Below are 123392 nucleotides of genomic sequence, written 5' to 3' on the forward strand. Positions count from 1 at the left end.
CTCTCTGACCCTCCCCCGTTCATGCTCTGTCTCTCTCTGTCTCAAAAATAAATAAATGTTAAAAAAAAAAAAAAGAATAATGTAACTAGTTCCATTACCCAACTGTTAACATTTTGTTATATTTATTTTTAGGTTTCTTCTTTTTTAAAAAAAGAAATCATGACAAATCTATCTGAAGTCCTGTTTATCCCCCTCTCCAATCCATCCCGACTTCCACCTCCTCCTCCTGCCCTTATGTTATTAGTGTGCTTATCTGCATATCCATCTAGTTCATTTTCTATAACTTACACACATATGTTTCCCATAATCACTATATACTGTGATTCTGTGTACAGTAAAACCTTGGTTTGCAAGCATAAATTGTTACGGAAACATGCTTATAATACAAAGCACTTACATATCAAAGTGAATTTTCCCATAAGAAATAATGGAAACTCAAATGGTTTGTTCCACAACTGGAAAATATTCACAGAAAAATGATTACACTACTACAATATGGTACAAAATAATAAAGAAAATACAAAAGACAAATAAATCAACCTGCACTTACTTTTTGAAAACCTTGGCTGGTGTGAGGGAGATAAGAGAGAGGAGAGTTATTGTATAGGATGACTTTCACTATCACTAACGGAATCACTTCTACCTATTGGCTCAATTGAATCTTTTTCTTTTCGTGCAACTTTAACAAGGAACCTATCCAATGACACTTGATTTTGCCTCCTTTTTAGTATTTCGTAGAAATGTAAACTTGCACTGTCATTAAACAGATTCATTGCTTGCACTGCTACAGCTTTATTCAGGTGGTGCTTTTCTACAAAATTTTGCATTGTTTCCCATTCTTTACACATCTCCCTAATCTCATTTAAAGTGAGGGATTCTTCGGCCTCTTCCTCTGGGGGTAAGATGCAGACGTAGAGTTATAAAATCTTGCAATTTTGGCCATTAGCATACCTTGTTTCTACCTCTCAATGATTTACTTCTTAACTTCCACCACAATCATCTCCTTCTTCCTACCGCCTTTCTTTTCAACCTTTTTCTGCATGGGGGCCATTGTATATGCTTGTAAGGATGTTGACTACACTTGTAATATACTGTATTTAATGTAACTGGCAATAAGGCAGCAGAGGAAGGAGTCTATATCTGCAGGCAGCCTGACCTAGAATGAAGCAAAGCATTCCTAAACTTACCCTTGCATGAAAAAGCAAAGGACTGTCTATAGGTGCTTTGAAGTGACAAAAAATACACTAGTGCCAGTTGTGGGCACTTTCCAACATTTTGAAAAATCACTAATTTCTGCCAAACACCAAGGCCTTAGAACATCTGAGCATGGGAGATGATCACCCACAATATCAAAGAGAGAAAGAGAGAGAGAAAAGAACCATTGGCTCAGCTGTGATCACATGACATTTAGCATCATGTACAACTTGTATTGGAAGACATTGCTAAATTTATTAGAGATGTTTGTTTAGCAGAACACTTGCAGAGCAAGTTACTCCCAGTTTAAGGTTTCACTGTATTTTAAATCCATTTCACAGTGCACATATTTGTTGGTATGTTGCTATTTATAACTCTTATGAGCTATTAAATGTTGATAGTATAGGACTCACTTATTAGTTTTATTTGTTGTCAGTATTTTATTTTATTTTTTTATTTTATTTTATTTTTTTAAATTTTTTTTAATGTTTATTTTTGAGACAGAGACAGCATGAGCAGGGAAGGGTCAGAGAGAGAGGGAGACACAGAATGTGAAGCAGGCTCCAGGCTCTGAGCTGTCAGCACAGAGCCCGACGCGGGGCTCAAACTCACAGACTGTGAGATCATGTCCTGAGCCGAAGTCGGATGCTTAACCGACTGAGCCACCCAGGCGCCCCTTGTTGTCAGTATTTTATTGTAGGAATATATCACGTTTTATTCCTCTGTTTTATTGCACATTTCTGTTTACATTTTTCACAAGGAAGCAGGCTCGAAGATGGATCTGTCTTCTTGTTCACACCTGTAGGAGTTTCTTTCTGATTTTTCTAGACATGAGGTTGCTGGGTCATAAAACATACATTTTAAATTTCACCAAAGTGGCTGTTCTAATTTTATACCTCCACGTTACCTAAGAGTTTCTGTTTCTCAGTTTCCCTCCCTTTCTCAAAACCATCAGATTGTAACATTTACTATCAGGTGATAGTTTTCAAGTGGTCATATGAACAGAAAATTTCAATATAATTCTACATGAAAAGAAAGGGCCAGAGGAGGTTTGGTGTGGCAGAAAAGACTTTGAAGGGGTTCACTGCAGTGTTTCGAGCGCCTGTTACCCTTTGGTTTCCCTCAACGTGTAAAAAAAAATGACACAACGAAAGAGAACACCGCAAAACGCCGGGAGGGCAAGAGCTGTGTTCCAAGCTCAAATCCGAGTCACTCTTGGCGAGCCCCAGCCCTCGTGCAGTGGTACGACCTGGCAGCCGCTTCCCCCCGCGGTGCGGATTGGTTCGTCCCCAGACGCCGGCGCCTGCGCTCCCACCAGCCCAAGAGCGCGACTCCTCCCCTCCTCCCCGCGGTGCCTCAGCTTTGCGCGCGCGCCGGCCCCGCGCTCCTGACGCGCTGCGGACGCTCGCGACCCGCAGCGCCCCGGGGGAGGGGCTCGGCTGAGGGCCGACGGCCGGTCGGTGAGTACCTGCCGCCTCCACACACCTCCAGCCCGCCGTCTTCTCTCCTCCTCCTTTCTCTTACGGGGGCCGCGGCCCGCTCTTCACCCGAGGGGCGCCGCTGACGCTGGGTAGGGCCCTCTCGGCGCAGGGACTGATCTCTCCGGACGCCGAGGTGGCCCCTCAGGCTGTTGGGTGGGCATCTCTGGACGCCGAGGTGGGAACACAGGATGCGGGCGGGCGCCTCCCGACGCGAGAGTGGGGCCCTTTGGTACACCAGGGTGGGCCGTAGGGACTTCGCTGGGCACCTCCTGACGCGGTGGTGGCCTTCCTCCCTCAGGTGCCAGGCCTGACCCCCCCCCCCGCCGCCGCCGCTCCCCCCTCCCCCCCCCGCTCCCTCTCTCCCCCCCCCCTGCTCCCTCTCTCCCCCCCCCCCCCCCGCGCCGGGGGGGTGCGGCCTTTATCTTCCTGGGCACTCCTTCGTTATTTCTCGTCCGACGATGGGCTCTTGACCCCGCCCGTCCCTCGAAAGCGTCTTCCTCACGCTGAACTCCCCGGGAGGCAGCTCAGTCCTCGCCGTGCCCCCCCCACGGGGCCCCACAGCCCGGACCTCTACCGGAGCTAGGGCCACCGGGCCCCTCCGCTGCTCCCCCCCCCCCCCCCCCCCCCCCCCGGGCCAGGCTACTGTTCAGTTGCGGAGTGATTAGTTATTTGCTCAGAAAAAAATCTGTTCCTTGGAAAATCTTTATTGTTTGCCACTTTCCCCTCTAACGGAACTGATGTTTCTTTGTGTATGATGACAGTGTTTCAAGCTTGTTACACGTACACATTTATAGATCATCTTAACGACACTTTTATGAAATAGGTACTATTCTAAGTTTACAGATGAGGTAACCTGTCTGATAAGTGGTAGGGCTGTTTTGAATCCAGCCTAATGTTCTTGTATTTAGTCACTGTATCATACTGAGATGTAAGTAATGTCCAGGAAAAAGTGAAAGTTTTATGTTTCTGTATTTTTTTCTGTCGGGAGCTAGTGCTTTGTAGATGAATCAAAGAATGTGTTTTTGGAATCAGGCATATCGAGCTGCAGTTCACAACATATCCATTTACCAACCTAGGAACTTGCCAATTGTTTGATTTTGAGTAAGTTTACAAACATTAAAATAGTGATAAAAATCGTTAAAATAATGATTACTGATAAATAGTGTAAAATAGTGAATCCTACCACATATAGTTATTGGGAAGATAACCTTTATAATGTATGTGAGGTACCAAGAATAGTGTCCCAGGACTCCATAAATAACTATAATTATTACTCAAAATGTGTTTGGAGTTTGTTGTTACACACTTATCCTGAGGCCGAGAATAAAGAATAAGTGTGTGTGTGTGTGTGTGTGTGTGTGTGTGTGTGTGTTTGTAAAGGTATTTACCTTTTTTTAAAAAATGTTTTATTTCTTTTTGAGAGAGTGAGACAATGTATGTCTGTGGGGGAGGGGCAGAGAGCGAGGGAGACAGAAGATCGAAATTGGGCTCTGCCCCACCTCACAAATTGTGAGATCATGACCTGAGCCAAAGTTGGAGGCTGGGCAGAGACAACCAGTGGCCCCCATTTACCTTTTTTTTAAAACAAGGAAACAATCTGTGAAATCAGGTGATAAAGAAGTTGGTACCACATTTCTTGAATAGTGACTTAATAACTTATAGTCAGTCATTCATAAAGAATTGTTAAGGTCCCTGTTTCCTTAAGCTTTCAAAGCAGGTTTGGTAGGTAGAATGTCAAGATTTAAAATTATATTTTCAGTGATTGTTCTTCAGATAGATAAAGATGATAGATGTGCTTAAAGAAAATGACAAATAGTATCCCAAATTGGAGATTTTCAAGGACACTACCAAAAAAAGCTACGTGAGAAGTAATAATAATAAAAAACCCACGTCTCATTATTGCAACACCTTTACTGCTTGTACATTCTTTTAGAGACATTTTGTTCCTGTCATAATTAAGATGAGGCTTTTGGCCTCTAGGCTCTATTTTTCCCTCACAGTTAGTGGTAATTCATTCTATAGCCTCAGTTCAAATAATTGAAGATAAGCCATTATTTTAGTGAGTTCTTTATTTTGAAGGGTAGCAACTTAAATAAATAGTTAACTGAGCTATATGTTGGCCTGTGTGTTTATATTGGCCAAACAGTGGGGCACCTGGGTGGCTAAGTTGGTTGGGCATCCAACTTCGGCTCAGGTCATGATCTCGAGGTTCACAAGTTAGAACCCGGAGTCCAGCTCTGTGCTGACAGCTCAGAGCCTGGAGCCTGCTTCAGATTCTTTGTCTCCCTCTTTCTCTCTCTCTGCCCCTCCCCTGCTCACGCTCTGTCTCTCTCAGAAATAAACATTAAAAAAATTAAATTGGCCAACCAATGCCTTGTTTTTACTCTTAGAGTTACTGTGGAGCAAAGTGGCTACATCTCATGAAGCACTGAATTTTGGAGTCTGTATCTGTGGGGTGCCTCTACTTAATGCTTCTTACCTATCTCTTATCTGCTTAATTCTTTGAAAACCCACTTTGAGACTACAGGTGGTTCTCTGCTACAGAAAAGGGTTTTTATTTACTCATCTTTAAGAAATACATATATTTGGTGGTATAGCTATTCTTCATAACAGATTTGAGCAATTTTGTTTAAATAACTCTAGGGTACAGAAAACATTTAATAAGATGAAAGCTATTCCATATAAGATGTTTTCCTGGGGCACCATGATTCCTTGAGAATTCTCTCAAACTAATTCCGACATCCAGGTTTTACCTATGCTATTCAACCTGTAATAATTTTATCCTTTTATGCCTTTTTGTAGTATTTAATAATTTAAATATATACATTAAGCTGTTCATTCAGCACATATTTATGTGTGCATACCATATATTAGGTAGCAGTTTTAGTTAGAAGAGGTGTAAAGATTAAGTTATAGGGTATTGGAGTCAGGTGACAGAATTGCAAGTGCCTGCTTTGTAACTTTGGACAAGTTACTTTTCTGTACTTATGCTTCCTAGTAATAATTATATATACTTAGGTTTTTATGAAGATTAATTAATTAAGAATATTTTTGGATCATCAGGGCACGTAGGTGGCTCAGTTGGTTAAGCATCTGACTCGATTTTGGCTTAGGTCATGATCTCAGGGTTGTGAGATTGAGCCCCACGTTGGGCTCCGTGCTGGGTGTGGAGCCGGCTTCAGATTCTCTCCCTCCCTCCCTCTCTCTCTCTGCCCCTCCCCCCTCTAAAAAATAAATAAATTAAAAAAGTTAAAAATATCTATCTTGGGACCCTTGAATTGCCATGTGAATTTTAGAATCAGCCTGTTGATTTACACACACACACACACACACACACACACAATGAACCAGGATTTTATTAGGTATTGTATTGAATTGATATGTTAGTTTAAAGAGTATTGCCATCTTTGGGGCTCCTGGGTGGCTCAGTCAGTTAAGTGTCCGACTTGGGCTCAGGTCATGATGTCACGGTCTGTAAGTTCGAGCTCTGCATTGGGCTCTTGTGCTGTCAGTTCAGAGCTTGAGCTTGTTTCAGATTCTGTGTCTCCCTCTCTCTCTGCCCCTCCCCCACTCACTCTCTCTCAAAATATGAATAAACATTAAAAAAATAAAAAATAGGGGCGCCTGGGTGGCTCAGTTGGTTAAGCGTCTGACTTCAGCCCGGGTCACGATCTCGCGGTCCGTGAGTTCGAGCCCCGCATCGGGCTCTGGGCTGATGGCTCAGAGCCTGGAGCCTGCTTCCGATTCTGTCTCCCTCTCTCTCTGCCCCTCCCCCGTTCATGCTCTCTCTCTGTCTCAACAATAAATAAACGTTAAAAAAAAAATTAAAAAAAAATATTAAAGAGTATTACCATATGAAATCTTTTGATCTTTGAGCGTGGGATGTTTTTCATTTTTTAGATCTCTCATTTTTTTAAAAAATGATTTATAGCTTTCAGAGTATAAGTTTTGCATGTCTTCTGTTAGGTAAAGTTAGTCCTTACGATGCTATTGTAAATGGAATTGTTTTCTTAACTTTATTTTCACATTGCTCATTTTGACTGTATAGAAATAGTTTTATTTATTGATTTTGTATTCTGTAGCCTTGCCAAACTTGTGTATTCTGATAGTTTTCTTTTTTAAAAAAATTTTTAACGTTTATTTTTGAGAGAAAGAGAGCATGAGCGGGAGAGGGAGACACAGAATCTGAAGCAGGCTCCAGGCTCTGACCTGTTAGCACAGAGCCTGATGCGGGGCTTGAATTCAGGAACAGTGAAACCATGACCTGAGCTGAAGTTGGATGCTTAACCAACTGAGCCACCCAGTCACCCCTCTAATAGGGTTTTGTTTTGTTTTGTTTTGTTTTGTTTTTAGTGGATTCCTTAGAATTTTCTATATACAATATCACTGCATCTGAAAATATAGTTTTATTTCTTTCTTTCCAATGTATATGCTTTTTATTTCTTTCTCTCTTTTGCCTAATTGCTTTGGCTAGGACCTCCAGTATAATGTTGAATAAAAGTGCTGAGAGTGGACATCCTTGTTTTGTACCTGTTCTAAGGGGAAAGCTTTTAGTCTTTCGCCACTAAGTATGATATGTATTTTTAATTAAAATTTTTTAATGTTTATTTATATTTGAGAGAGGGAGAGAGAGAGAGAGACAGTGTGTGAGCAGGGGAGGGGCAGAGAGAGAGTTGGAGACACGGAATCTGAAGCAGGCTCCAGCTTTTGAGCTGTCAGCACAGAGCCCGCCTCGGGGCTTGAACCCATGAACTGTGAGATCATGACCTGAGCCGAAGTCAGACACTTGACCAACTGAGCCACCCAGGTGCCCCACTTTTGACACTCTAAATATAATTTGTCTTGATGTGGATTCCTTTGGGTTCATCTTTTTTAGAACTCTCTGGGCTTCCTGGATCTGGATGTCTGTTTTCTTTCCCAGATTAGGGAAATTTTTATCCATTATTTCTACAAATAATTTTCCTTCTTGTTTCTTTCCCTCTTCTGGGACCCTTGTAATGTGAATGTCGGTCTGCCTGGTTTTGTCCTTTCCATAAGTTCTTTAATGTGTCTTCACTCTATTCATCTTTTTTCTTGTGCTGCTCTAATTGAATGAGTTCCATTGGTCTGTCTTCAAGTGCAGTGATCTTTTCTTTTTCATATAGTCTGATGTTGAACCCCTCTATTGTATTTTTCAGTTATATTATTGCATTCTTCAGTAATGTGTTTCTGTTTGGTACTCTCTTTTATTTTCTTTTAATTAAAATTCTCATTATGTTTATTCATTCTCCTGAGTGTAGTGAGTAATTTTTGTGACTGTTATTTTGAACTCCTTTGTCAGGTAAATGACTTATCTCTCTTTTGTTAAGGCGTTTTTCTGAATTTTATCTAATTCTTTTTGTTTGGAACATTTTCCTCTGGTTTTGTTTTGTTTTTTGTTTTTTGTTTGTTTTTTTATTTTCTTTGACTCCATGTTGATTCTGTGCATTAGATAAAATAGCAAGTTTTGAAAGAATGGCCTTATGTAGGAGATGAACCTTATTTTTCAACTTTGCCATAGCTTTTAGTTGTCTTTCAAATCTTTGTGATTATCCAAGCAGCCTAGTATATTTTTAGTGGTTCCTGGCACTTGAAGGTATGCCAAGAACTGCCAATGTCCCAAAGGGGAGGAACTCAGTCATCACCTAGGTTGAGGCTGTTTGGAAGCCAGACTCTCAGGCTGCAGCATTTAAAGTATGCAAATATATAAAGTCCTGCAGGACTGTCAGTGTAAGTAAGTCCTGGTGGCCCCCAGAAGCAGGTGATCTGGAAGTATCCCTTGGGAAGCAGCTGTAAAAATTGGAGTATCAGACAAGGGCACAAACTCCTTTCTGGGAGATACTGGCAAGCTTGAATGAGGCAGAGGGAGATGCAAAGATGGTGCCTACTGGCCTCTGCCTTTCAATATTTCAGTAGTCACCCACACGTATGTTAAATTAGATGCCTGCGCCTCAGGCTGATGTTTTAAGATAAACAAATAAGTCTCTCTCACAGAAAGTCTTGGTGCTTTTCAGTTGGCTGCCTTTGTGTTGAGCCCTGGGGTGGGTGAGTTGGTATGTGTCAGCTTTTTGAGAACTGCTTTTCAATTCATTTTGGTTTTGGGAGTCTTAATGGATGCAAGCTTGTTGGCTTTCAGAGCTAGATGTTTAGGGGGCTTATCTCTCAGTTGCAGGTCTGAAAAGTTGTGATGCCAGATATGAGATTCAAACTGATCTGATCTCTCCTCAGGGAGAAGCTCCTGGGTCGACTCCCCCCCCCCCCCCCAAATTGTGGGTTGTTGTGGCTAGGGTGGGGATTATGATGAGATTTCTCTTAACTTTGCTTTGATGTGGTTTCCCTCTCATTTGTCTTATGTGAATGGGTTGCTCTGCCAGGTTTTAAGTTTGTTTCAAAATAATTTGTTCCATATATATTTGTAGACTTGGTGTGTCTATAGGAGGAGGTTAAATCAAGATTTTTACTATGTCATCTTGAACTGGACCCTCCTTTCAAAATATTTTTAAGTTTTCATTTGTAAGTCTTGCCTTATTTTGTGACATTTATTCCTAAGAATTTCATTATTTTTGATGTTATTAGAAATAGAATTTTTAAAATTCAATTTTTGGATTTTTATTGCTAGTGGATAACACTACAATTGATTTTTGTATGTTGACTGTATGCTGCAGTCTTTTCTGAACTTCTTTATTGGTTATAATAGTTTTTCAGTGGAGTTCTTAATTTTTTTGTTTTTTTTTAATACAAGACCATATCATCTGCAGATAGTGATAGTTTTACTTCTTCCTTTCCAATTTGGATGTCTTTTTTTTTTTTTTTTTAATGTTTATTTATTTATTTTTGAGAGAGAGAGGGCAAGCAGGGGAAGGGCAGAGAGCGAGGGAGACAGAATTCCAGGACAGAGCCCCCAAGACATGGGGCTCAAACTTATGAACCATGAGATCATGACCTGAGCTGAAACCAAAAGTTGGACACTTAAGTGACTGAGCCACCCAGGCGCCCCAGTTTGGATATCTTTTATTTCTTCTTGTGTAGATGACCTGCCTTGAACCTCCAGGATAATGTTCATTAGAAATGATGAAAGCAGACATCCTTGTTTTGTTCCTGTTTTAAGAAGAAAGCATTCAGTCTTTTATGTTTAAGTGTCATATTAACTATGGGTTGGTTTTTTGTTTTTTGTTTTTGTTTTTGTTTTTTGGAGATGTTCTTTATCAAGTGGAGGCATTGCTGTTGAAAAATAGTTCCTTTAAATTATAATACATAGTCAAGAGAACCAACTGTCTAAGTTAATGTTTAAATAACTGGGATAAATTATTATATTATTTTTATTGAAATGTCCCTACAGAGATGAGATATGTACATATATAGTTTTTTAATAGAAAAGTTGGAATTTTAATGAGTAGTGGAAGTATTCAGAAGTTATTTTACTTCTTTTAGATGGGAACCTTTTTCTTTTACATGATTAAATTACAGATAGCATCTGGAAAAATTAAAGTTTGAGTAAATTACTTACCCTGTGTTTCAGACAAGGATGCCACGGAGAAAGAAAAGGGTTAAAGAAGCCACTGAAGCACAGAACTTGGAGAAGAAAGATGCAGAAACTGCCAGTTCTGTCAATCTGAAGAGGAAACGTAGGTTTGAAGATGCATTCATTGTGATATCTGATAGTGATGGAGAGGTTAGTATTCTGAATAGTGGGGCTTTAGCTCTCAAACTAGGCCTTCTCCATGGCTTGTTTTGTGACTATACCTTAATGCCAGCTTGCTGGAATGTGCAGTTTTTTACTCACCTTCATTTTGATTTGTAAATGTAATTAAGAATTATGTAAAAGAAAGTAATACTGTTTGGCTGAGACTGGATCATAGTTACTCATTTTTGTAATATATTGACCCAAGATGGTATTTTTTAAACTATTAGAAGAGACTAAGGCAAATGTAAATGTTAATTTTTATGTGTTTGGAAAGTGGGAGAAAGAGAATGTAAATGCTGTAAAGTCTCTAAGTGTGATAGCAGTGAATCACCTGTAGCAATTTAAATTACAGTTAATTAAAATTAAATAAAAAAAATCCCTTTCTCTGTTATACTGGCACATTTCAAGTGATCAAAGCCACATGAGTCTAGTGTCTGCTGTATTAGATGACACAGTTATAGAACATTTACCTCATTGAGGTAAACTTTAAAAATTTGTTTGTTTGTTTATTTATTTATTTATTTATTTATTTATTTATTTAGAAGGAGAGGGAGAGAGCGCACACATATGCAGGGAAGGGCCAGAGAGAGGGAGAGAGAATCCCAAGCAGTCTATGCACTATAGCATAGAGCCCTACATGGGGCTTGAACTCATGAACTGTGAGATCATGACCTGAGCTGAAATCAAGAGTCAAACACTTAACTGACTGAGTCACCTGGTGCCCCTCATTGTGGAAAACTTTATTAGACAGTGTTACTTTTGGACAGTGCTGCTTTAGATCTTAACATCTCTTCTTTGTTCCTTCTTTCCATTTGTTTATTAGAGATTTCCCTTGGTCTTTAGGTTACATAGAGGAAGGCAGTGAATTAAGTCATTGTTTTTTCTTCCAAGTTTACTTCTCTTTTTTCTTTATCTTCTAGCTCATTTGATGGTAGAACCCCTCATTTGCCTTGTTATTAAAACTCAGAATTGTATTTAACTCATTCCTCTTTCTCATATTTTATACCTAATCATTCACCACATTCTTTAGTTTTTACCTCTTAAATGACACTCAGATCTATTCTTTCTCTTTCATTTCCATTTCTTTCCTTGATCATCTGTTATTTCAGTTCTTGTTATTGAGATCATGTTGTTATTAGAGCTCTTGAGTCTGTTAAGACTCTGAACTTGATTGTCTACCTTCTGTTTTTCTCTACGTTTCACTTAGTCTACTCCAACTTTTTTTTTTTTTTAATGTTTATTTTTGAGAGAGAGAGACAGAGGATGAGCAGGGGAGGGGCAGAGAGAAAGGGGGACACAGAAACCAAAGCAGGCTCCAGGCTCTGAGTTGTCAGCAGAGAGCCTGATGGAGCTCGAACCCACAAACTCTGAGATCATGACCCACGCTGAAGTCGGGTACTTAACCGACTGAGCCACCCAGGTGCCCCTACTCCAACTTTCTTTTAAGAATTCTGATTTTAGGTTATTGTATTCGCTTACTTAAAAAATCTTTGATTCTCTAGTCCCTACAAGATCAGTTTAGAATTTTAATATAGTATACTTCATTACAACCGTCACAGTTTGTTCTCATTTGTATTCTTATCAGTAGTGCATTAGTTGCCTTGTTCCTTTTGAAGGGTGTGACCACATTTTTTATTTTTCCCAATTTCATAATGAAAAAGTTGTGTATTTTTTAATAGGAAAATTGAACATGTTTTCACATCTCTGTTGGGTATTTGTTTATTTTTTTGAATTTCCTTATAGTCTAGTTTTTAATTAGGATTTTGGCTAAATAGTTTTTAAAAAGGTATGAAAGAAAAAAAATAAAAAAATAAAAAGGTATGAAAGTATAAAGAAGAAAACAAGGGGTGCCTCGGTGGCTCAGTCGGTTAAGCATCTGACTCTTGATTTTGGCTCAGGTCGTGATCTCATGGTTCATGAGTTTGAGCCCTATGTCGGGTTCTGTGCTGACAGTGCAGAACCTGCTTAGGATTCTCTCTCTCTCCCTTTCTCTCTGCCCCTCCCCTGCTCGTGTTCTCTTTCTCTGTCAAAAGAAATAAATACAATTAAAAAAAAAAGGAGAAAATAAAAGAATCCATCAATTCTACCAGTTGAATAACTTGTGTTAATATTAACAAAAATAACTATACATATACACACGGATGTGTTAAAACATTTTATACATACATGTTAAAACAGATAAAAACAGTTCAAAACTATTTGAAAACAGAATAGTATGGAAAGCTATATAGTGAAGATGTACACCTCAGTGAGTGTACATTTAAATAAAGGTAATAATTTTTTCTCTATTCTTCCAGAAAAGTTTTTTTTATGAATATGCTATAAATAAAATGTTTTACAGGAAAGGAATCATGCTACATAGGCTGTTTTGCTTTTTAATTTAATATTTATTGCAGATCTTTTTATAACAACAAATACAGATCTAACTCATTAATTTTTTTTTAAGTTGTCAAATATGCTGCACAGGAGAGTCCATAAAATGCAAATCATAATCTTTTTATTTATTTATTTTCTTAAATCCGCATCACCTATTTCACCCATTCTCCCCCCCACCTCCCCTCTGATAACCATCAGTTTGTTCTCTATAGTTAAGAGTCTGTTCTTGGTTTGTTTCTGTCTCTTTTTCCTTTGCTCATTTGTTTTGTTTCTTAAATTCCACATGAGTAAAATCATAAGGTATTTGTTTTTCTTGGACTTATTTCACTTAGCTCCATCCAAGTCATTGCAAATGGCAAGGTTTCATTCTTTTTTATGGCTAAATAATATTCCATTATCAGTGTGTATACATATATATGCATACATATGCCACATCTTCTTTATCCATTTATCTGTTGATGAACACTTGGGCTGATTCCATATCTTGGCTATTGTAAATAATGCTGCTGTAAACATAGGGGTGCAGGTATCTCTTTGAATTAGTGTTTTTGTATTTTTTGGGTAGATATCCAGTAGTACAATTACTGGATTATAGGGTAGTTCTATTTTTAAATTTTTGAGGAAATTGCATACTGTTTTTTGCAGCATCTGCACCAGTTTGTATTCCCACCAACAGTGCATAGAGGGTTCCTTTTTTTCCACATCCTTGTCAATGCTTATTTCTTGTGTTTTTGATTTTAGCTATTCTGATAGGTGTGAGGTGATACCTCATTGTAGTTTTGATTTGTATTTCCCTGATGATAAGTGATACTTAGTATATTTTCATGTGTCTGTTGGCCCTCTGGATGTCTTCTTGGAGAAGTGTCTGTTCATGTGTTCTGTCCATTTTTTTTTTTTATTTGATTTTTTTTGGGGGGGGGTATTGAGTTGTATCAGTTCTTTATATTTTTATTTTTATTTAAAAAAAAATTTTTTTTTAACGTTTATTTATTTTTGAGACAGAGAGAGATAGAGCATGAACGGGGGAGGGTCAGAGAGAGGGAGACACAGAATCTGAAACAGGCTCCAGGCTCTGGGCTGTCAGCACAGAGCCTGACGCGGGGCTCGAACCCACGTACAGTGAGATCATGACCTGAGCCGAAGTCGGACGCTTAACCGACCAAGCCACCCAGGCGCCCCTATATTTTTAGATACTAATCCTTTATCTGATATGTCATTTGCAAATATCTTCTCCCATTCTGTAGGTTGCCTTTTAGTTTTGTTGTTTCCTCTGCTATGCAGAAACTTTTTATTTTGATGTAGTCTCCCAATAGTTTATTTTTGCTTTTATTTCCCTTGCCTCAGGAGGCATATCTAGAATACTGTTGCTATGGCCAGTGTGAGAGAAATTACTGCCTGTGGTCTCTTCCATGATTTTTATGGTATCAAGTTTCATCTTTAGGTCTTTAATCCATTTTGAATTTATTTTTGTGTATGCTGTAAGAAAGTGGTCCACTTTCATTCTTTCGCATGTAGCTGACAAGTTTTTCCAGCACCATTTGTTGAAGAGACTTTTTCCAATTGAATATTCTTTTCTGCTTTGTTGAAGATTAATTGATCATATATTTATGGGTTTATTTCTGGGTTTTCTGTTCTGTTCCATTGATCTATATGACTATTTTTGTGCCAGTACCATACTGTTTTGATTACTATAGCTATGTAATATAACTTGAAGTCTAGAATTGTGATACTTCGTTTTTTGTTTTTTTTTTAATCCAAGTTAGTTAACATATGGTGTAATAATGATTTCAGGAGTAGAATTTAGTGATTCATCACTTACATACAGTACTCAGTGCTCATCCCAACAAGTGCCCTCCTTGATGCTCATCACCCACGTAACCCATCTCTTCACCCACCTCCCCTCCAGCAACCCTCAGTTTGTTCTCTGTATTTAGAGTCTCTTATGGTTTGCCTTCCTCTCTATTTTATCTTATTTTCCTTTCCTTTCCCCTCTGTTCATCTGTTGTGTTTCTTAAATTCCGCATGTGAGTGAAATCATATGATATTTATCTTCTTTTGAGTGACTTATTTCACTTAGCATAATACACTCTTAATTCCATCCATGTGGTTGCAGATGGCAAGATTTCATTCTTTTTGGTCACCGAGTAATATTCCATTGTGTGTGTGTGTGTGTGTGTGTGTGTGTGTGTGTATGTGTGTATACACCACATACTCTTTTTTTCTTAAATTTTTTTTTTGCGGTTTATTCATTTTTGAGAGACAGAGCATGAGTGGGGGATGGGCAGAGTGAGAAGGAGACACAGAATCTGAAGCAGGCTCCAGGCTCTGAGCTGTCAGCACAGAGCCCAACATGTGGCTTGAACTCAAAAACTGTGAGACCATGACCTGAGCTGAAGCCCCATGCTTAACCTACTGAGCCACCCAGGTGCCCCATACCACATCCTCTTATCCATTCGTCAGTCGATGGACATTTGGGCTCTTTCCATAATTTGGCTATTGTTGATAGTGCTGCTATAAACATTGGTGTGCATGTGCCCTTTTGAGTCAGCATTTTTATATCGTTTGGATAAATACTTAGTAGTGCATTCGCTGGGATATAGGGTAATTCTATTTTTAACTTTTTGAGGAACCTCCAGTGTTTTCCAGCGTAGCTGTACCAGTTTGCATTCCCACCAGCAGTGCAAAAGCGTTCCTCTTTCTCCACATCCTCGCCAACATCTGTTGCCTGAGTTGTTGATTTCAGCCATTCTGACAAGTGTGAGGTGATATCTCATTGTGGTTTTGATTTGTATTTCCCTGATGATGAGTGATGTTGAGCATCTTTTGATGTGTCTTTGAGCCACCTGGATGTCTTCTTTGGAATAGTGTCTGTTTGTGTCTTTTGCCTACTTCTTCACTGGATTATTTCTTTTTTGGGTGTTGAGTTTGATAAGTTCTTTACAGATTTTGAATTTTTTTTTCAAGATTGCTTTGGCTATTCGGGGTCTTTTGTGGTTGCATACAAATTTTAGGATTGTTCTAGTTCTGTGAAAAATGCTCTTGGTATTTTGATGGGGATTGCATTAAACATGTAGATTGCTTTGGGTAGTAGAGACATTTTAACGATATTTGTTCTTCTAACTCATGAGCATGGAATGTCTTTCCATTTTTTGTGTTGTCTTTAATTTCTTTCATCAGTGTTTTATGGTTTTCAGAGTATAGCTCTTTCACCTCTTTGATTAAGTTTATTTCTAGATGTTTTATTGTTTTTGGTGCACTTGAGAATGAGTTGTTTTCTTAATTTCACTTTCTCCTGCTTCATTATTAGTGTATAGGAATGCAACAGATTTCTATACATTGATTTTGTATCTTGTGACTCTACTGAATTCATTTATCCATTCTAGTTGTTTTTTGATGGAGTCTTAAGTGTTTTCAATATGTAGTATTGTGTTTTCTGCAAACAGTGAAAATTTTAATTCTTCCTTACTGATTTAGGTACCTTTTATTTCTTTTTGTTCTCTGATTGCTGTGGCTAGCACTTTCAGTATTATGTTGAATAAAAGTTGTGAGAGTGGACATCTTTGTCTTGTTCCTGACTTTAGGGGAAAAGGTCTCAGTGTTTCCCCATTGAGAATAATGTTAGCTGTGGGATTTTCAGATAAGCCCTTTATTATGTTGAGATGTGTTCCCTCTAGACCTACTTTGTTGAGGGTTTTCATCATGAGTGGATGTTGTACTTCGTCAAATGCTTTTTCTGTATCTATAGAAATAATAATACGGTTTTTACATTTACATAAAATATAAAATCATACTTTAAAAAAATAATTCGGATGTCTGTATTCACTACCTTAGAAGCCCTCTTGACTTAGTGTGACCCTCACCAGTTGCATCCCTTTCCACCCATCTAGAGGTAAGCACTGTATTTGTTTTACATTTCCATGATTTTCTGTACAGTTCTACCACATATATGTGTATTTCATTTTTTCACCCCCCATTTATGTGTATTTCAAAACAGTACATATATACTAAAAAGCAGTCTTAATGGTTACATGCTTTAACCAACATTTTTCAGTAATCATTTCTCCAAAAATTTGAAGTTTTACCTTAAAAAAATTTTGAGAGAGAGAGAGAGAGCGAGTGCATGTTGGGGAGGGGTGGAGAGAGACAGAGACACAGAATCCGAAACAGGCTCCAGGCTCTGAGCTGTCAGCACAGAGCCCCTTGTGGGGCTTGAACTAATGAGCCATGAGATCATGCATGACCCAAGCTGAAGTTGGACGCTTAAGTGATGAGCCCCTGAGCCCCTGTATTTTTACCTTTATTGTAAACTAAAATCTTGTCAATAAATAGGCTTGTTTATGGATTTTCTATTTTGTTCCATTAGTCCATTACAGACTTTTGAAATAGTTGTTGTGTTGATAATCTTGGGTTTTACAGGTAGGCACTTATACCTGCTAATAATGGATCATTTTCTCTTTTCCTTTCTAGTATTTATACCTTTTTTTGTTGTTTGTTTTGTTACATTGATTATAGCTTCTAGAATAATGTTGATTGATTTCAGTGATAGAGTACATCTTTGTCTTGAATTTAATTGTAGAAGTATTCAGATATTTTGTTTCATATTTCTATTTTTTATTACAGAAATATTAATTGCTTATTTAATATTAGTGTTTTTAGGAATGGGTATTTAATCAAATGCTTCATTTTTTAACAAGGTGATGGTATAGTTTTTCTCCTTTAATCAGTTTTATATAGTACATTAATATTATTTTCTAATTTTGGCACATCTTGCAATCTGGAGTAAATCTTACTTGGTCACTATATATTACGTTAACATAATACTGTATTTGCTTTCTTAATATGTTAGGATTTTTGCATCTGTATTCCTAGTGGCATTGGTTTTTGTATAATTGTCCTTTTTTTGTACCTTCTGAATTAGATTTTAGTATCAGGTTTAAGCTATCACACTTTTTCACCTTCTGTTGTCCTGCCACAGTTTATATAGTAAAGGAATCATCTTTTTTTTTTAAAGTTTATTTTTAAGAGAGAGAGAATGTGAGGGTATGAGCAGGGGAGGGGCAGAGAGAGAGGGAGACAGATCTTTTACCTGTTTTTGAATTGGGTTGGTTGTTTTCTCACTGTTGAGTTTTGAAAATTCTTTATATATTCTAGCTAAAAGTCCTTTATTAGGTACTTGCTTTTCAAATATTTTCTCTAAGTTCATGGCTTGTCTTTTCATTCTCTTATCAATATTTTGAATGCTAGAAGTTATTTTAATGACATCTGTTTGCCAATTTGTTTTTTATGGATTGTGCTTTTGGTGGCATATCTAAGAAATTGCTTAACCCAATAAACTTCAAGCTGTATTACAAAGCTGTAATCATCAAGACAGTATGGTACTGGCACAAAAACAGACACATAGATCAATGGAACAGAATAGAGAACCCACAAATGTTTGGCCAACTATCTTTGACAAAGCAGGAAAGAATATCTGATGGAATAAAGACAGTCCCTTCAGGAAATGGTGTTGGGAAAACTGGACAGCGACATGCAGAAGAATGAACCTAGACCACTTTCTTACATCATACATAAAAATAAACTCAAAATGGATGAAAGACTGCAATGTAAGACAGGAAGCCATTGAAAAAATCCTAGAGTAGAAAACAGGTAACAACTTCTGTGACCTCAGCTGCAGCAACTTCTTACTTGATGGTCTCCAGAGGCAAGGGAAATGAAAAATGAACTATTGGGACCTTATCAAAATAAAGCTTCTGCACAGCAAAGGAAACAATCAACAAAACTAAAAAGCAAATGATGGTTGGGAGAAGATATTTGCCAATGACATATTAGATAAAGAGTTAGTATCCAAAATCTATAAAGAATTTATCAAGTGCAACACCCAAAAAACAAATAATCCAGTGAAGAAATGGGCAGAAGACATGAGTAGACACTTTTCCAAAGAAGACATCCAGATGGCCAACTGACACATGCAAAAATGCTTAACGTCACTCGACATCAGAGAAATACAAACCAAACCACAATGAGATACCACCTCACACCAGTAAGAATGGCTAACCTTAACAACTCAGGCAACAACAGATGTTGGCGAGGATGCAGAGAAAGCGGATCTCTTTTACACTGTTGGTGAGAATGCAAACTGGTGCAGCCACTCTGGAAGACAGTATGGAGGTTCCTCAAAAAGTTAAAAATAGAATTACCCTATGACCCAGCAATTGCACTACTAGGTATTTATCCAAGGGATACAGGTGTGCTGTTTTGAAGGGACACATGCATCCCCATGTTTATAGCACCACTACCAACAATAGCCAAAGTATGGAAAGAGCCCAAATGTCCATCAATGGATGAATGGATAAAGAAGATGTGGTATATAGAGACAATGGAATATTACTTGGCAATTAAAAAGAATGAAATCTTGCCATTTGGAACTATGTGGATGGAACTAGAGAGTATTATGCTAAGCGAAATTAGAGAAAGACAAAAATCATATGATTTCACTTATATGTGGAATTGAAGATACAAAACAGATGAACATAAGGGAAGAGAAACAAAAATAATATAAAAACAGGGAGGGGGACAAAACAGAAGAGACTCAAATATGGAGAACAAACAGGGTTACTGGAGGGGTTATGGGAAGGGGGATAGGCTAAATGGGTAAGGGACATTAAGGAATCTACTCTTGAAATCATTGTTGCACTATATGCTAACTAACTTGGATGTAAATTTAAAAAATTAAAAAAAAAAACTTACAGTGCCAAGGGGGGAAAAATAAAAGAAATTGCTTAACCTAAGTTCACAAGGATTGTCTCTTGTGATTTATTTTAGAAATATTATGTTAGGTGCTACATTTAGATGTATGATCTATTTTGAGTTAATTTTTATATAGTGTAGTATAGCTCCATGTTCATTTTTTTGCACATCATACCCAATTTTTTTTTTTTTTAACATATTTATTCTTGAGAGCGAGAGAGACAGCATGAGTGGGGGAGGGACAGAGAGAGAGGGACACGCAGAATCAGTGGTAGGCTCCAGGCTCTGAGCTGTCGGCCCAGAGCCTGACCCGGGGCTCAAACTCACGGACTGCGAGATGAGACCTGAGCTCAACTGACTGAGCCACCCAGGCGCCCCAACATCATACCCAATTTTTTGAGCACTGTAGGTTGGAAAGGCTTTTCTTTCTTCACTGTACCATTGCACCTGTGTTAAAAATCAGTCATGGGGGCGCCTGGGTGGCTCAGTCGGTTAAGCGTCCGACTTCAGCTCAGGTCACGATCTCACGGTCCGTGAGTTCGAGCCCCGCGTCGGGCTCTGGGCTGATGGCTCAGAGCCTGGAGCATGCTTCCGATTCTGTGTCTCCCTCTCTCTCTGCCCCTCCCCCGTTCATGCTCTGTCTCTCTCTGTCTCAAAAATAAATAAACGTTAAAAAAAAAAAATCAGTCATGTTTATTTATGTGAATTTAATTCTAGACTTTATTCCACTGATCTTTTTTGTCTGTCTTAACTCAGTTTATAATGCTGCTTTGATTATTATAGCATTTATTTATTTATTTATTTATTTTAGAAAGCACACAAACAGGGGAGAGGGACAGAGGAGGAAAGAGAAAGAATCTTAAGCAGACTCCACACTCAACATGGAGCCTGATGTGGGGCTCGATCCCAAGACCCTGGGATCATGAGCTGAGCCCATATCAAGAGTCAGATGCTCAGCCAAGTGACCCAGCCAGGTCCCCTCCCCCTTTTTAAGTTTGTTTGTTTTCTTTTGAGAGAGAGTATGAGTGGGGGAGGGGCAGAGGGGGAGAGAGAATCTTAAGCAGGCTCCATGCCCAGCACAGAGCCTGACATAGGGCTTGATCTCATGACTGTGAGATCATGACTTGAGCCCAAAGGTGAGACGTTTAACTGAGTGAGCTACCCGGTACCCCTGATTACTATAGGTTTTTGAAATAAAACAGTGTCAGTCTTCTTTGATCTTTGTTAGAGGTTTTTGGCTATTCTAGTTCCTTTGTATTTCTACATGAATTTTGAAATCAGTTTGCCAGTTCTACAGAAATTTTGTTAGTTATTTGATTGGAATGATGTTGAATTAATAGATCGATTTGAGGGAGAATTAATATCTTAATATGGAGACTTCTGGCCAATGAGTAAGGTATATTTTTCTATTTCTTTAAGGTTGTCTCTAACATCTCATGGCAATATTTTGTAGTTTTCAGCATACAGATCTTTCACATCTTTTGTCAGATTTAACCCTAGGTATTTGATGGTTTTTGATGCTTTTGTAAATGGAATTCTTTTAACATTTCAGGTTTTTTTTTTTTTTTTGGTAGAATATGCATAGAAATGATTTTTGTATTTTTTCTTGTATTTTGCAACCTTGGAAACTTATTCTAGTATATTTTTATAGATTCCATCAAATTTTCTACATGGCCATGTTTATTTATTAATAAAGACTGTTTTCCTTTTTTCTTTGCAATCTGGATTCCTTATATTTCTTTTTGTTGTTTGATTTCCCAGACTGGAACCTCTTGTATAATGTTGAATAGAAAATGCCAAGAATAGACCTCTTGGTCTTGTTCTTGATCTTAGGAGGAATGCATGTAGTCTTCCATTATTATGATGTTAACTGTAGGTTTTCCATAGATACCTTTTATCGGGTTCTCGTTTTTTTTTTTAAAAAAGTTTATTTTTTTAGTAATCTCTGTATCCAATGTGGGGCTCAAACTCACAACCTTGAGATTAAGAGTCACATGTTCTTCCAACTGAGATGGTCACATGTCCCGAAGAAGTTCTCTTTTGTTTCTAGTTTACTAGTTGAGAGTTTTGATCAGGAATGAATATTAGATTTTGTGAAATGCTTTTTCTGTATGGATTGAGATGAATTTATAATAATCCTTTTTAAATTCGTTTTAATATTGTGAATCACATTGATCTTTGAATGTTAAAGAAATTCAGCATTCTTGGGACAAACTCCAATTGCTCATGATGTATTATCCTTTCATAATGTTGGATTTGATTTGATAAAATTTTAATTGGGATTTTTGCACCTCTGTTTATGAGGGTTATTAGTTTGTAGTTTTCTCGTAATATCTGTGTTTGGTTTTGATGTTGGGTGATTTGGGCTTTATTGAATGAGTTGGAAAATATATCATCTTCAGTTTTCTGGGATAGTTTCAGTAGAATTGGTATTATTTCTAACTTAAGTGTTTGATAGAATTTACCAGTAAAGTCATCGGGGCTTGAAGTTTTGTTTGTGGGAAGTATTTTAACTACAATTTTGATTTCATTATTACATATAAGGCTATTCAGGTTAAGTCTTTATTTTTTTAAGTTAACTCTTGTTTTTTTAATTTTATTTTTTATTTTTTTAAATTTACATCCAAATTGGTTAGTGTATAGAGCAACAGTGATTTCAGGAGTAGAGTCCTTAGTGCCCCTTACCCATTTAGCCCATCCCCCCTCCCACAACCCCTCCAGTAACCCTCAGTTTGTTCTCCATATTTATGAGTCTCTTCTGTTTTGTCCCCCTCCCTGTTTTTATATTATTTTTGTTTCCCTTCCCTTATGTTCATCTGTTTTGTCTCTTAAAGTCCTCATATGAGTGAAGTCATACGATTTTTGTCCTTCTCTAATTCCACTTAGCATAATACCCTCCAGTTCCATCCATGTAGTTGCAGATGGCAAGATTTCATTCTTTTTGATTACCGAGTAATACTCCATTGTATATACCACATCTTCTTTATCCATTCATCCATTGATGGACATTTGGGGTCTTTCCATACTTTGGCTATTGTTGATAGTGCTGCTATAAACATGGGGGTGCATGTGTCCCTTCAAAACAGAACACCTGTATCCCTTGGATAAATGTCTAGTAGTGCAATTGCTGGGTCATAGGGTAGTTCTATTTTTGGTTTTTTGAGGAACCTCCATACCATTTTCCAGAGTGGCTGTACCAGCTTGCATTCCCATTAAGTTAACTCTTGAGTGAGCTTTGATTGTGTCTTTCAGGGAATTTGTCCATTCCAACTACATTGCTAATGTAAAGTTGTTTTTAATATTAACTTTACCCTTTTTAAAACCTGTAGATGTATAATGATAACAGCTCTCTGGTTTCTGATATAATTTCTTTAATCCTAATCAGTCCAGTTTTATTGCTTTCTGTTCATTGATTTTTCTGCATTGTTTGTCTGTTTTCTCTTTCATTGATTTTTTTTTTTAATTTTTTTTTTTTAACGTTTATTTATTTTTGAGACAGAGAGAGACAGAGCATGAACAGGGGAGGGTCAGAGAGAGAGGGAGACACAGAATCGGAAGCAGGCTCCAGGCTCCGAGCCATCAGCCCAGAGCCCGATGCGGGGCTCGAACTCACGGACCGCGAGATCGTGACCTTGAGCTGAAGTCGGATGCTCAACCGACTGAGCCACCCAGGCGCCCTAGATTTCTTTTTTTTCTAATTTTTTTAAATGTTTGTTTATTGAGAGACAGAGAGACATAGCACGTGAACAGGGGAGGGGTAGAGAGAGGGGGAGACACAGAATCTGAAGTAGGCTCCAGGCTTTGAGCTGTTAGCACAGAGCCCAATGCGGGGCTCGAATTCACGAACCGTGAGATCATGTCCTGAGCTGAAGTCAGTTGCCTAACCAACTGAATCACCCAGGCGCCCCTCTTTCATTGATTTCTACTTTGGTATTTTTATTTTTTTGAAAAAAAATTTTTAAATGTTTATTTATTCTTGAGAGAGAGAAAAGGAGGGGCAGAGAGAAAGGGAGACACAGAATCTGAAGCAGGATCCAGGCTCTGAACTATCAGCATAGAGCCCGACGCAGGGCTGGTACCCATGAACTGTGAGATCATGACCTGAGCCAAAGTCAGATGCTTAACTGGCTGAGCTACCCAGGTAGCCCTGGTTTTTATTATTTCCTTTCTTCTGCTTACTTTAATTCCTTCTGTTTTGTTTTTTGTTTTTATTTTAGTGCACGAGTAGAGGAGAATAGCAGAGGGAGAGACAGAGAATCTTTTTTTTTTTTTTAAGTTTATTATTTATAGTTTGAAAGAGAGAGTGAATGATCGGGGCTGAGGCAGAGAGGGAGGGAGGGAGAGAGCATTCCGAAGTGGGCTCCCCACTGTCAGCATGGAGATGGACTCAGGGCTTGAACTCATGAATCGTGAGATCATGAACTGAGTCAAAATCAGGAGTCAGATGCTTAACTGATGGAGCTACCCAGGCACTCTTAGAGAATCTTAAGCAGGCTCCATGCTCAGTGTGGAGTCCATTGTGGGGCTTAATCACCCACAACCCTGGGATCATAACCTGAGCTGAAATCAAGAGTTGGTTGCTCAATTGACTGAGCCACCCAGGTGCCCCTAATTTTATTTTCTTAATGTGGAAGGAAGTTAAGGTCATTGATTGGAGACATTTATTTCTTTTGAGAATGAGAGAGCAAGTGGGGGAGGGGGAGAGCAAGAGGGAGAGAGAGAATCTTAAGCATGCTCCATGCCCAGCACACCAGCACGGAGCCAGACATGGGGCTAGATCTCACTGGGGCTAGATCTTAGTCCTGAGATCATGAGTCTATGTTGAAATCAAGAGTCAGATGCTTAACTGACTGAGCCACCCTGATGTCCCGACATTTATTCTTTTTGATATTGGTGTTTAATGCTATAATTTCCCATTAAAGCATGCTGCAGATTCTTATATGTTGTGTTTTCATTTTTATTCAATTCAAAAGACTTTATAATTTCCCTTTGTGTTTTTGGTTTTTTTTTTGTTTTTGTTTTAGATTTATGGGTTATTTAGAAGTGTGTTATTTATTTTCTAAATACTTGGGAGTGTTTCTAGAGATTTTTTGTTACTGATTTCTTTTTTTTTTAAGTTTTTATTTTGTTTTTTTATTTTGAGAGACATAGAGAACATGAGTGGGGGGAGGGGCAGAGAGAGAGGGAGAAAGAGAATCCCAAACAGGCTCCATGCCGTTAGCGTGGAGTCCCATGTGGGGTTCAGTCTCATGAACTGTGAGATCATGACCTGAGCTGAAATCAAGAGTTGGACGCTTAACTGAGCCACCTAGGTGCCCCTTGTTACTGATTTCTAATTTAATTCCTTTGGCCGTATGTACTTTATATGAGTTGAATCTTTTACAAATTGATTGAACTTTGTTTTGTGGCCCAGAAAATCATTTATCTTGGTAAATATTTCATGTGTACTTGAGAAGAATGTGTTTTTTGTGTTTTTTTCCCTATAATTGTCAATATAATCAAGTTGGTTGATACTGTTGTCAAATCTATATCCTTATTTTCTGCAAATATTACAACTGTTTTGACAGAGATACTAAATAAAGGCTGTGTGTGTAATTGTGGATTTGTCTCTCTCTTCTCAGTATTGTCAGTTTTCGTTTCATATATTTTGAAGTTTTATTATTATGTATGTAAACTTAAGAATTTTATCTCTTCTTGATAATTGATCCCTTTATCATTATGAGATTATCTTTTTTATCGCTGGTGATATCCTTTGTTCTGACATCCACTTATTATGACATTTATATAGCTATCCAGTCTTCTCTTTTTTTTTATTGATAGGAAAATTCTTTAATCAAAACAAGCCTATATGTTAATATTTATGGCTTAATTAGAATAAATCTGTCCAAATTAAAATTGTATTAAGGACCAAATACAGAATGACTCGTTTGTGTTATGTAATAGAATTCCCTCAAAACAATGGGTCCTATTTCCTTTTTAAGATCTATGAAAAGCAAAATATCCAATTTTTGAAATAGTTTAATTTTTCATCTACAGATGAATATAATTAACCATGAGGTTAAAACATAATACATGTCACATGCGAATACTATTTTTTGGTGGAACTTACAAATCGTAGACCTAAAATTGTAACTATCTTGTCTTAATTTCCCCCCATTTACTTAGTTTTCAAACATGAGAAGTGTCTTTGAGCTATTGAAAATTACTCAATGAACTAATATTCAAAACAATATTTTTGATATGCTGTCCTTTAGCTATATACCCATAAATGTTGTATGTTAACATTGGGTTTAATATAGAGACTTTCAAAGTGCCAGTACTTTTTACTTTTTCTGCTGCTTTGAAGAAATGAATGTGTACATTCTTTGCAATCCTGTCACATAAATGATACAGAAATGAGAATAAAGTTTCCTTTTAATATAGCCATGTTTTCCAATAGTGAATTTTTTTCAAAAAAATTTTTTTTAGTTTTTTTAGTGTTTATTTATTTTTGAGAGACAAAGAGAGACAGAGCACGAACAGGGGAGGGACAGAGAGAAGGGAGACACAGAATAGGAAGCTTGCTCCAGGCTCTGAGCTGTCAGCACAGAGCCCAATGCACAGGGCCCAAACCCATGAATTGTGAGATAATGACCTGAGCCGAAGTCGGACGCTCAACCAACTGAGCCATCCAGGCGTCCCTCAATTTTTTAAAATGTTTTTATTTATTTTTGAGAGAGAGACAGACAGACAGACAGAGTGTCATTGAGGGAGGGACAGAGAGAGAGGGAGACACAGAATCTGAAGCAGGCTCCAGGCTCTGAGCTGTCAGCACAGAGCCTGATGTGGGGCTTGAACCTGCTAACTGCGAGATCATGACCTTTGCCAAAGACCAAAAGCTTAACCGACTGAGCCACTCAGGTGACCTTCAAATAGGTTACTTTTTTAATGCGGTATTTACTTAAATTTAGTATATAAGCATCAGAGATTGATTTTTTTCTCCCTAAATAAGAAAATACAACTTCTATGACTTCCTTAATGAGTTTGACTTAAAAAGAAAACTTAGGAAGTTGAGATATTACTTAAAAACAAACTTGTCTCGTTTTGTTTTAAATTTTATCTACTAGTGCTTATTAGGGATATTAGATGGTTCATTTCAAGAGTGTTAATAACCCTAAACCAGACTTACTCCTGTATATAATCCATTTTGTTTTGTTCAGGACAGTCCTGTGATTTTACTGAATTCCCAGGCACAAAACTAAATTGTCTTCAAGTTTTGTACTTTGTACAATTGTCACTTCAACTTTAGTTAAGTATCTGGTTCTGTTACAGAAAGGCATAAAGATATTGTTACAGAGAAGCAAAATAATACAACACCATGTAGACTGGGAGATTAAAATGGACTTTTGATAAAAGGAGAGAATCAGTACTTAGGTGGATGTAGCATTTATTTTTAACTTTATTTATTTTGAGAGCAAGCGAACAGGGGAGAGGCAGAGAGTGGGAGAGAGAGAATCCCAAGCAGGCTCCACACTATCAGCATGGAGCCAGACGTGGGGCTTGAACTCACGAACTGTGTGATCATGACTTGAGCCGAAATCAGAGTTGGATGCTTAATCGACTGAGCCACTCAGGCGCCCCCTAGATGTAACATATTTTATCTATCATAAATTTCTTTGCCTTTTACGAAACTCCTGAGTGAAAGGACAGTCTGTAAATCCAAGATTTTAAAAAACTGCACAAAACCCACGATATTTAGGGAAAAGGTTTATACAAAGTTTTTCAAGTGGAAGTTTTTTCTGTCAATTACGCAATAACATATACACTAATTGAATATATGTCACAACCATAATTCTAAATTTATCATTTTCTAAATGGAATTTCCTCATATTTGCTGTAGGATAAGATTTTACTATTACACAAGTACAGTGAACAATAATGTTTAGTTACTTTTAAGCAAAGTAAAGCAGTTTTCTTTCTCAAAGTGAGTTTTAAACATCAAAACATAGGCCTACAAAATTTTAAAACTTTTCAGCAGTCTCAGTATTTCAAATGAAAACCATTATAAACTTCTCAAGTGATCTTTATGTTATAAATCTGTCAACCTAGTTACCTAGTGTAGAATTCTTCAGAGATTTTTCTGTGTCTTTGCTGGATGGCTTTTTGTTAGTGTCGGCCTCATGTTTGTGTTTGCTTTCTTTGTTGTTACATTCATTATGATGTGGCCATTAAGCTTGCTTTTGACTTGTCTTCCATGCTGTTTTTCCCCATCCTATTATTTTAAATCTATTTGAATCTTTACATGTAAAGTACATTTCTTATAGTTAGCATGTATAGTTGAGTCTTGCTTTATTATCCAATCTGACCATCACTGCTTTTAATTTTGTTGTGTAGACCATTCACATTTTATGTGATTATTGGTAAGGTTAGATTTGGATCTATCATCTTGCTGTTTGTTTTCAGTTTTTTCCATCTGTTCTTTGTGTCCTTTTTTGACTTTCTGGGTTTTCTTCTGTGTTAATCAAGTCTTTTTTATGATCTCATCTTCCTTTTTTGACTTACTGGTTATAACTCTTATTATTTTAATGGTTTATTTAGAGATTTTAGTATGTCTATTTTGCCTATCATAATGTAACCTCATGATGTTATACCACCTCATGTATAACATAAGCATTTTATGATAGTTTACTTTTATTACTTTGCCCTGAACCTTATGTTATTGTTGTCATGTGTTTTTCTTGTACATATATTATAAGCCCCATAGTACATTGTTATTATTTTGCTTAAACAATCAGTTTTTGAAGCTAAGGAGAAACAATCATATATTTATCAGTGGTTTCCATTTTTGGTGCTCTTCAGTCCTTTGTATAACTTTATATCTGGTGTCATGGTATCATGGTTTTCAGTGTGATTGGGCTGCCATAGCAAAATATTATAGATTAAGTGGTTTAAAGAACATAAATTTATTTCCTCACAGTTTTGGAGACTGGAAGTCTAAAATCAAGGTGCCAACAGGGTCATTGTCTGGTGAGGACCCTCTCCTTGTGTTGTAGATGGCTACCTTTTCACTGTGTACTTATATGGCTTTTCCTCCCTGATGCACTGGTTGAAAGAGAGTAAGTTCTCTGGTGACTCATTCTATAAGATACTGTCTAAATATCAATACATTGGGGATTAGGACTTCATTGTATGAATTTTGGATGGGTGTAGGGGGAGATGTGATGACACAGTCTAGTCCATTGCAGTGTTCCTGCTGCCTCTAGGGCTTTACTATTTCTTGTGAGTAGGTCAGATGGCTGAAGTTACTGCTTCTCTTTGTACTTTCTCAAGTACTGGCTGTTTCTTCTTTGTTTCACGACAGTACTACTGACCTGGAGGTGGGGTAAGTACCCTCTTACTTGTTTCCAGACTTACTAGAAAAACCTAGTTTGAAACACAAACCATTGTGGTAGGCCTGCTACCCCACCCCTGAAGTAGTCCTCTCCTATCCTCGGGGTCACCTGTCCCTCACCAACCATCCCACTTCATGACCATTCATTGACAATTTTAACAGCTACTTATTAGACTGAATCATATGAAGTTGCAGTTTTTGTAGGTTCCACCTAAGGTATGATCTGTCCAGTATGCTGGCCTCTCAGTTCCCTGACCTTTTGGCCATCAACTCCCATGGATCATACCATCTCAGCCTTTCTCAAGTGGGGTTCGGAGAGAGAAGTAAGCCTAATGCCCAAGACATCCACTGTATGTAATGAATTAACCTCTGTCTTTTGCATCTAGAATGGTTTCAGTTATGTACCATCCTTGGGAGAAATAAGGAAACAGCCAGTTCATTTTCTGTGTTCTCTGGTTCCTCAACCCTGGTTGAACCTGTCAGTAATAATTGTGGCACTTCCAAGATCTTGTTTTCAGATCTCCCATTCTTTGGTGATCACCACCACCTATCTTTTCCAACTCACTCCCTCTAATACCCTAACTGCAATAATCCTTCAGCCACACTAGGATGTCTAATTCCAGACTATCACCTTTTCATTGTCCATTACCCTGTCATGTCCTCACTTCTCACTAATTTAGATTTAATTGTTATCATATTAACAATTCCCTTGAATATTCTCTCAACTCACTTCTAATTTCTGTTGTACTCCCTGGCAAAACCCAATTTTGGTTAAATCCAACCCTCCGTCTATTTATTTGTGTCCCTACGTAAGCAGCACAACAATGCTGACTGGGTTCACATTATATTTAAGACCATAAACCTCAAGTGGCCCCTCAGTACTGCCTAGCAATCCACATGTTTCCACAGTCTGTTTATTCCTCTACTGTCCCAGAGACTCTGTTGCTTCTCCTCTGCTGTCCTCAAACCTCCAATATCTATCCTGACTCGACTGTCACCATTCTTCTTTGTTTTGATACAACAACTTTGTCTCACAAATATGATTCACACATTATATAATTCACTAACTTAAAGTGTAATCCAGTGGTTTTTAATATATTCATAGTTGTGCAGCTATAACCACTATCAATTTTGTAGCATTTTCAGTAACTGAAAAAGAAACCTGTTCCCATTAGCAGTCACTCTCCATTTCCCTGTCAACATCCAGCCTTAGGCAACCACTCATCTACTTCTGTCTCTATGGGTTTGCCCATTCTGGGCATGCCATATAAATGGAATCATACCATATTTGGTCTTTTGTGATTGGCTTCTGTCACTTAACATATGTTTTAAAGTTCATCCATGTCATAGCATGTGTCAGTACTTCATTCCCTTTTTTTTTTTTTTTTAATAGCAGCTACACCATTTTATACTTATATCAACAATATACTAGGATTCTAATTTCTCCACATCCTTGGCAACACTTGTTATTTTCTGTGTTTTTTTAAAAAATAATTATTATAGGGATGCCTGGCTGGTTCAGTTGGAAAAGTTGTGCAACTCTTGATCTTGGGGCTGTGAGTTCAAGCCCCATGTTGTGTGTAGAGATTACTTAAAAATAAAATCTTTACGGGAAATTATTATAACCACCTTACTGAGTGTATAGTGGTTATCACATTGTGGTTTTGATTTGCATTTTCCTAATGTCTAATGATCTAGATCATCTTTTTATATGCTTCTTGGCCATATCTAAGAAATATCTAAGTTCTTTGCCCATTTATTAGTTGCAAGTGTTTGTTGTTGAATGGTGTTAATTTTTATATTGTGCCTATTAAATCCTTATATATGTGATTTGCAGGTATTTTCTTCCATTCTCTGAGTTGTCTTTTTCACTTTGTTGATGGTGTTCTTTGATGCAGAAAAGCTGTAAATTTTGATGAAGTCCAGTTTATTTCTTTTGCTTTGTTGTTTGTACTTTTGATGTTATAACTAAAATTTTTTTGGCAAATAGAGTCATGATAGTCTTAAATGTTTATAGTTTTTGCTCTTTGATCCATTTTGAGCTAATTTTTGTATATGGTACGAGGTAGACATATGTGTATGTGTGCATGCATGTCTTGTGTAGTTTAAAATACATATAAAATTTACCATTTTAACCATTTTAGGTGTACAGTTCAGTGGCATTAAATATATTCACATTGTTGGTTAGTTGTAGGAGTTTTTATATACTGTGGATATTAACTCCTTTTCAGATACATGGTTTGTAAATATTTTCTCAGACTCTGCAGGTTGCTTTTTTACTCTGTTAATAGTACCTTGATGCCCAGTAGTTTTTAAGTTTTGCTATAATTAAGTTGGTCTGTTATTTCTTTTGTTGCTTGTGCTTTTGGTGTCATATCCAGGTTATCATTACCAAATCAAGTGTTATGAAGCTCTCCCCACTATTCTTCGAAGAGTTTTAATATTGTAGCTTTTACATTTAGGTCTTTTATCCACTTTGTGTTAGCTTTTGTATATGATGTGAGATAGGGATCCAGCTTTGAATATGTAGATTGCTTTGGGTACTATTGACATTTTAACAGTATTTGTTCTTCCAATCCATGAACATGGAATGTTTTTCCATTTTTTGTGAGTCTTCTGCAATTCCTTTCATAAGCTTTCTGTAGTTTTCAGTGTATAGATTTTTCACCTCTTTGGTTAAATTTATTCCTATGTATTTTATGATTTTTGGTGCAATGGTAAATGGCATTGATTCCTTTATTTCTCTTTCTGCTGCTTCATTATTGGTGTATAGAAATGCAACTGATTTCTGTACACTGATTTTATGACTTGCAGCTGAATTCAAAATAACACCAGCATTCTTTACAGAGCTAGAACAAACAATTCTAAAATTTGTATGGAATCAGAAAAGACCCTGAGTAGCCAAAATAATATTGAAAAAGAAAACTAAAGCTGGAGGCATCACAGTCCTGGACTTAAAGCTGTATTATAAAGCTATAAACATCAAGACAGTATGGTACTGGCACAAAAACAGACATATAGATCAATGGAACAGAATAGAGAACCCGGAAATGGACCACAAACATATGACCAACTAATCTTTGACAAAACAGGAAAGAATATCCAATGGAAAAAAGTCTCTTCAGCAAAAGGTGTTAGGAAAACTGGACAGCAACACGTAGAAGAATGAACCTGGACCACTTTCTTACACCATATACAAAAATAAACTCAAAATGGATGAAAGATCTAAACGTAAGACAGGAAGCCATCAAAACCCTTGAGGAGAAAGCAGGCAAAAACTTCTTTGACTTCGGCTGCAGTAACTTCTTACTCAGCACATCTCTGGAGGCAATGGAAACAAAAGAAAAAATGAACTACTGGGACCTCATCAAAATAAAAAGCTTCTGCACAGCGGAGGAAACAGTCAGCAAAACTAAAAGGCAGCCAACCAAATGGGAGAAGGTACTTGCGAATGACTTATCTGATAAAGGGTTAGTATCTAAAATCTATAAAGAACTTCTCAAACACAATGCCCAAAAAACAAATAATCCAGCAAAGAAATGGGCAAAAGACATGAATAGACACTTTCCCGAAGAAGACATCCAGATGGCTAACAGACATGTGAAAAAATGCTCAACATCACTCATCATCAGGGAAATACAAATCAAAACCGCAATGAGATACCACCTCACACCAATCAGAATGGCTAACATTAACAACTCAGGCAACAACAGATGTTGGCAGGGATACGGAGAAAAAGGATCTCTTTTACGCTGTTGGTGAGAGTGCAAACTGGTGCAGCCACTCTGAAAAACAGTATGGAGGTTCCTCAAAAAGTTAAAAATAGAAATACCCTATGTACTACTAAATCGTAGTAGTAATTATAATTGTAGATAAATTGTACTACTAGGTATTTATCTAGAGGGCACAGGAGTGCTGTTTCGTAGGGGCACATGCACCCCAATGTTTATAGAAGCACTGTCTGCAATAGCTAAAGTGTAGAAAGTGCCCAAATGTCTATCGACAGATGAATGGATAAAGAAGATGTGACATATGTATATATAATGGAATATTACTTGGCGATCAAAAAGAATGAAATCTTGCCATTTGCAGCAATATGAACTAGAGTGTATTATGCTAAGCAAAAGAAGTCAGAGAAAGATAAATATATGATTTCACTCACATGTGGAATTTAAGAAACAAAACAGATGAACATAGGTTAAGGGAAGCAAAAATAAGATAAAAACAGGAGACAAACCATAAGAGACTCTTAAATACGGAGAACAAACTGAGGTTGTTGGCAGGGTGTTGGGTGAGGGGATGGGCTAAATGGGTGATAGGCATTAAGGAGGGCACTTGTTGGGATGAGCACTGGGTGTTATATGTAAGTGATGAATCACTAAATTCTATTCCTGAAACCATTATTACACTATATGTTAACTAACTTGGGTTTAAAAAAAAAAAAAGCAGGTAATGACACACACACACTCACCGAAAGAAAGAAAAAAGATAGGGGTCCAGCTTTCTTCATTTGCATATGGGTATCCAGTTTTCCTAACACCATATGTTGGTGTTTTAACTTTTAACCTATGTTTTTATATTTTGATTGCGTTTCTGTTTTTTTTTTAAGCTTTATTTATTTGTTTTTGAGAGAGAGAGAGAGGGAGAGAATCCTTCACACAGGGTTCAATCTCACCAACCCTGAGATCATGACCTGAGCCACAATCAAGAGTTGGATGCTTAACCAACTGAGTCACCCGTGTCCTTTGATTGGGTTTCTTGTACAGCACAGTTTCGTCTTTGTATTTTTATATAAACTGACATTGTTTTTAAAAGTGTTGTTTTAGAACCATTAATATTTAATAAAGTTATTGAGGTACTTTAAAATTTACCATCTTTCGGGGCACCTGGGTGGCTCAGTTGGATGAGCGTCCGACTTTGGCTCAGGTCATGATCTTGCGGTCTGTGAGTTTGAGCCCCGCGTCGGGCTCTGTGCTGACAGCTCAGAGCCTGGTGCCTGCTTCGGATTCTGTGTCTCCCTCTCTCTCTGCCCCTCCCCCACTCATGCTCTGTCTCTCTGTCAAAAATAAACATTAAAAATTTTTTAAAAAATTTACTATCTTTCAGATTTTTTTGCATTGATTTTGAGTTTTCTCCCCATCCTTCTTTAATTTTTGCATATGTAGAATGTTTGCCCTGTTGGACACATCAAATCTGCAGAGAAAGGTATACTTAAATCACATTGCTCTCTATCCTGTACTTACCTATTCCATATCCCTTTCCCTGTTGATAATCAGTTTTATTACTTGTTAATTCTTGTTGATGTTGCTTTAAAGAAAATTAAGCCCACACATGTTTTCTTAATATTAATTTTTTATATGTGAAATGTAGTACACATATTTGCATTTTGATTTTTTCTCTGAACAATATATCCTGCAGGTTATTTTTTTCATTCTCTTACTTTCTTACATTTCTTTAATGAGCATCTTTAAATTATACTTGAATCTGTTTACCTTTGGAGATGCAGTAATTCAGTTTTCTTTTTTTGAGATGGTTTTGTCTGTCTTCAGTTTCTTTCCTGAGTTTTACCAACTTTGATTTCATTTGGTTTTTATTTTTGTCTGGTTACGGTTTGTGTTTTTAGATTCTGATTCTGTTTTTCTTTTTTTTCCTTTTCTTTTTTCTTTTCTTTTCTTTCTTGATACAGAGCACAAGCAGGAGAGAGGGGTAGAGGGAGAAGAGAATCTTAAGCAGGCTCCATGCTTAGTGCAGAGCCTAATGCAGGGCTTGATGCCATGACCGTGAAATCATGACCTGAGCCAAAATCAAGAGTTGGATGCTTAACTATGCCACCCAGGTGCCCCAGATTCTGTTTTTCTTAATTTCTGGATGCTTCTTTGTAATCTATTGGAACATTGTATTTTCTTTTCTATGGTGGTGTTTAGTAGGGGGGATAATAATGTTCATAAGCTGAAATAGGTTTTTTTTGCATTTTCTTTTTGGTTTACATTTGCTTAGTTTGGAATTTCTTTTTTTACTTCTGTCATTTACTGGGCAGATGTCCTACTTTAAAAGTTCCCCTTTGTATCTTTAGTGAAGTGTAATTTCTTTTATGGAATATACTGTTGATATTAGTGAATTGTTAGGGTGGGGAAGATAGATTGACGTGTCCTTTTTTTTTCCTTTTTTCTTCAGGAGTCTTCCTTTTTGTTTCTCCTTCCTTTGTTTTCTTTCTATGACTCAGAGGGCAGCAGTTCTTCCCGGTTTATCTCCCTCCCTTCCAGTAACACTGCATCCCTGTGGTTGCCACTTTTGGTTCTTCTCACCTTTAAGCACTTTATTGTAGCTAATTATGTGAAGTACCATATCTTGGACCTTTGCTTAGTGTTTGGCCTTAGTGTTAGACTGTCTAATCAGGGTAATGTTTTCTGTGCTTTAAGTTCTTCTTTTTCATGGAGTCTCTTAAGTGTCTCCTTCCTCTATTTTGTGCACCCACAGGGTTGCAGCAGCAATGGATGTTCTGTTGGAATTTATTTTTTATTTATTGCTTGCTGCTTATATGATGTTTGTGGTTTGTTCTGTCTCATAATAATGCTGAAGACACTGGTCATAGTTGGCGTTTTTTTCTTGCCTTTGTGGTCTTGTGGTTTTTCTGGAGGATTTGTGGAGAAATTCAGATTTAGATGATTTCCATTGTTTTAAAATTTTTTCATTTTCAGCCATTCTGGATCACTTTATTATAGTTCTGTCTTTGTATGTAATCTTGAATTGCGTTTTATTAGATTATTTTATATTCTCTATATCTATTTTATATTCTTTGCTGTTTTGGCTCTTTGTTTTGGCAAAGTTTTTGGCATTTAGGAAAGTTTTTTTTGTTTGTTTTAGACATTAAGTGTCTTAAAAATTTTTTTTCTTCAAGTTTATTCATTCATTTTTAGAGAGAAAGAGAGAGGGCACAAGCAGGGGAGAGGCAGAGAGAGAATCCCAAGCAGACTCCACGTTGCCAGCACTGAGCCTGATGCAAGACTCATTCTTCCGAACCGTGAAATCATAACCTGAGCTGAAATGCAGAATCGAATGCTCAACCGACTGAGCCACCTAGATGCCCTTTTCTTCTTTTTTTTCTTAAACGTTTATTTATTTATTTTGAGAGAGAGAGAATGTGTGCATGTGCGCATGTAAGCAGGGAAGGGGCAGAGAGAGAGAATCCCAAGCAGGCTCCACTTTGTCAGCACAGGGCCTGTCATGGGGCTCAGTCTCTTGACCTGTGAGATCATGACCTGAACCAAGTCAGAAGCTTAACTGACTAAGCCACTCAGGCACCTCTGAATTTATAAAAAAAAATTTTGGGGGGCTCGTGCTCACCCAGTGCGGGGTTTGTACTTACCTGAAGCAGGACTTGAGCGCACCCGAAGTGGGCTTGAGCTCACCTGAATTCAGCAGGGCTCAAGCTTACGTGATGTGGGACTCAAATTCATGAACCGCGAGATCATGATCTGAGCCGACGTCAGAAGCTTAATGACTGAGTCACCCAGGTGCCCAAGATGCTCTGATTATCTTACTTCACCATCAGTTGTGGGTACAAAACCAAACTTAGTATGTGAAGGATCATATTTCTGACTAAAACTAGAATGAAAGTTTTGCCCTTTGTCTCCTCACAATCACTTTATTTTACTGCTACCGCTGCATTCAGAAAGATTTGGGGTTTTTTGATGACAGAAGTCAGTGAAGCTTGTTTTTAAATCTAATTAAGATTAAAAATAATTAGTCAATAAGATTATTGATTGTATGGGAGATGCTCAGTTGGTTGAGTGTCTGACTCTTGATTTTGGCTCAGGTCATGATCCCAGGGTTGTGGGATCGAGCCCTGTGTCAGGCTCTGTGCTGAGCGTGGAGTCTGCTTAAGATTCTGTCTCCCTCTGCCCCTTCCCCCCCTCCCGCATTCATGTTCTCTCTCTCTTTCTAATAAAAAAGAATAATATATTTTGAACATAATGTGAGCTTTATTTCTTTCATTTAATCATATTAAAGTATAATTAAAACAGGCTTGATTAAAACTTAAAGTGATAATGTTATTAATGTTTACATTTTCTCACATATTTATAATATTTTGGATTTTACTGAATAAATTTAACATACCGCATATAACATGGTCCTTCTGCAAATGGAAATCCACTCATCATGTGCTTGGATATTTTGGCAGTGTCAGATTGCTGTAAGTTTCTAAGTGCATATTCTCATTTTCTATGCTTATTTTGTTAGAGCAGTAACAAGGAGTGTGCTCATCTGTAGATCATGTTTTCAGTAGCATTGATTCAGGTTTTACAGTGACAGAATATTCTACTCTCAGCATTATTGTGCACACATCTTTGTGCTTATGTGTGAGTGTATCTGTAGTATAAATTGCTAGAAGTATATTGGTGGACAAAGAGTTTGTACATTTATGATTTCAGAGGTTATTGCCAATTTACCTTCTAACCATATTCCACCCATCTTATCCCATCTAGCATAAGAGTACCTGTTTCCCCACATAAAGTGATTTATAACACATTTTCTTTCACTATTAATATAGGTTTAAAAAAGTATGTAATTATTTTGATTTAGATGTTCAAAGTGAGGTCGAGCATCTTTTCATATACTTACGAGCCCCTTGTGTATTTTTCCTTATGAGATATATTATGTGTTTTGCTAAAGGCAGAGGTTATTTTTTATTTATTTTTTATCTTTAAATTTACATCCAAGTTAGTTAGCATATAGTACAACAGTGATTTCAGGAGTAGATTCCTTAATGCTCCTTACTCACTTAGCCTATCCCCCCTCCCAAAACCCCTCCAGCAACCCTCTGTTTGTTCCCTATGTTTAAAAGTAAGGGAGGAGGGGCTCCTGGGTGGCTCAGTTGGTTAGGAGTCCGACTTCAGCTCAGGTCATGATCTCAGTTTGTGGGTTCAAGTTCTGCGTCGGGCTCTGTGCTGACAGCTCAGAGCCTGGAGCCTGCTTCAGATTCTGTGTCTCCCTCTCTCTCTGCCCCTCTTCCTCTCAAAAATAAACAAAAAAAAATTTTATTTTTTTTATTTATTATTTTTTTTTTACTGTTTTTTTTTTTTAGGTTTTTTTTTTTAACGTTTATTTATTTTTGAGACAGAGAGAGACAGAGCATGAACGGGGGAGGGGCAGAGAGGGAGGGAGACACAGAATCAAAAGCAGGCTCCAGGCTCTGAACTGTCAGCCCAGAGCCTGATGCGGGCCTCGAACTCATGGACCGTGAGATCGTGACCTGAGCCGAAGTCGGATGCTTAACCGACTGAGCCACCCAGGCGCCCCACAAAAAAAATTTTTAAAAAAGTAAGGGAGGAGGTTAATATTGGTCTTTTTATTGATTGTAAGAGCTCTTTATATATAAAGAAAATTAGTACTTTTCTTAATAATTATGTAACATAGTTTTCCCCAGCTCTATTGCTTTTTTTTTTTTTTTTTTTTTTTTTTAGTTTATCTGTTTATTTTGAGAGACAGAGTGTGTGAGTAGACGGGAGGGTCAGAGAGAGGAGGAGAGAGAAAGAGAATCCTAAGCAAGCTTTGCACTGCCAGCCTGGAGCCTGACTTGAGGCTCGAAGCCACAAACTGAAATTATGACATGAGTTCAAACCAAGAGTTTTACTTAACCAACTGAGCCACCCAGGTGCCCTGCTCTGTTGGTTTTTAGGTACTAATTTAAAATAAATGAGTACACACTGACTTTAATCATACTCATTTTTAAATCTGAATCAAACTTTCCCTGTACTTTAGTGCATGTTTAATGGTGTTATGCAGATATTTACATGAGTGTCCATTTGACACATGATAGTGTCAATATATTATGTCTTTCAGTTTTTATGATTTTTGTTTCAGATTTACATGTTTTCTTTTTTGTACCATAAGGGATCTATTTCTGATGTTTTCTGCGAACATTTACAATAGCCACTGATTCTGCAGAGGTTCATTGGCCTCTATTAGTTGTAGAAGATGTGGAAAGAGTACTACTTGTAATCGTAGCCATTCTGATGATATTTCTTATTTTGCAACAGGAACCAAAGGAAGAGAATGGATTGCAGAAAATGAAGACAAAACAGTCAAATAGAACAAAGTGTTTGGCTAAAAGAAAAATTGCACGTATGTTTTCATTTTTGTGTTGAGAATACTTTGAAAATTGCAGCATAGAATTGATACTAGTTTCTTCATTAGGAAGAGGTTTGTCAGATTAAGGATGTATGTGCCTATTTATTCTGGATTCTTTTGAAATTTTTAGGATTCACTGTTACCTATAGCTTACACAGTTGACTTATGCGTAGAGGGTTCAAATTAAAAATGTGAACTTCAGAGTTAGGCATACTTGGATTTGAATCCTTGTTTCAGCCCTTAGTATATAGTCTTTAGGCAAATTAGTACTTTCAGACTACCTCTGTTTTCTTTCTTTCTTTTTTTTTTTTCTAGCTGTTTTTTCTTACCAATAAAATACAGATATAACAGTGGCTCAAATAATGGTACCTATTATAATGGTACTATTTTTATCATGTTAAACAAAATTCAACCAAGTAAATTTGAAGATCTGATTGGCTTATTAAATGATTCATGAATCAGGCAACATTCCATCTGGCAAGTAGAGGGATGCTCTGAGGAGCTGTTTGAAATGGAAGCTTTTTATAGGAAGGAGGGTGGGGCAAGAAAATTAATAGCAAAAAAAAAAAAAAAAGGATTGTTTCAGGCAAGATCACTTTCTCTTACTGGGAAGGACAGGGGTCTTATTAGGTAGATTATGTCATTTTCCTTTGGGGGATGGAGAGAGTTTATGTGATAGATTATCTCATTGGTACTTAATCAGAATATTCCTGATTTACAGGTTAAGATTTACATTAATGGGGGAAGTTGAAACTACAGTTAGATTAGATATTCAGCCCCAGTTTGGTGACTTGGCCTGGCACAAGTGATGGCATTTTGGGCCCGTGGGCTTTCCTGTTAACATTCATTAAAATTGTAAGGGAGAAATTCTTCTGTGTCTTCTCTACTCTTAACACTTCACTGTGGTCATCACACGTGTTGGGGGTTTTCCCCCACACCAAACAATTCTCTAGTTCTCAGTCAGACCCTGTCTGGTATCCCAGCTTAACCAATTCTGACACTGCCTGCCTGGAGATAGTGTCAGATCCCACAGGTCTGCCTTCACTTTTGATGGCAACTGCAAGTCCATGTCGTTACCTGTGCATATGCCTGACTGGCTATAAAGTGGTTCATTTGACCCCCTCCTCGGGTTTGATTAATTTGCTAGAATGGCTCACAGTACTCAGCGAAACTGTTTACCTACCAGATGACTGGTTTATTATAAGGGATGTAGTGCAGGAACAGGTAGATGGCAGAGGTGTATAGGCAAGATATGAGGGAAGGGCTGCAGAGCTTGCACGTCCTTTCCAGGTGTGTCACCTTTCCAGTATCGTCACTAACCTAGAAGCTCTCCAGACCCTGTAGTTTACAGATTTTTATGGAAGCTTCATTATGCAGGCATGAGTGATTAAATAATTGGCCTTTGCTGATTGGTTCAGCCTCCAGCCAGCCCCTCTCCCTTCCCTCAAGGCTAGGGGACAGGGATGAAAGTTTTCAGTCCTCTAATCCCCTGGTTGGTTCCTGCATCCTGAGAGGCTTTCCCAAAGTAAATGCATTAACATAAACTCAGGTACGGTTGAAAGGGATTGTTATGAATAACAGAAGATGCCTTTATTGTTCTTTTCACTCAGGAAATTCCAAGGGTTTTAGGAGCGCTGTGCCAGGGAACAAAGGTCAAACATATATTTATTAGTGTAGGTCACAGTATCACAAAAATTTTTTCGTTGTAGATTTTGCTTTGTAAAGTTACTTCATTATTATTTTTGGCATTTTAATGTGATGTGAAATGTTCATTTCAGTGAATTTTTCAAAAGATATGAAAACTAGTTGAAATTATTACAGAGGTTGATTGAAAATAAACAAGGCTTTATTTCACTGTTAATTTGAATTTCAGTGATTTAAGGTAGAATTCTTAGCCTTGTAAAATTGACCACACACAGTTCATTGTTGTGAAATCATTCCATTATGTCTAGAGGTAGCTTGTCACTAGGTTAGATCTGTTGAATGTACTCAAGTTATTTTCAGTATTGAAAATTGATAATAGTTATTTTTTGGGATGTGATAATCTTTATCAATTGATAGTTAAATTTATGTCATCATTGGTGGACTGTTGATAGTTGCCTGTTTGGTTATTCTGGATCTTTACAATCAAATTGGGTTTTATTTTTTTATTTGGTTGTGTTATGTTTTTTTATTTGGTCTGACAATCCTTTTTATCTTTTTAATGTATTTTGACAACTTTTGTCTTTTAGTTGTCTTTTTTTTTTTTTTTTTTTTTTTTTTTAATGTTTATTTATTTTTGAGAGAGAGAGTGAGACAGAGCATGAGCAGGGGAGGGCCAGAGAGAGAGGGAAACAGAGAATCAGAAGCAGGCTCCAGGCTTGGAGCTGTCAGCACAGAGCTCAACGTGGGGCTCGAACCATGAACCATGAGATCATGACCTGAGCCAAAGTCGGATGCTTAACTGACTGAGCCACCCAGGCGCCCCCTGTTTTTTAATTGTCTTTCACATTTACATTTAATGTAATTATTGATGTTACTGAATTAAAGTCTGTCATTTGAGAGCCATTTGTTCCAGCTGTTCTTTGTCTTTTTTCTTTTTTTTTGTTTTTATGAAAAAAAAATTTTTGATGTCTATTTTTGAGAGAGAGTGTGACAGAGCATGAGCAGGGGAGGGGCAGACACACACACACACACACACACACACACACACACACACACACACACACAGAATCTGAAGCACGCTCTAGGCTCTGAGTTGTCAGCACAGCCCAGTGTAGGGTTTGAATTCAGGAACTGTGAGATTATAACCTGAGCTGAAGTCAGATGCTTAACTGAACTTTTTCTTTTTTTTTTTTTTGTATTTGGTTCCATTTTATTTCTACTACTGTTTTTTTTTTTTTTTTTTTAATATCTCTTTTAAAAAATACTTAGTGGTTGAGGCACTTGGGTGGCTCAGTTGGTTGAGCATCTGACTCTTGATTTCTGCTTGGGTAGTGATCCTAGGGTCGTGGGAACGAGCTCCACATTGGGCTTTGTGCTGGCATGGAGCTTGCTTGAGACTTTCTCTCTTTCTCGCTTTCTCTTTCTCTGCCTCTTTGCTCCTCTCCCCTGCTTGCACTCTCTCTTTCAAAAAAAATTTAGTGGTTGCGCTAGAGTCTATAGTACATACATTTAATTACAGTCACCTTCAAATAATGTTATGTTGTTTCATGTGTAGTGTAGACTACAGTACATTCCCAGTTTTTGTCTACCCTACTTTGTGTTATTTTTGCCATACATTTTAGTTTTGCATATAACACACAATATGATGATACTTTGTTTTAGATAGTTAATTATCTTGTAGAGTAATGGAAATAAAAAGTAAAGAATTCCATACTTTCGTTTATTTGTGCTATCTCAAGGGCTGTTTATTTCTTTGTGTAGATCCCAATTTCTGTGCAGTTTCATTTTCTTTCTGCTGGAAAGCTTTTTTTTTTTAATCACTTTTTGTAATGTAGACTGGTTGCCAATCAATTCTCTGCTTTTGTTTGAGAAAGTCTTTATTTCTTCATTTTTATGGTAACTACTTTATTGAGATATAACTCCTGTACCATAAAATTCATTCATCATACAGTACCTCCTTGTATTGTATGAGTGTTCTAATTCCTTCACATACTTGCCAACACTTCTTTTCCTTTTTATTTATTTTTTAAATTATAGACACCCCAGTGGGTATGAAATGATCTCATTGTGGTTTTTGATTTACATTTCTCTAATGACTAATGATGTTGATCATCTCTTCATGTGTTTGTTGGCCATTTGTACATTTTCTTTGGAGAAAAGTCTTCATATCCTTTGCTCATTAAATTTTTTAAGTATAAAAGTCACATAAAACATACTATTTAAAAATTTAAAAATTAAAAAAATTAAAAAATGTTTTTATCATGAAAGAGGTGTTGAATTTTGTCAAATGTTTTTTCTGTGTCTGTTAAAATGATTATTTGGGTTTTATCTTTTTTTTTTCCTGCCCTTTTTTTTTTTTAATTTACATCCAAGTTAGCATATAGTGCAACAATGATTTCAGGAGTAGATTCCTTAATGCCCCTTACCCATTTAGCTCATCCTCCCTCCCACAACCCCTCCAGCAACCCTCTGTTGGTTCTCCATATTTAAGAGTCTGTTGTGTTTTGTCCCCCTCCCTGTTTTTATATTAGTTTTGCTTCCCTTCCCTTACGTTTATCTGTTTTGTATCTTAAATTCCTCATATGAATGAAGTCGTATGATATTTGTCTTTCTCTGACTAATTTCACTTAGCATAATACCCTCTAGTTGCATCCATGTAGTTGCAAATGGCAAGATTTCATTCTTTTTGATTGCCGAGTAATACTCCATTGTGTGTGTGTATATATATATACAGCACCTTTATCATTCATCCATCGATGGACATTTGGGCTCTTTCCATACTGTGGCTATTGTTGATAGCGCTGCTGTAAACATTGGGGTGCATGTGCCCCTTCAAAATAGCATACCTGTATCCCTTGGATAAATACCTACTAGTGCAATTGCTGGGTCATAGGGTAGTTCTATTTTTAATTTTTTGAGAAACCTCCATACTGTTTTCCAGAGTGGCTGCACCAGTTTGCATTCCCATGGGTTTTATGTTTTAAAAACTTTGTTGATTTGGTATACTAATTGATTTTCTTACGTTAAACTAACTTTGCATTCCTTGGATAAAGTCTCCTTTGTCATGGTGTAGAATACTTTTTATACGATGCTGGATTTGTTTTGCTGGTATTATGATGAGAATTTATTGCATCTACATTTCGTAAGAGATACCAGTCTGTAGTTTTCTGGTCATGTGTTTGTGTGGATTTGGTGTGAGGCTAATATTGGCCTCAGGGAATGAGTTGCATTTTGGTTTCTCCTTTAATTTTTGGAAGAGTTGGTGTTAATTTTTCTTTAACTGGCAGAATTCACCAGTGAAGCCATCTGGACCTGGGCCTTTTTTTGTGGATAGGTTTTGATTACCGGTTCAGTCTCTTACCTATTGTAGTTTTATTCAGGTTTTTTCTGTAACTTCTTGAGTCAGTTTTGGTAGTTTGTCTTAGGAATTTGTGTTTCCTCTAAGTTAGCAAATTTATTGATGTACAGTTTTTCTCATAGTATTCCATTATAGTCCTTTTTATTTTTATGTTTTTAAGATTGTTAGGAATGTCTCCACTGTCAGTCCTGCTTTTAGTTGTTTGAGTCTTCTTTTTTCCTCCCCTGCTCAATCTAACTCAAAGTTTGTCAATTTTGTTGTTTTCAAAAATTATTCTTTTTATCAACCTTCCTGTTTTTCTATTTTCTATTGATTTCTTCTGTATTCTTTTAGGTTTAGTTTTCTCTTTTTTTCCCCTGTGTCTTAAGGTAGAAGTTTAGGTTATTGATTCAAGATCTTTCTTTTTTAATATAGGCATTAGACAGCTGTAAATTTCCTAAGTACTCCTTTAGCTGCATTCTATAAGTTTTGAAGACATACTTTATTTTCATTCATCTCAAAGTATTTTCTTTTTTTTTTAAGAGATTTTATTTTTAAATAATCTCTATACCCAATGTGGGGTTTGAACCCACAACCCTGAGATCAAGAGTTGCTGGGTGCCTGGGTGGCTCAGTCAGTTGATTCTAACTCTTGATTCGTCTCAGGTCATGATCTCATGGTTTGTGAGATCAAACCCCGCATCAGGCTTTGCGCTGACAGTGTAGAGCCTGCTTGGGATCGTCTCTCCCTCTCTCTCTGCCTCTCCCTTGCTCTTGCATGTGTGCACTTGCTCAGTCTCTCAAAATAAATAAATAGGAAAAAAAAGTCATATGCTCTACTACCTGAGCCAGCTGTGTGCCCCCCAAAATATTTTCTACTACCTTTTTGGTTTCTTCTTTGACCCATTGGTTAGTTTAGGGTGTTTTGTTTTATTCTGTGTATTTGTCAATTTCCCAGATTTCTTCTTTCTGTTATCACTAATTTCACTCACTGTAGTTGGAAAACATACTTTGTATGTTTTTTATCCTTTTATATTTATTGAGGCCTGTTCTATTGCTATCATATGATATATGGAAAATATTCTATATACACTTAAGGAAAATGGATACTCTGCCATCAGGGGGAGTAGTGTTCTGTAGATACCTGTTTGGCCTAGTTGGCTGGAGTGTTAAATAGATCTTTGTTTGGTCTAGTTGGGTTATAGTTTTGTTTAAATTTTCTATTTCCTTGTTGATGTTCTGCCTATTTCTCCCTGTTACTGAAAGTGTATATTGAATCTTATTCATTTTTGAAGAATGTTTCCCTTGTTTATAGAATTGTGGTTTGACACTTATTTTTTTTTCCAGCATTTTCAGAATGGCACTGTGTTGTCTTCTGGCTGCAGGGTTTTGGTGAGAAGGTGATGAGAATTCTTACCTTTGTTCTTTTGTACGTAACCTGGTTTTTTTTTTTTTTTTTTTTTTTTTTTTTTTTTTTGGTGACTGCCTTCAATGTAGTGTGTGTGTAGGCTTCACGCCCAGCACGCAGCCCAATGTGGGGCTTGAATTCACAACCCTGAGATCAAAACCTGAGCTGAGATCAAGAGTTGGATACTTAACTGACTGAGCCACCCAGGCACTCCTGGAATATATATTTTTTAAATATTCTTTTTGGATCTGTGATTTGTAGTCTTTTATCAGTTTTTGAAAATTCTCAATTTTGTTTTATTAAGACTATTTTTTTAGAGCAGTGTTAGGTTCACAGCAAATTGAGGGGCAGGTACAGTGATTTTCCATTTACCCCTTGATCTCATGCATGTATAGCTGCCTCCATCAGAGGGAAGCGTTACAATTGATGAACATGCTTTGACATATTATAATCACCTGAAGTCCATAGTTTACCTTGGGTTCACTTTTGGTGTTGTACATTCTGTGAATTTTGACAAATATGTAATGACATGTATCTGTCATGATATCATACATTTTCACTGTCCTAAAAATCCTTTGTGCCCTCCCTATTCATTCCTCCTGCTGCCAGTCTCTTGGAGTCACTGGTCATTTTACTGTCTCCATAGTTTTGCCTTTTCCAGAATGTCATATAAGCCTTCATACAGTATGAAGTCTTTTCAGGTTGGCTTCTTTCACTTAGTAATACACATTTAAGGTTCTTCTGTGTCTTTTCATGCTTTGGTAGATCATTTCTTTTTATTTGCTGAATAATATTTCATTGTCTGAATATAGCATTGTTTATTCATTCACCTACTGAAGGTCATTTTGATTGCTTCCAAGTTTTAACAATTAAGAATAAAGCTTCTATAAATATCTGTGTGCATTTATGTTCATCTCTTCTGGGTAAATAACCAAGGAGTCTGATTGTTGGATTGTATAGTAAGAGTATGTTTAGTTTTGTAAGAAATCGCCCAACTGTCTTCCAGAGTGGCTGTACCATTTTGCATTCCCATGATCAGTGAATGAGAGTTCCTATTGCTCCATACCCTCACCAGCATTTGGTGTTTTCAGCATTCCAGAATTTGGTCATTCTAATAGGTGTATAGTAGTATCTCATTGTGTGTGTGTTTTTTAAGTTTGTTTATTTATTTTGAGACAGAGAGGGTTGGGTAGAAGCAGGGAGAAAGGGATAGAGAGAGAGAGAATCCCAAGCAAGCTCCACACTGTTAGTGCAGAGCCCAATGCCGGGCTCGAACTCACAAATAGTGAGATTGTGACCTGAGCCGAAGTTTGATGCTTAACCTGTTGAGCCACGGTGCGGAGTCTGCTTGGGATTCTCTCTCTCTTCCTCTCTCTGCCCCTCCTCTGCTCATGTTCTCTCTCTCTCTCTCTCTCTCTCTCTCTCTCTCTCACACACACACACACACACACACACACACACACACACACACACTCAAAAGTGTGTTGTTTAATCTCCATGAGTTTTTAGATTTTCTAGTTATATTTCTGTTAGAGATATGTAGTTTAATTTCATTGTAATCTGAGAGCAGATGTTGCCTGATTTTTATTTAAATTTGTTAAGGTGTGTTTTATGGCTCAGAAGTATGTGAGCTTGAAAAGGGTGTATATATTCTTATTATTGGTTGAAATAATCTATAGGCTCAATTATGTCCAATGGTGTTAAGTTCAATTATATCCTTCCTGCTTTTCTGCCTGCTGAATCAGTCCATTTCTGATAGAGGGATGTTGAAGTTTTAAAATATGATGGGGCGCCTGGGTGGCGCAGTCGGTTAAGCGTCCGACTTCAGCCAGGTCACAATCTCGCGGTCCGTGAGTTCGAGCCCCGCGTCGGGCTCTGGGCTGATGGCTCGGAGCCTGGAGCCTGTTTCCGATTCTGTGTCTCCCTCTCTCTCTGCCCCTCCCCTGTTCATGCTCTGTCTCTCTCTGTCCCAAAAAAAAAAAAAAAAAAAAAAAAAAAATAAGTTGGGGAAAAAAAAAAAAACGTTGAAAAAAAAAATACGATAGTGGATTCCTGTATTTCTCCTTGCAGTTCTATCAGTTTTTGCCTCACATAGTGACATTATTGTTAGGCATTTACATGTTGAGGATTGTTATGTTGTCCTGAAGAATTAACCTCTTTATCACTATGTAATACCCTTCTTATACCTGATAACTTTTCCTTGCTCTGAAGTCTGCTCTTACTGAAGTTAATGTAATTACTCCTATTTTCTTTTGATTAGTGTTATTATGGTAAATTTTTCCATTTACTTTTTCACATATGGTTTTTATTAATTTGTTATTTTTATTATGTTGAGATATTTTTTCTCTAAACTCACTTTGTTGTGAGTTTTTATCATGAGTGGGTATTGAATTTTGTCAAGTGCTTTTTCTGCCTCTGTTGAGATGATCATATGATTTTTATGCTTCATTTTGTTGTTTGTTTTGTTTATTGAAGTATAATAAACATACAATGTTATATTAGTTTTAAGTGTGTGACATATTGATTCAATAATTCTTTACATCACTCAGTGCTTATTGCAATAAGTGTAGTCACCATCTGTTACCATACAACATTATTACAATATTATTGACTATATTCCCTATGCTGTACCATCTATTCACTTTTAATCTCTAGCTGTCTTTATATTTAAAGTGGGTTTTTTTTGGCCACTGTTCAGTCAGTGGAGCATGTGACTCTCGATCTTGAGGTTGTGAGTTTGAGCCCCACATTTGGTGTGGAGATTACTTAAAATCTTTAAAAAAAAAAAAGCGGGTTACTTGTAGATAACGTAGTTTGCGGTTGCTTTTTGATCCACTCTGACAATCTCTTTTAATTCGTACATTTAGTCCTTGGCATTCAAGGTGATTAATTGATTATTTAAAAAAATTTTACTTATTTAAGTAATCTCTACACCCAGTGTGAGGCTTGAACTCAACCCCTAGATCAAGAGTCACATGTTCCTCCAGTTGAGCCAGCTAGGCACCCCCATGTGATTATTTTGTAGCTGGATTAAGGTCTGTCTTATTTGTTACTGTTTTCTGTATTTGCTCCTCTTCTTCATTCCCATTTTTGTCTTCTACTTTGTTTCTGCCTTTTGTGGTTTTAACTGAGCATCTTATTCAATTTTCTCTCCTTAACATTTCAGTTATTTTCTTTTTTTAATATTTTTATTTATTTATTTGTTTGAGAGAGAGAGACAGAGAGAGCGTGAGCAGAGGAGAGGGCAGAGGGAGAAGGAGAGAGAATCTCAAGTAGGCACCAGTGAACTCAGTAAGGTGGGTCTTGATCCCATGACCCTGGGATCATGATCTGAACTGAAATCAAGAGTCAGATAGATGCTCAACCGACTAAGCCACCCAGGTGCTCCCCCCCACCCCCGTTTTTTTGTGTGTGTTTTTTTTTTTTTTTTTTTTTTTTTTTTTACAGTTTTCAGTGATTGCCCTGGAGTTTGCCATATACATTTACAACTAAAACAAGTCCATTTTCAGATAACACTGTAATGTGGGCACCTGGGTGGCTCAGTTGGTTGAACGTCCGGCTCTTGATATTGGTTCAGGTCTTGATATTGCTGTTGTGATCTCAAGGTCCTGAGATTGAGCCTTGACTCTGGCTTTGAGCTGAGCATGGAGCTTGCTTGGGTCTCTCTCTCTCTCTCTCTCTCTCTCTCTCTCTCTCTCTTTCTCTCTTTCTCTCTTTCTCTCTCTGTCTCTCTCCCTCCCTCTCTCTCTCTGTCCCTCTGTCCCCCTCTCCCTCTCTCCCTCTGTTCCTCCCCTGCTTGTGTGTGCATGCTCGCTCACTCAAAAATAAACATTTAATTTAATTTTTTTGAGAGACAGAGACAGAGTGTGAGTAGGGGAGGGGCAGGAGAGAGGGAGACACAGAATCTGAAGTGGACTCCAGGCTCTTAGCAGTCAGCACAAAGCCTGACGTGGGGCTTGAACTCAGGAACTGTGAGATCATGACCTGAGCCTAAGTTGGACACTTAAGTGACTGAGCCACCCAAGCGCCCCAATAAATAAACATTTAAAATAAAACAAATGGATCACCTGGGTGGCTCAGTCGATTAAGCTATTGCCTTTTGGTTTCTGCTCAGGTCATGATCCCAGGTTGTGAGTTTGAGCCCCATGTTGGGCTCGGTGCTGACAGCACAGAGCCTTCTTGCGATTCTCTCTCTCCCTCTCTCTCTGCCCCTTCCCCACTCGCTCTGCCTGTGTGTCTCTCAAAATAAATTAATTAAAAAATTTTAAATAAAACCAAGTAACACTGTAATGCTTCATGAATATTGTGTGTACTTTATAATAACAAAATTATGCTAATTCTTCTTATTCCTTGTTATCATTGTTGTTATTTATTTCACAAATATAGAAGCATATATAAAAATATGTAAGCATACATAGTCAAATACATTATTACTATTAGCGTTTTGAAGAAACTGTTTTCTGTTAGATTAAGAATAAGAAAAATAAAAGTTTTTTTTTTAACGTTTATTTATTTTTGAGACAGAGAGAGACAGAGCATGAACGGAGGAGGGTCAGAGAGAGGGAGACACAGAATACGAAACAGGCTCCAGGCTCTGAGCTGTCGCGGGGCTCGAACCCACGGACCGCGAGATCATGACCTGAGCCGAAGTCGGCGGCTCAACCGACTGAGCCACCCAGGCACCCCGAAAAATAAAAGTTTTTATGTTACCTTCATTTATTCCTTCTTTGATACTCTTACTTTGTGTATATGTATATGAGTTTCTGACCTATGTTTGAGGAACTTCTTTGAACGTTTCTTGCAAGGCAGGTCTACTGTCAACAAATTCCTTCCATTTTTGTTTGTCCGAGAAAGTCTCTATTTCTCCTTCACTTTTGAAGAATAATTTACAGGGTACGGAATTGTGTATAGGTGGCTTTTCCCCTCAACACTTAAGTGTTTTACTCTATTCTCTTTTTGCTTGCATGGTTTCTGAGAAATTAGGTGTAATTCTTATCTTTATTTCTGTATAGGTAAGGTTTTTTTTCTCCCTTTGGCTTCCTTCAGGATTTTTTCTTTATCTTAGATTTTCTATAGTTTGAAAATGATATGCCTAGGTGTAGGGTGGGTTTTGTGTGTGTGTGTGTGTGTGTGTGTGTGTGTGTGTGCGCGCGCGCGGCGGGGGGGTGAGCTTAGATCTGTGTTTTGGTATCTGACATTACTTTGGGGAAATTGAGTCATTTCTGTTTCACATGTTTTCTTTTGCTTCTTTCTTTCTTTCTTTCTTTCTTTCTTTCTTTCTTTCTTTCTTCTCCTTATGGTAATTCCATTATGTGTTTATTACTCCTTTTGTTATTGTCCCACAGTTCTTGGATATATTCTATTTTATTCTTTTCAGTCTTTGTTCTCTTTATAGTATTGGAGATTTCTCTGATGTATGCTCAGTTATATTCAGGCTGCTAATAAGCCCATCAAAGGCATTCTTCATTTCTCTTAGTGTTTTGTTGTTGTTTTTGAGAGAGAGAGAGCATGCATGTACACAGCGGGGGTTGGGAGGTGGGTAGAAGAAGAAGGAAAGAGAGGGAGAATCTTGAGCAGGCTCCACACCCAGCGTGGAGCCTGACACGGGGCTTGATCTCACAACTCTGAGATCATGACCTGAGCTGAAATCAAGAGTTTGATGCTTAACTGACTGAGCCACTCAGGTGCCCCTGTTATAGGTTTTTGATCTCTAGGATTTTTTTTTGGTTCTTTCTTAGGATTTTCATCTCTTTATTTATGTTGTCCATCTGTCCTTGCATGCTTTCTACTTGCATGCTCTCTAAATATACTAAGGGGTCTGTACTAAGATTGCTTAGTATATTAATCGTAGTTGTTTGAAATTCCCAGTCTGATAATTCTAGTATCTCTGCCATGTCTGGTTCTAATTGTTACTCTGTCTCTTCAAGTTGTGTTTTTATGCCTTTTATTATGCCTTGTATATAAACACTTCTTTAATTAGGTTTTTTTTTTTTTTTTTTTTTTTTAATTTTGGAGAGAGAGCACACATGCGGGAGAGGGGCAAGGGGTGGCAGGGAGAGAGAGAGAATCTTAAGCAGGCTCCATGCTCAGTGCAGAGCCTCACGTGGTGCTTGATCTCATGACTCTGGGATCATGACCTGAGCCAAAATCAAGAGTTGGATGCTCAACTGACTGAGCCACCCAGGCGCCCCTGTAATTTCTACTTGATAGCTGGACATGATGTACTGGGTAGAAAGAAATAGTTATGAATGGGTTTTTGATAACATGTTGGTAAGGTGTGGAAGTAGGGAAAGTATTCTATAATCTTTTTTTTTTTTTTAAAACGTTATTGATTTATTTTGAGAGAGAGAGAGTGTGAGCAGGGGAAAGGCAGAGAGAGAGGGAGAGAGAATCCCACTACACTGTCAGCGCAGATCCCGATGCGGGGCTCAAACTCATGAATTCGCAGTGAGATCATGACCTAAGGCGAAATCAAGAGTCATATGCTTAACTGACTGAGCCATGCAAGTGCCCCATGGGAAAGTATTCTATAGTTCTGTGGTTAGGTCTCTGTCAGTGAATCTGTGCCTCTGTACTGTGAACTTCGTAAGTATTTGTCGGTTTTTCTCCCCTCACTTCCTTTATGTGGGACAAGATGGCTAGAGAAGGTTGGAATTTTGTACTTTCCCTTCTTACAGGTCAGACACTGATAATACCCTGTCATTGTAGGCTCTGGTTAACTAGTTTGACCTAGGGCAGACCTTCTTAAAAAGAAGGGAGTACTCTGACATATTTCAAATTATTTCCTTTTTCTCTCCGTCTGTTGGATGCTCAAGATGAAATTTCTGCTATTTTTATTGTGAGAACCTAGTTGAGCCCTTGGAGGTAAAGTTCACAAACTTTGGGGTGGGGTGGTTGCTATGATGGAGTTCCTGTGGAGTTTTTAACACTCAGACTTCTATGCACTGAGCCTCCAGTAATTTGTCAATTATGGTTTATAGTTTTCTACCCTGGCACTGGTTTCTGTGGCGGTTTCTGCTGTTGAATCTCTTGCTCTGATAAACCATGACTCCCTGTATTCCCCTCTCCATCTCTTTATCTTGGGGGCAGTTGTTTGCCCTGTGTTCTTCCCTCATGGATCAAAGAAGAGTTGTTGATTTTTTAATCTCTGAAGAGATTTTCACTTCTTGTTAGGACAGAGTGGCAACTTTTAAGCTCCTTACATGTGGAACCAGAAGTTGGTTGTGTTTTCTCCATTATAGTTTTTCATTTGACTTTTGTACAGTTTATCATTTTTGTATGTCTTTGCAATTACCATTTTGATAACAACATCTGAGTCTCTTGAGTTAACATGCCATAGTTTTTATTATTTTCTTTCTTTCTTTCTTTCTTTCTTTCTTTCTTTCTTTCTTTCTTTCTTTCTTTCTTTCTTTCTTTCTTTCTTTCTGAAATTTATTGTCAAATTGGTTTCCATACAACACCAATTGCTTATCCCAACAGGTGCCCTCTTCAATGCCCATCACCCACTTTCCCCTCCCCCCACCCCTCATCAACCCTCAGTTTGTTCTCAGTATTTAAGAGTCTCTTATGGTTTGCCTCCTTCCCTCTCTGTAACTTTTTTTCCCCCCTTCCCCTACCCCTGGTCTTCTGTTGAGTTTCTCAGAATCCACATATGAGTGAAAACATGTAACATGCCATAGTTTACTTAACCATTGTCTGTTTTTAAGTCAGTGCTATTATAGATGCTAGTGTCATGGACATCTTTTTGTGTATTCTGCTTCTCTTCAGTGACTGCCTAGGGTCATTTCCTAGAAGTCATATCACTTTGTTTGAGAATGCACATCTATAGGGGTTACATGGTGCCTTTCAAAAGTATTTTACACATTTTCACTGTAACTGGCAATATATAGGTATATCAGCCTCACTACAGTACAGAGCTATATCTGTTTTGGAAAAGAAAGTTCTTAGGAAAGGATTTGGGTGCGAAAATGATTTATCTTATTTTCTTTTATATGAAATGTTTCCTTTCAGCCATTTCAAATACCCCCAAATTACACAGGTTCTCTTGATGTACTATCTAAATTTGTGATCTGGATCGTTAACAGCCTGTTTGTATGTCTCAGTGGGAGGCTAACCTGAATGTTGGGAGATGTTAATCATCATAAATTATGATCAGCATAATCAGCTTTATACAAATTGTGCACTACTGTGTGTTTAGCTTAGCAGAATCATTTGATAATCTGGGCAAGTCCATTCATTTGGAGATTCTAAGGTTGACAGTTGCTGATATTTTCCTTAAAGGTGTATGCTCCCAGGAAAAAGTTTGTTTTTCCCTTTCTTCTAGTGGTTGGATTCTTATATAGGTGAGAGGTCAGGTAAAATGAATCCTAGTCAACAGTGATGCTTCTTGGATTTTAGTCTCAGATCATGGTTGCTGTGTGAAAATAAGAGATGGTACTAGTGAAAGACAGTAACTAATTCTGATTGTGGTTAAATTAAATATGTAATGGTGGCTTTGTCAAGTTATGTGGTTGTATGCTGTCAGTAAAATATATGTAAAATGACTGATAATCTGAATTGAAGTTTTGGATTTCTTTAAATAATATATAATGACAATGCATTATTTCATTATTAATTAATAATAATTAACAGTTATTGGATACTTGCTATGTGCCAAGTACTATTCTAAGCTTTCTACATGTATTAAATTAATTCTCATAACAGCCTTAAATATTATTACCTCAAGTTTATGTATGTGCGACCTAAAACAAGTATTACGGAATCATGGTATTTATCTGACAATCCCTAAAGTCAGGAGTATATTTACTCTACATGCATGTCCACAGCAGATTAAAAGAAGCAAAGTAAAAGTAGGGAGGGAGATTATCAAAGACCAGCACCAGTGTCCAGGTATACAGGATAAGTAAGGTACTGAAATCTAGACACTAAAGAAGTAAAATCAAGATTTAAACCCAGGCAGTCTGCCTCTAGAGTTCCTGTATATTAGAAAACAGAATCATACTATGTTACTATATTAAAGTTCTTGTTCTAATGTGTAGCAAGAGGGCAGAATCTGGAGAATACTTCAGTTAATGTAGCAAAGCCTCATGTCTCCAGAACCTTTAGGGAATAGGGTGTTTTGAAAAACAGTATTACAAAGATCTCAGATTTGTTGTGCATTATATGGTTCTTGTTTCTCTTAACTTGAACATAAATGATGTAATCAAAAATTTTTAAATGATTTAGTGATTTTGATAGGAATTTTTTCACTTTAGCTATTCTAGTAGCATGTTAATTTGCATTTTAATTTGCATTTTCCTGATGACTAATGATTTTTTCGTGTGCTTATTGGTCATTCCAGTATTTTCCTTTCTGAAGTATCTGTTTAGAATCCTTGCTTATTATTTTAAAACTTAGATTGCTTGTTTTATTAAATTGTAGGAATTTTTTGTATATTTTGGTTGTAAGTTCTTTATCAGATTTTATTTATTTATTTTCTTTTTTTTTTTATTTTAGAGAGAGGGAAAGTGCATGAGTTGGGGAGAAGGGCAGGGGGAAAGAGAGAGAGAGAGAGGATCGTAAGCAGGCTCCGTGCTCGGTGCAGAGCTTGACGTGGGGCTGGATCTCATGACTGTGAGATGATGACCTGAGCAGAAATCAAGAGTTGGATGCTCAGCCAACTTAGCTACCCAGACACCCCTATCAGATTGTGTGTGTGTGTGTGTGTGTGTGTGTGTGTGTGTGTGTGTGTGTGTGTGTTGTGAATATGTGCTCCCATTTTGTGGCTTACCTTTTTATTCTTAAGATTTAAATTTTTATTAGGTCCATTTTTTTCTTGTATGCTTTTTTCTTTCTGGGTCTTGTATAAGCAATCTTTGACTACCCCAAGATTACAAAGATTTTCACTTAGGTTTTCTTCTAGAATTTTTATAGTTTTAGCTTTTATATTTAGTTGTGTGATCCATTTTGAGTTAATTTTTGTATATAGTATGAGGTCAGAGTTGAGGATAATTTTTTTCATGGATATACAGTTGTTCTAGCACTGTTTGTTGAAAAACCTGTTCTTGGGGGGCCTGGGTGGCTCAGTCAGATGAGTGTCCGACTTCGGCTCAGGTCATGATCTCACGGTCCGTGAGTTCGAGTCCTGAGGCGGGCTCTGTGCTGACAGCTTGGAGCCTGGAGCCTGTTTCAGATTCTGTGTCTCCCTCTCTCTCTGCCCCTCCCCTGTTCATGCTCTGTTTCTCTCGGTCTCAAAAATAAATGTTAAAAAAAAAAATTAAAAAAAAAAAGAAAAACTTGTTCTTGTCGAAAATCAATGTGTGCATCTATTTCTGAATTTTGTATTATGTTCCATTAATCAAGCTTGTTGGCATTTTGATTGGGATTGTGTTAATTCTATAATTTGGTTAGAATTGATGCCTTATTTTCTGAGTGTCATTATGAACTCGTAGATTTAAACACATTTAATATCTTAGTTCATTACATTCATTCTTTTTTTTTTTTTTTTTTTTTTAATTTTTTTTTTCCAACTTTTTTATTTATTTTTTGGGGACAGAGAGAGACAGAGCATGAACGGGGGAGGGGCAGAGAGAGAGGGAGACACAGAATCGGAAACAGGCTCCAGGCTCCGAGCCATCAGCCCAGAGCCTGACGCGGGGCTCGAACTCACGGACCGCGAGATCGTGACCTGGCTGAAGTCGGACGCTTAACCGACTGCGCCACCCAGGCGCCCCTACATTCATTATTCTTACTGATTTTCCAGTTCACTTTTTGGCCAATTGTTCAGTTTTGGCCAACTTAAAAGTTGGCTATTAAGTTCTTTTGATATGACCCTAGTAACGTCTGATAGATACCTTGCTCGCAACAGATATTCTAGCTAATTTTTTTTTTTTACATTTCTTGCTCCAGACTTGGAATCAGCCACTGTACTTTTATATCAGCCATGGTACCTTTCTCAAAGATACCCTAGTTGCTTTTAATGGGAAATTGTGTTTGGAGATCACATTCTGGTCACTAGGGATGTTCTTTTCTACTGGGTAAATCAGAGGATTTTGAAGAATAAAATTCTTCTGGTTGAGTGTTGAGCACAAAGCAATGTGATATGTAGCAAAAAGTCCTGGAATGGGAGCCAGTTTTTTTAATTTTTTCATTCATTTACCAAATATTTGTTGAGTTTCTGTCAGGTGCCAGGCACTCTTTTATGCAACAGTGAACAAAGTAGGCAAAAATGCTGCCTTTATGGGAGTTTACAGTCTAGTTAACCCAGGATTTTTACTGAAACAACTGCTATTTTTCTTGGCCAATACCTTACGTTAGGTCTTTCCTCATTTATAAGATTTTTTTTTTTTTAATTTTTTTAACATTCAATTTTGAGAGACAGGGAGAGACAGAGTGTGAGTGGGGGAGGGGCAGAGAGAGAGGGAGACACTCCGAAGCAGGCTCCAGGCTCTGAGCTGTCAGCACAGAGCTGAACGTGGAGCTCGAACTCACAGACCATGAGATCGTGACCTGAGCTGAAGTCGGACGCTTAACTGACTGAGCCACCCAGGCGTCCCCCCTCATTTATAAGATTATGAAATTGTACTAAATGGTCTGTAGTGTTTTCACTCGAAAAGTTTAATAATTTTGTTTTCTTGCTTCCATGCTTATTCAGTGTTTGTGCTGTTCCTCTCCTCTTTTTGTCTTATCCTCTTACAGAAATGACAGAAGAAGAACAGTTTGCTCTGGCTCTCAAAATGAGTGAGCAGGAAGCTAGGGAGATGAACAGCCAAGAGGAGGAAGAAGAGGAGCTCTTGAGGAAAGCCATTGCAGAAAGCCTGAATGTAAATATGCTATGTTCGAAAAGTTTGTGAGGGTTGATCAGAAGTTTATTTTTTGTTGTTTTTGTTTTTTGTTTTTTACTTCTGCAGTATTACAGTTGCATTAGGAACTCGCTGTAGTAGTTCATAAGGTTTTCAACTAACAAATATTTCCCATAATAATTTTAAAGTGTTTGTTGAATTGTTGGTGAATCCAATTTGAAGTGTTTTGTTAATTTAAATGAAAGAGTTTTCTTCCACCCCACAAGATTTTCAGTATATGGTTTAAGAGGATCATAGTAGTTGGCAGCTTCCGAAAAGAGTTACTAAGTCCCAAGAAACCAAAAGGAAGCAAGATGAGGTGCTTACTTCCCCTGTTTTTTGGGGAGAGCAAAGGCAATGAGAAACTAGAAGTGAGTTATGGAAAGAAAGAATGAGCAATTAAAATTTTTTCAAATAATGTTAAATTGTGATTTGAATATGTATAGTTGAAATTATATTAAATGTGAAGGTTATTTGCCAGTAGGAGGTCCTGAGCCATCCTTTATGTCATACATGTCTCTGTATTAGAAAAGGGTGTAGTATAGTGATCTAGTATAGCATTTTGCACATAGTAGGCATTCAGTACACATTGTAGAAGTCATTTGAATTGAGCATCTGCATTTTGGAAAGGAGAATCTCTTAGGGACAGTGGCCTCCCCATTTTGTCCTTCCTGTGACCCTTCATGTATAAGCTATTTTAATAATAAACCTGGTCTGGTGTGGGATCGCTTGTTTCAGAGTTGCCGGCCTTCTGATGCTTCTGCTACCAAATCTCGACCTCTGGCAACTGGACCATCTTCACAGTCCCACCAAGAGAAAACCACAGACTCTGGGACCACTGAAGGCATGTCTCCCTGTTCTGACTCCTCCCACTCATCAAGTATAACTATATCACAGGGATCTCATGCTGAGAGTAGATATACAGAAATGCCCCAAATCCCTTTGGTGTGGTATTAAAGAGGTTAAATCTGAAAGTAGTTGAGATCTCACTAATATCCAGCATACTTTTATCTCCAAGGAAGTCAACATTTGGTTAAACACAAAGAAGAGCCTTTTACCCACATTATGTAATTCTTGGTAAGTGATAACTTACCAAGCCCTCTTAATGAAGAACAGTTTGTCCTTAGCCCTACTTTTTCTCAAATACCTACAGGCATATGGCAGCTGGTACCTCCATCACTGTTTAAAGGCTCACATATCAGTCAGGGAAACGAGGCTGAGGAAAGAGAGGAGCCTTGGGACCACACTGAAAACACTGAAGAGGAGCCGGTCTTTGGCAGCTCAGGAAGCTGGGATCAGTCAAGCCAGCCAGTGTTTGAGAATGAGAACGTTAAATGTTTTGACAGATGTATTGGCCACTTGGCTGAGCACACACAGTGTGGGAAGCCACAGGAAAGTACTGGGAGGGGTTGTGCTTTTCACAAAGCTGCCCAGGGTAGGGGGGACACATCTAGGCACTGTCTGCTTACCCAAGCAGATGCCAAAGGTCTCGATGTTGGGGGCACTGTGCACTACTTCTGGGGTATTCCATTTTGCCCTGCTGGAGTAGACCCTAACCAATATACCAAGGTCATTCTCTGCCAGTTGGAGGTTTATCAGAAGAGCCTAAAAATGGCTCAGAGTCAGCTCTTTAAAAAAAAAGGGTTTGGGGAACCAGTGTTACCTAGACCTCCTTCTCTGATCCAGAATGAATGTGGCCAAGGAGATCAGGCTAGTGAAAAAAATGAAGACATCTCAGAAGATATGGGAGATGAAGACAAAGAGGAGAGGCAGGAGTCTAGGGCATCTGTCTGGCACTCAAAAACCAAGGATTTCCAAGAAAGCCCAATTAAAAGCTTGAAAGAGAAACTTTTGTTGGAGGAAGAACCAACAACCAGTCATGGTCAGGTAAGGGTCAGTGATGCTGTGATTAAGGATGATTTATTCACAAGTTAAACAAGAATTATAGCTATTTGTTCTTTTTGTGGTCTTTTTTCCTGATTTTAAAGTAACACATGCTCACTATGGAAAATTAGGAAAGTACGGGAGAGTGTAAGGAAGAAAAAAAATTATCCATAATCTCAGCGCCAAGAGGCAATCATCATTTCTGTGCATTTTAACATGTTATTTTTAAATTTTTCAACAAAATGAAGACTCTTGTGTATAAGCTTTATTTCTTTTCCCCACTTAATAGTTTATCTTAAATCTTTTCTGATTCATTAAGTGTATTTGAAAACATTGTTATATGGATGTGTCATAATTTATACTTTGTGTTTTAAAATTTTATTTTTTCTAAAAAGTTAAGTTTTTGAATAGATAATAATATTCACATGGCCCAGAATTCAAAAATATGTCAATGAAAAGTCTGTCACTTATCTCCTTCCCCAGCCAACCAGGTCCCTTCCCTCAAGTCAACCTATATTGCTAGCTTCCAGTGTATTCTTCTAAGATATTTTATGTAGTACCAGCAAATGAGTATACATACTCTTTTTCCATACTCTACACATTATTCTGCACCTTGCTTTTTTCATTGAAATATTTCTGAGATTGTTCCGTAATTGTACATAAGGAATTTCTTCCTTATTTTGGATGTGTAATACACTGTGTATGGATGAATTTTATCCAGTGCCCCTATTGGTTGACTTTTAGGTTTCTGATATTTTACAAACACTATTGCATTGATTACTCTTGTATGAAGATGTTTCATCCACATGGGAGATATTTGCATAATTTCTTGTAGATATAATTGGTGGATCAAAGGATATATGCATTTACAGTTTTGTTAGCTACTGCCAAATTGCCTTCCATAGATGTTGTATAAATTTACACTCACAGCAGTGTATGAGTACCAGCTTCCCTATAACCATACCAAATCAGTACTATTAGGACTTTTTGATCTTTGCCAATCTGAGGAATGAAATATACTATCTCAATACAGTCTTAAATTGCTTTTCTTTTATTGTGTGTGCAGTTGAAACCCATTTATATTTCCTCTTCTGGCTGTTTAGATTTTATGGGCATTTTTCTTTTTCAACAGTTTTTTTCTTGTTTTGTAGTCACCCTTTACATATTAGAGGCAGTGGTCCTTTTTAATAGGAAGGGTAGTTTTCCAGTTTATTTCCCCCCCCACATGATGGTATATTTTTTATTTTGCTTGTGGTGGTTTTCTATAATTTACCAAAAACAATCGCCTATTTGGGAACATTTAGGTTGCCTTTTCAGTTTTTTTTTCTGATATATCTAGATTGTATTATATATCAAAGCTTATATTCTATTTTTTTCTCTAGATATTATAAAAGCAATCATATAATTATAATATACATAGTTATGTATTATACACAATATATAATTATAATGTATAAACCGAAAGTTTAAATTTGGAGTATTCTTTTCTATGCGTATGCTGTTTGTTACTATTTTTATTTTTCGGCTCTCAGTTTTTGGTTTTGTTTTGCTGTTATCCTATTCTGTCTCTTATGATAAGAGTTCAAGAAATGGTTTTTTAGCTATGAGAAATTTCACAGCATAGTGTAGAGAACATGGATTTGCAGTTTGAATTTTGACTTTTGTGTTTTAGTAACTGTATATCTTTGAGCAAGCTATTTAACCCTTGTGAATCTCAGTTTTACATCTGTAAAATGAGAATAGTAATTCATGTCTTACAGTAGTTTTAATGATTAAGGTGAATTATGTAAAATGTCTAGTATGATGCTTAGGAGATTATAGGCACTCAGTAAGTGGTAGTTCTCTCTAAGGGACCAGAACAGCATTCATTGAGGGTACCTATGGGAATCATTCTTCCTCAGCAGCCTTCTTCATCCACATTCTGGCAAGATTGCTGTAAGGGAAGGGAAAGTATTTTTCTTAACAATTCTTCTAGTGACTTACCTCTTTTCCAAAGGAAAGTTAGATTGTGCTTGTGATAACATGTTTGTTTGTTAGTTCTTTGTAATTCAGAGATACTTCCCCTTAAGAGAATAAATTAGCTCTATAAATGAACATTTATTTATTGTATTTGTTGACTGATTGATTGTAATTCAAGTTGTTAGCTTCAAAATCCCAGGGACTAGGGGCGCTTGGGTGGCGCAGTCGGTTAAGCATCCGACTTCAGCCAGGTCACGATCTCGCGGTCCGTGAGTTCGAGCCCCGCGTCAGGCTCTGGGCTGATGGCCATGAGCCTGGAGCCTGTTTCCGATTCTGTGTCTCCCTCTCTCTCTGCCCCTCCCCCGTTCATGCTCTGTCTCTCTCTGTCTCAAAAATAAATAAAAAACGTTGAAAAAAAAAATTCAAAATCCCAAGGACTAGAGTTGTAGAACGTAGCCTTTTGTCAAGTTCTAAGGTTTGAAAGCAGTGACTTTGGAACAGCAGTGTATGAGTACCAGCTCAAGGATGATGGGGGCACTATAAAGACTGAAGTTCTCTAACTTCCCTGAACCTGGCCACCAAATACTATATATAGTAAGTACTATTTGGCCACAAGCTATCAAATCAAGCTAGTTTAATTAAAAAAGAAGACTTTATCTCGGAGTGCCTGGGTGGCTCAGTTGGTTGAGTGTCCGCCTTTGGCTCAGGTCATGATCTTGCAGTTTGTGGGTTTGGCCCCATGTTGGGCTCTGTGCTGACAGCTTGGGGCTGGAGCCTGCTTCAGTTTCTGTGTCTCCCTCACTCTGCCCCTCCCCCGCTCTCACTCTGTCTCTGTCTCTCTCAAAAATAAATGGGAAATGTTTTAAAAAAAAAAAAAAAAAAAGAGGACTTTATCATGAGGAAACAGGGTGCCTCATAAATTCTAAAACAGGATGGTAACTAAGCCTGGACAAGGTCTGGAATGTTATCTGTAATTTTTCTATATCTAATTGCTATATTGTGGTATCTGCTTCGTTTTTCTCCCTACATTTTGGCTTTCTTGGCTTCTCTTTCACAATGGTAGGTGGAAGACACTGATCCTACAGCTTCCAAACTTAAATGCAGGTTATAGGAGATTTATTCTCTTTCAGTTCCAATTTCAAATTCTAGGAAAGGACTTATGGCCCATTTGGGGTTAGTAGCCTTCACCAGCCCAGCTTACTGTGGCCTGATGTGTGGTCTGTGTCAAATTGTACAAGTGACTAAGTCCACTGCTATAATATAGTGGGAGGGGTGATGGACTGTCTTTAGCAAAAAAAGAGACCAGGCAGACAAACTAGTAAGTATCCATATAGTCACTGTCATTAACATTAATTTTAGAAATCACTTAGAACTGTTGAAAAATACTGAAAAGTTTAAAGAATAAAGTTGATAACATTCAGGGTCCTACCATCTAGTGATATACTCCTTCATCTTCTATACCTATTTTTGTACAGTGTCTATAAAATTATATTTTTGTATTTTTATGTTAACATTGTGTACACATTTTCTTATGATATTAAAATCATTTGTAGATTTCACTTTTTTAATGACTGCATAATAGTCTGGCTTATGAATTTATCATAATATTTTAACCCTTTTCATACTGCTAGATATTTTGGTTGTGATAAACATTTTTCTTAAGTAAAACTTTGTTCTATTTAAAATTAGTATCCTTAGGGGTAGGGAGCAAGAAAAATCCTGGGTTAAAGAGCTGTAAACATAAAAAAAGGTCTTGCTATTTATTGCCAAGTTGCGTTTTGGAAAGGTTGCTCAAACGTGTACTCCTTCCTTACAGTAATGTATGAGAATGCCTAGGTCAGTCTTGCCAACACAGAATAGGATCTGTAAAAAACAAAACAAACAAACTTGCAAATTTTATAGGCAAATAATGAAAATCTTAACAGTTGTAATTTTACCACTTGGTTTTTTGCTTTTAGGAACTGTGGGTAGAAAGAATTTACATGTTTATTAAACATTTTGTATTGATTATGACTTTGCTGGAGCTGCCGATATATGAGACTCCTTGGTTGATAGAGATAGCAAAAGATTTCTAGAAATAGGGACTTAAAAACATTCACTTTGAGGCAAATTGCTTTAGTATACATGAAGGTTTTAAAAGCTTTCGAATCAGGTAGCTAGTTTCTGGCATCACAGCAACAGTAGAGAGGTTGTTAGTGAAGATGGAAAGATCATCTTGATGGCCATACAGCTGGGAGGTGGAGGAGTAGTATATTGATGTGGTCGCTACTCTTTAGTGTCTGATCCTTAATTTTTCAGTCCAGATACTGGAATTTATTTTCCAGAAATGGCCAGATTATGTGGGGGTGTGAGAACTGATGTTGACAAGTCAAACTTCAAGCTGACTTGTACACCACATGACAGTTTGCTGATTTATTATGGAAGATAGATGTTTTTGGTGACCAGAATATTCAGGTTCACCGTCCATTGAGCCTTCTTCTAGGATGAAGGTATCTGGAAGGCTGAAAATAGTAATCAGAAAATAGTAATTTTAATGGATGATGCTACTAATGCCTGGTAACAGAAGACATTTCTAGAGTGACCAGATGACGTGTCTGTTAATTTTTACTTCCCAGGCCATGGTGTTGATGACACTGCTTGATTCTGAATTTTTGGATTTTTCTTTTTTAGATTCATATCACCCCTTTTTCATTAACATGTTATTTCTTCAGGCAGAATGCAGTGTCTTGATTAGGCTACAGCTTCCTTAAAGTTGTATTCATATCATGTGTCCCTGTTCACCTTGATTAGATTTGGGTATTCAAGTTTTGTTTGCTTATTTTGCTATGTTATTTTCATATTCTGGAAGAACCTCACTTTACCCCTATGTTCAGAATGCTGCCGCAGAGGTGTAAGTTTAGAAATTAAAAATGATTTATTGATGGGTGCCTGGGTGGCTCAATCGGTTTAGCCTCCGACTTTGGCTTAGGCCATGATCTCACAGTTTGTGAGTAAATTGCATTGGGCTCTCTGCTTTCAGCGTGGAGCCTGTTTCAGATCCTCTGTCCCCCTTTGTCTCTGCCCCTCCCCTGCTGGTTCGTCCTCTCTCGCTTGCTCACTCTCTCTCAAAAGAAATAAACTTGAAGAAATGATTTATTGAAATGACATTTTTGAGATTCTGTGTTGAAATGATTGTAGGAGTATTACTTGAGTAAACAATATAACAATAATGGTTAGAACATGGATTTTGGAGTCGGATTTCAGCTCCACTTTTGGCCAACTCTAATTTTGGGTAAATTATTTAACCTGCCAAAGTTTCACTTTCCTCATTTCTAAAATAATAGTTTCTGCCTCACAAGGTTCTTATGAGGATTAAAGGAGATAATGCATTTTAAAGTGATTTGCATAGGCTTGGCACATAATAGGCGTATAATAATTAAAAAAAAAACACTGAGAAAGGTAGATATGCTTTTAGTCTAAGGTAGAGGTGTAGGTATCTTTTAACTTAATTGCCTTGATTGATTCTGAAGCTCAAGTTTATTCAACTAGTCCTTCTAAGAGAGTAAAATCTACTAAATGGACACTAGGTGTCAGTATTTACCTTTTTAAATTTTTAAAAAAATTTTAGTAATCAGTGTTTCGTCACTACTGATTTCAAACAAATACTCAGGTGACTATTTATTGCTGTCGTATTTTAGTCCTTTTGTCAGTTCTGTTTAACCCTCATTTTTCATGATGATTGCATTCCTGATCATTGTACAGCTTTATCTTTCCTTTGAATGAAGTTTCATCTCAGCTATTTTCTGTTTTTTAGTATATTTTATCATTTGCCTGAGTGGTACAGAGATGCTTAGCTTGCTTAGGTTATTTATATCCTGTTAGGAGACCCTGAAAACTACAGCCAGTAGCTTTATATCTATTGGAAGAAGCCTTACAGCTCAGGCCCTTCTTCAGAAATTTCCCTAAGGCAGCTGTGCTCTTAGGGAAGTTTCTGTGCTCTTATGTGCACCTACATTTAATGAGTTGACATTTGTACCAACTTTATTAATCATAGAAAATAATCTTTTTTTAATCTAGTCCCTATTTGTTACATTTTTTAAGTTAAAATTTTCCTTAACATTTATTCATTTTTGAGAGAGAAAGACAGAGTGTGAGTAGGGGAGGGGCAGAGAAAGAGGGAGACACAGAATCCCAAGCAGGCTCCAGGTTCTGAGCTGTCAGCATAGAGCCCAACGTGGGGCTTGAACCCACAAACTGTGAGATCCATGACCTGAGCCAAAGTCCACAGCTTAACCGACTGATCCACCTAGGCGCCCCTTTTTTGTTACATTTCTTGAAAGATATCCCTGTAGCCAGATATTAAAATGATAGTGGCAGATTTGTAGCAAAAGGAACCTTTATAACCTTCCTGTTGGGATGTTCTGTTTTATGACCTGGTTGTACTTAGACTTCTTTTGCAGATTACATTGTTTTTTGCAACAGAATATGTCCATTGGAAACTGGGCTTTTCTCTGTATTTTCTCTATCACAACAAAAGCTTTATAATTTTTTTGATGTTATGTATTTAAAAAAATTTTTTTTAATGTTTATTTTTGAGAGAGAGAGAGAGAGAGAGAGAGAGCGTGAGAGAGTAAGGGGCAGAGAGAGGGAGACACAGAATCCAAAGCAGGCTCCAGGCTCTGAGCTGTCAGCACAGAGCCCGATGCAGGGCTTGAATGCACGAACCATGAGATCCCTGACCTGACCTGAAGTCAGATGCTTAACCAACTGAGCCACCCAGGCACCCTGTTATGAATTTTTTTTTAAGTTTACTTATTTATTTTGAGAGAGACAGTGCAAGCCGGGGAGGGGCAGAGAGAGACGGAAATGAGACAGAGGATCTGAAGCAGGCTGTGCACGCTAACAGCACAGAGCCCAATGCAGGGCTTGACCTCATGAACTGTGAGATCATGACCTGTGCCAAAGTCAGATGCTTAACCCACTGAGTCACCCAGACGCTCCTGTAATTGCTTTTTTGAAATCATAATTCATTTGACTCACAATTAATATTCATATGTCTTACATTTTACAAAGTACATCATACATATTTTTAAATTCTCACAATAATGCTCTGTGAGGTCGTCATTAATACCCGTTGTAAGATGAGGAAACAGATTGAGATGTGACTTATCCTAGATTACAGAGTTGATGTGTGATCCACTTGGGATCTAAAACCCAGTGTTCTCACTCCATAGGATGTGCTCTTTTTACTGAAACTTACTTATGTAAAATGTTTTATTCTTATAGCTAATTGCTGATTAATAGTGTTGAGCAATTAATTTTATTTTTTTAATAGAGGACAAACCAGTTCATCTGTGCCTATATATTTAGGATGTTATATATTTCTTTGCAGTCTTCCCAAGGGCTATTTGTTGAAGAAACTTCTGAAGAAGGAAACTCTGTACCTGCCTCACAAAGGTAAGTTTATATGTTGTTATGTGTCTGAATTCTCTGATGGTGCCAGAATAAGAGAGATGAACGACATTAGTGAGACTGTATAGGGACAGCTTGTCAGGGATCTTTTAGCTCCTTTATAAACACAAACCAAGAGAGATTATTATCTTCCAATTCTCAAATATGTATCTCATAGAAGTCTAGAATATTAGAGTGGAAGAGACTTTTTTTTTGTCCAGCCATCTTGGCTGATATCCCATTTATACCATTCCTGAATAGTGTTTACATTCTGCTACTCTTTTAACTATTCTAGCTTCCTATGCCAATTTGAAAGCTCTAGATTTTTTTAGTCCTTCTAGACCACCTGTCCTCTTTCTTTATTCCCTTATGCTTATTTTATCTGCATATTCAAATTGTATACATCTTTTAAGGCTATTCTTGAGACTTGTTTTTTATTATTCATATTATTCAGGTCACAGAGAATATGTGTCACCTTCACTTCCTGTCCTTTGCCACTTTTAATCTGTCTTTCATTTTTTCCTTAAATTGCTGTGTTTGTATTACCTCCTCAGTTATTCTTGCTGATTGATTGATTGATGGGGTTACCTTCTTAAGTTTTCTCACCTTAATAATATATAGTGGTTGATTGGTTACAAACTGCATTATCAACTGGATCAGGTTTTCAATTACTTTTCCCTTTTATCTGGTAGTTGACCTTTGGGGATTACTGTAGAGCTTAATTTTGTGTTGAATGACCTTCATCTCTCATGTGGAAGTTGAGGCGCTATTACCATTTGCTGTAATTTGGTGGTGGTTCTTGGGCTTTTGGTTAAGTTGATAGTAGGAGATATTTCTTCCTGAGTTGAAGAATAATGTTTTTGGTTTGATTCTCCTGCTGTTAAGACAATTTTGGAAGTGGTTTTAACTGGAGCAGGCCTTCTGCTTCTGGCAGGTCCCTGTGCTTTGTTGTGGTGAGCCTTGTGCAGAGCAGATGTAAGTTTTAATAAATGATTATATGCTTTGTCACCAGGAGAGAGTTGGAATTGCAGGCAATGTGGTTTGACTTCAAATTGATTAGCCCATTTTATAAATGTCAGCAAATTGTTTTGTGATGGACCCTTTGAATAGAGCCCTAATGTTACCTGCAGAGTAAACTGTGTCTGGCTGGAGTTTATAACAAATGTTACTAGATGTTTTATTTAGAGAGAGAAATCACTTGTGGTTTCCTATTAGGATTTAGTTATTTATCATGGACCAGTGATGGTTAGTCTCTCTTCTCTGTGGTTCTTGGTTGATGTCGGGTTGTATGTTTTTAAGCGTTCTCTTGCATACTTGATCAAACGATCATAAAGCTCTGTGAAGCATGAGGAGGGTAGCTCAGGTGCTCAGATTTCTCATCCATGTGTTCCTGTGTCAGAAGGAGATTACACTCCATGGACAAGCAGGATAAACTAGAAGTTTGATGGGAGTGATTCATAATTATGTTACTCTCAGAAGAGCTTTTCAACTTGTATGGGCAGGTCTTTACTATAGGGCAGTTTGGAATTACATTTTTTTTGTTGGTTGGAAAAAGCCACATCTTGAGATAAAGAGGAAATTTAACTGCAAGGTGAGGGAAAAGATAGTGTGTTGTTAGGAGAATCTCCATATTTTCTCTTATGAGTTTACAAATCTCTAACCTTCAGAAGGCTGAGATGGAGGCTATAAAACACCATTGACATTCTTACATTGGAGTGGAGTTTTTGTCTTCCTTGGTATTCACAGATAGTCCTTACCCTTCAACTTTCCTTTGTAAAGATTCCAAAAGGGGGTTCTTTTGGTTCAGTGATTTCACTGCAACCAGAGTTGTAAGCATGTTTGTTTTCCCCATTTCTGACCTGGAGTTTTCACTACCAATTCCTTGCTCCCCTGTTGTGCAAGTGGTATCAGATGGCAGGTATAGATTACCTGTGGCCTTGTAAATGACTCACCATTGCTTTTGGCCTTGTGTTCTAATTTGGTTCACTGGGATTCACTTAAGGTTTGATTCTTTTTCAGCATTGCTGCTTTGACCAGTAAGAGAAGTTCAGTCCTTATGCCAGAGAGTTCTGCAGAGGAAATCACTGTGTGTCCTGGTAAGCACTTCACTGATTTTACTCAATCTGATCCTTAGCTATCTTACCTTTTTGTGCCAATTAATTTTTCTGACTTTTCCAGCCCATTCTCAGGAGGTTTATGTGTGATTGATATATGTGTGTATATCTCCTCCATATGTATATACATATACATATATATATACACACACACACATATATACACATATATATACACACACATATATGCACACACATACACACATACATATATGTACGCACTCACTTTTTTAATGGACATTGGCTCTGATTCTTAATCTTCACTTAGAGCTATTTTAGTTTTGAAATTAATATGGCTCTTTTGTCTACTTGTTTGCTTACCAGCCTCATCAGATATGGCAGCAAAACATCAGGAATAGCATTTAACTGTACATTGAGAGGCAAGAGGACTTTATATTTTGGTTTATGGGTTCTCCAAATTGGACTTGCCTCAAATATGCCTGTCATTAAACAGATTTTTCTCAGAGCCTTTTACTAATTTTATATGCCATTTACTCATTGCAGAGGGAGTCCAGAAATTGAATTTTGTGTACAGTTCTGTCATTGACTTATTTTTAATTTCAGATAAGACATTTAACCTAGTTAAGCACTGTACTTTGCTTTTTGTTAATTGTAGAGATGAAAACACATGGGGTACCTTACTTTAGGTACAAGAGATGTTCATTCAAGGTTGTACATGAATAGATTTTGACATACAAAATCATTTTTTTTTGCTTTAATTGTAGCAAACTTTTATTAAAATTTTTTTTGCTAATGGGATTTTATTTATTTTAATTGAAGTATAGCTAACATACAATGTTACACTAGTTTCATGTGTACAACTTGTGATTTGGCAAATTTATACATTATGCTGTGGTCACCACAAGCATAGCTACCATCTGTCACCCTGAAGCACTTTTACGGTACCATAGACTGTATTCCCTGTGCTGTACTGGTTATTCATTCCATAACCGGAAGCCTGTATTTCCCACTCCCCTTCACCCATTTTGCCCATCCCCCCGCCTTGGTACATAAAATAATTTTTTTTTTTTTAATTTTTTTATTAAAAAAAATTTTTTTTTTCAACGTTTTTTATTTATTTTTGGGACAGAGAGAGACAGAGCATGAACGGGGGAGGGGCAGAGAGAGAGGGAGACACAGAATTGGAAACAGGCTCCAGGCTCCGAGCCATCAGCCCAGAGCCTGACACGGGGCTCGAACTCACGGACCGCGAGATCGTGACCTGGCTGAAGTCGGACGCTTAACCGACTGCGCCACCCAGGCACCCCGGTACATAAAATAATTTTAAATGAACTAAGATACCCATTATCTAAGGGAACTCTTGAGCTGAATCATTGTATAATATGAAAAATTACTTTGTGATAATGAGCCACTACTATTTAAGGAATTTGTTTTAGCTTATATTTTCTTGTTTTGCCTTTCTTAAAAGTGGGACCCACTACATTTATCAGTAACCTCATTCATGTGAGATTGAGGGACTTCCTATCAATGTTTAAACTCTTTGGGCAGTAAGATAACCTATCAGGGTCAGAGAGACACATAGTTTCTTATTTTGGTTTCTTTCAACTTTTTTCTTTAGAGACTTAAACTTAGTTTACACATTATTCTAGGAAAGACCTATAAACATTTATAAACATTTGGCAGCATATCATAAAGGCCTTTCTTATTTTTAAAGTTTAATTATGTTGTTTTTTATTGAAAGTGGTTTCTTAATTCTTATAAAATGTATTTGGATTACTGCCTAATAATACCCACTGAGAGACCCCACTACCAAGTGCTCTGATTTTGGCAGGAGCACTCAGGGATGCTGTGCTATCTTTGTGAAAAGAAAACTTTACCCTGCTTTGTCTTGGATTGCTGATTCATGCCATCCCATTGGATGTATGTGTGTATCTCCTCCACATATGTGTGTGTACATATACATACACACCCACTCAGTGTGTTTAGGATGATGGCATGTGATGTCACCTTAGGATCTTGCAGGAGGAACCTTATAAATACAATAATTTTGAAAGCCCTGGTTAATGAGAGGGAAAAGCATGCCCTTCAGTACTGAGGTTAGATAACTTTTATGATCATGACTTGCTGTCATTAGCTTGCTAATTAAGTCCAACTGTTTGCTGACATAAACCACTTCTACATGAGATTGTAAAAGGTTTTCATTACATTACTGTTCCTTTTGCTAAGAAAGTATAACTACTTCTCCATGGAGCCAGATTCCTGAATGTCTTTGTAAATGTATAATTTAGAAGCTATGCAACTAGATTTTCTGGAAAATTTGAGTTCTGGATGTTTTCTAAATGAATGAAATACAGATTGAGTGTTGTAGTTCATCTTACCTTTTTTGTGTTGTCCTATATTTCTGACAGTTCCAGGGATCTGATATTCAGAATTATCACATCTTTTTAGAGTTACTCACTTTGTTGAAGAAGCAGGATTATAGCCTTATGCCTATATTGTATATGCTCCTAGCATTGTTTATTTCTAAAGAGCTAATGCTGTCTTGTCTTTATAGTTGAATATTTCAGCCATCTACAGAAAGCTTAATTAAAGACTTCTTATCATTACAGTAGTGCAAACAATGAGTAGCTCTGATTTTTTTTTAGCAGACTGAATGTCTTTTCTGGTACTCTCAAGGAAACTTGGCAAAGAAGTTTCTTTCTTTCTTTTTTTTTTTTTTTTGGTTTTATTAAACAATTCATGAATCGGGCAGCATCTCATCTAGCAAGTAGAGGGGGGTCCTGACAAAGAAGACTTTGAAGTTTATGCACTGTAAGCCTTTTCCCATGAAGGTAATAAAATCTGTGTGTGTGTTCATGCATATTCATTTTTCAGAGAAAAATTATAAGGTATAGAAGTATAGTTAACACTAGAAATGTGTTTAATCCCTCTTTGATGATTGAGAAGATAACCTTAGTATTTTATAGGTACTTTATTTGCCCAATATTGGCCATTATATTTGTGAAGAACATAAGTATCAGTTAGATGTACAGTGCTTGCAGTGTAGATAAGAGAGAACTTACTGGATTTGTATTCTGGGATAAGTTTCTTTTTCAGATTTGTTGTCCTTTTTTGACATAGAGGTACTGTTATTTTGTTATATTAAGTGATAAGTGTCTCCACCAGAGGTTGGCAGACTTTTTCTGCAAAAGACTAGAGAGATATTTTAGGCTTTATGGGATAAACTACTCATCTCTGCCATTGAAACTACTCAGTACTACCATTTTAGCACAAAAGGAACCATAAAATACAAAGAAGAATGTGTGTGGCTGTGTTCCAATAAAACTTTATTTACAAAAACAGGAGGCTGGCTGATTTTGGGCCATGAGCTATAGTTTGCTGACTCCTGAACTAGACTATGAGGGACCCCATCTTATATCTCCATGTTGCTTATAGCCTGTACAGTGCCTGGAACTTGTTGTTCATAAATATTTGTTGAGTTAATGTTGAACAAATAGATGCTGCCTAAAAAATATATTAAAGAAAGGCATATTTTTGCCTAGAATGTCTTTTCTGTTTTTGCTCCCAATTTTTGTCTTCTCTAATCATCCCTTTAACCTTAGAACTAACATTGGCAATTTTTTGTTTTCTGTCAAAATAAATACATTTTAAAAACAGAACTATGCTGAAAAGAAGCCAGGTGGATTAACTGGTGAATGGATAAACAAATTGTGATACATCCATACAGTGGAATACTACTACTCAGTAGTAAACCGGAATGAACTACTGATATGTAACAAAATGAATGCTTTTCAAACACATTATACTAAATGAAAGAAGTCAGACACAAAAGATGGCATACTGTAGGATTTCATTTATGTGACATTCTAGAAAAGGGAAAACTATAGGATTGTAAAGTAGATTGGTCATTGCAAGGAGCCAAGCAGTGGGGAATTCACTGCAAAGGGGTACATAAGAACTTTTTGGGTGCTTAGAAATGCTTTATAACTTGATTTTGGTGGTTACATGGTATAAATGATACCATGTATAAATTGTATACATTTGCCAAAACTCATCAAACTGTATACTGAGAATTGGTGAATTGTTTTATGTAAATTGTGCCTCAATAAAGCTTTAAGAAGAGGGGCGCCTGGGTGGCTGAGTCGGTTAAGCGGCCGACTTCAGCTCAGGTCATGATCTCGTGGTCCGTGAGTTCGAGCTCTGTGTCAGGCTCTGTGCTGACAGGTCAGAGCCTGGAGCCTGTTTCAGATTCTGTGTCTCCCTCTCTCTGACCCTCCCCCGTTCATGCTCTGTCTCTCTCTGTCTCAAAAATAAATAAACGTTAAAAAAAAATAAATAAAGCTTTAAGAAGAAACAAACTAGATCTGTATTACCACTGCGGTATTATACCCTAAGCTTAAGGGGAAATAGGTGTTTGTTTTTTTAAGTATGAAAATATAAAATGGAAATTAATGACTTTTTAACTTTTTAAATTACAGAGACACAGCTAAGTTCTTCCGAAACTTTTGACCTTGAAAAAGAAGTCTCTTCAGGTAGCAGAGAGATCCTGGATGAAGTAAGAATAATAATGGCAGATAAGGAGGTGAATATTCTGTATAATTTTTCTTAGTGTTTTCTTTCTCCAGCTAGTCCTCTCTCTGATGCAGCATTAACTTGGCTGGAAAGATTTAAGTGACAGAAAGTTGTAGTTTTGGGGATACTTATGTCAGAGGGAGATTCTTACACTTCAGTTCAGCACTGTTTTAAAATACGAGTAGTCACCATTTCTTGATTTCTTAATATGCTTTATTATTTTCTATTACAGATGGGGAAACAGAGGCTTAGAATGTTTAAGTCATTTGCTCATATTCAATATGTTAATAATGGTAAAACTAGAATTTAAACACCGATTTATCTCCAAAGTCTGGGATATTTCTGTTAAATTACTGATAAGTAACAGAAATGAACAATCTTAGAAAAAGTCACTGTATTTATATTATGATGTAACTTTCAGTCCTAATTTCTAGATGTGATCAGAAATGCAAAGTCAGGGGGCACCTGAGTGGCTCAGTCGGTTAAGTGTCTGACTTTTGATTTTGGCTCAGGTCATGACCTCATGGCTCGTGAGTTTGAGCCCTGCATCAGGGTTCTGCTCGCTCTCTCTCTCTCTCTCTCTCTCTCTCTCTCTCAAAATGAATAAATAAACTTTAAAAAGAAAAAAGAAATGCAAAATCAGGATAGCAGCATGAAAAAATAAGCAAATCTTTATTTGTTGTATTAAATTTCCTAACTTCACATATCTGGTATCAGCCGTAGAGATGAATGATACAAGTTCATCCTTCTTTTATTACTATTATTATTTTTTGAGAGAGAGAACTAGCACATAAATGGGGCAGGGGGCGGGGCAGAAGGAGAGAGAGAGAGAGAGAGAGAGAGAGAGAGAGAGAGAGAGACAGGGAGAGAGACTCTTAAGCAGGCTCTGCACTCAGTGTTAAGGTTGATGTGGGGGTCAGTCCCACAACCCTGGGATCATGACCTGAGCCAAAATCAAGAGTTGGACGCTCAACCAACTGAGCCACCCAGGTGCCCTACAAGTTCATACTTCTAATTAAGATTTTCAGTATATATTTTTCATATTGAGTCTGATGAAGTAATTTACCAAGAATTTAAAAAATTTTAGAATCTTTAAAATCTGTTGCTCTGTAAAGCACCCTGAGAATTAAACTAATTTTTCTATGGATAAATATTTCGTTACATTTGTGTATGCTATCTTATCCTGAGCATTAAAAAAAAAAAAAGTTTCATTCTCTTACTCCTTTTTATAGTCTAGGTCTTTTGAAAACAGTTTTTACAATAGAAAGTAGATCCCTTCCCTGGTCTCTTCATTGCAGGTAACTGGGTAGAAATTCTGCTTTCATGAATCATGCACACTGTGTGGTTCCCTGCAACCTGATCTGTCACACCTGACAAAGATTCCCTGATGCTAGTGGTGGTAGGAAAGATGGTGACAATCTCTGCAACAGAGTGACCTAAGGACAGATCCTGCTAGAGAATGTCAAAATGGCTTCCCAGGGAGGGACCAGAACCTTGTAAATAGGGATGGAGAACAGAGTGATACTAACAGAGTCATTTAACTACAGAAGAAGCCCTACAGTCCTTTTGTTTATCAAGGCTGATTTCTTATCCACCTGTGACTGCAAAGGAGACTGTTCTTTGGGGCAAAGAGTGCAACCCCTATTTAGGATTTATAGTCTGCACCGCTACACATCAAATGGATAGAGGTGTATGTATGGCCTTTCTTATATCGGATGTCCTCTTTTCGGTGTTGCTATTTGCTGGTATCTATAGATGTCTATAAATAGCCTTAGAAATTTCTATTAAAAAATGTTAGAGATACTGTAGTTTTTACCCAATCACTTACTAGTTACAAGTTGCTTATTAGAAAGGTAGAATCTGAACATTTTATGAGCACAAAGATAGTATCAGAATGGGTGTAGTCCCTTACTCTTAGAATCTGTGTAGAGGTTCATTTGTCCTAAAATTTCTTGTTTATTGGAAGGTGGTATGGTGTAGTGCAAGGAGCTTTGAGCATTGGACTTAATTGTTTTATTCATTTCGTATATTTGACAGATACTATAGTTTGTGTACTGTGTGCCAGTCATTGTTTTAGACTCTTGAGATACAAAGATAACAACAACAAAAAAACAGTCGCTTCTCTCAAAGGGTCCTGGTGGTAAGGGAGGAAATAGACACATAGATAATTTTAATGTGGTCTGACAAATGTAATGATAGAGATGCCCAGGGCATTAGGGGAACATAGAAGAAGAATGCTTTTTTGAATTTCAGTTCTTCATATGTAAAATGGAGACAAAAAAGAACCTATTTTACTGGGTTGCTCTGAAGATTAAATTAGATAAAGAGTATAAAACACATAGTAGAGATTTGGCACAAGTAGAAGTATGTATGTGGAACCAGTTATTATTTTACTGCTTTGTAATATATTGTGGCTGTTCAGGGATACTAACTTACTAATGACAGAGAATTGCTCAAAAGTATTTATTTGGAATACCACGGCAGAACTGTAATCCTTGATTTGACTTCTTGCAGTGGTCAGATTCCTTTGGAAATAGTATTTTCTGAATATCTTGCCTGAGAGAACCCCTTGGTTGGAGTTTCAGATAGTCTTTTCTCAGAAATGTTAATAGAAGTTATTCAGCATCAAACAGTTGGTGTAGTCAGTTGGTTTTTAAGTAAACTGTGTTGAGTCCTATGGAAAGAGGGGAAAGATCTAACTAAACAGCTTTCTGTTTAGATAAACTGGATGGGGGAGTGGGAGGGAGTTGGTGACTTGTAGGACGTACTTTTATTTTCACTTGGTTCATTTCTTGAAGTGAGATTTCTTTTGAGGCCAGAAGGTAAGGGCTAACCTTTAAGTGATCAAGATTCAGTGTCCAAGTACCTTGTTTGAGAAATGACTGGGTAGTATTTTAAAAGGAGTAGAGGCAGCTCTTCAGAGACTGAATCCCTGACTACACAGCCCTAATAAAACCTGCCTCGCTTATATGTTTTCCTCTTGAGATTCCTCCATTGTAGTTAATATTTAAATAGAACTTTTAAATGGTGCTGAAAAAAATCTTCCTTTATATAAAAATGTTCAGAAACCTTCTGGGTTGCCTATGAATGTGATTGGAAATGGTATTGTATTCACAATAAGACAATAATAGACTACTCCCTCTTGAATACATTAATAGTTGAAGGTACATTCTGTGCATTTTACAGAGCTGGTGATGAATACAAAGGAGTGTTAGTGCTGGGTGTGAGCACCAGTGACATTCATGTCATATAACATTTCTGTGCTTAGTGAACTTTAGAATGCCAAGTAACTACTCAATTGCCATTAACTTTCAGTAACTCAAAACTACTTGCAAGTTTTAGAGTATATTGATTTTTCTCCCTTCTGTTCAAATGGCTTTGCATGCATAAGACAACTTTTCAGTGTAAGATTTATGAACAGAGGAACCTGGGTTTCTGAGAAGCTAAGTGACTAAGCTTGGAATAAATGACATCCAGAACTTCCAGACACAGTTGGTTCTCCCCACCTTTTAGAGAAGAATAATAGAACCAGATAATCTCCCAATAGTTGGGAGGGTCAGCTTCCAGAAACAAAGTAGAGGGGATGCTTTTTTGCTTTTGCCAAAATATGCTATAATGGAAATACTAAAGTTTTGATGCCACACAAGCCCGGGTTCAAGTCTAGATTGGCCACTTCCTAACTTTGTGATCAGCAAGCAGGTTACTTTATCTTTCAAACAAATCTCAATTTCCTCTTCTGTAATCCTGGAGCTAGTGATACCTCTGCCAGTTGGGTTGTGAGAGACAGGTATGGAAAATCCTTGCCCAGGCCTAGTATAGAATATGAACTCAACCACTGTTAGTTCTTTTTCTTGTTTCTTTTTTCACCCTTTCACAGTATGTCTTTTCAAGTAAAAAGGCAGGTGTGTTGAAAAACAACATTTTCTGGCAATTGTAGAAACTGTTTAACTTGGTATTTAGATGGCCTGTTTCCCTCTGTTGGATCTCATTCACAGGCAGTAGATTTTAAGGGTGGCCTAAATCAAAACAAAACAAAACAAAACAAAACAAAACAAAACAAAACAAAACAAAACAAAACGAAACCCAGTTGCCTCGGAGCTCAAATTATCTACCTGTTGCAGTTTTGGTCCTTGTACCAGAAGAGGGTTTATTTTTTTTCCCATAGTAAGGCATAATAACAGCCCAGGTGTTCCTTGCTCTTAAGTGGAAGCAGTGGCTGGCTATGCAGGACAGTTTCACATTGATTGGTTAGGACATGCTGTCCTTTGAAGCAAGTGTTAGGCAGTAGTGCTGCAGTGCTCACGCATACTGTTGAATTAATCGCTGCAGAGTTCTTGGATCTGACCTGTAAAGGTAAAATAAAACTGCCTCTCAGAGACACTGGCAACTGTAGGAAAAATGGTGATTATAAAACATTGAGAGGAATAAGAGAAAGAAGGTATAAGAATGGCTTTGACAGAATTGTTTTAATGACTTTTATTTGACCATTCTTAAATATTTGGGTCTTAGTTCTATTTCCTCTTTTGATCCAGAAGTTACAGATAAAACAGAAGAGGTGGTATATCTTACTGGTCTAAGGTGAGGCCTAGCTCTTAAATTTTAGTTATGCTCCTTTAGAACTCTCCTTTCCTAACTGCTTATGTCTGAAGTCACTTGCAATGCTCACAGTTCTTTATGACATTGAAAAAGTTTCTTTGAGATGCTGTTGATAAGCATACTGACTTAAGAGCATGAGAGAGAGAATGCCCTCAGATTTTGGAGCCAAATAGTCCTTGATTTGAATTTCAGCTCTGCCTCTTATTTGTTCTCTAACTTTGGGCAAGTTGCTTTACTGTTTTGGACAGTGCTTTCTTCATGTGTAAGAAAGATGATGTTAATACCTTTGTAAGATTGCTATGAGGCTTGAGTATTACATGCAGAGTGCTTAGCATATAGTATGCGGGCACTGAATAAGTATTAACTATATTAGTGTATCTCCCAATCTTCAGACCTGAATTTGGCAAACTGATTGGTATTTTCTTAGAAAGTAAATGAAATATGGGATGGACTCCCTTGCAGTTCTGTGAAGGAAAAGATATTTTAGAAAGTAAAGTTTTTATAGTTGCCATTTGTTATTTTCTTCAGGTTGATAACAGGGAAAATGCTGAGAAGGAAATAGCTATTTCTACTGTCTCATCCAGTACCCAGGTGTCCTGCCCACTATGTGACCAAGACTTTCCACCCACAAAGATTGAGCGACATGCCATGTACTGCAATGGAATAGGGCAAAGTACAGGTAAGACTTACCAGGATTTATCAAACTTTTCTTTGCATGATAGTTTTGTAATCCTCTATAATACAGTACAGGAAAAACTTCCTCAAAGTTAAAGTTGTTGGATTTGTCTTTTTCTCTTTCCCATATCTGTTCTTTATTTCTTTGGCAGGTATGGTCTTTTGTTGCACATACTTAGGAGAAAGGGAGGGGAAAAATCTTTCATCTTGGTATAGGTGGGCCAAAAATCAGTGTGATGCCATGGACCTTCCATTTCATCTTTTATATTCAAATATTGAGATTCCATGGAGCTTGAGGAATTAAGTTCTAGGGTTGCCTGTTTTTTTCAAAATTGAAGTGTAATTTACACAATGTTATAAGAGTTGCCTGTTGTTTTTTTTTTTATTCAAAATAAATCCCTTGTGGGGTTTATTTATGTGTGTAGAAATTCTAACTAAAAACAGAAGCCAAAAAGTATCCCTCATTTCTGTTCATGTGCTATATGTCTCTGCTGTATCACCCTGGAACCATTGGTTACCTCTTGAAGACTACATCAAAAACCTTAGTTTTGGTGCAGTGTGAGATACTGACCAAGAGAATCTGCTTGTTGATCACAGTCCATTACCATCCCCAATCCTGCCTTTCTGTCTAAGCGTGTTGCACTTCTTAGTCCCACTTGATTCCCATAACTTGGAAGTATTTAGTCTGAAATTGTATAATTGTGAAGTATTTTATAAGGTAGGAATTCCAGGAAGGAAAGGCACATGTTATTTAATTTTTCCGATATAACACACTTTTTATTTATTATGTAAGGAAGTACCTAAACTTATAAACTTATAATTAAATAAGTTTGTAGATTTTTCTGATTATAAAGTAGTACATGTTCATTGTAATAATAATTGTTTATACTTATTTGTTAAAACTTTTTTTTAAATGTTTATTCATTTTTGAGAGACAGAGAGAGACAGAGTGTGAACAGGGGAGGGGCAGAGAGAGAGGGAGATACGGAATCCAAAGCAGGCTCCAGGCCCTGAGCTGTCAGTACAGAGCCTGAGGTGGGGCTCGAACTCATGAATAACAAGATCATGACCTGAGCTGAAGTTGGAAGCTTAACCAACTGAGCCACCCAGGTGCCCCATATTTATTAAATACTTAAAATGAGTCACATACTACTTACATAAATGGGACCATGCTATAGTATATATATTATTCTATAACTTGCCTTTTTTTATTTAGCAGTAAATTTAGATCTTTCCATGTACAGATATGCTTTTTATATAGTGGACATCTCACCATCTGTAAAATTTTCTGTTTTGCTTTTTCTACTTACTAGCATAAAATTTCCCCCATGTCACTAAAGTTACATGTGTATATATATGTATATATGTGTATATATATATATATATATTTTTTTTATTTAATTAATTTATTTGTTTACTTATTTACATCCAAGTTAGTTAGCATATAGTGCAATAATGATTTTAGGAGTAGATTCCAGTGATTCATCCCCTATGTATAACACCCAGTGCTCATCCCAACAAGTGTAATCCTTAATGCCCCTTACCCATTTAGCCCATCCCCCCACCCACAACCACTTCAACAACCCTCAGTTTGTTCTCTGTATTTAAGAGTCTCTTATGTTTTGTCCCCCTCCTTGTTTTTATATCATTTTTGCTTCCCTTCCCTTATGTTCATCTCTTTTGTGTCTTAAATTCCACATATGAGTGAAATCATATGATATTTGTCTTCCTCTAATTTTGCTTAGCATAATATCCTCTAGTTCCATCCACATAATTGCAAATGGCAAGATGTCATTCCTTTTGATTGCCAAATAATACTCCATTGTGTGTGTGTGTGTGTGTGTGTGTGTGTGTGTGTGTGTGTGTGTATATGTATATATATATATACACACACATACACCCCTCATCTTTATCCATTCATGTGTTGATGGACATTTGAACTCTTTCCACACTTTGGCTACTGTCGATAGTGCCGCTATAAACATCGAGGTGCATGTGTCCCTTCAAAACAACACAGCTGTATCCCTTGGATAAATACCTAGTACAGTTGCTGGGTCGTAGAGTAGTTCTATTTTTAACTTTTTGAGGAACCTCCATACTGTTTTCCAGAGTGGCTGCACCAGTTTGCATTCCCACCAGCAGTGCAAAAGGGATCTCCTTTCTCCGCACCCTCACCAACATCTCTTGTTGCTTGAGTTGTTAATTTTAGCCATTCTGACTGGTGTGAGGTGGTATGTCATTATGGTTTTGATTTGTATTTCCCTGATGATGAGTGATGTTAAGCATCATTTCATGTGTTGGTTGGCCATCTGGATGTCTTCTTTGGAAAAGTGTCTATTCATGTCTTTTGCCCATTTCTTCACTGGATTATTTGTTTTTTGGGTGTTGAGTATGCTAAATTCTTTATAGATTTTGGATACTAACCCTTTATCTGATATGTCATTTGCAAATATCTTCTCCCATTCTGTCGGTTGCCTTTTAGTTTTGCTGATTGTTTCCTTCGCTGTGCAGAAACTTTTTATTTTGATGAGGTCCCAATAGTTTATTTTTGTTGTGGTTTCCCTTGCCTCCGGAGACATGTTGAGTAAGAAGTTGCTGCAGCCAAGGTCAAAGAGGTTTTTGCCTGCTTTTTCCTCAAGGATTATGATGGCTTCCTGTCTTACATTTAGATCTTTCATCCATTTTGAGTTTATTTTTGTATATGGTATAAGAAAGTGGTCCAGGTTCATTTATCTACATTTTGCTGTCCAGTTTTCCCAACACCCATTTGCTGAAGGGACTGTCTTTATTCCACTGGATATTCTTTCCTGCTTTGTCAAAGATTAGTTGGCCATACATTTGTGGGTCCATTTTTGGGTTCTGTCTTCTGTTCTATTGATCTATGTGTCTGTTTTTGTGCCAGTATCATACTGTCTTGATGATTATAGCTTTGTTATACATCTTGAAGTCCAGGATGGTGATACCTCCAGCTCTGGTTTTCTTTTTCAACATTACTTTGGCTATCCAGGGTCTTTTTTGGTTCCATACACATTTTAGGATTGTTTGTTCTAGCTCTGTGAAGAATGCTGGTGCTATTTTGATAGAGATTGCATTGGGCAGTATTGACATTTTAACAATATTTGTTTTTCCAATCCATGAGCATGGAATATTTTTCCATTTTTTTGTGTCTTCTTCAATTTCTTTCATAACCTTTCTATAGTTTTCAGTGTATAGATTTTTCACCTCTTTGGTTAGGTTTATTCCTAGGTATTTTATGGTTTTGGTGCAATTGTAAATGGGATTGGTTCTTTGATTTCTCTTTCTGTTACTTTATTAGTGGTGTATAGAAATGCAACCAATCTCTGTGCATTGATTTTATATCCTGTGACTTTGCTGAATTCATGGATCAATTCTAGCAGTTTTTTGGTAGAATCTTTTGGGTTTTCCATATAGAGTATCATGTCGTCTGCGAAGAGTGACAATTTAGCTTCCTCCTTGCCAATTTGGATGCCTTTTACTCTTTTATGTTGTCTGATTACTGAGGCTAGGACTTCCAATGCTATGTTGAATAACAGTGGTGAGAGTGGACATCCCTGTTGTGTTCCTGACCTTAGGGAGAAAGCTCTCAGTTTTCCCCCGTTGAGGATGATATTAGCGGTGGGTCTTTCATATATGGCTTTTATGATTGAGATATGATCTTTCTGTCCCTAGAAGGTTTTTATCAAGAAAGGATGCTGTGTTTTGTCAGATGCTTTCTCTGCATCTATTGATAGGATCATGTGGTTCTTGTCCTTTCTTTTATTGATGTGATGTATCCCATTGATTGTTTTGTGCATATTGAACCAGCCCTATATCCCAGGTATAAATCCCACTTGGTCATGGTGAATAATTCTTTTAGTGTATTGTTGGAACCCATTGGCTAGTGTACTTTGTTGAGGATTTTTGTATCCATGTTTGTCAGGGAAACTGGTCTGTAGTTCTCTTTTTTAGTAAGGTCTTTGGGTTTTGGAATCAAGATAATGCTGGCCTTATAGAATGAGTTTGGAAGTTTTCCTTCCATTTCTATTTTTTGGAACAGCTTCAAAAGAATAGGTGTTAACTCTCTTTAAAAGTGTGGTAGAATATATCTGTTAAGTCCATCCAGTCCAGTGTATCCTGCAAAGCCTTTGTTTCCTTGTTGATTTTCTGTTTAGATGATCTGTCCATTGTTGTAAGTGGGGTCTTGAAGTCCCATATTATTTATGGTATTATTATCAATGAGTTTTTCTGTATGTTTGTGATTAATTTATATATTTGGGTGCTCTCACATTTGGGGCATAAATGTTTAGAATTGTTAGATCTTGTTGGATAAACCCCTTAATTATGATATAATGCCCTTCTTCATCTCTTGTTACTGTCTTTATTTTAAAATCTAGATTGTCTGATATAAGTATGGCTGCTCCAGCTTTCTTTTGCAACCATTAGCATGATAGATGGTTCTCCATCCCCTTACTTTCAATCTGAAGGTGTCTTTAGGTGTAAAATGGGTCTCTTGTCAATAGCATATAGATGGATCTTGTTTTCTTATCCATTCTGTTACCCTATGTCTTTTGATTGGAACATTTAGTCAGTTGACATTTAGAGTGAGTACTTAAAGATATGAATTTATTGCCATTGTGTTGCCTGTAGAGTTGGAGTTTCTGGTGGTGTTCTCTGGTCCTTTCTAGTCTTTGTTGCTTGTGGTATTTTTTGTTTTGTTTCATCTTTTCTCCCCTCAGAGAGTCCCCCTTAAAATTTCTGGCAGGGCTGGTTTAGTGGTCATGAACTTCTTAGTTTTTGTTTGTCTGGGAAACTTTTTATCTCTCCCTCTGTTTTGAATGACAGCCTTGCTGGATGAAGAAATCTTGGCTGCATATTTTTCTGATTCAGCACATTGAATATATCCTGCCACTCCTTTCTGGGCTGCCAAGTTTCTGTGGATAGGTCTGCTGTAAACCTGATCTGTCTTCCTTTGTAGGTTAAGGACTTCTTTTCCCTTGCTACTCTTATGATTCTTTCCTTGCCTGAGTATTTTGTGAATTTGACTGTGATAGGCCTTGTTGATGGTCGGTTTTTGTTGAATCGAATGGGAGTTCTCTGTGCTTCCTGGATTTTGATGTCTGTGTCTTTCCCCTGGATTTGAGGTCTGTTTCTTTCCTAAAGAAAACTTTAGGAAAGTTTTCTGCTATGATTTGCTCACAAAAACCTTCTACCCCTTTTTCTCTCTCTTCATCTTCTGGGATCCCTATGATTCTGATGTTATTCTTTTTTAATGAGTCACTGAATTCTCTAATTCTTATATTGTACCCTTTTGCCTTACTCTCCCTCTTTTTTTCTGCTTCATTATTCTCCATAAGTTTGTCCTCTGTATTGCTGATTCGCTGCTCTGCTTCATCCATACTTGCCACCGTGGCAGCTATTTGAGATTGCATCTCAGTTATAGCATTTTTAATTTCATCCTAACTAGATTTTACTTCTTTTATCTCTGCAGAAAGGGATTCTATGCTTTTTTCAACCCCAGCTAGTATTATTATCGTGATTCTAAATTCTGGTTCAGACATCTTGGTTGTACCTGTGTTGATTAAGTTCCTGACTGTCATTTCTTCCTGTTCTTTCTTTTGGGGTGAATTCCTTTGTTTCATCATTTTGGAGGAAGAAAATTAATAAAATAAAAAATAATAAAATAAAAATTAAAAATAACACAAAAAATCTAATAAAAGGATGCCAGACTCTAGGTGTGTTTTGGTCTGGTTGTTGAAAGAAAAAATCTATAAATTTTTAATGCTTATTTATCTTTGAGAGAGAGCGAGCACATGTGAGTGGGGGAGGGACAGAGAGAAGGGGACAGAGAATCTGAAGTAGGCTCTGTGCTGACAGCAGAGATCCCAAAGAGGGGCTCAAACTCGCAGACCATGAAATCATAACCTGAGCTGAAGTCGGATGCTTAACTGACTGAACCACCCAGGTGGCTGTAAAAATATTTTTAATGCTAAATATTCCGTGATCTGAATTGCCTCCATTTACTTAACTGTTATGCATTTAGCATGATTCAGGTCACCATGTTGTTGAGCCTATTATGCATGAAGTTGTTGCTGTATTTTGGGGTTATTTCCCAAGGATGTATATCACTAGCTCGGGTGATAGTAAAAAAAGATGGGCTCTAGAGTCTAGTTATTTTGAGATTGAATCCCATCTTTGTTACTTAGCAGTGTGTGATTCTGTGCTGATTTCCTACCTTCCTTTTATGCAGCTTTCAAATTAACAGTAATGACCTTGTTTATTTTTTTAAAGGTTAAATGAGATATCTTAAGGAAAGTGCATAGTACAATTCCTAGCACATTGAGTAAGAACTTAAAAACAATTTTTTTTTAATGTTTGTTTTTTTTTGAGAGAGAGCACAAGTAGAGGAATGGCAGAGAGAGAGAGAGGGAGACACAGAATCTGAAGCAGGCTTCAGGCTCCAAGGTGCCAGCACAGAGCCCGACACAGGGTCTGAACCCAAAAACTGCAAGATTGTGACCTGAGCCAAAGTCAGATGCTTAGCCAATTGAGCCAACCAGGCACCCCAGTACTTAAGAACTTTTAGTTGGCTGTTACTATTCTTGGTAGAATTACTGGGTTTGAGATTTTGTCATCATTTTTAAGCATCATTATAATAGCATGGTCATCTTTTAAATGTAGTGAAAGTTGAAGACCTACATTTGATCATCATCACCTTTTAGTAGAACACTGAAGGACTAGGGCTTTAGATGCAATTTTAATTTGACAGAGCTCTTCAGTCTGATTTTTTTAGCAGAGAGTTCCAGTGACTGAAAGAACTCTGGGGTTGGACATCTGGTGACCGGAGAAGGAAGAAACGATCTTGCACATCTCACCAAACATGCTTATCCAGCTGGTATTAATTATCTGAGTCAAAAACGTACACAGCATTGAGGTCCAGAGATAAATGAGTTTGAGAGGCTGATTGTACCTTGAGCTGTAGAAAAAATAACTTTCTGGTCCGAGCTGTTAGGTAAAGGGTAGCATAAAGTAGCTCTTGCTGACACCTCCCAGACTGAACTCTGATAGTCTGTGCTTAAACAGCAGGCTTTGGTATTCATTACTGTCCAAAGACATCTTTCAGCTATATGATACTTGCTTTTTAGCTTGTTCTTCCTTACTAGAGTGTAGTGGGGCAATTCACAATTCATCTTACTGTTGAAATGAATTCAGCATTGTTTTTAAGTTTTCTGAACCACAACTTATACCACCAGAACCAGGTTGTTGTCACTGAACTTGTTGAGAAGCTGACACCATCAGATGGGCAAAGGAGACTGAGACTTGCATTGTTGTGCATTCAGGGAAATCCTTTCAGGTTCTCTTTAGTCCACTGGGACAAGTGTCAGTGACCCTGTCGAATGCTGCTCAGTGGGATTTACACTCTGGTCTTGAGCACTCTTTCAGATGTAGATACATGTATGTTTTCTGATAAATTGGAAGTATGTATGTTACTGGCACTGTATGTCTTTTAGCCCTGATCCAACTGTCTCAGATATCCATTTAAAGATGTCTGCTATATCCTGAATAACAGTAACACTTTCTTTTTCAAGGGAAATTTGTTTTAAAAATTAGAGGAGTATAATAAAGAGAAATGTAGAATACTGTAAATATCAACACCAGCTTGTGTATCTACAGTGAGAAATTTGATTCCTTTCTATCCCCTATTTCCTTAACTTCATTTCATTGAAATATTTATGGAACTTGGTTGTTTTTTTTATTTAAAAAGTTTTTTTTAATGTTTATTTTTGACAGGGAGAGAGAGAGACAGACAGAGCATGAACGGGGGAGGGGCAGAAAGAGGGGGAGACACAGAATCCGAAACAGGCTCCAGGCTCTGAGCTGTCAGCACAGAGCCTGACCCGGGGCTTGAACTCACAGACTGAGAGATCATGACCTGAACCGAAGTCGGACGCTCAACTGACTGAGCCATCCTGGCACCCCGGAACTTTTTTTTTTTTTTTAATGGTGCTAGAACTTAACGTGAGTTACTAAAGAAGTTTGAAACATTTATGCCATTAAGGAGCTTGCGGTGTCATTGGGGAGATAAATATTAACCTAAGAAATTAATTACAAGATGACATAAAGTGAATGATGATGTACCTGTATGAGTGATTTTTTTTTTAAGTTTATTTTTGAGAGAGAGAGAGAGCGCGCGCGCAAGTAGGAGAGGGGCAGAGAGAGAGGTGGACAGAGGATATGTAGCAGGCTCTGAGCTAACAGCAGTGAGCCCGTTGCAGGGCTTGACCTCATGAACTGTGAGATCATGACTTGAGCTGAAGTCGGACACTTAATTGAATGAGCCACCCAGGCACCCCTACATGAATGATTCTGACTGTAAGTGCAATAGGAATATGGAGAGCTGCAGTGAATAGGGATGAAATCTCAGAAAGAGGGTTGGTTTAACCTGGGCTAGGAAGGCTAATAGGTTTGGATAAACCCATGGGAAAGTAGGGGACCCTTTATCTTCCTATAGGTTACATAAGAGAAGGAAGCAGGAGAAAGAGGGATGCCTGGGTGGCTCAGTCAGTTAAGCGTCCGACTTCTGCTCAGGTCATGATCTTGTAGTTCATGAGTTTGAGCCCCATATCAGGCTCTGCACTGACAGTGCAGAGCCTGCTTCTGAGCCTGCTTCAGATCCTCTGTCTCCCTCTGTCTCTTTCTTAAAAATAAACAAACATTAAAAAAAAAAAAAAGGAAGCAAGGGAAACAGCCACTAGACAACAGCTTCCACTTAGTCTTCCTAGTAGTGTTAACTTGCTAACCTAAATTACTCTCTCTGACCCTATAAGAGAATTTGCAGCAGGGAGTCCCTACTGGAACTATTCCACTCTTGATTTATTCCTGTGTCTTAAGAACAGAGTTTGGGGATATAGGTGGGATGGAAAAGTAATTAGGGGAATTATGCAAAGCACCTGCTACTGTGCCATGTGCCTGGCATATCATACGTCCTCAATAACTTTGCTGTTTGCTTTTTTTTTTTTTTTTTCACCATCTTGCCTGCCCCTGTTTTCCTTGCCAGAGATAGTGATTGTTTTGGTTCCTCTCAACATTTTATGACTGGAGACAGAGGCCAGGCCCTCAGCCCAGTTTTTGGTAAAAGGGAGCCCCTCTCCTGCCATGGAAGGGAAAGAGTTACTCTTGAAAACACATAATCCAGGCTGGGAGACCATTCGCCCAATGCCTAAGGGGATGGAATAATAGAGAGGACTTATCTCCCAGAGTTAAGTATTCAGCTCTCCCCTTCTTCCTGTTTTCCCCTAAATCTGATCCCAGACATGCTTGGTTTGGCTGTGTAAAAAAAAATAGTAATTAGAGTCATTTACATGAAGTGTCTACCATTTATGCCTAGTTACCGTGCAGCACAATAACAATTATGCATATCATTAAATATGTGTCTGATTAACTTTGCTGTAAGCTTTATTTGATTATAATACTACACTCTGAGTAAGTTGGCTCAGTCTGCTCAGTTTGTTGCTCAATGACATGGCTACTACAGGTTTGGAAAAACTAGAGGGAGTGTTCTTTAAAGGCATTGTTTGAGGGGAGAAGATTTGTTAAATTAATCTAGACTAACAAAGATAGGTTGCTTTTGTATTTGCTTTCTGGCAAATGTGTTTGAGACCATTTTTATTAAAACATTTAGGAAGAATAAAGCTCTCCATTTACTTAGTAAATGTTTACTAAGCGACTGCTATATACCAGATACAGTGAACAGAATATACAAAGTCCCTGTTCTCATGGAGCTTATATTTTAGCAGTGGGATACTGACAGTAAATAAGTAAACATCCAGTATGTTAAGTGGTGATAAGTATTTTGGAGAAAAAGAGGAAGCAGAGGAAGAGGATGGAGAATACTGAGGTCAAGGGGTAGCAATTTAGAATAGGTGGTAGGGAAGGTCCCATCAAGGAGGTGACATCTGAGCAGAGACCTAAAGGAAATGAGGGATTTCAAGGTGGAGAGGAGAGTGTGTTACAGTCAGAAGGAACAGTAAGTATGAAGACTTTTGGTTGTGAACAGGCTTGGTGTGTATGAGAGAATGACAAGCCAGTGTGGCTGGAGTGGAGTTAGTGAGGGAAAGATAAACAGTGAAATTAGAGAGGTAATTGGGGAGGGGACAAGTGGACAGATCACATAGGATTCTTAGGCCATAGTAAGAACTTTGGCTTTTAATTGGAGCAAAGGAGGAGCCTTTGGAGGGATTTGAGCAAAAAAAAAATGAATTAATATTTGAGTAAAGGATCACTTGGTTGCTGTATGTATGGATTGTTGAGGTGGGGGACAAGAGTGGAAGCTGGGAGGATAGCCAAAATTTTATTTTTGGCAATATGATGGAGTGGGAGAAACATGGGCTTTGGAACTAGGCAGATCTGAATTTAAATGTCCACTGTTAATACTTGTCAGCTGGATAATATTTGACAAATGACCTTACCCTTTTGAGGATCAGATGTCTTGTTTATAAAATTAGTCTGACATCATTAGGATTGTCCTGAGAATCAGAGACACTTTACAAAGTACCTAGCACTGTGTTTAGCATGTAATAAGTGTTCAGTAAATAGTAGCTGCTGTTATTGAATATTACTCCTGTCTGTGTAGTCTCTCTGAAGTCTGTTTCTGTGTGCCAATACCTAAAGAATAGTCCATAAGCCAGGTAGAGGGGAAGATGAAAGGCAGGGAAAATTGTAAGGTGGTAAGAATAAGCTAGTAAGAAATAGATGGTGGGAGAGTTAGGGAAGCTGAAGGCATTAACTGTGTACTCTTTGGGCCTGGAGACAGAGGTGTGGCTTAGAGTCAGGATACTGTCAGGAGTGGATTTTCTTTTCATGGATGTCTCCTCGAAAAATAATAGTGAGTAAGTGGGTGAGTGTAGGTGAGATTCCTTGCTATAAACTTGCCTCAGAGCTAACAGAGAAGGACTGAGGCCTAAAATTAGGCTTAACTTGGGTGGCTTAGCAAAAATCTTAAGACCTGAACATCTCTAATGAAGAACTTTTTTTATTTTCTATTAAAAAATTTAAAAATGTTTATTTATTTTGAGAGAGAAAGAGCAGGCATGAGCAAGGGAGGGTTACAGAGAGAGGGAGAGAGAGAATATCCCAAGCAGGCTCTGTGCTGTCAGTACCGAGCCCGATGTGGGGCTCAAACTCAGGAACTGTGAGATCATGACCTGAGCTGAAATCAAGAGTCAGATGCTCAACTGAGTGAGCCACCCATGTGCCCCGAAAAGCTTTTTTTAATTAGATAAAGTTTGACTTTTTCTTTTTTATATACCTGAATTTGCCTACCTGAATGTAATTTGTACCCCATTTACTCTTCACTCTTGTATCAATATGGTTTTTGTGGTACCTAGGAAAAGTAGATTAACTATATTACTATTGACACCTAACTACTGAGGTGTTAACAATTGGGAAATAGCACAGTTTTAGTAGAAATAACATGGATTTTGGAGACAGACTGGCTTGTGGGGAGATCTACAAATCCAAACATACTGAGATATTATAGTACAGTTGGGCAGATAAAGCATGAACATGAATAACTGTAACACAAGGTCAGAATTACTAATGGACTTAAAGTCTGTGGTGTTTCAGAGGAAATGTGATTAGAGATTGAGATGGAAGGGCATTAATGTAAAAGAACAGTAGGCAAGATCACATAAATAGAAAAGTATGAACAGTATACAGGAAAGAGCAAGTGATTCAATGTGGTTGTAGTATGGGCAATATGAAAGGAAATAGTAGGCAATTGTAGAATGACAAATGTAACTTGAATTATGTGGGTTAAAATGGGGTAGAGTTTTTTCTACTTGTAAAAGAATTTTTTTTGTGTGTTTACTTCACACTATGGTATATAGGACTCTTTGGGATGCAAGTGTTGAAAATATAATTCAAGTAACCTTAAGCAAAAAACAAGTTAGTTTGCATGGTAATTGGGAAGTCTGGTGTAGGTTTCAGACAGACCTTGATCTAAGAGCTCAGATGAGATCTCCATCTTTTGACTCTACTTGTCTGTTTTCAATAGGCTTTTCAAGGGCAAACAATGTCTGCCAGCAGCTGTAGACTTTTCACCTTTATTGAAAGGAGTTCTTTCTCCTGAAACCATAGATCAGTCTAGAGAAAGACTTTTGATTAGTCTTTATTTGATTTAAGTGACCATTCCTGGACTAGTCACTGTAACCAAGTAGGAGGGTATGCATCGTTCTTAAGTCAGAACAAGTAACAAAACCCTGTTAGTAACTGTCAGAAAAACCTATAAGTCACAGTAACAGAAAACACCATTAACAATAGGTTTAATATGTAGGGTTTCTTTTTCTCACATAACAAGGATCTAGAGTGAGGCAATGCTCAGTGATGTAATGAAAATTTAGACTTTTCTCTTTTGCTTCTACAGTCCTTGACTTGTGGCTTCCTTTTTTTTATATATAATTTTTTTAATGTTTATTTATTTTTGAGAGAGAGAGAAAGACAGAGTGCAAGCAGGGGAGGGGCAGAGAGACAGGGAGACACAGAATCCAAAGCAGGCTCCAGGCTCTGAGCTTCAGCACAGAGCCCGATGCGGGGCTTGAACCCACAAACCACAAGATCCTGACCTGAGCTGAAGTCAGACGCTTAACCGACTGAGCCACCCAGGCACACTAATTTGTGACTTCTCGATTCATGGTCTCAAGGTGGCTTTTTTATCTTTAGACCTCACATCTGTGTTCCAGGAAGGAGGGGATAAAGGGGCATGGCTATAGATTTTTACTGTTGCAGTCTAACACTCCTATATTATTCTATATAGTCTAATATTCCTATAATCTTGTGGAACTGAGCTTATTCCAAATTGTGGTAGAATTATGCCAGTTATGTATCTGGTATTCATGTCTTTTATGTATGTGTGTTTGCCTTTATGTATAAAATTATACTGTCTTTGAAGTCGTTGATTAATTTGCTTTGTACAGTGATTCACCTTAACAAAAAATTTTGTTTTCTACTGTTTAATGAAGTGTTGCACTAGGTGCTGGGGGTCCTCAAGAGGTAGTAAAGGGATATGATACAGAGCTGACTGGGACCTCAAATTTATATTCAGGGAATTCACACAGTCTAGTGGGGCAAACAGACTTGGGCATAACTATGACACAAATCATTTGAAGAACTAAAATAAAGGCACTAGCCACTCATACAATAGAAGGGGGTTAATTTCTGATTGGTGAGAAAAAGAGCAGATTCTTGTTTAAGGGTTCCCTTAATATTAGGCTTAGGTTTTTTACCATTTTTTTTTCCTTCTATTAAAGATACACGTCCAAAATAGCACAAGCCTTGGGGCACCTGGCTGGCTCAGTTGACAGAGCATGTGACTCTTGATCTTGGGAATGTGAGTTGAAGCCCTATGTTGGGTGTAGAGAAAAATAAAATCTTTTTTTTTTTTTTTTTAAGTTTATTTACTTTGAGAGAGAGGAAGAGAGTATGAGTCGGGGAGGGGCAGAGAGAGAGAGAGGGAGAGAGAGAATCCTAAGCAGGCTTTGTGCCATCAACACAGAGCCTGACGCGGGGCTTGAACTCATAAACTGTGAGAGCATCACATTAGCTGAAACCAAGAACCAGACACTTAACCAACTGAGCCACCCAGGTGTCCCCCAAAATAAAATCTTTTAGTCAAACAAGCAAGTGGGACACCTGGGTAGCTCAGTTAATTGAGCATCCGACTTCTGCTTAGGTCATGATCTCACAGCATGTGAGTTTGAGCCCCATGTTGGGCTCTGTGCTGACAGCTCAGAGTCTGGAGCCTACTTTGGATTCTGTGTCTCCCTCTCTCTCTGCTCACCCCCACTTGCATTCTGTGTGTGTGTGTGTGTCTCTCTCTCTCTCTCAAAAATAATAAACATTTAAAAACAAGCAAGTGGCATGAGTCTTACATAAATTGTCTGAATTTCTGTTTAGAGTTATTTCTTTAAACTAGGATTACTAAAAGTGGAATTACTGAATTATATCTACAGAGTTTTTTTTTTTTTTTTTTTTAACATTTATTTATTTTTGAGACAGAGAGAGACAGAGCATGAACGGGGGAGGGGCAGAGAGAGAGGGAGACACAGAATCGGAAGCAGGCTCCAGGCTCTGAGCCATCAGCCCAGAGCCTGACGCGGGGCTCGAACTCACGGACCGCGAGATCGTGACCTGAGCCGAAGTCGGACGCTCAACTGACTGAGCCACCCAGGCGCCCCATCTACAGAGTTTTAAGATTGCTTTCTAGAAAGGTTTTAGTCATTTAAATTTTCTCCAGTAGAATATGAGACTATTCCTTTTACCACACTATTCCAAATACTGAGGAATATTCGTTTTTCTTTTTCTTTTTTTTTTAATACAGATCATGATGTATATGATACGTAAATAATAGCATTTCACTGTACTTTATTTATATTTCTTCAATTAGTAGTAAAGTTAAATTTTTTTCTTTTTTTAAAATTCTTTAAAATTTAAAATTCTTCTTTGAAGAATTGTTCTCTGAACTTTGCCCAAGTATCTTTTGGGTTCTTAGTATTTTTCTTATCCATTTATAGAAGTTATTTATAAATGATTTGCCTTTTGCTTTGAAGGTGCTTTCCAGGTTTTTTCTACCCACCCATCAGTTTTCACCAGGTTTCCAGATTTATGCAGCCTGAGACACCAACTTCTTGGTGTGAACACTGTCAAAGCTTTTATTTCTTGAAGAAGAGTGCTGATTCTGTAGAAGGATCTAATTCATGTGAATAGAAGTAGCACTGATAGGGGGAAAAGAGTATTGGAATCCATGCAGAATTAAGGGGGGTGGGCATTAAGGAGAAAGGATAAAGACTTTATTGCTATTGATGGTGGCAGGAAGAAGCTAAGAAGTAGAAGGTGGCGGCCTGGAATTGGAGTCAGTAGGAGCCAGATACCCAAAATGGTATACTATTTAAAGTAGATTCCTCTTTGATAACTTGAGTCCAGAACTCTTTGACATTTTCTGAGTGGCCACCATCTTATTTGAATGTCTACTGACATAGCTACTGATGAACTCCTAGACCAGTATCTACCTCTACCCCAGACTTAAAGGTTGCACTGTATGTAACCCTTCTCCTCTTGTATTAAGTATTAATAATGTAGCAGCGGTGTGCCTCTCACTTCCCCTCCCTTCACATCTTGGTTGTCTTCTGACAACTTCTCTTCATCCTTTCTGTGGGACATTGCCTCATATCAGCTCCGCTGTGATGCATTAATAAAGTTGCTGTATGGTTTAGCATGTGAAATGGATGTCTGACTGCAGTCTCTGTCTGCTTGAGTCCTTAGTGCCTTCATTCTTCTCATCTTATTCCTCTTAACATTGGCTTTGTCTTTGCTTCAGTTACCCCTACTCTTTGTGCCTCACTGCTAAAGAGCCAGACCTCAGGATTTCTTTCAGCAGTGTTCTGCCAGATGTGCTTATTCTTTCCTGAAAAATAAAATAGCTCTTATTAACACCTGAGTTAATATCCAAAGCATTATGTGTTGAAGGAATATTATCAGCTAAAACCCACTTTAGAGAAGTTCTCTCACTTCATGATCTAGTCACACTTTTTAACTTGGGCATTTAGAACATTTTAAGAAAGAAGGAAGTTCAGGGAATTAATATTAGATCAGTCATCTCCTTTAAAACTATTTTAGAGCCACAGGCAGGACTTTAGTTACCTCAGAGGATAAATGTTATTGTTATCGTCATTTTATTCATGAGGAAACTGGCTTCAGAGAGGGCAGCATCAGATAGTTAATAAGCAGTAGATCCAGGGCCTAAGCCCAGGTTGGCCTGACTCAAGAGCTAGCATTCTTCATTGCTACAGGTTCATTCTGCCTTCCCATGTATGGAGACAGGAATACACAAAATTTGAGGAGAACATGGAAGCCTCAGTCAGTTTTAGGAGGACAGAGTACTAGAATCCTTCATCCCTGAATGCAAACATGAAATCTGATCTCATCAGAATTGACCTTGTCAGCTTTTAAATTACCTGGGAGAAACAGTTTGATGGATTCAGACTATTTCCTAGTGAACTGAGTTGATATGACATAAGTCACCTCTGTAAAAGCGTGTGTGTAAAATGAAAGGATCAGATGAACTATCAGAATTACTTCTGGTGGTGGCTGTAGAAATTGTCCATTCACAGACTGACTTATTACTAAGGAGTCTAAGGGCATAATATAAAGGAAACACTTGATAGCAAGATAATATTTTTCCATTAAGTAAAAGGATTTAATGTGCCAGGTCTTTACAAATCATACCTAATATGAACCAATAAGAGCTACCGTTTATGAGCACCTGTTATATATCTGGAACTGTGCTTTTTGTATAATAAGCTTTTGAAGCAGATATTATTCCATTTTTATAGAAGAGGAAACTGAGGCTTCACAGGAAAATAATTTTCCCAGTATCACATTCCTAGAAAGTGGCAGGAGCTGGCATATACAAGCAGCTTAAATTAAAAAACTCATATTCCAGGGGGGGGCCTGTGTGGCTCAGTCAATTAAGCTTCCCACTCTTGATTTCAGGTCAGGTCATGAACTCATGGTTTGTGGATTTGAGCCCCGCATCAGGCTCTGTGCTGGCAGTGTAGAGCCTGCTTGGGATTCTCTGACCCTCCCCCCTCCCTCCCCCTGTTTCTCTCTCTCACAATAAATAAATTTTTTTAAAAAGTCAAAAAACCTCATACTCCAAAGAATCATCCAGGAATGTTCAGATTAAAAAAAAAAAACAAAAAAAAAACAAGAACGGGGCACCTGGGTGGCTCAGTTGGTTAAGCATCCGACTCTTGGTTTCAGCTCAGGTCATGAGCTCACGGTTTCATGAGTTAGAGCCCCACATTGGGCTCCAAGCTGACAGTGCAGAGCCTGCTTGGGATTCTCTGCCTCCCACTCTCTCTGCCCCTCCCCCACTTGCTCTGTGTCTCTCAAAATAAATAAACTTTAAAAAAATTTATTAAAAAAAACAAATTTCAGAATACTAAATTTAACATGATAGTCAATATATTGTTTTAAGAATTTATGGTAAAACTGTGTGTTTGTATAATAACAAATTATATAATTTTGACAGTAAAGGCTTCTTGGTGGAGATGGGTGGAGGCAGACTATGGGATCAGGAAGAAGCACACAGATAATCAATTTTGAGAATAGTGTAATGTTTTGTTTTTTTAAAAATTTTTTTAACATTTATTTATTATTGAGAGACAGAGAGACACAGAGCGTTAGCAGGGGAGGGATAGAGAGAGGGGAGACACAGAATCTGAAGCAGGCTCCAGGCTCTGAGCTGTCAGCACAGAGCCTGACGTGGGGCTCGAACTCATGAACTGTGAGATCATGACCTGAGCCGAAGTTGGTCGCCCAACCAACTGAGCCACCCAGGCGCCCCGAGAATAGTGTAGTTTTTAAGTTGGATGATTGGTTTGGATATATATATTTTTTGTACATATTATAAACATTTTAAAGAGCTTGTATGTTTCTGTTACGCTTCTTGTTATTCATTTCACTCCTATAGGAACCTTGATAAAGCAGCTACTAGTAAAATTCAGAGAAGTTCAGTTTTTTCTCTATATGAAACTCATTTAGTATTACCTTAATTTAGGATCTGATGACAAGATGTAACCACTGGATATACTTGTCATTAATAATCCTTGTGTTTTTTTAAATGTTTATTTTTGAGAGAGAGTGTGCACACAAGTGGGGGAGGGGCAGAGAGAGAGGGAGGCAGAGGATCTGAAGCAGTCTCTGTGTTGACAGCAGAGCCCAGTGCAGGGCTTGAACTTGTGAACTGTGAGATCATGACCCGAGCTGAAGTTGGACACTTAACTGACTGAGCCACCCAGGTGCCCCCTCCCATTAATGATTCTTTAGAGAGAAGGCTCTTAGGTTTTTTCCTAGGTTCTTTATATCTATGCTTTCATACCAGTTTTTTCAGAAGACAATGGCCAGTTTAATTTTGATTATTGTCTTGCAAAAGGACTTCGTGTGTTTGTTTTAAATACAAACATATAAAATTCAAACATAAAAATTGAGAGAATAGTAGTACTTTGAACCCCAGGGTATGCCACTTGTTCATCAGCTCATGGTCACTGGTGTTCTATCTATATTCCATCCATAACCTCCTCTCCTCAGATTATTTCAAATCAGATCCCAGATACCATTTCTTTATAATACTAGTTATTCTTGAAAGAGAAGATCTCCTTAAAAGAAAAACTGGGGCACCTGGGTGGCTCATTCGGTTGAGCATCCAGGTTTTGATATCCACTCAGGTCATGATCTCATTGGTGGGATCAAGCCCCAGGTCGGGCTTTGCACTGGTGGCCTGGGAGCCTGCTTGGAATTCTCTCTCTCTGCCCCCCTCCCCTTTCTCAAAATAAATGAATGAATGAATGAATGAATGAATGAATGAATGAAAACGAAAAAAAACAATCTAAGCATTATATTATACCTAAAAAATTAATATCATCAAATATTTGGTGAATTCAAATGTCCCTTAGTCTCCTGATTGTTTGAAATCAGAGTTTAACAAGGTTTACACATTGTAGGGAGTTTTTTTTCTTAAATGTTTATTTTGAGAGAGAGAGAGGGAGGGAGAGAGAGAAGCCCAAGCAGGCCCCACGCTCAGCTCAGAGCCTGACTTGAAGCTTGATCCCACCACTGTGAGATTGCAACCTGAGCCGATATCAACAGTAGGTTGCTTAACTGACTGATCCACCCAGGTGCCCTGTAGAAAGTTTTTGATGCTAATATCTTAGGCTTTCTTAATTTATGGGGAGATTCACATCCCCAAAATGTTCCTTTTTAAGACTTAAACACTCAGGATTTATATTCATAAGCTTAGTATTGTTATTCACAGTAACTGTGTCGCAGCCATTTTTATTCCTTCCACAGCATCTTAACAGTGTTATGCAGGTAGGCCCTCTGAAAATGTACTCTTTATTTTTTATTTAAAAAAAAATTTTTTTTTAACATTTATTTATTTTTGAGACAGAGACAGAGCGTGAACGGGGGAGGGTCAGAGAGAGGGGAGACACAGAATCTGAAACAGGCTCCAGGCTCTGAGCAGTCAGCACAGAGCCCGACGCGGGGCTCGAACCCACATACCGCAAGATCGTGACCTGAGCCGAAGTCAGTCGGCTTAACCGACTGAGCCACCCAGGCGCCCGAAAATGTACTCTTTTAAAGCCAAAGTTGAGAAACTTCTTAAAGGGACAGATAGTAAATATGGCTATGCAGGCCATATGGTCTCTGTCACAACTTCCCAGATCTCTGTCACAGCTACACAACTGTACTATTATAGAATGGAAGAAACCATAGACAATACGTAAATGAATTAGGTGGCTGTGTTCCAGTAAAAGTTTATTTATAAAAATAGGTGGTCAGCCTGTAATTCGCTTATCCTTGTTCTACAGCATTAGTTTTTCAGAATGTGTTCTACAGATCACTAGGTTCTGTGAAGGTGTGTAAAGGGTATGGCGGCCAGGACTAGTATTGGTATAACAGTCTACCTTTACCACCACCTCATCTGGAACTCTGCTTGTGTGGATTTTTATATATTGGGTATCAAATGAGATTTTATTTAAAAACAGGATTCTCTTGTTTAGAATAAAAAAATGTTGAAGTTCATGGGTGTATAACATTTCTAGTCTTTATAGCAGTGACTCCTATTATTGCTTTGTGTGAGGCACCATGCACTTATGTATTTATACTTACCCTTATCCCATCTGATCTTTGCAGCAACCTTAAAATTACATTCTGTCATCACCAAAGAGAAGTAAGTAACTTTGTCAAAATCTCTAAGCTAGTAAATTGGATTGCTTGACTTTTTATTACTGAAGACAGGAGTTCTCTGTATGTCCTGAATACTAGTCATTTGTCAAATATATGTTGTACAGATAATTTCTTGTAGTCTGTGACTGCCTGTTTTCCTAATGGTGTCTTGATGAGCAGAAGTTTTAAGATGAAGTTTAATTTATTATTTTTTTTCCTTTATAGTTGCTATTTTCTGTTTAGGTTTATAATGCATCTTGAATTGATTTTTTTGGAAGGTGTGAGGTAAGGGTTGAGGTTTATTTCTTCCATATGGATATCTAGTTATTCCAGCACCATTTATGGAAAAAAATTCTCTTTCTCAATGGATTACTTTGGTGCCTTTGCAGAAAAATTAAATGACTATAGGGGCGCCTGGTTGGCGCAGTCGGTTGGGCGTCCGACTTCAGCCAGGTCACGATCTCGCGGTCTGTGAGTTCGAGCCCCGCGTCAGGCTCTGGGCTGATGGCTCGGAGCCTGGAGGCTGTTTCCTATTCTGTGTCTCCCTCTCTCTCTGCCCCTCCCCCGTTCATGCTCTGTCTCTCTCTGTCCCAAAAATAAATAAACGTTGAAAAAAAAAAATGACTATATATAGGTCATGGTTCTCTGTTATAGTTCCTTGATCTGTTTGTCTTTATGCCATTGATGTAAATATCTTAATTACAGTAGCTTCCTAGTAAGTCTTGAAATCAGGTAGCAAAAATTCCCTTTGTTCTTTTTTAAGATTGCTGGATATTATAGTCTTGCATTTCTGTATAAATTTTGCAGTCAACTTATAAGTAAATTCTATAGTTTCCAACTTTATCTCTGTTAATATTTTTCTTGAAGTATATTTTATCTGATAGAACAATTAAACATAGTTTTAGCCATTTCAGCTCTTTTATATCAGTGTTTGCCTAGTATATCTTTTTCCATTCATTTACTTTGAACATACTTGTATTTGTATTTATGTATTTATTTTATTTATTTTTACATTTGTTTTAATGTTTATTTTTGAGAGAGCGTGAGCATGAGCGGGGGAGGGGCAGAGGGAGAGGGGGACAAAGGATCTGAAGTGGGCTCTGCGATGACAGCAGAGAGCCCAATGCGGGGCTTGAACCCACAACAGTGAGATGATGACCTGAGCTGAAGTCAGACCCTTAACCAACTGAGCTGCCCAGGCGCCCCTGTATTTTTATTTTTTAAATGAGTCTTCTTGTAGACAGCATACTGTTGGGTCATGCTTTTTATCCATTCTGACAATCTCTATTATTTTTTTTCATTCCCCCCCATCTCTAATATTTAATTGGAAAATTTAGTTAGTTGACATTTAAAATTTAATCATTGATGTGGTTAGATTTAGGTCTACCATTTTATTATTTTGCTGTTGTTTTTTGGTTTATCTCTTTTGTTTTTATCCTGTTTTTTTTTTTTTCTTTCCTATCTTTTGATTATTTGAACATGTTAATAGAATTTTTTTTTAAAGCTATACCTCTTTGTATTTTTAGTGGCTGCTCTGGCTTTTCACAGTCTACTTAGAGTTAATACCACTTAACAAAAAAGTGTAGACATCTTGTAACTGTATAGGTTCATTTACTATTCTTCCTTTTTTTAAATGCTATAGTTGTCAAATGTCACATGTATATATTTATGTATTATAGACCTCATAAAACAATGCCAAAGGTTTTGCTTTAAACAGCCCTGTATATTTAAAAGCAATTAAGAGAAAATAGACTTTTGTATTTATCAGATGTTAATCATTTCCGATATTCTTCTCTTCTTCCTGATTATCTATAGTATATCATCACCTTCAGCCTCAAGAATTGCCTTTAGTATTTCTTATAGTGTAGGTCTAATTGTAACCAACTTACTTTAGCATGTTATTATCTGAATGTCTTGATTTCACCATCATTCTTGAAGGATATTTTTTCTGAATATAGAATTTGGGCTGATAGGTGTTTCCCCCCCCCCCCCCCCCCCCCCCCGCCAGCATTTGTGTTGAAAATTTTTCTTAATGTTTATTTATTTTTGAGACAGAGCATGGGAGGAGCAGAGAGAGAGAGGGAGACACAGAATCTGAAGCAGGCTCCAGGCTCTGAGCTGTCAGCACAGAGCCCAATGTGGGGCTCGAATCCACAAACCTTGAAATCATGACCTGAGCCAAAGTCGGATGCTCAACCGACTGAGCCACCCAGGACTTTTAAAAAAACATTTTATTTATTTATTTGAGAGAGAGAGAGAGTGTGCTCAGGTACATGAGCAGAGGGGAGAGAGAGAATCTTAAGCAGGCTCCATGCTCAGCACAGAGCCTGATGTGGGGCTTGATCTCACAACCTTGGGATCATGACCTGAGCAGAAATTAAGAGTCAGACACTTAACTGACTGAGCCACCCAGGCACCTCTCCCCCAGCACTTTAAAGATTTTATTCCACTTTCTTCTGGCCTCAGTAATCTGTGATCATTCAAGTTGTACCCTTGTAAATTGAAAACATCACATTTGCCTCACCCTCTTTATATGTTAAGTAATCTTGAATTTTATCTTACATATTGTGAATGTTATATTGTGGATATTCTAGAGTCTATTTTATTTCTCAAAGTGTTATTCGTTTCATTAGTTAACTGGGTTGGAATCAAACTGCACATTCTTATTTAGGGAGGCAGTTCAAATCTTAATTTAGTTCTTTTATCCTTAACTGGAGTTTCTATATAGTACATGAGTAGTTCTGGAGTCATAGACCTGGGCAGAGTTTATTCACAGATTGTGGGTCTTCTCTTTTCTGGTTTTTCCTCTCAGAATATTCGTCAGTTTGGATTTGTCTGATGTTTTCTTGCAGTTAGATTCAGGTTTAACATTTGTGGCAAGAATATAACAAAGGGAATGTTGTGTTCTTCTAAATGCATCATGTCTTAGTCAGTTTGGGCTGCTCTAACAAAGTACCACAGATTGGGTAGCTTACAGACAACAGAAATTTATTTCTCACGGTTCTGTAGGCTAGAAGTCTGAGATCAGGGTGCTGGCATGGTTGCATTTTGATGAGAGCCTTATTCTGAGTTGTAGACTGCTGACTTTTTGCTACGTCTCACGTGATGGAAGGAGAGAGCTCTGGTTTCTTCAGGCCCTTAGGATGGCACTAATCCCATTCATGAAGCCTCCACTCTCATGAGCTAATTACCACCCAAGGGCTAGGATTTCAACATAAGAATTATTGGGGGACACAAACATTCAGTCCATAGGATATCACATGAAGGGGCAAATGATTATCAGTTTGTACTATTGGCATTGTTAAATTTGATTTTCTGTCTAAGGTGGTGTCTACCAAATTTCCTTTTGTAAAGGTACCCTTCCCTTTTTTTGTGGTCAGTATGTCATCTATGGGGTAATACTTTGAGGCTATATGAATATCCTGTTCCCAAGTAGGCATTTACCCATGGTTTTAGCATCAGTTGGTGATTCTTGCTTAAATTAATTATTACCACAGCAGTAAGTGGTGATTTTTTTCTTTTCTTCCATTCTTCTACATTGATTAGCTGACATTCTTCTGTAAAGAGAAATTTTCTCTCCTTATCCCTTGTTAGTATTTTTTTTTTAATGTGGAATGAACTCATGGATTCATTGTTTGTTTGTTTAAGATTTTTTATTTTTATTTATTTATTTAAAAAAAAATTTTTTTTTTAACATTTATTTATTTTTGAGACAGAGAGACACAGAGCATGAACAGGGGAGGGTCAGAGAGAGGGAGACACAGAATCTGAAACAGGCTCCAGGCTCTGAGCTGTCAGCACAAAGCCCGATGCGGGGCCCGAACTCACAGCCCTCACGGACCGTGAGATCATGACCTGAGCTGAAGTTGGCCGCCTAACCGACTGAGCCACCCAGGCGCCCCATAAGATTTTTTATTTTTAAGTAATCTCTACACCTGTTGTGGGGCTTGAACTCACACCCCCAAGATCAAGAGTCACATGCTTCTCCGACTGAAGCCAGCCAGGTGCTTCTGATTCATTTTTAAAATTTAATGTGTTGTAATTCATTCTTCCCAGTAATTTTGTTGTTCAAATTGTTCCAAATTTGACCAATGGAAATCCCTTCAGGTTTTCTTCTGTAACCTCTGGGAATGTGCCCATCAATTTTTTGAGCACTGTCTTTTTACTATAAGAGAGTATGGGGTTACCATGACTTTTCCTGTTCACCCCTGGAATTTGCCATTTATCTAAGGGCTCTGCTTCTAATCATTAGGCTGTTTGGCCTTCTGACAATTTTTATTTTTAAGCATTATATATTTATTGTAGAAGGTTTTAGGAAAATTTTATTCAGAAAAAATTCATCCATGACCCAGCCCAATCCAAACCACTGCTATAGCTTGATATGTATCATATATCCTTTTTTTTTTTTTTTTTTTTTTACATAGCTTTTGCCAGCAGGTCTTATGTTAAGCCTATTTTTTATTTTCATTGTTTAACCGTATAATGAATCTCTATGAACCTGTTTTCTAGCTTCAGCAGTTATCAATATATGACAAATCTTTTTTCACTTCTAATACACCTCCTATCCACCCTCCACCAGGTTTTGGGGAAGCAGTTTTCAAGTATAACATATTGTCTATACATACTTTAATATGTATCTCTAAAAGATAAAGGCTATTAAAAAAAAATACAGACACTGGGGACACCTGGGTGGTTCAGTTGGTTGAGTGTCCTACTTTGGCTCAGGTCATGATCTCACAGCTCATGAGTTCGAGCCCCACATCGGGCTCTGTGCTGACAGCTCATAGCCTGGAGCCTACTTTGGATTCTGTGTCTCCGTCTCTCTCTGCCCCTCCCCCGCTGGTTCTCTCTCTCTGTCTCTCTCTCTCTGTCTCTCTCTCTCTGTCTCTCTCTCTCTCAAAACTAAACATTAAGGGGTGCCTCATGGTTCAGTTAGTTAAGCATCTGACTTTGGCTTAGGTCATGATCTTACGGTTCATGGGTTCTAGCCCCATGTCGGGCTCTATGCTGACAGCTTGGAGCCTGGAGGCTTATTTGGATTCTGTGTCTCTCCCTCTTTGTGCCTCCCCACTGCTTGTGCTCTGTGTCTCTCTCAAAAATAAATAAATGTTAAGAAAAATAAACATTAAAATAAATAAATAATATAGACACAGTACCATTATTATATCAGTCAGCATCTCTCTTTCCCTAATTACCTCATAATTTTTTTAAATGGCTTGTTCAAATCAGGATCCAAACAAGTTGCACACATTTACATTTGGTTGATGTCATTCAAATCTCTTTTAATCTCAGTTATCCGCCTATCTCTATTTTCTTGACAGTTTATTTGTTAAAGAGACTGGCTTTTTGTCTTTCAGTATTCCTTTTGTGGATTTTGCTGATTGTGTCCCTGTTCTTTTTTTTTTAATGTTTATTTATTTATAATTTTTTTTAATGTTTGTTCATTTCCTGAGAGAGAGAGGGAGAGAGCGTGAGCGAGTGCAATCAGGGGAGGGGCAGAGAGACAGAGGGAGACACAGGCTCCAGGCTTTGAGCTGTTGGCACAGAGCCCGACACGGGGCTTAACCGACTGAGCAGCCCAGGTGCCCCTAATGTTTGTTTATTTTTGAGAGAGAGAGAGAGAAAGAAAGAGCATGAACAGAGGAGGGGCAGAGAGAGGGAGACAGAGGATCCCAAGCAGGCTCCGTGCTGATAGCATTGAGCCTGACGGCAGGACCCGAACCCACAAACCACGAGATCATGACCTGAGCTGAAGTCAAAACGCCCAACTGACTGAGCCATACAGGCACCCCTTCCTGTTCTATCTTTAACATGTTATTCTGTTCTAGACAATAATTTCTGGAAACTTAATAGTTAGATTTGAGGTTTTATCAGGTTCAGTTTGGGTTTTTTTTTTTTAAAGAGTGCTTTATAAGTGGTACTGTATATTTCATATTGCATCAGTTCGGGAGGCACATACTATCTGATTATCTTACTTTTATGATTCAGTTGATCAGCAGGATCAGCCTAATCCATTCATTAGAAAGCCGCTAGCTTTCAGCTGATGGTCGTTGATGACCATTGCCTGATCTGTTATTTCATCAGGGGTGTCTCCTAATATTTATTTAAACAGTTTTTTTTAAGTTTTAAAGTGGTATATATGCTCACTGAAAAAAAAAATGGCAACATGGAAAAATAATTACTCCCCCTTCCCGCTTTACATTTAATGTTTTGGTATATTTCTTTTCCATCTTTTTTTTTTTTTTTAATTCCTGCATAGTATTTCATCTTGTGTTTGAACATTAGGTTGTTTAAATTTTTAATTGTTATAAATAATGCTTTGATAAGATATCTTTGTCTTATGATCTTGTTTAAAATCAGATGATTTCTTCAGAATAGATTGCCAAGGTATAATTCATGGGTCAGTAGATATGAATTATTTTACAATCCTAGATATATATTGTCAAATTGCTTAAATAAAAATTCTAGCTGTTAAAGAAAAAATTGAACTATAAATATTATACTCAAGTGCTAGTAGGAACTAGACAAGTGACTGTTTTTCTAAGACCTCTAAGTTATTCAGTACCTCATAGATTGAGAAATTTTGCTCATAAAAATATAGTGGTGGTAGACCCTTTATTTCTGTATCTTAAGTAGGATTGTGTGGCTTATGGATTTTTCTCAGTATTTACTCTTGCCTTTAGCTTCAGGGTGGGGGGTCACTGCTAAGAATATTTTTATATGAGTACTTTTGTCTTTATATGGATAGGTATTATGCAAGCCATGCTGACACTTCAGATGCAGGGGATAACTATAGCAGTATTGAAGGTTAGGGTCAATAGCTCAACATTAAGTGTACTTCTTGAAAGCAAGCTTGTCTCTAAACTGGAAAGGAAATTGCTACAACTTGAATAGGGACAGGGGGCCTCTGTGGCTTCTCTGAAGCAAAGAAGACAGTTTGGTATTGTGGTATTGGCTTTGGAGTCTAACAGACTTGGAATCATATCCAAGACCAGGTATTTACAGAATTGAGGTCTCTGATCTTTATTTTGCTCATCTGTAAATAGGACTCAGTGATGCCTGCCTGTTTTAGGTTTTTTTATACTTAGGAAGTGTCAATGTAATCATTAGGGTTTTTGAGTTAGATGCTATCTGTAGTAGAATAAAATTATCAAGTCTAGAACCTGAGAAGACGGGGCGCCTGGGTGGCTCAGTCGGTTAAGCAGCTGACTTCAGCTCAGGTCATGATCTCGCAGTCCATGGGTTTGAGCCCCACGTCGGGCTCTGTGCTGACAGCTCAGAGCCTGGAGCCTGCTTCAGATTCTGTGTCTCCCTCTCTCTGACCCTCCCCTGTTCATGCTCTGTCTCTCCCTGTCTCAAAAATAAATAAACTTTAAAAAAAAAAAAAAAAGAACCTGAGAAGACAACAAGAATTTATTTATTGATTGGACTGAGGTAGATAGGGCTTTTCTGCTTCAAGTGTTATTTTGGGTCAGGCCTAAGAGACCTTTTCATCTAAGTTATAAAGATATTCAGTTGTTCTTAAAGCCAAGAAAATACTCTGGCAAACTTGTGAATAAGAAACTATCTTGCCAAATGAATTCATTAAATATATGTTTATATTGAGTGTCAATTTTATGCCAGGAATGTGGAATGCTGAAGTGATTAAGAGACAATCTGTTGGGGGAGACAGGTAGGTAAAGCAGTAATTAGAGTGTTGTGTGAGAAGTGCTATGATAGATACGCACATAGAGTCCTGTTTGAGTGTAGAGATTGGGGCCTTCTTGGGTCAGGGAAGGCTTCCTGGGTACTGCCACTGGTAATACTGGGCCTGAGTTATTCTTAGAGCAGTATGGAAGATAGATTGGAGAGACTGAGGCTAGAAACAGGGAGACCAGTAGTAAAGGAGAGTCAGTGGAAGTGGACAGATTTGAGAATCTTTTCGTGAGGGAATCAATCAAGCTTTTTTGTGACCAGGGATCAGGATGAGAGAAGGCAACTTTGATTTAGGTTTCTGGCTAAGCCCACTGTAGGATGCTCAACTTAGAGAGCCCCCTGAGTAATTCAGAAGTATTGTTTATACTATATTATTTATGTTCCTTTACTGACAACCCCAGTTAATAATTTATATAGCACCTATTATAACCAGGTACTGTTATACAAGCTGAGAATATACCACTGAACAGAAAAGAAGTCTGTGTGCTCATGAAGCTTACATTCTCATGGAGAAAACAGATAATAAGTAAGGCTTAAGAAAAATGAAGCAAAAACCAGGGTATAGAGAATGCCCAGGACAGGGAAGGTGGTAGGAGGCCATGGGGAGCTCTTAAATGAAAAGATCAAGGAAGACTTCTTGAGGTGATTTTTGAATAGAGTCATTCTAGGTAAAGGGAATAACTATAAATGCCCTAAAACAAGAGTGTGCTTGGCATGTTTCTACAGCATCAGGGAAGCCACAATGAGTGTAGTGGGATGAACAACAGGGGAAAAGAGAGGAAAGATCAGATCAGTGACCAGATCATCTGGGGTTTTGTACTTCATTCTAAATATGATGAAATGCCATGGGACAGTTGAGAGCAAGGGAGTGATATAATCCAACTCTGGCTACTGTGTGAAATATAGTCTGTAAAGGGCCAGGGGCAAAAGTAGATGTGAACAGACTAAGGAGGAGGCTTTTGCAGTATTCCAGGCAGAGTCTAATGTGATAGTAGATGATAGTGATAGTTGTAAGGTAAAGAAGTTGCCAAATTTGGGATGTATATTGAAGGTTGATCCTACAGTATTTGTTGGAATCTGAGGGAAGGAGAAAATTCAGGTGACACCAAGTTTTGTCCTAAGCAGCTGGGTTAATGACTCCATTTTTTGAGTTCGGGAAATACAAGGGATCCAGAATAGCCAAAACAGCCCTGAAAAAGAACAAAGTTGAGGGTCCATACTTCCTAATTATATAACTTACCAATTGAGACCGTATGGCACTGGCATAAGGAGATTAGATAGATAGATAGATAGATAGATAGATAGATTGATTAGATAGATAGATTAGATAGATAGATTAGATAGAAAGAAAGAAAGAAAGAAAGAAAGAAAGAAAGAAAGAAAGAAAGAAAGAATAGAATTGAGAGTCCAGAATTAAAACCATACATTTATAGCTAACCAGGTTTTGACAAGGCTGTCAGGATAGTTCAATAGGGGGAAAATAGTCTATTCAACAAATGGTACTAAGACAACTTAATATCCATATGCAGAAGAAAAAGTTTGACCCCTACTTCACACTGTATACAAAAAAATATATCAAAGATCTAAATGTAAGTACTAAAACTCTTAGGGGTAAATCTTATGACCTTAGATTTGGCAGTGGATTCTTAGATCTGACACCAAAAGTATAAGCAATACAAGACAAAACTAGATAAATTAGATTACATCAAAATTTAAAACTGTTGTGTATCAGACTATTTTAAGTGGCCTAATATACTGGTAAATAACAGTTGCTATAGGGGGCAAACGACAGAAAAAAATTTTGAGGAAATGATGGCTGAGAAAATTCCAAAGTTGATGACAACTATAAATTTGTAGATCCAATAAGTTCTATGAAGCACAGGAAGAAGAAATATCATCATAAACTTTAAAAAGCACATCATAATTGGTGTGTCTGGGTGTCTCAGTCAGTTGAGTGTCGGATTCTTGATTTTGGCTCAGGTCATGAGCCCAGGTTGTGGAATCAAGCCCTGCATCGGGCTCCATGCTAAGTGTGGAGCCTGCTTGGGATATTCTCTCTCAATCAATCTCTCTCTCTCTCCCTCTCTCTCCCTCTCCCTCTCTCTCTCTCTCCCTCTCTCTCTCTCTCCCTCTCTCTCTCTCTCTGTCCCTCTCCTCCATTTGTGCACTCTCTCACCCTCAAAAAAAAAAAAAAATAACACATCATAATCAAATTGCTTAAAACTAGAGATAAAGAAGAAGTGGGGCGGGTTGGGGCGGGGGGGTTGGTGCCTGGCTGGCTGAGTCAGTAGAACATGCAGCTCTTGATCTCAAGGTCATGAGTTCTAGCCCCACGTTGGGCATAGAGTTTACTTAAAACAAACAAACAAACAAAACCCAGAGATAAAGAAAAAAACCTTATAACCTTCCAGAGAAAAAAGATATGTTACATGCAGATAGAAAACATAAGAATTAATCAGATTTCTTGTTGGGAACAACACAATCAAGAAGACATTGGGGCAAAATCTTTCAAAATACTGAAAGAAAAAGATTAATAGCTATGTACCAGTGTAAATGTTTTAGTTCTGACAAATGTACCATGGTTACATAAGGTGTTAACATTAGGAGAAAGTAAGCGAACGTTATAAAGAAATCTCTGCACTATCTTTCCAACACTTTACAAATCTAAATTATTCCAAACTAAAAATGTTATTAAAAATTTAAAAGATGAAATAGAGACTTTTCAGATATACTAACACTGAAGGAATTCATCACCAGAGACCTACTCATAAGATAAAGTCCTTGAGGCAGCAGGAACACTGCAATGGACTAGATTGTGTCATCACCCCTCATGGGACTGAGGAGCTGAATTTCAAATTATGTTTAATTCTAATTAAGATTTAAATTTAAATAGCCACATGTCTCAGAAATGTAGATAATTCTAATGATGCCTTTTTGTTGGGACTAGTCTTTTGGGAGAGGCTGACAATATTGAGATAGGCAACATGCAGGTATAACAAGCCTTCCCTTCTTGTACCTTCCACTGAGGAAGTGCTGGGTTGGAGGATGGCTGGTCTTAGCAGGACCATACACAGTTCTGTGGCCTTCCATTTTTTTCTGCTGAGATGGTTTTGAGTTTGAAGGAGACATACTGACTAGACTGTTATTCTGCCAAGTCTCTCTTTGTATGTATAATTTCCACTCTCCTCAAGGGACCATCTTCATTATTTACAGTTTCAGGCCAAATGTTTTTATTGTTGATTGCGTGTCTTTTGTGCATTGTGGAAACAAATGTTTATATGATATTGATAATTGTTCTTTAATACTTTAATTATTTACTTTACCATTTTGTTTGTATAAATTAGTATGAGAACTAAAGATTAAGACTTAAATTATAGATAAGCTGGGTCGTGGGGGTGGCTCAGTTGGTTAAGCGTCTGACTTCAGCTCAGGTCATGATCTCACAGTTTGTGGGTTCAAGCCCTGCGTCGGGCTCTGTGCTGACAGTTTGGAGTCTGGAGTCTGCTTCAGGTTCTGTGTCTCCCTCTCTCTCTGCCCCTCCCCCGTTCACATTCTGTCTCTCTCTCAAAAAATAAATAAACATTAAAAGACAATTAGAAAAAATAATAGATAAGCTATTTGGCACTTATTCTAAGGGTAGTCTTAAATCTTTGGATAAAGCTAAGAAATCTGGAAGGATAATGGAATCATATAATAATAGCAACAAATGTTTGCTGAGGGCTTTCTGTGGGCTGGACACTCAACAATTTATTTGGATTAAATTAAATCCAAATTATTTGGGTTATCTGATATGATCTTTACCAAAACCTCAGAGGATAGGTGCTATTATCTCTTTTTGTAGGTAAGTCTACTGATACTCAGGTTAAGTAACTTGCCATAGACAACACAGCTGGTAGAATCCCAACTTGGACAACTCTAAAGTCAATGCACTTTATTCTGCTGGGTGTTACAGCTTCTTTTGTATATTAACAGTGCCAAGCCAAGTCCCAAGCACAGCTCCTTAGGATGTTTTCCATTCAGTTCTGTAAAGGCCTGAGTTAATGGTCATAGGTTTATAAGTGGCTCTGTCAGGTCTCAGTGATATCCCTTCTTTCTGTTTTGCTTACCTGGCCCTGGTAGTTGCTTTCCTGGTAGTTATCTGTCCTCAGATTCCATTGTTCCCTTTTGAAATCTTTGACCGTTGTCACCAGTAGTTAGGTTTTTGGACTTAAGTTTAATACTGAAATTTCTTCCTATAGCTATTTGAAATGGCTGTCTTGGCCCTCAGAAACCAAAGTAGGAGGCTCTTTTAGAGCAACATATTCCTTCATGCTCCTTTGTAAGGGCTATAGGTTTCTAAGACAAAATATAGCTGCAGAGTCAGTCCAGTTTACTCTGATCATAACATTTAATAATAAAATTAGCATATGGTTTACAGCTGTCTGCCTAGTCTCTCCCCTCAAATTCTTTTCCACTCATTTACCACTTACAACTTTTTATCTTCCCTTCCGTTCCCTCTTATTTTTCAGGAAAGGCAGCCTACTCTTGTAGAACAACATATGCATCTTTATTTATTTAATTTTCTAAGATTTTATTTTTAAGTAATCTCTACACCCAGCATGGGGCTCGAAACTACAACCCTGAGATCAAGAGTCAAACACTCCACTGACTGAGCTAGCCAGAAACCCCAACATAAGCTTCTTTAAGGTTAGACTTGTATTGCGTTCCTGGTGCCATGTTTCTTTTGTTGTTGTTTTAGCTTTGTGATATTGATCAAGTTATTTAATATTTCATCATCTGTAAAAATACAGGTAATCATATATGCCTTGCAGGATTATTGTAAAGAATTAGAGATGATGTTTATAAAGTCCCTGGCACAGAGAAGGTCCTCATAAAACAAGAACTTTTTTGAATCCATTGCTATGATTTAATTTGGCAAATATTTATTAGCACCTAATCAATGTTGGACTCTACTGAGGATTCTGAAGAAACAACAAAACCTAGAATCTCTAAATTCAGAAAGTTATATAGTGTAGGAGACTTGACATATAAACAAATAACAACAGAAAGGCACTAAGTACAATAGAGGTATATATAAAGTGCTAGAAGCAATTAATTATTTTTCCAGCTTTGCCTGTGGAGTGCTTTCCAAGTATTTCTTTTGGAAAAATACTTGGTAGTCAAGATGGGGGACAAATAGAAAGAGAGAAAAAAACAACAACCCTTAAAGGTTTCTGTAATCTGTGAGGTGCCAACCTTTTGAGAATTGATTTCAGCAAGACACTTGATAAAATCTCTCATGAAGTCCTTGTACATAAGATGGAGAAATGTGGGATGGCTGATAGAATAGGATTTGAAGATGGTTATACAACTGTGTCTGGGATGTTTTCTCCTACAGTACTTTCTTTTTACTTATAAAATCTCTGGGTTGGAAGGAACCTTAGAAATAGATATATAGTATACTCTAACTTGTACCTAACACCTCTCTACCATCTCTTTTCTCTTCCCTTTTAATTTTTAATTCAACAGTACAGAAAAGTATATAGTACAAAATATGCCTCTCTCTCCAATTCCATTCCCCAAATGTCCCTGACATCCTCCCCAGAGACAAACGCTATTAATAGTTGCTTGTGTATATGATCTTCTTTTATTATGCGTATCTTTTTACACCTTGTATCGTTATTATTTGAGTGTATATGCTGTCTCCCTTAGTAAGTTGTAAGCTCCTTAAGAGCAAGGACCCTACCGCATGATTTCCTATATCTCTCCAAAAGTACTTGTACATTGAAGGTTCTCAATAAATATCTGCTTGATTAAGTATTTAAATGAAATTTGGACCAGGGAGAAGACAGGCTTCTTTAGTAAAATGCCACAGTTTTCTGTCCTTGGCCATATCATTTATAACTTGGATGAAGATGTAGAAAGCATGGTTGTCATGCTTGTCATGCAGATGACACAAAGATGGAAAAGAGAGCTGATAACATCAGATGACAGAATTAAGACTGCAGATGATCCCAACAGACTAAAATGTTCAGCTGGAAAAAAAAAAAAAAAAAAACCCAGGGATAAATATAAAGTCCTGTGTTTAAGGGGGGGAAATAACCAATAGCTTAGTTGTTTTATACCCAATACCCAAGTATAGAATTAGAAGACTTGTCTTGATGATAATTTATTTGAAGATGATTTGGGAGGGTAGGGGATGGATCTTAGTTGCCTTTAAGCTCACTTTACGCTTAATTTAAGATTGTCAATAAAGCAAATACAGCTTTGGCTGAATTAGTGGAATATGAGTCTAAGTGGGTTAGTTTGTGGTTCTTGTGTTCTCTCTACTAGTCAGACTGCTTATTGAGTATTAGGTCCATTTTGGGGTGCCACACATTTAAAGAGAGCCTGACAAATTGAGGTGTATATAAAGGAGGTTAACTAGGAACATAAAACTTGGGTATAAGAATCAGACTGGTATAGATCTCTCCTGGGTTCTGTCACTTAGCAATTGTGATAGCTTGGCAAAGTCATTTCCTCTGAGTTTGTTTCCATACCTTTAAAGTAGGGCAGAATAATAATACCAATCTGGAGGATTATTATAAGGATTAGAGCTAACCAATGCAATCAAAATTTTCTGCGGTCATTAGAAATTAGATTAATGACTAAGTATAGTCCCTGCTTTGAAGGAGGTTACATTTCAGTGGAGCAGACAACTGAGTAAATCCAAGATTGTAATGTAGCTTGTTAAGTTTTCAGAGAATTGACTTACATAAAAGGGGGTAGACTTATTCATAGAGCCCCCAGTAAATACAAATTGAGTCGGATTGTTGTGTAGCAGTAGAATGAGTTTCCCTAGGAGAAAGTGAATTCCCCTCAGGGAATGGATATAATCAAGTTGAGACTAGGTGATTATTTGTTGGGGATGCTTGCAAGGCATTTTTTATGAGTAGAAGGTTGGACTAGAAGGGTTGGCAGACTCTGGCCACCAGGGGCCAAATGTAGCCAGACATCTGTTTTTGTAGATACAGTTTTACTGGAGCATACCACACCCAGTTATTTATGGGTTGTTGATGGCTGCCTTTCTGCACCGTGCAGAGTTGAGTAGTGTGACAGAGACCATATGGCCTGCCAAGCCTAAAGTATTTACTGTTTGGCCTTTTAAAGAAGAAGTTTGTTGACTCCTGGACTAGATCAACGCTTCACAACCTAAATTATTTTGTGAACTGCTAACCTTCCTAAATTCTCTGACATGGGGATTTCAAGTCAAGAGGGAGGAAGGCAAAATTTGAAGTTAGATGGTTATAGTTTTTCTTGTTGGCAAGGAATGAAGACTGCAAAATAGTTGATTAACCTCTAAGACCTTTTAAGAGACTGTGATTTTATAAACAGATGCTTTGGGTGTGAGACAAAGTATTATTTATATGCCACCTGGGCTAAAGCTATCTGTACCCACTAGAACTGGGAAGTGGTCCTAGTGTAGTGGGAAAAACTGGTTGTGTTCACCATTGTGAGTTTGTTTCCTCACTTGTAATTGGAACACTTTCTAAACTAAGGATTGGAACTAATGTGTGTACTCAGATAGATGTAGCTATCATTACTATATTCCATAGACTACCTGATTGGAGTGTATGTCACACCAGATAGAATTTTGGTTGGTAAAGTATAAATCCCTCCCTTGAGTGCTGCTAGTTGGGGTACTACACAAAACCCTTTCCTTGTGTTGACTAGATTTTTATTTATTATTATTATTAATTTATTAATTAATTAATTTATTTTAGAGACAGAGAGAGAGAGAGTGCCCATGTGCAGGTAGGGGAGGGGCGGGGGGGGGGGGGGAGAGAGAGAGAGAGAGAGAGAGAGAGAGAGAGAGAGAGAGAGAGAGAGAGAGAGAGAGAATGAATCTTAAGCAGGCTCCACACCCAGCATACAGCCCTGCCGCAGGACTCTATCTCATGACGCTGAGATCACGACTTGAGCTGAAATCAAGAGTTGGATGCTTAGCCGATTGAGCTACCCAGGCATCCCTGGACTAGATCTTTAGATCTCATGGCAAATAGGGGATAAATCGATCTTATTAGCAAATATAGGAATATCTTGTGGCTGGCAGCTTCAATTCATACATTACAGGTGTTACTCTCTTTGCTAGAAAAGGCAGAGATTTTGCAGACACAGTGCACTTCTCCCAGTGGAATATGATTTTAAACTTCTTCCCATACATTTTGTCTTTTATATTCAGAATCTACTTCCAACTAACAGTTTTCTTTCTTTCTTTTTCTTTCTTTCTTCCTTTCTTTCTCTGTCTCTCTCTACCCCTCCCTGCCCCTCCCCTCCTTTTTTTGTTGAAAGTGTTGACTCGGAGACAAAAAGAGGCCAACAGCAAGAGCAAGAGTGACAGTGAGACAACTGCCCAAACTTCCCTAGACATTGACAAGTAAGTGACTATGTCGTGTTCTCAGAGCTCTTGTTTAACATACCATTGCTTGGACTGAATAAAGAGACCTATTCCTCTCTACCCTGGGTTTCTTTGGCTTTCCAGTCACTTCATTGCTTTGATATCTGAATCTATTTTTCTTATTCCCAATTTATGTTAATGCAGGTGGCCTCTATCTTTTTGAATTACCCTTAAAAAATTCTACCACCCATTCCATTTCCACATTCTATTTTCTTTAAATTTGCATTTTGGTGTTTGGTACTTTTGGGAGCAGTGAGCTATTTTGCAATGTAATGGTACAGAAGTTCAGTTGCAAAAGGTTGGGCAATATAAGTGACTTCTTTGGGTTATAGGTTGCAGCTTGACTAAGAAAGTATATTCCAAAGGGTGGTCGGGTAGAAGTGATGCCCCCTAAAAGGAAAGACATTACCAACAATACATTAAAGCAGTCAGTCATTAGGCAGAAATGTTTAATCTTTGAAATACAGATCTTAGACCCTAAATTTCAAGGCTGTCTTCCCTAATCCAGTTGAGTGGAGCTGATCACTTGCTCCTTTTGGAATCCTAACATGTGGACATTCCTCTATGACTGTATTGCATCCCATCCCACTATATTGCAGTATTTTTTTTTCTTTTTTTTCATTTCTGTCTCCTTGGGTAGACTGTGAATTTTGAAGGCAGATCCTTGTCTTCATTCATGTTTATATCCTCAGCATCTAATAAAATGTGTCTGAGACAGCAAAAACAATAATAGCTCTTTGTTGAACACCTAATATTATGTACCAGCCACTGGGCTAAGTGTTTGATGTACTTTGTAACTCTCACAATAGCTGATAAGATAGTTATTCTTTCTTTCTTTTTTTTTTTAAATAGATAAGGAAATTGAAGGGAAATTATAAGTAACTGGTTAAAGATCATGTAGTGAAAACTGGCAAATCCTGACTCCGAAACTTAAGCTCCTTCCACAGTGCTGCTATCTCATGTAGTAGGGGATGACTGTATGATTTTTGCATTAATTCATAAATTTTAAAAGGTACACTGGTCTAGATTTTCTCATAAGGCAGAGTTTTATTTATATTCTTCCAGATGATTGAGTATATGAGATAATTTTTTCTCCTATTTTTAAAGACCTCCAGAGAAGGTTTTCTGTAGAACTAATCCAGATTTCTCTTGCTGTATAGTAACTGAATAGTTATGACCAGAAAGAGAAGTCTAAAATAGCAGCCTTTGGAAAGTTTTCTTTAGCTTCTTAAAATGAAGATGATCTTAAGAGTCTAGAAGATCTGGTTTCTGACATTTATTAGCTATAGAACCTTGGGGAGAATAGTACTTTCTTAGTAGGGCCAAAGAATTAATTGAGAAGTTGTGTTTAAAGGGCTTGGTACCAGTTCCTACCACAGAGAAAATACTTAATAAGTGCTTATTTTCTTCCTTTGTCCCCAATGAATCTTACTTCAAGGACACAGTTTCCTCTCTTTCTACAGATTCTACTATTATAAAAGATAAAAATAACTATGTAGGTGAAGTTACTCAAAAGTCTCTGGCAGAACCACATGGTTTTGGTAACTTCCTAGTTGATGTTGCAGGTTGTAAAATTAAGGAAGTCAGCATACAGAGTCAGACAAGTTCATCCACCCTGGTAAAAAATGTCATCTTGATTTAATTCTCATGGTTGTCTAAATTTTAACTTCCCTTTGAAAAAACTATTACACTTAATTTCAGAAGAGTTTGACAGAATATTTTATGTCTGAAGAGCAATCAGCATTGTTTGAGATAGTTAGAAGAGCTGATTTCATTACCATCCCACTGCTGCAACAGCAGGGTACAGAGAAACAGCCGGGGAAAACCGCTAATCACTCAGTCCTTTTGATTGGCATCAGGTTAGTTTTATTGGCCATCCTGCTGAGTGAATCTGCATTGGTTGACATGTCTCCTCCACCGAATAACGTAAAAACACAATTGAGACAGAGTAACATAAAAACACAATTTGAGACATATCCAGGAGCCCAGAGGCAAAAGCAAATCTTAAAACTGCTCTTTCCCCCTTCCTTCTGATTGGCTAGGAATGAGAAGTGTTATCTCTGTAAATCCCTGGTCCCATTCAGAGAGTATCAGAGTCACGTAGAGTCCTGTCTCCAGCTTGCAAGGGGTGACCAAGGAGATGGGCCTGAAGAGAGTGGGAGGATATGCTCAGCTATGGAGGAGAAGTGGCGGCAGCGGCTGAGGAACCCAAAGGTATGTATGGAATGTTTTAGGAAGCTCTCCAAAGTTCTGTTCTATGCTTTTTTCTTCTTCCTTCTTTTTTGCTTATCTAGAAACAAGATTGCATTTTAAAATTATATTTTCTTTCAATTAAAAAGCATATATGCTCCTTGTAGGAAATATAGGCAGTTCAAAAAAATATGAAGAATCAGGAGAAATTAAGAAATTATTACCCATAATTTAGCTACTCAGAGATAATAACTTTTAGTATTTTGGCCAATTTTTTCAGTCTTTTTTTTAATGCATATTTCATGTAAGTGAGACCACACTATATATGCACATATATATGTGTGTATGTGTGTGTGTGTGTCTACATAACATTGTAGCATAAACACCTTCCTGGGTTTATTTTCAAACTTTTTTTTAAATTACTCTTAATACTTACATCACACAGAAGTCACATAACCATTCTCATATTATTGGGCATTTAGGTTCTTCCCAATTCTTTTGTATTACAAGATTGTATTTAAAACCTTAATCTGTGTACCACTTACTGTTTCCTAGAATAGATTTCCTGAAGTGGAACTCCTAGGGGAATGGATATAAACATTTTAAAATCTGTTGAAACATATCACCAAATTCTTCTCTTGAAAGGATATCCAGTCATATCCCCACTGCCAGGAGCATATGTGAGATCAACTCTGTTTAACACCTTGTGAGCCTGGTCTTAGGAAGCTGTGAGGTCTGGCCACTAGTTACTGGGAAGATGAATGTGCTTTCTGGGCTTTGCAATTAGATCAGCAAGAGCAAGTCTTGGCTTAGAGATCAAAGATAAAGCAGCAGCTCCATATTCTATGTTTACTAACTTAGCAGTCACTGCACACTAAGGTGAAGAGCCATTATCTATCATGACAAAAGAAAGGGACTCTCCTATATCAATGGGGTGATTTTGAGGTAGTGATTTGGAGTTGGGGATTATAGGTAAATGCTTATATTGTAGAGCCTGTTTATTCTTCTGGCATCACTATCTCTAGAAGCTACCGTGAAACTATTATTTTCTATTTTAAATCTCTCTAAATCTATCATGGTCAAAGGCTACTGTTATTTAATATGATCTTGGTGGAATAATTTGCTTTGACTCTGGTATCCATTCTTGGATAATATTCTTGGCATAAAGATGTATTCTGTTCATCATCACAGTTTGTGTTTTTACTTGTGTACCCTGTTTATTAGAAAGCAAAAGACTTTCCTAGAGCTGTGTCCCACATTCCTTCTCTCCTGGAGACAAGTGTGATCTGGGCTAAGGAGGTTGTATTTTAGACTCTCTGCCATGAGATAACTCTTTCATCTGTTTTTCTCTGTCACAGGAAAAAAAACGCAGTGAAGGCCGACTCCTCAGTCTCTTGGAACAGTCTGAGCAGAAGACTGCAGGTGAAGACTTCAGGACCAATTTTCTGGGCTTCTGTCAAAGGCCCAGTAAAAATAGCCACTGAGAACTCATTATTTGTTGGAGTTATGTGGGTATACATTTGACCCAATCAGCCAGCCTTTTAGACTCTAAGTTGTATCTCCCTAAAGAAGATGAGGACACACCCTGTCTTGTTCATCATGTGTTTCATTTCAGGCTTTATAAAGCCTGTTGAGTGGGAAAAAAAAAATCCAAATCATAGAGGAATGACACAGCCCTAAATACCTTCTAAAGGAACAATCTTGGAAAACCAGACACGTAGACATTTCTTCCTCCTTCTAATGTTTTGTGCATTATTTATGTGTCACTTTTAGTTTTGTGTCCCAACCTATGCTCCTGAGGGATTATAGGAAGTAACTCTCTCTTTGTGCCTAGTATTTATGGAGCAGTAGAGTGGATTGGTTAAGAGCATTGCATAAAGTTAGTAATACCAACTTCATAGATTGTAAGGATTATATCTAGTAAAGCTCCAAACAAATTCTCTGGCATAAGTAGGCTCTTGGTAAATGTTAGCTGCTATTATTACTATTGTTATTTGTTGCTATTGTTAAAATTCACTAGATGTAGATGGAAGAGGAGCTTTTGCTTAAGCCTGGGGAAATTTGCCTACCTTCTAGTTCTGGTAGTTCATTCTCACAAATAAATCTGTTTTGCCTCGTGATGACTATAAAAAGGCAGCCTCTCCAAGCCCTACGGCCTGCTGCCTCTAGATCAGCATGTTCTGAATCTCTGCAGGTGGCAGAGTTCCCTTGGCAACTCCTTGTACCTCAAGTCCAGATTTGAAGTAGATTATTCAGAGGTTGTTCATTCAAAAGTGTTCACCTCGATGCTTCTGCAGCTGAGTCTATTGGATGCTAATACTAACATTCCATTGGTCTGAGGATTGGGGATCTGAACTACCTGGATAAGACTGATGAAAAGCAGTGCCCAGAAAATAGGAAGCACATGAGCAGTGAGAAGTAGTATGATTACAACACTTTTAACAGCATTACTACTTTTTCTCTCTTATTACAGATGCAGAAATAAAGACCAAGTCTAAAGAAACAGGAGGCCTCAGGTGAATTGGGGTATACATTGAAATATGACTGTGAGCAGTTCTAAAAAAGTGTAGGCCTGGTCCTGGGTTCCGTGGATAATGTGATATTCAAACTATTGAAGGTAGAAATCACCATGGAACTGTGTGACCTCTCTCTGTGATCCCTCCCCCAACCCCCAATATATCTTGGCTAAGAATTGGATGGCTAGTTCAATTTCATGGCATAAAAACAGGCAGAGCAAGAGCTATGACTTATTCTTCCCTCCCAACCATAGTCTTCTGACTTAGGTTTCAAGAAGTTTGGGAATTTGGTAAAAAAAAAAAAATTTTTAAAAATGGGAATTTGGGTCTGAATTCTCATTCTCTTACTATCTGTGTGGCTTTGGGTTTATAATTTATCCAGTGTCCTCATCTGCAAAAAGGGAATGATAGTACTTATCTGGTTGGATTATTACAAAGATTATATGAACTGATAATGTATGTAAAAGCCCCTGGTACAATGCATGATACATACTTAGTGCTTATTAGTAGGTATATATTGAATTCTGAATTTTTTCCCCTCCTCTCTAGGGTGCCCTCGCTAGGGATGGAAGAGGCAGGCTGCAGCAGAGAGATGCAGAGTTCCCCTGCACATCTTGACTTAAACGAATCTCCCGTCAAGTCTTTTGTTTCCGTTTCAGAAGCCACAGATTGCTTAGTGGACTTTAAAAAGCAACTTACTGTCCGGCCAGGTAGCCGGACACGGGCCAAAGCAGGCAAAGGAAGAAGGAGAAAACTCTGAATTTCTAGGGTCCAGAGTTCACAAAACCATTAGCGATAGGGGTGGGCCATGGTCATTAAGCCTTAGTGGCCCCTATTTCATTGTTGAGCAAGTTTTGGCCCTACAGGTTTCACCACCAGCACCCACTCAGCATTCTTGTTTTGATGTTTTCTATAAGCTATACAGACATTGTGTATAGTATTCTGTTTTATAACAATCTGGATTCACTTATAGTTAAAAGAAAATTTAAATATATTTATCTATGTTTGTATGAAATCTTATTTCAATAAGATGGAGATTTTACTTTTTTTTCTCTGTGTTACTGGATTTGGGTTGGGAATATTTAAATGTGGAGCTAGTTCTGAGACTCCTAAATTACATGTTTCCAAATTAATTCCATTACTGGTCTTTGACATACTGCCGATATTCACTGAATGTGTAGTGTGCAATTCTAAGCATTGTGTGGTTACTTCCTTGACCTTTTCTGACATCATTGTGGAAGGTGCCAAGGCATCAGATCCTACCTCTTATTTTGCTGTCCCTACCATTCGGTGACCTACCACTTCATCTTGCTGCCTCACCTAGTTAAGAATTCTCAGCCAGAGCATAGGACCTTTGAGGGATATCTCCTGCCATTCTTACCAGGAATTTGTAATTGAATGCTCTGTTAGTAGTTCCTATGCAAAATTATTTTTCTTCCTAGATTAACCAGTGGGGATGCCAGGGATATCTGTTAAAACAGATTGGTTCTCTTGCTGTCAAAGGTCATAGCAGCAATAGGAAATAACTTCTATTTCAGTGTATTAGTAGAGCAGTGCGCATTTTTTACCACATTGCCCAGGAGCTTTCGGTGCAGAACAGAGATGTGGTCTGTCTTCAGTGTACTTGCAGACTCCAAAGATAAGAGGATGTCAAATGGCAGAAGCAACTACCTGTGGGAGATGACCAAACAAGGATGTTAAGAAAGCTAGCTTTGGCCCAACCTGATTGGGAGATGTAATAAAAGACTGTGGGAGGTGGCTGCTGTCCAGGAATGGGCCCTGGGACAGGATAAATAGGGACACCACTCAGACTTCTCCTAACTTCTGATTTATCAAGTTCAAAGTTACCTTTTCCTTGGTTTTAAAAAAGATGAAAATGAAGGGTGTGTTAGACTGGAGATTCAGAGATAGCTAGGATGGAAGGCACAGCAAAGGCCTTTAAGGCATTGTTTCCTGCCTGAGCCTTTGCACACAAGCTCTTTGAGTTAAAAGAAGGCAGCATGGTATGCACACTATTTATTCCATGTTTTGGTGTTGGGTGGCACGGACATTGTGGCCAGCATCACGTAAGGTAATAGGTGTTGTTTTTTGAGGAACTATTGTGGCTTAGGCAATGTATGTACTTTCATTTAATCCTCACAGCAACTCTATGAGGTAGGTATTACCCTCCCTAATTTTCAGATAAGGAAACAAAGGCTCAGAGAAATAAATAAAAGCCACTTTTTGTCCTTGGCAGTGAGACCACAGTGCCCCTCATCTTCAGTCCTAAAGAAAATGCTGTATTTTTACTCTAGTATTGATTATTTTCTTGTTTTCCTTCTAACAAAAAGTAGTTTATTATGTCCCATCAACTTAATCCTCACTAGTCTCATTTACTGGCAATTTATTGGAGGGTAGAGCATTATAAGTGGGATAATATGTTTCTCTCTCTTCCTGAAGAGAAGAGAAAAGGCTGATTCTAGAAAGTGAATTTTTTAGCTTAAAATTGAGCAGTTTCCCCAGAACATGGGTCAGTGGCAAATTGTTGGAGGTGAGTATGGGTCAGTAGGACCAGGACCAATAGGCTTACTTGCTAGTCAGAGGAAAACAGCCATCAGCCATCTCCCCAGTGCCCTTCATGACCTTACTCCTTACCCCCTCCCTACACTCTACCATCCCTATCTTTGGTAAAGTCTGCTCATTTATTTTATTCCCCCTGTGCCCATGGTCCCATGAGAGAGGCATTAGTGAGACAATGAAGAGATAAAAAGTCAGTGGAAAGAGTATCACATCAGTCTGAGTCTGAACCCCTTTCTCTGATACGTGTTAATCCCTCTGAGACCCAGTTTCCTTGTCCATAAAATGGGGAAATCATACTTAACAGTGTTCTAAGGAGTAAGATAATGTATATAAAGGCACAGTATCTGTCGCATAGAAGATGAGAAGTAAATGGCAGCAGTTATTAATGTGATGCTGGTTTTGTATGTCATAAGTAGTGTTAGGGTGAGAAGTAAAAGAAGCTAGAGGTGGGGTGCAGATGCGAAAGGAGTCAGTTATTTTAGGAGTGAGCCCTTGACTGTCTTAGCTTCAACAACCACCAGGCTTTCACAACAGGCTTGGGTCCCTGGGCATTTAGAGCTCACCCAGGACCCATGGGTTTTTCTTTTTTCTTTTTTTTCTTCTCCTGAAAGGTGGGAAGCAGATGTTCTGCTGGTGTTGCCAATTCTTGGAGAGCTGGAAAGCTCCATGAACTTCATAAGCTATTACCATAAATTGGGAAAGAGAACTACTCCATGTTAGGCATTGTGGTTGTGTAATTTCATTTCATCCCTTACAACAGCCTTTCATCCTCTAGCAGAGGCTGTGCCTTGCCCATTTCCCCTGGGCACTCAACATTCTATTACATACCCACAGTAACCTATTGCAAGAATTTGCAACTCTCTGCATTAGCATTTCTCTAGCTTTGTATTGGCACAGGCTAGGATGCCAGGACTTAGGCCCCTGAGGCAGTCCTCAACCGGTGAAAGGTGGAAGCTGGGGGATAAATACTTGAGCTTCCTTACCTGTTAGGTGGGTGCATTCTCCACCAGAGTTCTCACAGAGTTCCTCTGTGGGACTGAGCCTCACGAGCTGCCAGCAGCAACTTAGTTATGTACATTCAATTGCTTTTCTTTTCCTTCCTACCTCACTTCCAGTTCCCCTACCAGCACTTCCTGGATCAGGGCTGGGACTAGAGTGAGGGGCCCTTGCTTTGGGTTCATGTAAGGACAGAGTTGGCACTTACATGAAGGTAAGAGGGCGTCTTTACCTTTTGTAGCTAGGCACACCTCACATGGATCACCCTCATTCTAGCCCTGGCCTGGATCACTTCCCAGTTAAGATATTTGCACTCAAATTAGGTCTGCCTCTGGGGAAACCCAACCTGAGGCAAATCCTATGGAAAAATTAGTCTCCACGTTTTATGCATGGAAAATTCAGGCTCAGAGAAATGAAGAGATTTGCCTAAAATCATACAGCTAAATGGGATGGGATTCTAACCCATCTGCCTGACACTAGAGCTAATGCTCTGTGTACTTCACCACCTCCTACCTCCCACTTGAGTCCCAAAACTCAATGGAAGTTTTAAGTTTGGATGGGCTCATTCTCACCTGTGAGGCAGCTTTGGCCCTAAGTTGATTTAGAAATTGGACTGAGGAGAAGTCAGATACTAAGTGGAGGGTATACCAGTGGGAAGATAGAAGAATATATAAGCCCAGAGTGGAAAGGCTGCTGAAGCTATACGCACCAGGAAAGCAGGAAGAGGTTATTTCGAAACTCTCAGTTTCAAAAGCCCTGTACTACTGAAGTTGTAGCTCTTCAATTTAACACAAATTAACTGATACCTATTACATGTCAGGTCTAGAACCTGGGCCATG

The 123392-nt window shown here is 37.8% G+C and overlaps 1 protein-coding gene across 3 annotated transcripts; it reads left to right on the plus strand.

Moving 5' to 3' along the window:
• Positions 1 to 2548: 2548 nt before the first annotated feature.
• On the plus strand, positions 2549 to 120045 carry UIMC1 (ubiquitin interaction motif containing 1). 3 transcript variants are annotated; one of them, XM_042991740.1, is made up of 16 exons: positions 2549 to 2654; positions 10213 to 10365; positions 38911 to 38995; positions 57066 to 57190; positions 57947 to 58052; positions 58362 to 58600; positions 58895 to 59095; positions 66423 to 66487; positions 68501 to 68577; positions 73035 to 73138; positions 78253 to 78403; positions 114187 to 114271; positions 116335 to 116506; positions 117841 to 117904; positions 118956 to 118998; positions 119548 to 120045. In XM_042991740.1, exons 2-16 carry the CDS (start codon positions 10219 to 10221, stop codon positions 119756 to 119758), a joined length of 1875 nt encoding a protein of 624 aa, XP_042847674.1. In that variant the 5' UTR covers positions 2549 to 2654; positions 10213 to 10218; the 3' UTR covers positions 119759 to 120045. The 3 variants fall into 3 exon arrangements, with proteins under 3 accessions (XP_042847674.1, XP_042847660.1, XP_042847669.1); XM_042991726.1 differs by having other exon boundaries at positions 58362 to 59095; XM_042991735.1 differs by lacking the exon at positions 2549 to 2654 and adding an exon at positions 2755 to 2850 and having other exon boundaries at positions 58362 to 59095.
• Positions 120046 to 123392: the final 3347 nt, after the last annotated feature.

Source organism: Panthera tigris, chromosome A1 (assembly GCF_018350195.1).
Source record: "Panthera tigris isolate Pti1 chromosome A1, P.tigris_Pti1_mat1.1, whole genome shotgun sequence".
NCBI lineage: Eukaryota > Metazoa > Chordata > Mammalia > Carnivora > Felidae > Panthera > Panthera tigris.

What these genes read in the sequence shown, in the direction of transcription:
- UIMC1 (XM_042991726.1), top strand. Translation starts at nt 10,219, where the DNA reads ATGCCACGGAGAAAGAAAAGGGTTAAAGAAGCCACTGAAGCACAGAAC. An exon ending in TAATAATGGCAGATAAGGAG is followed by an intron (nt 73,139 to 78,252) that starts GTGAATATTCTG and finishes TATTTTCTTCAG; the next exon opens with GTTGATAACAGGGAAAATGC. An exon ending in GTCTGAGCAGAAGACTGCAG is followed by an intron (nt 117,905 to 118,955) that starts GTGAAGACTTCA and finishes CTCTTATTACAG; the next exon opens with ATGCAGAAATAAAGACCAAG.